Here is a 104,690-nt window from a genome sequence, read left to right on the forward strand (position 1 = left end):
CGCATGGAATCCATGAATGGTACAGAAATAACAAAGCTAAAGGTTGAAAGAGACTTAGTGCCAACACTCAAAATGTTCAACCAATACACAGCAGCATCAACAAAGCCAATTGGATGTTGAATGCCATAAAAAAGCAACTTTACTCTAGATGATTTGAAGTGTAGAGTGTTTTTCATGTCATGCAGTCATTTACTGCACAGGAGGCCATTCAGCCCATCAGGTCCATGACAGCTCTCTGTAGAGCAATCCAGTCAATCTCATTCCCCTGCTCTATCCCTGTGGCCCTGCAAGTTTATTTCCCTCAACTGCATATCCAATTTCCTTCTGAAGTCATTGATTCCACCACACTCCAAGGCATAGAGCTCCAGATCATTACAACTCTCTGCATCAAAAAGTTTTTCCTCACATACCCACCCCCCACAACCTGCATCTGTTGCCCAAAACCTAAATCTCTGTCCCTATTCTTTGTACAATCAGCTAAGGGAATCAGCTTTTCTTTGTCTACCTTATCTAAACCTGCCATTACTTTGTACATCTCTGTCAAATCTCCCCTCAATTGTCTTTGCTCCAAGGAGAACAACACCAGCTTCTCTAACTGAAACTTTTGGCTAAAATTCCCTATCCCTGGAATCATTCTGGTAAATCTCCTTTGCAACTTCTCTGTGACCCACAAATCATTCCTAAAGTGTGGTGAACGGAACTGGACGTAACATTCTAGTTGTGGCCTAACCAGAGATTTATAAAGGTTCAGCATAACTTCCCTGTTTTTGTATTCTACCTCTTTATGATGCCCAATATTCTATATGCTTTGCTAATTAGTTTCTCAATATGTCCTACCACCTTTAAAGATCTTTGCACATGAGCCTCCAGGTCCCTCTGTTCCTGCATAAGGCTACATTGCCTCTCCCTATCCCTTCTGCCAAAATACATCATCTCACACTTCTCTATATTAAATTCCATCTGGCCCTTGTCTTCTCATTCTGCCAGCCTATCTACGTCCTGTTGCAGTTTGTTTGTATCATCTTCACTGTTTGCCACACCTCCAGGTTTAATATCATCAGCAAATTTTGAAATTTTACTCTGTATTCCAATTCCAGAATGTAAGACCACAGGGAAGAATGAAAAGGTCACACAGGTAGACAAATTTTGTTATCCAGGAAGTATGTCAACATTGGATGGAAAGTGTGACCAAGAAATAAGATGAAGGATTGGAATGACCTAAGATGGATTTCAAAAAATAAAAAAGATTATCATCAACTCAAAATTAGCCATGAACACAAAACTCAGAATCCTGGAATGCTACATCAAACCAATTTTGACATATGAAGTTGAGTGTTGGGCGATCAGTGAAACAATGCAGTGAAGAACTCTGCTGACCAAGATCAAGAAGAGACAGTTGGAATTTCTTGGGCACGTAACAAGAAGTCACGATTTTGGTGCTGATGGGAATGATAGATGGTAAAAGAGATCAAGGGAGACAATGAATGACCTTTTTAAAGAGCCTAACAAACTGGATGAATGTACCACCAATGAAGATGATCCATGCCTCTAGAGTAAAATTATCATTGAAGCCCATGATCACCAATGCCCTCTCAGGGCATAGAAGCTGAAGAGAGAGAGTTTCCAATATTGGAGTAATTTATATATAAATTTTAAAAAATGGTCCTAGCACTGTCTCTTCGGTAACACTTCTATCATTCTCCAATCTGAAAAACACCAATTTACCATGACTTGCTGTTTTCTATCCCTGAGCTAATACTTATCCAAGCTAACACAGACCCTCTTATTCCAGGAGCATCAGATTTGTTAACCATTTTTTTCCCTGGTACTCTGTCAAACTCTTTCTTAAAATGCATATGGACAACATCCGTTGTTTTCCCCTCATCTCTTTTACTTAATCAAAAATTCAATTATTCAAGTATTGGATGGTTTGGGGGATTTCCGGTGTTGGATTGTTGGGGGGTATCCCTGTGTTGGACGGTTGGGGGGGTATCCCTGTAATGGATGGTTTGGGAGTATCTCTTGTTGGATGGTTGGGGGGTATCCCTGTCTCGGATGGTTTGGGAGTATCTTTTGTTGAATGGTTAGGGTGCATCCCTTGTGGGATGGTTGGGGGGTATCCCTGTGTCAGATGGTTAAGGTGTATCACTGCGTTGGATGGTTTGGGAGTATATCTTGTTGGATGGTTTGGGAATATCTCTTGTTGAATGGTTGGGGGATATCTCTGTGTCGGATGGTTGGGGGGTATCCATGTGTCGGATGGTTGGGGGGTATCCATGTGTCGGATGGTTGGGGGGTATCCATGTGTCGGATGGTTGGGGGGTATCCCTGTGTCGGATGGTTGGGGGGTATCCCTGTGTCGGATGGTTGGGGGGTATCCCTGTGTCGGATGGTTGGGGGGTATCCCTGTGTCGGATGGTTGGGGGGGTATCCCTGTGTCGGATGGTTGGGGGGTATCCCTGTGTCGGATGGTTGGGGGGTAACCCTGTGTCGGATGGTTGGGGGGTATCCCTGTGTCGGATGGTTGGGGGGTATCCCTGTGTCGGATGGTTGGTGGATATCCCTGTGTCGGATGGTTGGGGGGTATCCCTGTGTCGGATGGTTGGGGGGTATCCCTGTGTCGGATGGTTGGGGGGTATCCCTGTGTCGGATGGTTGGGGGGTATCCCTGTGTCGGATGGTTGGGGGGTATCCCTGTGTCGGATGGTTGGGGGGTATCCCTGTGTCGGATGGTTGGGGGGTATCCCTGTGTCGGATGGTTGGGGGGTATCCCTGTGTCGGATGGTTGGGGGGTATCCCTGTGTCGGATGGTTGGGGGGTATCCCTGTGTCGGATGGTTGGGGGGTATCCCTGTGTCGGATGGTTGGGGGGTATCCCTGTGTCGGATGGTTGGGGGGTATCCCTGTGTCGGATGGTTGGGGGGTATCCCTGTGTCGGATGGTTGGGGGGTATCCCTGTGTTGGATGGTTGGGGGGTATCCCTGTCTCGGATGGTTGGGGGGTATCCCTGTCTCGGATGGTTGGGGGGTATCCCTGTCTCGGATGGTTGGGGGGTATCCCTGTCTCGGATGGTTGGGGGGTATCCCTGTCTCGGATGGTTTAGGCATATCCCTTGTTGGATGGTCTGGGGTGGTTTGTCTGTGTTGAACAATTTGGGGGCGGATATGGATGCTGGACAGTTTAGGGTAAGTTTGTGGGTGTCAGATGGTTTGGGGTGAATTTGTGTCTGTTGGATGGCTTGCTGGTGGGCTTGTTGGCTGGTTTGTGGGCCCATTGAATGGCTTGCTGTGGATAAGTTAAGGTGCGAATTTGATGGGTTGAGAGGTGGGTTTAACTGTGTGTATTAGATGGTTTGTGGGTGTGTATCGTCTCTCTTCCTCTCTGCCGCCGCGGCTCTGGGCGGAGTTTGCGCCAGTCACGTATCGCTGCGGCATCACAATCGCTTTATTAAACCAAGGGCGGAGCGTGGAAAACCGCATTCAGGGCTAATCTGGCTGGGGGCACGGAGCAGAACCGGAGTTGGAGTGAGAGAGTCAGACAGATACAGAGAGGGACAGAGAGAAGACGGAGTCGTTTTTGGTGAGAAGCAGACTGAAGCGGTGGCGAGGAGAAAGGCTGGGTTGGGGGGTCCTGTGTGTATCTGTTACCGGTCTACAAGCGGCGTTTGATGTCGAATTAATTACTGGTAGTAGACCCCGCACTTCAGTCTGGAGTGGTTTCAATGAAATTTTAAATAATTGCTGTTTAACTTAATATTGTTGAGAGAAGGGAATGCCTTTAAAATGGTTTACTTTCGGTGGCTGTGGGTCTCTGGCTAGTGTTTCGATTTAATGTGATAGTTAATTATTCATAATGTTAATGCTTACGAATTTTGACTTTAAAGATTAAAGATGAAACTGAGTCGGCCATTGAAGACAGAGACGCAGACAGACCAGCAGACTACCGAACACATCACCCACACTGAAATCTCCCAATGTACCTAAAGTCCTTTCCACAATATCATTATGAGAAACGAGCAGAGTGAATTGTGCATAATAAACACTGCTCTTGCGTGTGATGCCCCTGTGGTGGAACGAGGTCACCCCCAGAGTCTTGGCAAACACTCCCAGGGCACGGGGTTAGATACAGAGTAAAGCTGCCTCTACACTGTCCCCATCAAACACTCCCAGGCCAGGTACAGCACGGGGTTAGATACAGAGTAAAGCTCCCTCTACACTGTCCCCATCAAACACTCCCAGGCCAGGTACAGCAAGGGTTACATATAGAATAAATTTCCTACAGTGACTTGATTAAGTTGTATTATCTCCCTGCTAATAGCTGTCCTTGCTGCCCCAGCCAACTTGATTTCCCAAGCTTTATGTGGTCTGCCTGAGACTTTTTTGGCAGTTGGACTGGATTGAGGGGTGTTACATGAGGTATGGACATTTCTGCAAATTCTCTTGGTTTAAGAAACATAAATATCAGCTTGTTAATGTTTTCTCATCTATACTGGAAGTGGTGAGGACCTTTTTGGAAATATTGTGCAAATTAATGCGTGATCAGTAACTGTTATCTTTCCCCTTGCTTTGTTGTTGCTGATGGATGGAGCACAAGTTCCAAATGCTCCAGACAACATATTGCTTATTTAACTCCATGACCTTGAGAGTCAGTGAAGATGAAGTGTAGGAAGAAGACATCAGCAATGGCTAAACCGCACGTCAGCACTTTTTGGCATCTGAACCACAAGGATATCTGCAGTCAGCTGCGGAGCAGTCACTGAGATAAGATAGGGAGAAGGAAGGCTCTGATAGATGAGGTGACAAGATGCCCTTTTTGTTTAATGCAGTTACCACAGGATCTTGGTGAAGTTGAATAGTTTTGTGGTACTGTAATGACACAATGTATTGGACTAGTTAAGGTAGGAATGTGGGTAATGTATAGCAAGGAGACTATCACAGTCTGTCTAGCCTGTCCAGAATTGTTAAAATACCGTAGACTATTACTTGCTTCTCAGTTTTCTCTGCCAAATATCTGTCTCGTTGCCTTGTGATTGTACTGCAAATTCAGTCTGTTGCATTGGTAGCCTGCCCCATTTGCTCACTGCCCGCTGTGAAGAAGTCGTTAAATATAATTGATCTATTCATGGCTGCCTTGTACAGTTCGATGACCAAACTATTTTAGCACTTCACATTATCTGTACACAGTAGAATCAAATAGCTCAAGGCCTTGGATACTCATACTGTAGTAGGGTAACAAGTGGGGGCCAATTAGTTCAATTGGCTAGATAGCTAGCATGTCGTTCAGAATAATACCAACAGCGCAGATTCAATTCCTGTTCTGGCTGAGGTAGGCTTGGGATCTACCTCTGCCCCTGAGTGGAAGGCAAGGGCAAACCACCACTGACAAAAACTGATGAGTAGGTTAACAAACTAACCAGTCCTTCTGGTGGAACTGGACCAGGCTTTGCATAGGTTTATCTCTCTGACCAAATAACATCTGCTGGAAGGGCAGTCTTGAGGGAGTACTGCCCTGCCAGGGGGGCAGTCTTGAGGGTGTACTCTGGTGCTGGAGGGGCAATCCTTCAGGTAATACCTTAAACTGAGGCTCCTTCTGCCCTCTCAGATGGATGTAAAAGAATTCAAGGGGAAGAAAAGGGGGATTCTCCACAATATCCTTGCCAATAATTATTCAACCAACTAGTAAAACAGATGATCTCGTCGGTGTTATCTTCTATTTGTGGGACTATTTGGCAGCTGTGCCTCTACGTTAGAACAGTGACTGTAATGTTTAGCTTATTTCTGTTGATTTATTTCTATCACATAAGTTTGTATTTGTTTAATTGATATTTGCAATTTGCAGACCCAACTTCCTAATTTCATAGTACTTTTATCTGCGATACCTTGCCCTTCTCCTTCACAGGCTTGGTATTAGCAAACCCAGCTAATTTTACAATCAGTTATGTAAATAACTACAGATGAGCTGATTTTCCATGCGGGTTCCCAGGCCTGCTAGCCACCTCGAAGCATGCTGATATAGCTTCATTTACACATGCTCCTAGTCTCCTCTGATTCATTCAGAGACTCCCAGGCCCATAGAAACATAGAAAATAGGAGCAGGAGTAGGCCATTCGGCCCTTCGAGCCTGCTCCGCCATTCACTATGATCATGGCTGATCATCCAACTCAATAGCCTGCTCCTGCTTTCTCCCCATATTCTTTGATCCCTTTCGCCCCAAGAGCTATATCTAACTCCTTCTTGAAAACATACAATGCTTTGGCCTCAACTACTTCCTGTGGTAGCAAACTCCACAGGCTCACCACTCTCTGGGTGAAGAAATTTCTCCTCATCTCAAACCTAAATGGTCTACCCCATATCCTCAGACTGTGACCCCTGGTTCTGGACTCCCTCACCATCAGGAACATCCTTCCTGCATTTACCCTGTCTTGTCCTGTTAGAATTTTATAGCTTTCTATGAGATTCCCCCCTCATTCTTCTGAAGTCCAGCGAATATAATCCTAAGCGACTCAATCTCTCCTCATATGTCAGTCCCGCCATTCCAGGAATCAGTCTGGTAAACCTTCACTGCACTCCCTCTATAGCAAGAACATCCTTCCTCAGATAAGGAGACCAAAACTGCACACAATATTCCAGATGTGGTCTCACCAAGGCCCTGTATAATTGCAGCAAGACATCCCTGCTCCTGTACTTTAATCCTCTCGCTATGAAGGCCAACATACCATTTACCTTCTTTATGGCCTGCTGCACCCCAAGACATTTCTCTCCTAGCCCTTTGATCTTTTTCCCCACCCCATGCCTTCTCACTTTGAACAAAGCCACATTGTTCTACAAATTTAACAGTTGTTTGGAGAGCATTCTGAGCTGTGTTGCACAGGTGAAATCCTAGTAGGTACAGAATTGTTGCTGGTGACGAGGGCAATTTAAGACAATGAATTGAGGCAATGATAGCTGGAATTGGTTAATATTAATCACCCTTTCTGCATTTTAAAAAATTCATTCTTGGGATGTGGGCATCGCTGGCTAGGCCAGCATTTATTGCCCATCCTTAATTGCCTTTGAGAAAGTGGTGGTGAAGCTGCCTTCTTGTAGGTACACCCATGTGGACTTGATGGGCCAAATGGCCTACTTCTGCTCCTACGTCTTATGGTCTTATCGTGGTTTCTCTCTTACCTACACTCATGATCTCTCCGATCTAACCTTGTCCACGAGACAACAACGACTTATATTGAAGGCACAATATAAATACAACATCCCAAGGTGTTTCACAGGAGCATTGCAAAACAACATTTTTACACCGAGCCATACAGATATAAGGGCAGATTTTTAAAATTCTTTCACGGCCAGCTAGGCCAGCACTTATTACCCTTGAAAAGGTGGTGGTGAGCTGCCTTCTTGAACCGCTGCAGTCCATGTGGTGTAGGTACGCCCACAGTGCTCTTAGGGAAGGAGTCCCAGGGTTTTGACCCAGCGACAGCAAAGGAACAGGGATATATTTCCAAGTCAGGATGGTGTGTGGCTTGGAGGGGAACTTGCAGCTGGTGGTGGTCCTATGTATCTGCTGCCCTTATCCTAGAGGTTGTGGGTTTGGAAGGTGCTGTTGATGGAGCCTTGGTGAGTTGCTGCAGTGCATCTTGTAGATGGTGCGCATTGCTACCATTGTGTGTCAGTGGTGGAGGGAGTGAATGTTTGTGGATGGGATGCCAATCAAGCGGCTGCTTTGTCCTGGATGGTGTCGAGCTTCTTGAGTGTTGTTGGAGCTGCTCTCATCCATCGATGGGGAATATTCCATCACACTTCTGACTTGTGTCTTTCAGATGGTGGGCGGATGACCAAAAATTGGGTTTAAGAAGAATTATCTTCAAGGAGGAGGGATAGGTAGAAAGACAGTGAGGTTTAGGAAGGGAATTCCAGAGCGTGGGGACTGGACAACCAAAGGATGCTTGAGAGGACAGAATTGGGGGAGTGCAGGTATCTTCAAGGGTTGTGGGGCTGGACAAGATTAGCGATAACAACATCAACAAGGGTTTCAGCAGCAAATGAACAGAGGCTGAATTGGGTGATGTTACTGTGGTGGAAATAGGCAGTCCTAATGATGGTACAGATACGTGGTTGGAAACTGATCTTGAAGTCATTTCAAACTGCCGCCAGAGACTCGCCACCTTCTCCTGTTATCCTATCCCACCAAACTTCTGACCACCCAACTTTCCTTCCTGGCTCTCATGTTAGCTAATATTGTTATCTAGTTTCTCTCTTACTAGCCCTCAGGACCTCTCCTCTGGTACTGCACCACTCTCCTTCAAATAAGCCATCATCATCTCACTCCTCAAAAATCTCACCCTTGACCCTCGTCCTTGCAAGCTACCATTCCATCATCAACCTCCCTTAACCTGTCCAAAGTCCTTGAATGTGCTCTCACCTTCCAAATCTGTGTCAATCTCAACTCTGTCTGAATCCTACTCGGGGTGTTAGTCACAGTATTAAAGTGGCCCTTATCAATGTCACAAACAACATGCTCTGTCATGATGACCATGGTAAATTATTCCTCTTCAATCTCTTTGAAGCCTTTGACATGGTTCACCGTACCAATTCCCTCCAATGCCTCTCCTCTGTTTGATTGGGTGGGACTACCAACACTTGATTCCATTCTTATCTATTCACTCATAGCCAGAGAATCATCTGCAATAGCTTCCATACCTGTACCCACGCCATTATCTCTGGAGTTCACCAAGGATATATCTTTGTTTCCCTCCTATTCTCTATCTATATGCTACCTTTTGGTCACATTATTCAAAAACATGTCTGATTCCACATGTATGCTGATGACACCCAGTTCTATCTCACCGCCTCCAGTGTCTCTAATTGATTAAACTGCGTGTCCAACATCCAGTATTGGATGAGCAGAAATATCCTCCAAATATTGGGAAGACCGAAGGTATTTTCTCCACAAATTCTATTCCCTAGACACCAACTCCAGACAGTTGCTAGGGAGAGGGATGAAGTCGAACCAGGCTGTTAACAACCTTGGCAGCATATTTGTTGCTGAAATGAGCTACTCACCACATCTGCCCCATCACCAGCTCCCTATTATTTCCATTGTCTGATTCCACTCCTGTCTCAGCTCATGTGCTGAAATCCTCATCCATGCCTTTGTTAGCTCCCAGACTTGACTATTCCAATGCTTTCCTGACCAATCTCTCATCCACCACTCTCCATTAATTTGACTCAGCCAAAACTTTGCTACCCATATCCTAACTCACCCCAAGTCCCACTCGGCCATCACCCCTGTGTTCTCTGACCTACATTTGCTAGCAGTCTGGCAATGCCTCAATTGTAAGATTCTTACCCTTGTTTTCAAATTATTCTACAGCCTGTTTCTGCCATCTTCTCCCATCCTAATGGTGATCTCTATGCTCTTCCAATTTTGGTCTCTTGCACAGCCTCAATTTTAATCACTCTACCATTTCTCCTGCTGCAGCTTTAAGCTCTAGAATTCCTTCCCTAAATCTCTCTCTCTCTCCCTAAGATACTCCCTAAAGCCTACCACTTTGACCAAGCTTTTAGTCATTTGTCCCAAAATAATTTTGTGGTTTGGTGTTAAGTTTTGTTTGATAATGTTCCTGTGAAGTGCCTTGGGATGTTCTGCTAAATTTAAGAACACAATGTGAATACAAGTTGTTGTTGATCTGTTGGTGTGAGCAATTCCCTTTTTCTCTCTTCCCCACTCACTTCCATAATTTTCTTGACTCTTTATTCCTTGTAATTTCCCATTGGCAGCTGGGTCACTTCATTCTTTTCTCCGCTTGTGAAACTGTAAGCTTGTGTTTCATGGGGGTTTAGCTGATCAAAGCACAGCTTTATGTCATCTCCTCAGTAAACACAAAAGAATGCCAGAATCAGTGGTAAAACTGTTTTGCAGGAAAAAGGTAAAATGTCTGCCTGAGCATCTGTGTGTATGCTGGCTGCCTGTTGAAAATGGGTGATCCTTTATTCATGAGGGAGATTTCAGTTACACAGTACAATGCTTGAGCCTTTGCCAGTCAGGACTGTGGTGAATGGGAGGGGGAAGGGAACCAGAGGCAATAAATAAATGTAAATGAGTGTGATGGGTACAAGAGAAAATACCATTGTCAAGGGCTGTGAGAACTGCAACAGCCTCCAGGCCCTACAGTCAAGATATAAATCCAAACTTCTGTTAAAAATCAATACCTTCCTGATCCTTGCATTCTAATTTAGGCTGAGACAATGTTTTATGTTTACAGATTCTACAGAACATTGGGGTGCAGAGGAAGAAATTAAGCTTTTAAAATTTTTTAAAAATGAACCTTTTCCTCTACATCTCTCCTGAGGATGGTGACTATATTTGACCACAGTTCCACAGGCACTGGCTGTCCTCTGGGGCCTTGGTCATAGTTCCACGGCACCACTGTTCTCTATGACATCTTCCAACCAGGGGAGGTGAGACTTCAGAAGTAAAACCAAAAAACTGGAAGCATTAAGCAGGTCAGACCTAATCTTTTGAGAAATTACAAACCAGCAATTTGGGTGTGGAACCCTTTTTCAGAACTGGAAAATATTACAGATGAACAGAACAAGCTGAGGGAGAGAACAAATGGTTAAATAATCAGTGATAAGAATGAGAGAGTAATAAGTCCAGGATAGGGAATGCTCCCAAGGCATCGCTCCCTCCCTATCTCTGTAACTTCTTCCAGCCCTATAACCCTCGGAGTTCTCCAATTCTGGCCTCTTGCACATCCCTGATTTTAACTGCTGCAGCATTGGTGGCTTTGACTTGAGCTGCCTGAGCTCTAAGCTCTGGAGTTCGCTCTCTAAACCTCTTCATCTTGCATTCCTCCTTTAAGACATTCTTAAAACCAACTACTTTGACCAAGCTTTCAGTGATCTATTCTAAAATTTACTTACATGGTTCAGTGTCAAGTTTTGTTAGATAATGCTGTTGTAAAGTAGATAAAATAAAAGCACTATATAGAAATGCAAGTAGAATGGGAAGTATGTAAACAGCAAAATGAAGCAGCTATATTGGTTTGAATCTGGAAGAATGAAAGGTTGAGATGATTAGATGATTCTTTTATGAATGATTGTAGAGTGTTAGAAGGTTATTAATCCAGGAAGGACATCACGTCTGAGCCTGATCCTGTTCTCAACTGATATTCAGGGGCATGCTATTTCCAATGAATGTTCTTGAACAGTAAGTAGGAGCAGGCAATTCAGCCACTTGAGCTTGTTCTGTCATTTAATTAGATCTTTGCATCATTCTATTTACCTGTCTTAATCCACACCCCTTAATACCCATACCTGGTAACAATCTGTGTCTCAAACTTGAAAATTTCAGTTAACTACCATCATCCAGTCACTTTGGAGAATAAGTTCCAAATTTCCACTAGCCTTTGTGTGGGAGAAAAAGTGCTTCCTGATTTCACCAGGGAGGCGGTGGCATAATGGTAATGTCACTGGATTAGCAATCTGTAGGCCCAGGCTGATGCTCTGGGGACACTGGTTCGTACAGGGTAGCGGGGTATCTGAATGGCCTGCCCTTTTGTGATGCCTTGGTCGAGCTGGCCTGGCTGGTAGAAACTCCTAATGGTCTCGTGATGGCCAATGGTGGATCTGGCGATGGAGGTGCTATGACCTCTGAGGACAGAGGCTGGCTGGTGCCAGGTAGAGGACCCTTTGGGAAGAGGATTTGTGTTCCCTTAATACACTTGAGGAATGCAACAGGAAACCCCTCTAGCTTCCCTTTTCCCTGTCAAGTATGGTCAGTACAAAAAATTCCTATCAAGGCGACAGCGAGAATTGGTTTGGCACCACTCATGCCAACATGTCACTTGGTATGGATATACATTAAAGACTGGCTTAATCAGACCAAGAGCAAGGTCATCCACTGTTGCTATGATCTGAAAGTTTGGAAGCCTATGGTCACCTATGCCACTTGGTATGGCACTTAGACAACAATGAAGATTTCTCTCCTGAATGGCCAAGCTCCATTTTAAGGTTCTGCCCTCCCCTTCAGAGGAAACCATTTCTCTGTTTCTACTCTTATTGAATCCTTTTTATCATTTTAAACACCTTCAATAGATCACCCCTCAACCATCTAAAGTAAAGAATAATATCTAAACTAAAGTATACAATCCAAGCTTATGGAACCTGTCCTCCATAATTTAAATCTCATAAGCGATGGCATCACTATGGTGAATCTGCACTATGCCTATCCTCCCCCAAGGCAAATGCATCCTTCCTGAGTTGTGGTGCCCAGAACTGAATTCAGTTACTTTTTTAAATTTGTTCACGGGATGTGGGCCTGACTGGTTGGGCCAGCATTTATTGCCCTTCCCTCATTGCCCTTGAGAAGGTGGTGTTGAGCTGCCTTCTTGAACTGCTGCAGTCCATGTGGTGTAGTTACACCCACAGTGCTGTTAGGGATGGAGTTCCAGGATTTTGACCCAGTAACAATGAAGGAACAGCGATATATTTCCAAGTCAGGATGGTGAGTGGCTTGGAGGGGGACTTCCAGGTGGTGGTGTTCCCATCTATCTGCTGCCCTTGTCCTTCTAGATGGGTAGTGGTCGTGGGTTTGGAAGGTGCTGTCTAAGGAGCCTTGGTGAATTCCTGCAGTGCATCTTGTAGATGGTATACACTGCTGCTACTGTGTATCGGTAGTGGAGGGAGTGAATGTTTGTGGTGCCACTTACGTGGGCTGCTTTGTCCTGGATGATGTCAAGCTTCTTGAGTGTTGTTGGAGCTGCACTCATCCAGGCAAGTGGGGAGTATTCCATCACACTCCTGACTTGTGCCTTTGTAGACGGTGGATTGGCCATGGAAAGTCAGGAGGTGAGTTATTTGCTGCAGATGTCCCAGCCTCTGACCTGATCTTGCAGCCAAAGTATTTATATGGCTGATCCAGTTGAGTTTCTGGTCAATGGTAACCCCAGGATGTTGATAGTGGGGGAATTCAGCAATGACGATGCCATTGATTGTCAAGGGGAGATGGTTAGATTCCCGCTTGTTGGCGATGGTCATTGCCTGGCACTTAAGTGACAAGTTAAGTCACATAGCTGCCCAAGCCTGAATGCTGTCCAGGTCTTGCTGCGTATGGACATGGACTGCTTCAGTATCTGAGGAATCACAAATATTGCTGAACATTGTGCAATCATCAGCAAACATTCTCATTTCTGATGTTATGATGGAGGGAAGATCATTGATGAAACAGCTGAAGATGGTGGGCCTTGGACTCTACCCTGAGGTACTCTGGCAGTGATATCCTGGGACAGATTGGCCTCCAACAATCAAAACTATCTTCCTTTGTGCCAGGTATGACTCCAACGAGTGAAGAGTTATCCCCCTGATTCCCATTGACTCCAGTTTTGCTGGGGCTCCTTGATGCCACACTCGGTCAAATGCTGCCTTGATGTCAAGGGCAGTCACTCTCACCTCAGCTCTGGAGTTCAGCTCTTTTGTCCATGTTTGATCCAAGGCTGTAGTGAAGTAAGGAGCTGGGTGGCCCTGGCAGAACCCAAACTGGGCATCAGTGAGCAGTTTATTGCCATGCTAGCACTATTAACGATCCCTTCCATCACTTTACTGATGATGGAGAGTAGACTGACGGGGTGGGAATTGGCAGGATTGGTCCTGCCTTTTGTGCACAGGACATACCTGGCAGTTTTCCACATTGCTGGGTAGATGCCAGTGTAATAGCTGTACTGGAACAGCTTGGCTTGGAGCACGGCAAGCTCTGGAGCACAAGTCTTCAGTATTATTGCCGGAAGCTGGGAAGGATAATGGGCTCTGCATCAATTTACTAATATGCTGATATGGGAGTGACGTGATTTTTTTTTTAAACATTTCTTTCTTACAGCTTTGGCCACATACACACACACCGTTAGAAGATGACGCACCAATTTCCTGCACTCACCCCTGCCCAGAAGAAGGAGCTGTCTGATATCGCTTTGAAGATCACCTCCCCTGGCAAGGGCATTCTAGCTGCTGATGAGTCTGTGGGTTAGTGTCTGCTGCCTTTTGGTTTCCTGCTTGAGTTATTGGTGGGGGGGAGGGAGAGGTGGTAAGAGGAGGATAGCACAAGAGAATTAGCCTTGAGTTCCTAGCTCTCTTTATACGTGTATGAATGCCTGCTTAAATGCCAGCTCAATGTGTGTAAGCAGGGTGCACATTTAACAGATTTCTTGTTGCGACTGAAAACGAGGCTAGAAAATTACAAGATGGACCAAGGAGCAGAGCATCAGTACAAAAGGCTCCCTCTCTCAATTCTCATAAAATGAATACCCCCACCTCATAGTCTCTGTCCAGTTTCAAGGAACCCCTTCCTGGTCCATAGCATGTTAAATGGGTGGGTATCCCGTCTGGGCAAACCAATGTATTCAACAACATACACCCCTTTGCCATCAATGAACATTGAATCCAGAGACCTAGGTCTAGTGTCCTTGGCTGAACCGTCACATGAGTTTAATAACACATCACTGCATTCATGAACTGCAGCTTCTGAGTTAACAGATATGAAGTCTTTTTGTCTGTTTTGGGTAGTGAGCTGTCTTTCAGAAGAATCTGTGCTCTAAAGTCACTGTAAAGATACGTGCAGTTAATGATGATGTGCTTTTAATCAGAATTCTCTTTGGTGCTTTGACCTGATACTGTTGGTTTAGGGAGACTGTGTACGCTGCTGACCTGTTTACATTTTCACGCCTATGCCCTTCTCTATCGGGGAATGTAGAAGTGGAACCAGTGGATCTGGTAGTTCACAAAACCCTCCTGGAACAACATAATTTGGGAGTTTGCATTTCTCTAATTGTAGCTAAAGGCAAGACAGCCCTGCACATATCAATAGCTTAAGGTTTGAAACATAAAAATTTAACATTGGATTAATGGCAGGGAATCATGATTGTGCAAAAGAGTACTTTCAACTGTGGTGTGTTTTTCCATAGATAGGACCAAACTATTATTTAGTACCTGCAACTGCCTCTTGTTATGACCAAAGCTGGTTTTAATTGCTGTGCAAACCAAATACCAAAGGGAAACTTGGCTTACGGACCATCCCCTTTTTTTTTGTATTCTGAAAATGAGAATGGGCATACTGGTCTCAGCAGCAAGAAGTCCAGTAATACTTCTGGGATTAAAAAAAATTAAAAATAAAAGTTTTATTAATAAGAATAAAAGAAAACTTAAGCACAAAAAATTACAGATACACAGTTAAATTTCATCTTACAAAACATTCTCCCAAAAAGACTCTACTTGGTCAGACCCACAAGTAACCACCTTCCAGGCAACACTCCCTTATAGATGTTTTAACTATAGAAAATCCAGTAATATTACCTAAGGCAAACTGCTGTAGCTTCAATAAAAGCATATTACATATCCTGTAACTCTCATTCACTCTGCTGTGAAAATCTAAACTTCAGAATAAAACTGCTTTTTGCAACCCAAGACTTTTCTGGCTTCACTGGATGGTTGATTCAAACTGTATCCTCTCTCAGCCATAGCTCCAGCTGCTATGTCTCACGCCTCCAGTTCAACAGCTCAAACAGCAACAGTTCCCCTAAGCTCTCCACAGTAACTCTAAAATACCATATTTTCCACTTTCATTTTTGGTTCCATTGTTTTCACACCTTTTTGAAATTCAAATCCTTTCAAATACAAGATCTTTCATGTTTCCATCTTGTCTTTGCTTTTGGGTCAATAAAATATAATATCCCCCCTTCTGTTTACCTATGGAACTCCTGCAAGATGCAAACATGTCTCTTTATACCCCTGACTCCCCTTTGATATTCAAACAAACTCTCCATTTATCTAAAATGCAAATGTTAGATCTAACCTATTCACTTGTACCTCAAACCTAACACCTCTTATCATTTTCATGTTTTCAACCTCCCAGACAACCTGTCGCCTATTAATCTCTGCCCAGCTTAATTAAATCATACACAAACAGCCTTTTCACAGAATAACACAATATTCCCCAAATATATATTAAAAAATCAATTTCTCACACTCTCTGTACTCTTGAGCATTTGAGGTGGAGGGTATCTGTATTTGTTGTTTCTCATCTCCTAAAACACATTCCCTCGTTGCTGGGCTATGTTTTCATGCCATTACATTGTCCATTCGTCATTTGTGAGCTGAGAAGGTGAGCTTTGGATGGTGACTTTAGGAGGTATCATAGCAGAGCCTGATTTATTTTTTTTTTGTCCTCACCTGATGTACACCTTCCAGCAGAAGATATAATTGTGGCTATGTGTCTTTTTTCCCCTCTCTTTATATCAGGGTACTGTGGCCAATGGCTCTCAGTGTTGTTCTGGTTGAGATCAACCAACTTGGCACAGGCCTGGAATGGAACCTGGTGTCTGTAGACTAGTACTATACCAGACTCTGTGTCCACAGTACCATTCATTTACTTTTTACTAAGTAACTTCCTGTACATTTTCTTAGGGAGCATGGCCAAGCGTCTGAACCAGATTGGCGTGGAAAACACTGAGGAGAACCGACGTGTCTACCGGCAGATCCTGTTGACTGCTGATGACCGAGTCAAAAATTTTATCGGAGGTGTCATCTTCTTCCATGAAACTTTGTACCAGAGCACTGATGATGGGACACCCTTTGCAAATGTGATCAAAGATAAGGACATTGTTGTAGGAATCAAGGTAAATTATTAGGATTTGTGTTCATCCCTTTGAAAACTTCGAAAGATTAGACAACTCACTGGGGAGTGGCGACAGTAAGCACTTCCTGCCCTGGAGGGAGGGGACTGGGCAAAGGGGAACCGGAACTCATTACTAGCAAGTGATGTGTATGGATTGGATTTCAAATTGATGCTTATGGCTGATTCTAAAGATTTTCAAACATTCAGCTTCTCTGAATGAGGTGGGTTTTAGGATCATAGGACCAGGATTAGGCCATTCAGCCCATCTAGCCTTCTCCACCATTCAATTTGATCATGGCTGATCATCTACTTCAATGCCACTTCCTGTGCTATCCCCATATCCCTTGAGGTCATTATTTCCAGAAATCTTTTGATTTCTGTCTTGAACACGCTCAATTTCAAACGTTCACTCTGAGTGAAGAACTTCCTCCTCCTCTCAGTCTTAAATGGCCTACCCCTTAATCTATGACTGTGTCCCCTGATTCTAGATTTTGTCTCTGGTGAGACAAGCCAGTATGGCACCCACTGGGAATGTTTATGTAGGACATGTTCTCTTTGGCCAAGGCGCAATGTCCTTTGCCCTGAGCCTTCTGGCCTGCAGTCTGCCAAGACACCAGTTGGAGTTGCACTGGAGGAGTTTATACGATTTTTTTTAACGCATGAGGTCACTTGGCCCAACATATCCAGCCAAGAGTTTAGCCAGGTACTTCTCCACATGAAATGACAGAAAATCAAAGAAGCAAGTCATACTCTGCCACATTTGTAGTGATGAGCAGTCCTAATTTTTGGTTTGGAACAAGATGAGTCTTTTCCAGCCCAAATCTTATGCATATTTCAAAAGCTAACAACAATTTGTAAAGCTGACAATTAGTTGATTGGTGAACTGGGAACAAATCATATTTCTGTGATTCTGTTGCTTGGATAAATGAGACATTTAGTGATGTTAACAGTGGAAGCTGACTCACTGATCTAATCTCCCTGAATCCAAACTAAAACAGGGAATATAAGTAATTTACATGTGGGTTTACTTTTTACTTTCATGGGATGTGGGCCTTGCTGGCAAGGCCAGCACTTATTGCCCATCCTAGGCCATTTCAGACGGTAGTTAAGAGTCAACTACTTTTCTGTGGATCATATTATAGAACCAGATGGGTTTTTTTTTACAACAATCGCTGATAGTTTCATGTTCACCATCACTGATACTAGCTTTCTATTACAGATTTCTTTTTAATTTGAATTTAAATTCCACCAGTTACTCAGGTGGGATTTGAATCCATGTCCTCAGAGCATTAACCTGGCCTTTGGATTACTAGCCTAGTGACATTACTACTATACCACCATCTCCCATAAAGAAACTTGAGCCTGTTCTGTTGTTCTATTTGATCATGGCTGATCTGTACTTCCCTTTGTTCCATATCCCTCGATACCCATGCCCAACAAAAATCAAATCTGTCTAAGATTCAGGTTCCTGAGTTGCAGTCTTTCTCACTGTCTGGGGTTGAGGATAATCCTTTCTGTGGGGAACTATAATCTGTATAACTGAGACAATACATAATTCTGTGTCACACAAGCAGTAATATACCCATCACCAGTCTTGAGGTCTGGCTTGTACATGTCTTCGAACAATGTATGTGTAAGCCAGAGGGAGGAATGCTTTTTTTTTAAAATAGAGAACTGAAATATCACTATCAAAATGGTGTACAAAGTCAGAATGCAACAGAGTACAAAATTCTTATTAAAAAAACTAGCAAACATCTTGTGTTAAAAATGAATTAGATGTTTTGTTGAATATTTGGTACAAATTATAAATATCAATATTGTATTTGAAACCTAATACTTCTCAGACTAAGCTGTCCTGTATTTCCAGGTTGATAAAGGTGTTGTCCCCTTGGCCGGAACCAATGGAGAAACCACCACTCAAGGTAGAGGATTTGTATAATGTGATCGGGATCTATGTGTTGTAAGCAGGAAGGGGGCAGTGAGGTAAAAGATCTGTGTGGTATGATTTTAAGAGAGGGAGCAGGATCTGTAAAATGTGGTGTTGTGAGGTGGTCACTAGAATGCAATGTGAATGCACTGCAGGAATGATGGGGCTCACATATGCATATGTTAAAGCAGTTACTGTCCTTTTGTGAATGAGCTGAATTCTAGATGTTGATCACCATTGCCTGATAGACTCAGCATTTCCCATTCACTTGTAATTTCTGGAATTCGTAATCAAGTTCAGTTCCAACCCTGATTAAAGTTTCCTCTGTATCATTTAAATTTTCAATTCTTTGGTTTGCCTTTCAGTACCATTCCTGGGTAAGTTCCTTTATTTCATATAGAACCAGGCTGTATTTTTTCCTGAAACATCTTGACAATAAATTCTGCACTCCAGTAACTATTATCACTGCACTGTCAGTCTGATAAAGTAGCTGACAGTGACCATGGTTTTTTAAAATATTCATTTATAGGATGTGGGTGTCGCTGGCTAGGCCGGCATTTATTGCCCATCCCAAATTGCCCTTGAGAAGGCGATGGTGAGCTGCTTTCTTGAACCATTGCAGTCCATGTGCTGTTGGGGAGGGAGTTCCAGGATTTTGACCCAGTGTTGGTGAAGGAATGGCGATATATTTCCAAGTCAGGACGATGTGTGGATTTGGGGAGTCAGGAGGTGAGTTACTCACAGCTGGTTCCTAGCTTCTGACCTGCTCTTGTAGCCACAGTATTTATGTGGCTAGTCCAGTTCAGTTTCTGGTCAATGGTAACCCCCCAGGATGTTGATAGTGGGGAATTCAGTGATGCTAATGCCATTGATGGTTAATTCTCTTTTGTTGGAGATGGTCATTGTTTGCCCCTGTGTGGCATGAATGTCACTTGCCACTTGTCAGCCCAAACCTGGAAATTGTCCAGGTCGTGCTGCATTTGGACATGGACTGCTTCAGTATCTGAGGAGTCGTGAATGGTGCTGAACATTGTGCAATCATCAGCGAACGTCCCCACTTCTGACCTCATGATGGAAGGAAGGTCGTTTATGAAGCAGCTGAAGATGGTTGGCACTAAGACATTACCCTGAGGAGCTCCTGCAGTGATGTCCTGGAACTGAGATGATTGACCTCCAACAACCAGAACCATCTTCCTTTATGCTAGGTATGACTCTAACCTGCAGAGAGTTTTCTCCCTGAATCCCATTGACTCCAGTTTTGCTAGGGTACCTTGATGCCACACTTGGTGAAATACTGCATTGATGCCAAGGGCAGTTCAGCTCTTTTGTCTATGTTTGAACCAAGGCTATAATGAGCTCAGAGGCTGAGTGGCCCTGATGGAACCCAAACTAAGCATCACTGAGCAGGTTAGTGCTAAGCAAGTGCTGCTTGATAGCACTGTTGATGACCCCTTCCATCATTTTACTGATGATGGAGAGTAGACTGATGGTGTGGTAATTGGCTGGGTTGGGACTTTGTTCAATTGACAATTTCCTGCTTTTTGTATACAGGACATACCTGGGCAATTTTCCACATTGCTGGGTAGTACAACACTATAGTGTTGTAGCTGTACTGGAACAGCTTAGCTAGGGGCGCAGCAAGTTCTGGAGCACAAATTTTCAGTACTATTACTGGAATGTCATCAGGGCCACAGCCTTTGCACTATACAGTGCATCATCTGTTTTTTGATATCACATGGAGTGAATCAAATTGGCTGAAGACTGGCATCTGTGATGCTGCAGGCCTCCGGAGGAGGCCTAGATGGATCATCCACTCGGCACTTCTGGCTGAAGATGGTTGCAAATGCTTCAGCTTTTTGCACTGATGTATTGGGCTCCTCCATCATTGAGGAAAAGGATATTTGTGGAGCCTCCTCCTCCAGTCAGTTATTTAATTGTCCACCACCATTCATGACTGGGTATGACCGGACTGCAGAGCTTAGAACTGATCCATTATTTGTGGAATTGCTTAGCTCTATCACTTGCTGTTTATACGGTTTGGCATGCAAGTAGTCCTGTGTTGTAACTTCACCAGGTTGACACCTCATTTTTAGGTAAGTCTGGTGCTGCTCCTGGCATGCCCTCCTGCACTCTTCATTGAACTAGGGTTGACCCCTTGGTTTGGTGGTAATGGTAGATTGGGGGATATGCCAGGCCATGAGGTTACAGATTGTGTTCGAGTACAATTCTGCTGCTGCTGATGGCCCTCAGTGCCTCATGGATGCCCAATCTTTACTGGCTAGATCTGTTCAACATCTATCCCATTTAGCATGGTGGTAGTGCCACACAACACGATGGAGGGTATCCTCAAGGTGAAGATGGGACTTCGTCTCCACAAAGATGGTGCGGTGATCACTCCTACCGATACTGTCATGGACAGATGCATCTGTAGCAGGCAGATTGGTGAGGATGAGGTCAAGTATGTTTTTCTCTCGTTGGTTCCCTCACCACCTGCCACAGACCCAGTCTAGCAGCTATGTCCTTTAGGGAAGCAGTAGTGCCACCGAGCCACTCTTGGCGATGGACATTGAAGTCCCCCACTCAGAGTACATTCTCCACCCTTTGTACCCTCGGTGCTTCTTCCAAGTGGTGCTCAACATGGAGGATTACTGAATCATCAGCTGAGGAGGTCGGGGGGCACACTATGTGGTATCAGCAGGAGGTTTACTTGCCCATGTTTGACCTGATGCCATAAGACTTCATGGGGTCCAGACTTGATGTTAAGGACTCCCAGGGCAACTCCCTCCCGACTGTATACCACTGTGCCACCACCTCTGCTGTGTCTGCCTTGCCGGTGGGACAGGACATACCCAGGAACGTTGATGGGGGTGTCTGGGACATTATCTGTAAGGTATGTTTCTGTGAGGGTGATTATGTCAGTCTGTTGCTTGACTAGTCTGTGAGACAGCTTTCCCAACTTTTGACACTAGCCCCCAGATGTTAGTAAGGAGGACTTTGCAGGGACAACAGGGCTGAGTTTGCCGTTGTTGGATAGTCCATCCAGTTCCATTCCTTTTAGGCTTTTTGGCGGTTTGATACAACTGAGTGGCTTGCTTGGCCATTTCAGAGGGCACATGAGTCAACCATATTGCTGTGGGTCTGGAGTCACATGTAGGTCAGACCAGGTAAGAACAGCAGATTTCCTTCCCTACAGGACATTAGTGAACCAGATGGATTTTTCTGACATTCGACAATGGTTTCATGATATCATTAGACTTTTAATTAGAAGACTTTTTATTGAATTCAGATTTCACCATCTGCCATAGTGGGATTTGAACCTGGGTCTCCAGAGCATTACCCTGGATTTCTAATCCAGCAACAAACCACTATACCACTGCCTTCCCACTCATTCTCAGTGGGTTTGGTGTGGATTCAATGGGGTGCCCCCCTAACTAATTCATTTTTAAATGGAGCAGCCAGGAGGCAGGGAGAGGTGTTGACACCTGAGGATCTCCAGGTCTCATCCGAATGCATCTTTAAGCATGATTTCCAGTCAGCTGGAAGCAATGGCTTCCCTAATGGTTCATAAGAAATGCCCATCCAGCGTGGCTCTGATCCATGGACCATGAAGGTCTCTGATTTCCAATTTGGGCTGAATTGATAGAATTCAATCAGGATGAAGCTATTTTGGCCTCAGTGCCCATGCTCTAGGAAGGCAATATGTGTCTGTTTGTGGTGGGTGGGGGGAATGACCAGAATTCCTGCTGTGAGCCACTGCTTCTTTGCGGTATCAAAGGGCAAACAGTGCCCACAGAGATGTATGTAAACATGTGCCAGCTCCTTCAGAGCCAAGAGGAACAGGCAACTCTGAACCCAGTACTGGCATGAATGGGAATGAATTTTCATTGCTCTGTCTAGTGAGATTTCTCATTGGAAGTGGCAGATGTTGCAGTTCAGGTTTTTCCCAACATTTTTGTCTTGGATTCATGGCAACAGGGTATTCTGCATCAGTACAGTGAGTCTGCTATGAATGGAAAGTTTTGTGCTTGTACATGCTGTTTATGGGTTTGTAGTGTGTGCTTAAATTCAAAATTAACCTGGAGGTTGATGGTGGGGGTTGGGGATGTCCATGCTTCTCTATGCCTCATGAGGGTGGGAAATACACTCGTAGACCAGTATGTACAGGCTAGAAGTACTCAAATTTGTTTTGTGTGTAAGTACATGTTATTGTATCAGACTAATATTTAACTAGTCAAGAAAAATACTGTGGATTCTGGAAATTTGTAATGAAAATGCTGGAAATACACAATAGGTCAGGCAGCATCTTGTGGAGAGCAAAGTGGATTCTGATGAGGGTCATCGACCTGAAACATTAACTTTTTATCTCTCCAGATGCTGCCTGACCAGCTGAGTGTTTCTCGCATTTTTTTGTTTGATCCTAGTTTTCATGACTTTACTTTGAGGTGCTATCACCTGTGTCAAATTCACTGTTTTGGATGCATAGTCACACTTGTCCTCATAACACTTTCAGATATGATGCTCAGCCAGCTGTGAATCTTAGTTTGGTCACTGATTCTCTGGCTTTACAGCCAATTTAGTACATTTGGGTTTCAATCACTGGTGTAATGTACAAGTCTCTCAAACAGCAGTGAGATAAAGACCAGTTAATGTTTTAATGATGTTGGCTGAGGGATAAATGTTGCCCAGGGCATTGGGGAGAACTTCTTTGGTCTTCAAATAATGTCAGTGAATCTTTTTACGTCCAACTGAAGAGGGCTGATGGGACTTTGATTTAATATCTCAACCAAAAGATGGCACTTCTAAATGCACAGCACCCACTCAGTACTACATTGGGAGTGTCAGCCTGGATTATGTGGTCAAATCTTTCAAGTGGGGCACAAACCCACAATCATCTGTCACTGACATGAGAGTGCTTCAGCTGAACATTCCAAAGTATTCCAGCCACCTAGCAATTTTGTTATAGCGTAAATGCATTTTCCTACTTAATTTCAAGGCTTGTTCAGAAACAAATATAGACAGATATTTCCATTGATGTCTGTTTTTGGGCAGTCAGTTTGTGTATTAGTTGTAGAATCCTTCCAGAGGCACAGCTGGCTGAAGCCAACTTTTAATATTTGATTTATCCTGTTTTGCATTGCAGAATTAAAATACAGAAATCTACTTATTATAAAATAAAGGCTTGTGTTTATACTTTTTGTTCCTGTGGGTGCCTGTGCCTGAACTGGGCAGTGCTTAACAGCTGGTCTGTGTTGGTTTTATAGGTCTGGATGGACTGTCAGAACGTTGTGCTCAGTACAAGAAGGATGGAGCAGACTTTGCAAAGTGGCGCTGTGTCTTGAAGATCAGTGACACAACTCCATCCTCCCTTGCTATCATTGAGAATGCTAATGTCCTGGCACGTTACGCCAGTATCTGCCAGCAGGTAAAGTGGAACCGTGTGCCAATGTGTTAATGCAGGTTATAGAATCTGTTTGCAGTTGCCACCACACTAGCCTTATGCGAAGTTTCAGTCTCCTTTCAACATGCAGACACCACAGTAAATGAGTAGCGTAGGTCACCCACAAGCTGTGTTGGTAAAGTATACCTAGTTTGTGTGGTTGCGGGGGGTGCGTGAAAGAAACCCTGCAAATTGGGAAGACTCCTGCTTTGTCTTGAACGAACCCACCTCAGCCAGAGTAGTTAAAGAAATGAACAACACATTCTCACACTTCTGCGTGAGGAAGGGGAAAATCAGCACTCCCAATCACTATCCAGTTATGCTGTTGAAAAGTCTGCTGTGTCCACTTGTCTGAACCAGGCTGGCCTGTGACCCCTTCAATTACTGATTAGTATGCCAAATTCCTAACAAGGCTCACACATGAAGATTGGCCACTTGTGAAGAGTACTGGAATGTGTTCGTACCACAAACATTGGTAGCTTCAGGAGAGGAAGGGATAAAATGGGGAGAGGGATTGGATTGCCCTGGATTTTGGATTTGCCTCTAGAGCCAGAAGACACAGTCTCAGTAGGCCATTTAGGACCGAGATGAGAAGGATATCTTCACTTAGAGGATGGTGAATCTTTGGAATTTGCTGCTCCAGAGGGCTGTGGAAGCTCAGTCGTCGAGTATGTTCAAGACTAAGATCGATAGATTTTTACATATTAAAAACATCAAGGGATACAAGGATAGTGCAGGAAAATGGTGTTTTAAGTAGATGATCAGCCACGTCTCATTGAATGTCAGTGAGCTCAAAGGGCTGAATGGCCTACTCCTATTTTGTATGTTCACTGTTGTAATGAGATGAAGGCTGTGAAAACCGACAATTCAGCAGTGTGCATCAAGGTGTTGGGAGGCAAGATAGTACAGGTAATGGGGAAAGTTCCACTAATAAGCAGTTTGGAGGTTTTGATTTCTAGAGAGGTGGGGCTCTGGATCTCTGCATGTCTTCATCATTTTTCCTCCTTGTGTTCTAGAATGGCATTGTTCCCATTGTGGAGCCTGAGATCCTTCCTGATGGCGACCATGATCTGAAGCGATGCCAGTATGTCACAGAAAAGGTTGGTTGGAGAAAAAAAAACCTTTGATTTATTTAGTGTCTTTCCAAAACTTTGTCTAAAGTGGTTTCTGGTCAATGAAGTACTTTCAAATGTAGTCACTGTTGTATTGTAAATAACTGGTCAATCAAAATCAGATATTATTGGCTCTAGAGCCAGAGACTGACCCGCCATGGTGACCGCAGGTAAAAATGGAGCTTGCAAATTAGAAGACAAATGAAGTGCAAAACTGATTAGTGTAAAATGACAAAATAGTGTAATTGAAGAATAAAATTAATGGAACAAAATAAATGCGAGCAAACTCTTGAGAGAACGCATTACTGTCGATGTATACATACTGGGCTGAGGCAATTAAAGCTAACCCAAAGGTGGGTATGGCTAACCAGTCCAAGTGAAGGATATATAAGCCATTGGACATGGGCAATGAAGCGAAACAGACTAATTCTAACGGGGTTGCACTTGGAGGAGCAATGTCAGAGTAAAAATCAGTCATTGTTTCTGCAATTTTCCAGGTGGAATAAGAACATAAGAACTAGGAGCAGGAGTAGGCAATTCAGCCCCTCGAGCCTGCCCCGCTATTCATTACGATCATGGCTGATCTCATTTTGGCCTCAATTCCAATTTCTCGCCCTCTCCCCATAACCTTTCAACCCATTATTAATTAAAAATCTGTCTATCTCCTCAAATTTATTCAGCGTCCCGGCATCCACTGCACTCTGAGGTAGTGAATTCCACAGATTCACGACCCTTTGAGAAAAGTAATTCCTCCTCATCTCTGATTTAAATCTACCACCCCTTAGCCTAAAGCAGGCAAGAATGACCAATTGATGAGGCTAAGCCCTGTTCCTCAGGGACACCTTAGGGAAAAAAGTCCAATGCCATTTTGAGCTATGCCTGATTTTTTTTTTTGTGATCAATGCAGTAAGTTTATGTCTGATTTTTCAGGCACCCAATTTGGCTGCCTAAGATGGACATTAGGCTCCTAACATTTGTTAGCGGGAGGCCAAATGGATGTCTTAGCCACTTTGGGTCCCCTCTGAAAAATTAGTCTGCACAAGTGGATCAGCTGTTGGGCTTCTCCCAGTGTGGACACAACCTTGGAATCGGCTAACATCAAGAATGCTAGTTCAATTTCTTTTTAAATTAATGTTCAGCCAGGTGGACCAAGAGAACTCCTCCCAGCACCACTGCCAGCCACAGTTGCACCCACCCCTCACCTGAGGCAAGCTGCGTGAAATTCATGTGCTGTTGAGGGAGCTGCCTGTGTTACTTGCCTGAACTATTATAACAAGGCTTGATTTCAGGCCAGTCTTGGGCCTTTTGATTGGGGCACACGTTGTGAGGGCAACTCTAATTCACAACCTGAAAATGAACTCAGACAAATTCCTACCTATTAATCCCTACATAGAGAACTACAAAGAGAACTGGGTTGCGAAAACAGAGAAGCATTTCTCTGCACTGGACGTTTGTGAATTATAAAATGTTTACTTTTTGTGTTTTCAGGTGTTGGGGGCAGTCTACAAGGCCCTAAGTGATCACCACATTTATCTGGAGGGCACTTTGTTAAAGCCCAACATGGTGACTGCAGGCCATGCCTGCCCCACCAAGTACAGCCCAGAGGAGGTTGCCATCTCCACAGTTACTGCGTTGCGACGCACAGTCCCACCTGCTGTCCCAGGTATGTGGATCCTGGTTGAAGGGTTTCCTTGGTACTCATTGTGAGCTGCATAATATTAATGGGAAACAGAGAATGTTTGTAGTTTTAATGAGTGATCTTGGGGCATAAATTACTATTTTGCGTTTTTCTCACAAACCTCTCTTAAATTATTGCCTCCTGCATGTAGTAATGTTAGTTATATTGTGGAGTGCAATGATGTTGAAATGCTTGAAGACATGGTACAAATCAGAGAACTGGTATTTACCCTTGATGGCATGGAAGATGGTCATTGTGGATCACACCATGTGCCTGGCAGCCAGCTGACACAAACAGTACTTAGGTGACTGAAGGGATCAACATGTTCAGGACAGAAAGTTAACAGAAAAATAATGCCCTCACCCTAACATTGTGTCACTTCGTCATGCTTACTAAGGAGGTTAAGGATAGTATTAAATTAAAAAAAGTCTTATAATATTGCAAAGAATAATGGAAGTCTGAGGATTGGGAGTGTTTCAGAAACCAGCAAAGGGCCATCAAAAAGTGATACTAAGGGGAAAAAATAGAATATGAGAGTAAACTAGCCAGGAATATAAAAACTGATTGGAAGAACTTTTATAACAATATAAAAAGGAGGACAGTGGCAAAAGTAAATGTTGGTCTCTTAGAAGCAGAGACAAGAGAAATTATCATGGGGAATGAGGAAATGGTAGAAACGCTGAACAAAATATGTTGTGCCCGTCTTCACAGTAGAAATAGAGGGTAACCTAGGGGCTAATAAAGGTAAGGGAGTTAATAGCAGCAGAGGGAATAAGTACTGGAAATACTCAACGCACTAAAATCCAACAAACCCCCAGGACCTGATGGCATACAGCCTAGGGTTCTAAAAGAGATAGCCAGCACATCCATTATTTCTGCAGCTATGATTTTCCAAAATTCCCTAGATTCTAGAATGATCCCAGCAAATTGGAAGTTGGCAAATGTAACATTACTATTCAAGAAAGGAACTGCTGCAATCTATTATTAAGGAAGTCTTAATGCACTTAGAAAATCATAATATGATCAGACAAAATCAACGTGGTTTTACTAAAGGGAAATCGTGTTTGACAAATTTATTAGCACTTTTGGAGAATGTAACTAGTGAGGTAGATAAAGGGGAACCACCAGATGTGGTATACTTTGATTTCCAAAAGACATTTCATAAGGTGCCACATGAAAGGTTAATACACAAGTTAAGGGCTCATGGAGTTGGGGTGATATATTAGTATGGAAAGAGATTGGTTAACAGGAAGCAGACAGTAGGGATAAATGGCACATTCTGTGACTAGTAGAGTGTTGCAAGGATCAGTGCTGAGACCTCAGCTATTTACAATCTATAATAATGATTGAGATAAGGAGATGGGGAGTAGTGTATCTAAGATTGTTGATAACAAAGCTAAGTGGGATTGCAAGCTGTGAGGAGGACACAGGCTGCAAAGAGGTATAGACAGGTTAAGTGAATAGGCAACAAGGTAGCAGATGGAGTATAATGTGGGTAGGTACGAGGTTATTCACTTCAGTCATAATAGAAAAGCAGAATATTCTTTAGAAGGTGTGAAATTTGATTTTCAGAACGACTTGGCTGTACTTGTACAAGGAATACAGTATGCAAGTACAGCAAGTTTATTAGAAAAGCAGTTGGCATGTTGGCCTTTATTGCAAAGAATTGGAGTACAGGAATAAAGAAGTCTTGCTATGATTGTTTGGGGCTTCAGTGAGACCACACCTAGAATACTGCGTGCAATTTTGGCTTCCATGTTTAAGGAACAATGTACTTGCATTGGAAACGGCTCACTACATTTGTCCCTGGGATGAGAGGTTTGTCCTATGAAGAGAGATTGAATAAATTGGGTCTATATTCTCTGGAGTTTAGAAGAATGACAGCTGATTTCATTGAAACATTCAAGATTATGAAGGGGCTCGACAGGGTAGATGGTGAGACATTGTTTCCCCTGGCTGGGGAATCTAGAACAAGGGGACACAGTTTTAGGATAAGGGGCTGATCATTTAGGACTGAGATAAAGAGAAATTTCTTCATTCAAAGGGTTATGAATTCCAAAAATTCATTACCCCAGAGGGTTGTGGATGTAACATTATTGAATATATTCAAGTCTTACAGAGAGAAACGGATTTTTGGTGTCTCAAGGAATCAAGAGATATGGGGAGTGGGCAGGAAAGTGCAGTTGCTGCCCAACAGCAGCCATGATCATATTGAACGGTGGACCAGGCTCAATAGGCTGTATGGCCTATTGCTGATCCTATTTCAAATGTTCATATACTGGATAGATTACATTTTTTATTCATTTTAAAGATGTACAGGCTAATAGTCGTTTGGTAGTACAGAACTTGAGTACTGTTGTAAAAGACATTTTGTTAAAGCTTTTTGTCTTGCAGACATCAGGACAATCGCAAGAATACCAATGTCAGGGGAAGCAACAACTTTGTACTGTATGAGAAGACAGTGCCGATTGATTGGCAAGTGGACACTGATAGAGGCGTTGCCATGGAGAATGCACCAGTTAATGTTGACTGACAGTTAATTGTCGAGCATTGTTTGAAATTTTAAACTAGGCAGCTTGACTCTTGATTGGTCAAGGCATTGCCCTGAGGAATGAGCCAGCGAATGACTGCACCTGTTTCAGCTAAACAAAATAAGTGACAATGTGCGTACATGTTCTCTGTCTGCAAAGAACAGGGCCCTGTGTATTTATATGTAGTTCCAGTATATGCAAAAGCGCCACACTGCGAGCCCGACTGACAATCTTAAAATGGTTGTCAGTATAATTCTTAGCAGCACAAAGGATTATTTAGCAAATATCATCCAATTGCGGAATCACATCTAATGTTGGACACTGTTTTGAGTTTTGCAAGCACGGGCTGGTTGGGTACGGCCTGTACCTTGCCCGTTATGAACAGTGGAAGGGACATGCTGTTTGATACGATCTGCCAGTTATTGGGATGTATGGCCTACATCACACTAGTACTGAAATTCATATACCACATTAATCATTTCTGTGATAGGCAGAATGTCTTTTTAGCTTGAAGGCAGCACCCTGTTAGTGGCAAATACCACTTGTTTTGCTACTGCATAGTAGCAACATGAAACAGTTAGCTTCACCTGTTGCCCAAATTTTTGAGATACCTTGCCCTTCTAGGGTAATCTGAGATGGACTGGGCACTTCTCAGGGCCGAAAGTGATGGTCTTAGGCATGCTCATGGGTGTATGTGATATACGGCAAGAAATTATCTGATCATGATAGCTATTATCCCACAGGATGTCTTTGACACGTCCTATTTCAGCATCAAACTTGCATGGTGAGCAAATGGCTTGGGCCCTATTTACAAGGTTGACATTAAAGGCAATGTTATAGTGATTGGAACTGTAAGAATCCCAATGCATATATTGACTCATGAAGGTAGGCTTGCGGTAGACCGTGGTAGAGAACCCACTGGCAGACTTCTCAACTGGTATGTCAAGGAAAGGGAGTTCATTTGACTGCTCCATTTCAAAGGTGAATTTGAGCACAGAGTGGAGCACATTAAGACATGTAAGGAAATTATTACACGCTGCTACAGATTTAAATATAGCAAACGTATCATCCACATATTGGAAATATGCAAGCGGTAGAAGGTTGGGTGTCATTCCATTGAAGACCCATTTCTTATGGAACCCAATAAAGATGTTTGCGAGAGCTGGGCCTAGAGGGGATCCCATGGCAACAGCATCTATTTGGGCATACATGGTGTTGTTAATCACAATCTTTACAGTGAAGAAGGAGACCATTAGGCCCATTGAGTCCGCACTGCCTAAATGGTTGGGTGAGTTGTTACAACCAGTTTTGAACAAGTTTTCCAGATACATGGTGAAGGATTCCTTCCCATTTACGAAGACCATACAGGACTTGCAGATCAATAGCAAAGCTTTGTCCATGTGCTCATTTGACATTATTCACCAGTGTTCCACTTAAGGAAGCCATAGATATTTGCGCTGCAGCACTATATCATGGTGATCTAGGCCCGCCACCATTGCGTGAATCAGTATTCATTGAGCTTATGAATGTGGCAACTTGAGTTGAGTTCAGCTTTAATGACACCATGTATGCCCAAATAGATGGTGTTGCTATGGGATCCCCTCTAGGCCCAGCTCTCTCAAACATCTTTTTTGGGTTCTTCGATGGAATGACACCTAACATCCTACCACTTGCATATTTCCAACATGTGGATGATACTTTTGTTATATTTAAATCTATAGCAGCGTGTAATTGTTTCCTTACATGTCTTAGTGGGCTTCATCCTGCACTCAAATTCACCTTTGAAATGGAGCAGTTAAATGAACTCCCCTTCCTTGACGTACCAATTGAAAAATCTGCCAGGGGATTCTCTACCACAAGCCTACCTTCACTGGTCAATATGTGCGTTGGGGTTCTTACAGTTCCACGTGCTATAAGATTGGCTTTATTGGCAACCTCGTAAATTGGGCCCAAGCCATTTGTTTACCATGCAAGCTTGATGCTGAAATAGGGCGTGTCAAAGACATTCTGCAGGATAATGGCTATCCTGTTCAGATCATTTTGCGCTGTATATCGTGCAAACCCAACGGGCCTAAGGCCGTCACTTTCGACCTGAAAATTGCCCAGTCTACTTTAGATTACCTTGGAAGGGCAAAGTATCTCAAAAATTTGAGCAACAGATGAAACTAGCTGTTTCATGCTGCTACACGAGTGGTATTCGCCACAAACAGGATGCTGCCGTCAAGCCAAAAAGACATTCTGCCTATCACACAAATAAGTGGTATATGAATTTCAGTACTAGTGTGATGCTAGGTATGTAGGCCGTACGTCCCAAAGACTGGTGGATCATATCAAACAGCACATCCCTTCCACTGTTCGAAACGGGCAAGGTACAGGTCGTATCCAACCAGCCCATGCTTGCAAAACTCAGTGTCCAACATTAGATGTGATTCCGCGATTGGACAATATTTGCTAAATAGTCTTCAGTGTGCGAAGAATTACGCTGACAACCAATTTAAGATTGTCAGTCAGGCTCGCAGTGTGGGGCGTTTGTGTGTACTGCAAGTTACATATACACAGGGTCCTGTTCTTTGCAGACAGAACACGTACACTGCGCCTGTTTCAGCTAAACAAAATAAGTGATAGACGCTTGGTGCATTGATCAAAGCATTGCCCTGCGGAATCTGAGTCAAGCTGTCTGGTTTAAAATTTCAAACAATGCTTGGCAATTAACTATCAGTCAACATTAACTGGTGCATTTTCCATGGCAACGCCTCTACCAATCAGTGTCCATTTGCCAACCATTCAGCACTGTCTTTCTCATACAGTATAACATTGCTTCTTCTGACATTGGTATTCTTGTGATTGTTCTGATCAGTGCAAGTCAAAAAGCTTCGACAAAATGTCTTTTTTCACAGACTAGTAGAAACATTTGAGATATATATCATGGAGATGTGATGTTAATGTATTAACAGCCTCCTATTGCACTCCACTCTCAAAAGTCATCACGAGCATTTTAAGTTGATGCACAGAGCCCCTTCAACCTCATAGCCAGATTATAAATCGCACAGCAAGACAAACATATTATCTATGCGCTGCAGTTTCTGACTGTCTTGTTTTCTGCTTTTCCCCCAGGAGTCACTTTCTTGTCCGGAGGCCAGAGTGAGGAGGAAGCCACCATCCACCTCAATGCCATCAACAAATGTCCACTGCCAAAACCATGGGCGCTGACCTTCTCATATGGCCGAGCTCTACAGGCCTCTGCACTGAATGCCTGGCGCGGGGAGCAGGACAACTTGCAGGCAGCACAGGATGAATTCATGAAGCGTGCTGAGGTAATAATGGTTCCTTTCTCATCTCCAGGGCTATACTTGAGGGGAAGGGTGATTATAAAGCCATGTCAATGGTTCCACAATGGATCAATGGGCACATACAAACATGCGAATTAGGAGCAGGTGTAGGCCACTTGGCCCTTCGAGCATGGCTCGACCATTCAATAAGATAATGGCTGATCAGATTGTAATCTCAACTCCACATTCCTGCCTACCCTTGGTAACCTTTCACCCCCTTGCTTATCAAAAATCTATCTGCCTCTGCCTTAAAAATATTCAAAAATTCTGATTCCATTGCCTTTTGAGGAAGAAAGTTCCAAAGACACTCAACCGTCTGAAAAAGACTTCTTCCCACCTGTCTTAAATGGGCAACTTAACTCATTTTTAAACAGTGGCCCCGAGTACTAGATTCTCTCAAGAGGAAACTATCTCTCCACATCGACCCAGTCAAGACCTATCTTTTATGTTTCAATCAAATCGCCTCTTCTTCTAAACTCCACTGGACACAAGTCTAGCCTGTCCAACTTTTCCTCATAAGACAACCTGTCCAATCCAGGTTTTTTTTATTCATTCGTGGGCTGTGGGCATCGCTGGCTAGGCCAGCATTTATTGTCCATCCCTAATTGCCCTTGAAGGTGGTGGTGAGCTGCATTCTTGAACCACTACAGTTGATGTGGTGTAGGTACACCCACAGTGCTGTTAGGGAGAGAGTTCCAAGATTTTCACCCAGTGACAGTGAAGGAATAGCAATATAGTTCCAAGTCAGGATGGTGTGTAACTTGGAGGGGAACATGCAGGTGGGGATGTTCCCATGTATCTGCTGCCCTTGTCCATCTAGGTGGTAGGGGTCATGGGTTTGGATGGCGCTACCTAAGGAGGCTTGGTGAGTTCGTGCAGTGCATCTTGCAGATGGTACACATTGCTGCCAATCAGTGGTGGAGGGAGTGAATATTTGTGAATGGGGTGCCACTTGAGCAGGCTGCTTTGTCCTAGACGGGGTCAAGTTTCTTGTTGGAGCTGCACTCATCCAGGCAAATGGACCGTATTCTATCATACTCCTGACTTGTGCCTTGTAGATGATGGACAGGCTTTGGGAAGTCAGGAGGTGAGTTACTCATTGCAGGATTTGTAGCCCCCATCCTGCCCTTGTAGCCACAGTATTTATATGGCTGAGCCAGTTGAGTTTCTGGTCAATGGTAACCCCCAGGATGTGGATTAGTGGGGGATTCAGTGATGGTAATGCCATTGAATGTCAGGGGGTGATGATTGGATTCTCTCTTGTTGGAGATGGTCATTATTCGCCACTTGTGTGGCATGAATGTTACTTGCCACTTGTCAGCCCAAGCCTGGATATTGTCCAGGTCTTGCTGTTTTTGGACATGGACTGCTTCAGTACCTGAGGAGTTGCGAATGGTGCTGAACATTGTGCAATCATCAGCAAACATCCCCACTTCTGATCTTATGATGGAAAGAAGGTTATTCATGAAGCAGCTGAAGATGGTTGGGCCTGGGACACTACCCTGAGGAACTCCTGCATCTTTTTGCAGTTTAGTAAACCTTCTTTGAACTGCTTCCAATGCATTTACATCCTTCTTTAAATAAGGAGACTAATACTGTACCCAGTACTCCAGATGTCCTGGAACTGAGATGATTAACCTTCAACAACCAGAACCATCTTCCTTTGTGCTACGTATGACTCTAACCAGTGAAGAGTTTTCCCCTGATTTCCATTGACTCCAGTTTTGCTAGGGCTGCTTGATGCCACACTTGGTGAAATACTGCCTTGATGTCAAGGGCAGTCACTCCCCTCAATTGCTCTTTTGTCCATGTTTGAACTAAGGCTGTAATGAGGTCAGGAGCTGAGTGGCCATGCCATAACCTAAACTTAATGTCAGTGAGCAGACTATTGCTAAGCAAGTGCCGCTTAATAGCGCGATTAATGACCTATGGTGGTATTTGACCGGGTTAGATGTTCCTGCTTTTTGTGTACAGGACATATCTGGGAAATTTTCCATATAACTGGGTAGATGCCAGTATTGTAGCTGTACTGGAACAGCTTGGCTATGGGCGCGGCAAGTTCTGGAGCACAAGTCCTCAGTACTATTGCCGGAATATTGTCAGGGCGTGTTGACTTTGCAGTATCCAATGTCTTCAGCTGTTTCTTGATATCACGTGGAGTGAATTGAATTGGCTGAAGACTGGCACCTGTGATGCTGGGGACTTCCGGAGGAGGCCAAGATGGATCATTCACTTAGCACTTCTGGCTGACGATTGCTGCAAATGCTTCGGCCTTATCTTTTGCATTTTAGTAAACCTTCTCTGAACTGCTTCCAATGCATTTACATCCTTCCTTAAATAAGGAGACCAATACTGTACCCAGTACTCCAGATGTAATCACACCAATGCCTTGTATAACTGAACATAACCTCCCTACTTTTGTATTCAATTCCTCTTTTATTAAATAACATTCTATTAGCTTTCCTAATTACTCGCTGTACCTGCATACTAGCCTTTTGTGATTCATGCATTAGGACCCCTGGATCCCTCTGCATCCTAGAGCTCTGTAATCTCACACCATTTAGCTAATGTGCTTTTTTTTATTCTTCCTGCCAAAATGGACAATTTCACATTTTTGCACATTATACTCCATTTGCCAGGTCTTTGCCCACTCATTTAACCTATATTCCTTTGTAGCCTCCTTGTGTCTTCATGATGCCTTTATCCTACCTATACATAGTCTCTTGTGTTGAAGCTGTTCGTTGTATGTGTTGATACAACTGGCTTCAGTACTTGTGGGATAGAGGTTTTGAGGTGGGTGGGGAAAGCAACTGGGGACTCCACCTCCGATTACTATACAGTGAATAACTGGTGATGACCGAGCAGATCAGACCTGGGTCTGATGTCTCACCAAGTCTTTTGATATTTTGATAAAGAACCTCTTACCATCCTCATCTGTCCTCCAATGCAGATAGACCTAGGATCTGCTTTACAAAGAGACCATTGCCCTTATATAGAACCTTTTTTTAATGTAGTAAAACATCCCAAGGTACTTTACAGGAATGCTACTGAACAAAATTTGATACTGACAGTACAAGACAATATTAGGGTAGGTGACCAAAAGCTTAGTCAAGAGGCAGGCCTTGAGGAGCCAAGACAGCTGAAATGAGATGTCAATGGTGGATTAATTAAAATCAGGGATGTGCAAGCACAGAATTGGAAGAGTGCAGGCATCTGAGGATTATAGGGCTGGAGGAATTTAGAGGTATGCAGGGATTTGAAATGAGTGTTACAATCCCTGTGGAGACCAATAACTTTAAAAATAAGTCAACTTTCCAGTGACCAAAGGACATGATTTCACGTTTTAAAACTTTTGCTGTAGCAAACAAACTAGAGTTAACACTGATGAAACATTACTTAACAGGCAACTAATGCACCAAATTAAAGAAAAGGCATTTTCAAATTAACTAACACAATTGAGAAATCTCTTTTTGCTGTGCACTGCACTTCTAGCAGATGTGTAGCATTAGAAGAAAAAGTCCAAAGTTCCTCCCAGTGCTCCAGCAGGTTTGCTTCTTCCTGCACTAGGTTGAAACTTCCCCTGTCCTTCAAAGTCGTTCCACTCTGCCTGAGTGTTCCAGATCCGTCTTTCACCAGCAAGACCTACCTAGGCAACTCCTTTTTCCTTTAAATCTCCAAAAGTTCCGTCAGTTCTGTCCCCTTCCTTGTGAACCAAGAACAAACTCTCCCAAGCATTCTGCTTGGTTGTTAACACAATACAGTCCTCCTACTTCTCCACAGCAGTCTGATTTTAGTACAGGAGATGTGAAGTCTTGCTTCAATTGTATAGAACCTTGGTTAGACTGCACCTGGAGTAGTGTGCAGTTTGGTCTCTTACCTTAGGAAGGATATTGTTGCCATAGAAAGAGTTTAATGAAGGTTCACCAGACTTGTTCCTGGGATGGCAGGACTGACCTATGAAGAGAGATTGGGGAAATTTGGCCTGTATTCTCTACAGTTTCGAAGAATGAGAGGTGATCTAATTGAAACCTACAAAATACTTAAAGGGATCGACAGGGTAGATGCAGGTAAGGTGTTTCCCTGGTTGGGGAGTCTAGAACCAGGGGACACAATTTCAACATGAGGGGGAAGCCACTTACGACTGAGATGAGGAGAATTTTTTTTTACTCAGAGTTTTGAACCTTTGGAATTCTCTGCCCCAGAGGGCTGTGGAAGCTCAGTCATTGGTTACATTTAAAGCAGAGATTGACAGATTTCAGTGACATAAAGGGATAGTGTGGGAAAAAGGCATTGAAGTGGATGATCAGCCACAATCGTATTGCATGGCAAAGCAGGCTTGATGAGCTGAATGGCCTACTCCTCCTATGTAGCTGCTCTGTTGCTCCATACAGCATTGTCTGCCTTGCATATCTGTGTCTCAAAAAGCAGCTGTCCCAAGTGTGAAAACTCTCACTTAATATTTCAATACGTGTCTGTTTTGAGTTTCTTTCCCCATGGCAACCAGATCATATGGGCTTGCCTCCAAGCAGTCATGTTTCATATGACCTCACCAACCCCCTTTCCTGAGTTTTGTTTCATCTTGAGTTAAAGGAGACATTTTAAAACATAACCGTCTGGTAAAGTCCAGCATTTGTAACACAAGGATAAGTATTTTAAATTAGAGGTGTTGCCCGCCATACCAAGAACCAATGAATGTCAGTGAGTATAAGGGTAATGGTGACTTTGACTTTGTGTGTTGGGACAAGAGTGTTGTTTTAGGATCCAAGAGGGCAGTGATGTTATCAGGGCTCCTACTTTTAACCAATACAGTTTTCTCTTTGATGTTTATGGTTACATTTTTTAGCTTTATAAAAAGTATTTTAAGCATACTTTATGCTTTAATCGCACTTTTTTTTCCTTTTTTTTAGGTTAACAGTTTGGCTTCACTCGGACAGTATGAGACAAGCGGTGAGAATGATGGTGCAGCTAGCCAATCTCTCTACGTAGAAAACCATGCCTACTGAAATGAAGCCACGGGAAAATACATAATAAAAAAAAATGAAAAAAGTTTCAAACTCTCATTCGGCTTCTCGTGATTAGCTGACCCACAGCCTCTGCTACCTTGTATATTGTGCCCTCACTGCCTGCATTATTTTGCTGTGTAGCTGAGATTTAACCTTAGGAGTGCTGATAGCAATACAACATGCCTGGTATACTTCTCCTGGGGTTCATGTAGTTTGACTTTACCCTCTAATGGATGTACTGAAATCTCAAATATAACAAATGTGTTTAATTTCTTCCCTGAAAGATTAAAAATATTGTTTTAGTATTAGCTGCCTTGCCCCTGGATCACCTGAGCTTGTGGTGAACAACTAATCTCTGAATAATCACTTGTAGATCACAGCTAACCTGCACTTTGCCTCTTCACAATGTGAATGTGTTGCTGTGGCGTCCAAAGTGAGCATGACAACATAGGAGGTGACTACACCACATATAACAGTAATTATAACTAACACACAAGTCAGAATTTGTTCCAAACAATGCTCATTGTGTTCTCTCCCTGCCCCAGAAGAGAATCCACTGTTTGCATATTTTTGTGTGTATTCAGAATACTTGCAATTACATGGGAGCATTGAGTGTTGTGTTCAAAAGTATTTTGTGATATATATAGTTATATTGTACTCACTCCACATCTGCTGGTAAATAGTTACAATAAAGATATGGAACAAACTCTAGTCTTACTGTCTCTTATTCATTTAAAAATGTTATAGATTTATACAATATTTCTTAACTTGGGTGGAATATTTCTTAAGTAACATTCCTTTTAAATCTGATGTCATCATCCCTCTAACTACCCTCCCATCTCCAATCATTTTGCCTCTCTTGCACACTATTTCCTGACTCTCTGTCTTGAGTCTTTTTTCAAATCCCTCTCTCCAGTCAATGTCCTGCTCACAGTACTGAAACAGCCCTAGACAAAGCCCCAAATGAATTCTCTGACCATGGTACCACTGTCCTTCCTTGACCTTCATATGACACACTGACCCTTGCCACTCTCCCGACAATGTCCTTGGTCCTCCTCCAATCTACCTGAATGTTGGTCAATGCTTCTCCAACTTTTTCTTCCCATTGTTGCATTTTCATCCTTCCCTGTCTGCAAGTTGCCCTGGCTGCTATTATTGCTAGGTGAGAGATCATCTTACATGCTGCTAACTCCAAGCTCACCATCCGTTCCAAAAGCTTGCATTCTTTACTGTCTGATGTCAAGTAATAAATGAGGCAAAACTTGAGTTCACCATCAAGTAAACAGGTCACTACCTCCAATGTCTACCATAAATGACCTTTCCGTTATTTCCATTTCTCTATCCCCTTCCTCACTGCACTGAACAAAGTTGTCTGAAAAAATGACAGCCCCTTTGACCCCGAATTGAGCTTTAAAGCCACGTGCAAACCTTCATATCGACCTGTTACATTTCTCACCGTGGATCCTTTTCTATTGAACACATTTCCCTGACAAATATCTCACTTGCTTTTACCGATTCTGGGGATAGGAGGGTAAAATGAGCACGTAACAAAGATAATGCAATAATTGTGGGGAACTTTACTCTTAATAGCTTGGACAAAGCAAAGTGGCAATGGTAGTTTGTAGGATGAAGTCATGGAATACATCCAAAACAGTTGTATGACTATTGTTTTAAGAAACTACCTTGGGAAAAGACTATTTTAAATTTTGGCTTGTGTAATGAGACATGGTTAACTAGTAACCTCATAGTAAGGGACCCTCTGGAAAAGAATGATCACATTGAAGAATTTCAGAGTTTGAGAGTAATAATGGGAATCGGGGAAGAACTTAGAACTGGTTGGAGTCATATTTAACAGAAATGAAGATGCATGTGGTTAGTGGAAGCCAATCATCTCAGTCCTAAAACTTTGCTATGGGAGTTCCTCGTGACAGGTGGTGTACTTGGCCCAACCATTGTCGTTAACTAGAAACTAACTGGACTAGCCATATAAATACTGTGGCTACACGAGCAGGACAGAGGCTAGGAATCCTACGATGAGTAACTCGCCACCTGACTCCCCAAAGCCTGTCCACCATCTACAAGGCACAAGTCAGGAGTGTGATGGAATACTCCCCATTTGCCTGGATGAGTGCAGCTCTAACAACACTCAAGAAACTTGACACTGTCCAGGACAAAGCAGCCCGCTTGATTGGCACCCCATCCACAAACATTCACTCCCTCCACCACAGACGCACAGTAGCAGCAGTATATAAAATCTACAGGATGCACTGCAGGAACTTACCAAGACCCCTTAGCCAGCACCTTCCAAACCTACGACCACTACCATCTAGAAGGACAAGGGCAGCAGATAGATGGGAACTTCCACCTGCAAGTTCTCCTCCAAGTCACTCACGATTCTGACTTGGAAATATATCACTGTTCCTTCACTGTCGCTGGGTCAAAATCCTGGAACTCCCTCCCTAACAGCACTGTGGGTGTACCTGCACCGTATGTACTGCAGCGGTTCAAGAAGGCAGCTCACCACCACCTTCTCAAGGGCAACTAGGGATGGGCAATAAATGTTGGCCCTGCCAGCGAAGCCCATATCCTGTGAATGAATTTTTAAAAAGCTGTCATCAATGGTCTTCCCTCCATCATGAGGTCAGGAGTGGGGATGTTCACTGATGATTGCACTAAACCTCATTGCCTAGCTCACTCAACAATGTAACTTTCCCAAACCCTTTCAACCACCCTCCCTCGGGTGCTGCATCTGACTCTTCATCCCCGTAAGCGATGACAGAGGCGGCCATTTAAGCTTAGCGATAATGTACCACATTTACCCGACGAACATCTCAAGGCCACTCCGGGGGCACATGGAATTTTAAATCGCTGAAGAGGTTTGCTTGCACCCAAACCGGCAGACTTCCTCTCCCTTTTACCTTCCCGCGTGAACCACGCCATTTGTCCCGCCAAACGGTGGGGCTGTGGGTGCGGGCCGTGGCGTGATAATAGACTGTGTGCGCAGAACGAGCGACTCTGGGAGCGCGGGAAATTTGAACGCAGGGCCCCGGATGCGGCCGATCAACCGTCTCTGCTCGCGCGCGAGCTTGATTTCGGGAGCTCCCACTAGCTCCGCCCTTTCCCTTATCGGATTGGTGGAGAGCGGCTCAGCGGCGGACAAGCTGATTGGTGGATGAGACTGTCACTCCAGCAATAGTTCCGTTGTCAAGGAATCGAGGGAACATGGCGGCGGCAGCAGCAGCAGCGGCGGCTGAAGGTGTGAGAGTGGAGAACGGGAGCTGAGCTGGACAGTGTTTTACCTGTGATCCACACTGTTCATTGCTGAAGGCCGAGCCAGGCCTCATTCCGATTGTGATAATGGTTCCGTGACATGAACCATTTCCCTCAGGATGAAGCGCAGCAATACCCAAACCGAGGGGCGGCGAGGACATTCCCCTCCCGGTCCAGGCAGCGGCCCCAACATCCCGCACCCTTCAGTAAATCGACACCCATGCTGTAGTCTCAATAACGCTTCAAACCATTGCTTTCAGGTGTTTCACCTCTGTCCAACACCCTCAATCACCGCTTCCTTTTCCCCACCCAGTTGCCCTCCCAAACCCGGCTCGCCCTCTGTTACTGACAGCACTTTTCCTGATGTCAATCGAGCTCCCTGTTAGCCTGAGCAACTCCATACAGCATGGGCCCCAAAATGATATATTAGTCCCGGCGAAAAGATAGCAGAGCAAGAACAAGTCAAGCCAATTTATTTTCTCTTTTTGGGAAAAAAAAACCTCAGCAGGTCTATCAGCATCTGTGGAAAGAAAAGAACAGAGTTTCCTGTGGAACAGCTTCATCTCTGTGTTCTGTTCCACAGAAAACTCTCTTTCTCTCCACAGATGCTGTTAGTCTTGCTGAGTTTTTCCAGCATTTTCTGTTTTTGTTTCAGGTTTCCAGCATTCACAGTATTTTGCTTTTATTTTCTTTTGTTGCTTGATTTTTTTTTCTCCCAGTGAGCCACCTTCTCTGATGGAGAGAGGTTATAGCCTCTCATCCGAGGGTATTACTAAATCTACTCTGTGGCTTTGGGGTTTAATCCCATTTTCATCCAATGGGATAGCATTTGTCCTTTACTCAGTGACTCCTCAACAATAGCATAAGTATTACAGACCACACTGTGAAGTTTCATTTTGCTGTTCAGAATTGCTCCATAAGAAATAAGGACAGTAGCAGTCATACCGTTTCTTGAGCCTATTCTGCCATTCAGTAAGATTATAGCTGATCTTTGACCTGAACTCCACTTTCCTGCCCAGTCTCCATATTTCTTTTTTGCCCTGGAGCAAAAAAATTCTATTAACCTGTCTTGAACATACTCATTGTCTGAGTATCCACAGTTCTCTGAATGAAGAAATTCCTCCTCATCTCAGTCTTAATTATCAACCCCTTATTTGGAATCTGTGCCTTCTTGTTCTAGACTTTCCAGCCAGGGGAAACAATCTTTCAACATCTGTCCTGTCAAGCCCTGTCTGAATCTTACAAGTTTGAATACGATCACCTTTCTTTTAAAATCCAGAGAATGTAGGCCTGATCCATCCATCCTTTCATTGTAGCACATTAATGTAGTGAACCTTAGCTGCACCGACTGTAGATTATAGATTAATTTTTAAATGGCAGCACGGAGCATGGGAAAAAACAGATTTTATGTTCCATTATCAAGGATAGGTGTGGAGACCAGGCCAGATGTGTCTCCATAGAGATGAGCAAAATCTGAGGGAGTTTTTCATCCTTATTAACTAGCTCAACTCTAGCATTGAAAGGTAGTTGATGGGAATATTAAATAGTTAACGGAAAATATGCTTTTTTTGTCTTGGTAAGACTGCCTCAAAAATTTTGCTACTTTGTAGTTGATGTTTTCTGACTCAAGTACTGAGTTTAATGGCCCACAAATTTTTTTGTTTCCTCAGAAAGGTGCCGAGGAAAGTACTCGGCCAGCTGCATCACTGTGGTGGTGATATTGCTTGGGCTGCCTCTCTGGTGGAAGACAACAGAGACATATCGTGCCTCGCTGCCTTATAGCCAAATCAGTGAGCTTGACGTTCTCTTGGTAAGAGTTTATTTCCATGACAGTATGATGGGCTTTGTAGGATTTGTTTTGAATGTGCAGTTTCTTCTCCAAGGCTCATACAGAATGTCAGCTATGACTCAAGTGGATGTCACTTTCATCTCTGGGTCAAAAGATTGTGGGTTCAAGTCCTACGGGAAACCTGAACTCAAAAATGTCAGTTGACACTTCAGGATCGTACTGAGGAAGTACTGCAGTGTCAGAGCGGCTGTCTTAGATGAGGCCCTGTCTGCGCTTTTAGATCAGGCTTGATCGGGCACATATCATAATTTTTCTCACTGAAGAGGCTGATGAGCAAATTTCGGAAACAAAGTTTGGTACGACATTAAACATGAATTTTTAAAAATGCTGACATTTGAAAAAAAATTACTTGCTGAGCAAAGAAACAATGAGCAATAAATAGATGAGTATTAGAGTGTAAAAGGGTGAGTGTGTGTCTGTGTCTGGCTCATTCCCTGTCTCAGGCTGCTCACTCACTAACCCTCACCCACTGCATGATAGTGTGTGCGCAAGTGAGAGTGAATGAGAACCCTGAAACTGGGAGTGAGTCAGACTTAGGAACACACCCTGCCTTGCACACACACTCACTCCTTCCCACCCCCACGCTCTCTTCCCCCCCAAACTCTCTCCTTCCTGCCCTCTCACACACTCCCTCCTGCCCCGCACACATACTCCCTCCCCCCACCGCAGTCTCTCCTTGCTGCTGCCCCCCCCCCCAACGAGTGCATGCGTGCATGCTCTCACACACACACACTCTCCCCCTCTCTCACACAGTCTCCAGTCACTCACTTACCCAGATGCCAGTAGGCTGCCTCAAGCCCTCTCCGGTCTGCCCTGGGACCCGCTCCTTGCCCCCCTGACCTTCGGCCCCCTGCTTCTCGGCTCCCCGCCTCTTGGCCAAGCACCTCAGCCCCCGCCCACCCTTGCCCCCAGCCCCCGGGCCTGCACGGGAATCAATAGCGAGGTCTTTTGTGACAGGCACTGAAGGTAAGCAATGTCGGATGCAATTCTGATTATCTCAGGATAGGTTTACCAGATTGGCGTCTGGATTATGAATAGAAGGCAGCCATTAGGATGAATGGAGAGAGTTTGATCTGGACTAGGGGGTGCCTTGGCACTGTGACCAGAATTATTTACAAAAAAACATTTTGAAGCAATTACATCTGCAGTTGCCTGAGGCGTGTGAATGAAATCGGTTTCTCACCGTTGAGAGCAGGTTTAGTTTATGGAACTGAACAAAAGGGCTGAACTCCCGAGGTGAGAGTGACTGCCCTTGACATCAAGGCTGCATTTGACCGAGTGTGGCATCTAGGAGCCCTAGCAAAACTGGAGTCATTGGGAATCAGGGGGAAAACTCTCCTCTGGCTGGATTCATACCTAGCACAAAGGAAGATGGTTATGGTTGTTGGAGGTCAGTCATCTCAGTTCCAGGATTTCACTGCAGGAGTTCCTCAGGGTAGTGTCCTTGGCCCAATCATCTTCAGCTGCTTCATCAATGACCAACCTTCCATCATGAGGTCAGAAGTGGGGATGATCGCTGATGATTGCACAATGTTCACCATTTGTGACTCCTCAAATACTGAAGCAGTCCATGTCCAAACACAGCAAGACCTGGACAATATCCAGGATTGAGCTGAGAAGTGGCAAGTAACATTCACAGCACACAAGTGCCAAGCAATGACCATCTCCAACAAGGGAGAATCCAATCATCGCCCCTTGATGTTCAATGGCATTACCATCACTGAATCCCCCACTATCAAGATCCTAGGGTTTACCATTGACCAGAAACTGAACTGGACCAGCCACATAAATACTGTGGCTACAAGAGCAGGTCAGAGGCTAGGAATCGTGCGACGAGTAACTCACTTCCTGACTCCCCAAAGCCTGTCCACCATCTACAAGGCACAAGTCAGACGTGTAATGGAATACTCCCCACTTGCCTGGATGAGTGCAGCTCCAAAAACACTCAAGAAGCTTGACACTATCTTGGCCAAAGCAGCCCACTTGATTGGCACCACATCCACAAACATTCACTCCCTTCACCACCGATGCACAGCAGCAGCAGTGTGTGTACCAGCTACAAGATGCACTGCAGGAATTCACCAAGGCTCCTTAGACAACCCCTTCCAATCTCACGACCACTACCATCTAGAAGGACAAGGGCAGCAGATAGATGGGAACACCACCACCTGGAACTTCCCCTCCAAGCCACTCACCATCCTGACTTGGAAATATATTGCCGTTCCTTCACTGTCACTGGGTCAAAATCCTGGAACTCCCTTCCTAACAGCACTGAGAGTGTACCTATACCACATGAACTGCAGCAGTTCAAGAAGGCAGCTCACCACCACCTTGTCAAGGGCAATTAGGGATGGTCAATAAATGGTGACCCAGCCAGCGAAGCCCACATCCCATGAATGAATAAAAAAAAAACTGGGTGTGTGCAGTAGATGAAGTATTTCCTTCACCTTTGCGACCTTGATCCATTGAGTGCAGTCATAGCAAAACCAGCTTGGAAGGGCTGAACAAGATATGTATTTTTCTTTTATCTGTCTTTGTGTCCTGGTGTTGGCTGGTGATGGGATCTCACTGCTCTCTGATTCTTTCCCAAGGGCCCGTTCTCTCTGTGTGAGCCGCCTTGGTTATTGTTGGCAGACTTTATCTGCAGAGTTTAGCAAACCTGCCCTTATTCAATGTCCACACACCAGGTGCGACTAGCTTGGTTACTTTTGTTGCTTGATTTTTTTTCAGCTCTAGGGAACTGTGCTTTTTTATTCATTCATGGGATTTGGGTGTCATTGTTTAGGCCAGCATTTATTGCCCATCCCTAATTGCCCTTGAAAAGGTGGTGATGAGCTGCCTTCTTGAACAGCTGTAGTCCATGTGCTGTTTGGGAGGGAGTTCCAGGACTTAACGACAGTGAAGGAATGGCGATATACTTCCAAGTCAGAATGGTGAGCGGCTTGGAGAGGCACTTCCAGGTGGTGGTGCTCCCATGTGTTTGCTGCCCTTGTCCTCTTGATGGTAGTGTGTGTGGGCTTGGGACCTTGGTGAGTTTTTACAGTGCATCTTGTAGATGGTACACACTGCTGCCACTGTGTGTCAGTGGTGGAGGGAGTGAATGTTTGTGGATGGGGTGCCAATTAAGCGGGCTGCTTTGTCGTGGATGGTGTAAGTATCTTGAGTGTTATTGTTCAGTGCACTGTAGCCCCAGCTGGAAGCTGGCTCAACACAGACCAGGGGTCAAACCTGGGATTTTCTGAGTACATAGGTCAGGACCAAACCATGCAATATATATATCAATTGAGCTAAATGGTGGAGGCAGTAAGCATTCCTCACTACTGTGCCTTTAGGTAACCTGGCAGAGAGTTGAATTTTATTCTCTTTGGCATCAACCTTGGTCCAGTAATAGGAAACTCCCTACTGAATTAGAAAGTTGTGGATTCAAGTTCCATTCCAGAGATATCCAGATATAATCCAGGCAGACACATCAGTGTAGTACTAATGGAACACTGCAGAGGGGGCTGCCTTTTAGATGAGATGCTAAACCAAGGCCCCATTTCTACTTGTCCAGGTGGATGTAAAATATTCCATGGTACTATTCAGGGAAGAATAGTTCTTCCCAGGGTCATGGCCAACATTGATCTGGTTTCTATTTGTGGGACCTTACTGTGCTCATGTTGATTGCTGCGTTTCCCTACATTACAACAGAGTCTACACTTCAATGCTTCGTAGGCTGTAACGTGCTTTGGGCTGTCCAGCAGCAGTTAAAAACACTACAGAAGTGGGAGATCATCCTTTCTCCTCAAGGCTGTCAAGTTAAATGTTACAGATCCTTGGAACTTGTACACATGACTGTGATTCACTGAATGTTGTGATCTCTTTTGCAGCTTGACATAAATGTGCCAGTGGAGGTGGTCTTTGCGAGAGGCACACTGACGGCAGAACAACAGAAAAAGCTTCTACCACAGACTCAGTTTAGCCAGAAGATGAATCAGCTGGATGGTGAGCAAATACAGCAGTAAACTTAAAATTGTTCTAGCACCTCAGGAAGTGCTGGGTCGCTCAGGTTTTATGTTGCAATAGTGCTAATATTTGAACAAATAAAGAAAAATATGTCCTCACCATCACTAATCAGTGTTCCTCTTCACATTATTGTGCTGTGCAACCCAGGAAGGCACCAGTTTTGATTCTATGGTTTGTGCTGAGTTATGTTGATCACAGTCACATAATAGTCATAGCAGTCTCGGAGCTCCTGGCCAGGGTTTTTGCTCCTGATCACCGTTCAGTGGCCCCCAGTTGGAAAGTGCATGTCCACTTTTCAGGAGCATGTTCAGTTGTCTAATCCCTGCTGATGCTCACTTGTCAGCTCGGAGCCAAGAACGGCCAAAAAACTGTTCCCACAGAGAGCTGGTGCCTTCAGACAAAGCAGGAGGGGAAAACATGAACAATATAAATGTAAAGAAAATCTACTTGTTATGATCCCAGCTGAGGTTATCCCTGGACAAGCCTGATCCCGGAGTGGAACCCAGCTTGATAGATCCTAACTTTTAATTTGTTTGTTTAGATACATGGAGAGGGGCTACTGAACAGAGTCACCGGAGACAGCTAATGAACTTTTAACAAAAGCATAAAACATTTATTAAACATGGAAAGATGAACTATATTACAATACTCCTTCACTCACAACTGTACCTTTACAGATATATACAGATTTGTAGGGATAACACAAGTTACAAAAGCTATCTCATACTATAATGTTCACAATAAGTATAGTCCATGTAAGCCAATAGGCAGCCTGGGGTCAGACACACCACACTCTGAAACCAAGTGACAGATGCCACCCCGGACAGATGCTATCGATCTGTCCTCAGCTCGCCCTGCAGACGCTTGTTACACCATGAGCCAACCAGTCTCACTGAACTCAGTCTTTCACGTGACTGTTTCCAATCTCCACTCTCGAAGGACCCGCTTTGGAATCGTCTCCCAATCCGACACTTTCTCTCAGATGCCTTCCAGGTTCACCTCCAGGGTTTCAAATTCTACTTGTGATGTTCCTCTCCCCTGGTCACCACAAGCTTTCCTCTATGCACTCTCTTTCGCTGACTCAGCTGTCAACAGTACACCACTGCTTCATATGTCCATAGCAAAGAGTCACAGACCTTCAGTTGTCTCTTTGGATCTCCTGGCCTCTTGCAAGCTGCCCTTGCTCTAAATCTGCTTTCTGCAGCTGTTGTCTCTTTAAATCTGAAGCTTGGAGCTTTTCTTTTTAACTCACTTAACAGGATCTTTTCCAGGTTCCTGTCCTTCCCTTTGACTAGGAGGTTTCCTTGGGACTTTCTCCTGTTCCACGCCCCTGGATTTTGAGGCCTTTCCTTTAGCTTGGGACTGGCTATCTGTCCCCTTTGCTCCAGTCTCTCCTGGCAGCTACTTTCAAAACCAACTGAACTCAAACAGCTTCAAGATCAAACTGCTGTTTCTAATTTCTTCTGTGTGTTTGTAGGAGGGACCTACCTCTCTGGACCCCTGTTGCTAGGCAACAGCCCAGTTTCTCTACGCTTGTTTGTTTAGCTTAGAGTCTTAAAAGGCTCATTAGAAATGCAGGCACCTTATAAAGTGAAATTAAAATTCAATTTGATCTTTCTTAACACACAGGTACAGAAATACAAATCAAACTCAAACATTAAAGCTAAAATTCATTCCTAACACCCATAAATACAAATTTAACTTGCTTAAACTATCTCTATTTCCTAACATACTTTCTACTATTGACACATTTTGCACATACAAAATCCCTCTAACTGTTCTCCCAAATGTTTGAGTATTGTGCTCCATGTATTGTATGGCTAAATCACAGTCTTGTCAGATTTGCTTCTTGTGCAAACTTTGTTTTAAATTGTGTTGCTTTGTAAAGTTTAAACCGCGATCTGTCTCTTTCACAGGTAAAACGGGATTCAAGTACAGGTATGAGAAGACATATAGAGCTGCTACTGGTATAGAACAAGATGCCATAATGGGTGAAAATGTGGAAGGTATGGAATTACTACTGCATATCTTTTGTATATTGATTTTACTTCCATCTCTGTTTCATATATCTCGAAGGCGGGAGGGCACTCCTTGCTTATGTAGATACTGAAAGGAGAAATTGGAGACTAAGTATTTTGCGTGACAACTCTGAAAGACCAGCTCCAACAGGTAACTGGGAAATCTTTGGGATTGGTGTGGGGGTATGACTGGTGCCCCTAGTAGCAACCCCTTTCCCACTGAGACAGCTATTTTTCCAAAATGTTTCCAAAATTTCCTCGATTCTGGAAAGATCCCATCAGGTTGGAACGTAGAAATTATAGCCCCTCTATTCAAGAAGGGAGGTAGGCAGAAAATAGGAAACTAGGCCAGTTAGCTTGACATCTGTCATGGGGAAGGTGTTCGTTGATCATTAAAGAGGTTATAGTTGGGCACTTAGAAAAACACAAAGTAATCGGGAAGAGTCAGCATGGTTTTGTGAAAGGGACATCATATTTAACCAATTTATTAGAGTTCTTTGAAGAAGTAACATGCTGTAGATGGAGGGGAGCCTTGAGACGTATTGTACTTGGATTTCCAGAAGGCATTGGATAAGGTGCCACATCAAAGGCTCTTGAAGAAAATAAAAGCTCATGGTGTAGGGGGTAACATATTAGCCTGGATATAAGATTGGCTGGCTGGCAGAAAACAGAAAGTGTGCATAAATGGGTATTTTTTGATTGGCAGCATGTGACGATTGGAGTTCCGCAGGGGTCTGTGCTGGGGCCTCAACTTTTTACAATTTACATCAATGACTTAGATGAGGGGAGCTAAGGCTTGGTAGCTAAATTTGCAGATGACACAAAGATGGTTAGAAAAGTATGTTGTGAAGAAGGCATAAGGAGTTTGCAGACGGATATAGATCGGTTGAGTGAGTGGGCAAAAATCTGGCAGATGGAGTATAATGTGGGAAAATATGAACTTGTTCACTTTGGCAGGAAGAATAAAAAAGCAGAGTACTTAAACGGAGAACGACTACAGAATTCCGTGGTGCAGAGGGATCTAGGTGTTCTAGTGCATGAGTCACAAAAAATTAGTATGCAGGTACGGCATGTAATCAAGAAGGCTGATAGAATGCTATCCTTTATTACAAGGGGAATTGAACAGATGTTATGCTTCAGTTTAACAGGGCATTGGTGAGACCACACCTTGAATACTTTGTGCATTTTTGGCCTCCTTATTTAAGGAAGGATATAAACGCATTGGAGGCGGTTCAAAGGAGATTTACCAGATTGACACCTGGAATGAGCAGGTTGCCTTATGAGGATAGGCTGGGCTTGTTTCCACTGGGATTTAGAAGAGTGATGGGAGACTTGATTGAAGTACATAAGACCCCAAATGGTCTCGACAAGGTGGACGTGGAAAAGATGTTTCCTCTTGTGGGTGAGTCCAGAACCAGGGGGCGCTGTTTTAAAGTTAGGAGTCGGCCTTATAGGACAGATGAGGAGAAATGTTTTCTCTCTGAGGGTTGATCAACTTTGGAACTCTCTGTCTCAGAAGGCAGTGGAAGCAGGGTCATTGAATAATTTTGAGGCAGAGGAAGATAGACTCTTGTTTGGCAAGGGAACCGAAGGTTATTGGGGGGTAGATGGGGGATGTGGAATTTGAAGCACAAACAGATCAACCATGATCTAATTGGTCTACTCCTCCTATTTCGTATGTTCGTATGAGCAAACGGCGTGGGTTTCATTAATTAAGCAGAGACTTTAACAACTTGTGACTATAACTATCCACCAAGATGTGAGGCCCATCATAAAACTTGAAAAGCATTGCAATGCCCCACTTTCAGGATCCATATTGATATATGTTGTCCTGCTGTAACCTCCCAGAGCTTGCTTTAGGACACCAGTCTCAGGAGTGAAAATCTCCACCTGCCTATATAATTTATTTTATTGTTTTTATTCATTCATTGGATGCAGGCTTCGCTGGCTGGGCCAGCATTTATTGTAATCCTCTAATTGCCCTTGAGAAGGTGGTGGTGAGCTGCCTTCTTGAACTACTGCAGTCCATGTGTTGTAGGTACACCCACAGTGCTGTTAGGGAGGGAATTCCAGGATTTTGACCCAACGACAGTAAAGGAACGGCGATATATTTCCAAGTCAGGATGGTGAGTGGCTTGGAGGGGAAATTCCAGGTGATGGTGTTCCTATGTGTCTGCTGCTCTTGCCCTTCTAGATGGTAGCGGTCATGGGTTTGAAAGGTGCTGTCTAAGGAGTCTTGCTGAGTTCCTGCAGTGCATCGTGTAGATGGTGCACACTGTTGCTACTGTGCGCCAGTGGTGGAGGGAGTGAAAGTTTGTGGAAGGGTCGCCACTTATGTGGGCTGCTTTGTCCTGGATGGTGTCAAGCTTCCTGAGTGTTGCTGGAGCTGCACTCAACCAGGCAAGCGGGGAGTATTCCATCACACTCCTGACTTGTGCTTTATAGGTGGTGGAGAGGCTTGGGGAGTCAGGAGGTGAGTTACTAGTTGCAGGATTCCTAGTCAATGACCTGCTGTTGAACCACAGTATATGGCTAGTCCAGTTCAGTTTCTGATTAATGGTAATCCCCAGGTTGTTGATAGTGGGGGATGCAGCAATTATTTCCTGATGCATTCCTCTTATGACACAATGGCTTCAGTCTTCCTAATGTTTGGTTGGTGGAAATTTCTGTTCGTCCATTATTGGATATTTGAGGGGAGCAAAGAGGTGGTGAGATAGAGCTGAGTGTTGTCAGCATACATTAGGAACCTGATATCTTTTCGGATGATGTCACATGTATTTAAAAAAAAGAAGGGGGCCCAGGATAGATCCTTGGGAAAGTCCAGAGATAACAGAGCAAGAGTGGAAAGAGAAGTCATTGCAAGAGATTCTCTGACTATGAGTAGAAAGCTAAGAATGGGATAAAACAAGAAGTGTTGGAAATACTTAGCAGGTCTGAAAGCATCTGTGGAGAGAAGGGGAGTTAATATTCCTGGTTGAATATGATTCAACTTCAGAATTTCTACTTAAGTTAAGAATGGAACCAGGTGAGGGTAATTTCACCCAGCTGGATGACAGAGGAGAGGCTCGGAGCTGGATAGTGCATAGTGAAAGCTGCAGATGGATTGGGAAGGATGAGAACAGATCATTTATCATGGTCACAGTTACAAAGAATGCCATCCTTGCCTTTATCATCTCTAGACTTGACTATTCCAGTGCTATCCTACCCGGTTTCTCATCTTCCGTCCTACATATACATAAATTGGGCACTCATCCAGTCCTCTGCTGCCTATGTCTCAACTTGCTCCATCTCATTCATCTATCACACCTGTGCTTGTTGACTTTCAGTCGCCCCCCCCTCTGGCTGCCTCAATTTTGAAATTCTCATTTTTAAAAAAATTCCTTCCAAGGCCTCTCCATTCCCTGTCTTTGTAATCTCCTACTGCCCTTCAAGCCTTTGAGATCTCTGTGCTTCTCCAATTCTACTTCTTGTGGTATCCCTGATTTTAATTTCTACACCATTGACAGCTTTGCTTTCAACTGCTATAACCTTAAGCTCTGGAATTCCCTTTGATCTCCTCTGACTTCTTTTGAGATGATCCTTTAAACCTTCCTCCTTGATCAAGCTTTTGGCCATCTGTCCCTATTTCTCCTCCTGTGGCACATAGGAGCAGGAGAAGGCCATTTGGCCTGTTGAGCCTGCTCTGCCATATTCAATTATATCATGGCTGATCATCTACCTAAATACCACTTTGCTGCGCTATCCCCATATCCCTTGATGTCATTAGTAGCCAGAAATCCATCAATTCCTGAAGAGCCATACGGACTTGAAACGTTAACTCTGTTTCTTTCTCCACAGATGCTGCCAGACCTCCTGAGTTTTTCCAGCATTTTTTGTTTTTATTTCCATCAATTTCTGTTTTGAACATGCTCAATGATTGAGCTTCCACAGCTCTCTGGGGTAGAGAATTCCAACGTTTTACCACCCTCCTCATCTCAGTCTTAAATAGCCTACCCCTTATTCTGGATCTAGGCTCACCAGCCAGTGCGAAACACCCAACCACATCTATCCTGTCATGCCCTATAAGAATTTTGTAAGCTTCAATGGGATCACCTCTCATTCTTTGAAACCCTAAATAATACAGGCCTAGTTTCCTCAATCTCTCCTCATAAGACAATCCCGCCATCCAAGGGATCAGTCTGATGAATCTCTGTTGCATTCCTTCTATGGCACGTATATCCTTCCTTAGATAAGGAGACCGAACTGTACACACTACTCCATGTGAGGTCTCACCAAGATTCCATACAATTGCAGCAAGACACCTTTAGTCCTGTACTCAAATCCCCTTGTGCTGAAGGCCAACATACCATTTGCCTTTCTAATTGCTTGCTGTACCTGCAGACTTAGGAAAAACATGTGGATAACTTCACACTTATTTACATTATATTCCATCTGCCATTTTCTTGCCCATTCACTTAGCTTGTCCAATCCTCTTGAAACCTCCTTGCATCCTCCTCACACCTTACATTCCCACTTAGTTTTGTGACATCAGCAAATTTGGAACTTTTACATTTGGTCCCCACATCCAAATCATTTATATCAGGCTTTTCCAACTTTTTCGCTTGGGGGCCCCATTTCAATTTTTTTCTCACTCTCAGGACTGATGAGCAAATTTCAGAAAGATATGGTTTGGCACAACATCAAAAATGAATTTCAAAATGAAGCTGACGTATAAAAAGAATTAACTTGCTGAGCAGAAAAAAAAGAGTAATAAATAAAGATCACCATCAGAGTGCGAGAGAGTGTGTGTTTGTGTCTGTTCGTGTGCCTGGCTCAATCCCAGAGTGCTCACTCACTCACCCTCAACCAGGGGGAGAATGTGTGTTGGTGTGTGGAGGTGAGGGTGAATGAGAACCCTGAGACTGGGAGTAAGCCAGACTTACACACACACTCTTCCCTTTCACAGACGCTGTCCCCTCTCTCTCAAGCACACACACACACCCTCTCTCACTGTGTCTCTTTCACATTCTTACAAATACTCTCTCTCTCTGACTCTCACAGCCACGCACTCTTTCTCTACACACACACACACTCACACTCTCTCTTTCTCGCACTCTCTCCCTCTTGACTCTCTCTCCCTCTCGTGCACCCCCTGGAATTGAAAAGCTAATCTCTGTAATGGTGACCATGAAGCCATTGTCAATTGTTGTAAAAACCCACCTGGTTCACTAACATCCTTTAGGAAAGGCTGTCTGCTGTCCATACCTAGCCTGGCCTACATGCGACTCTAGATACACAGCAATGTGGTTGACTCTTAACTGCCCTCTGAAATGGTGTGGGAAGCCACTCAGTTCAAGGGCAATTAGGGACAGGCAACAAATACTGGCCTTACCAGCGATACCCACATCCCATGAAGGATAAAGAACCCAAAAAGCAGACTTTAAACTTACTGTTTCTTGAACTACAGAGCAAACAAATTAGTTCCCTAAAGTCAGCCTTCCAGTAGTACCTCTGCTAAATTGATCACTTTACTGAGTCCCATAACTGATTATTCAGTTAACTACTGTCCCTGCACTTTTTCTTCTCAGAGCTTCGAATCCTTGCCTTGTCTCTCTGCCACACACTTTGAACATCCCCCTCTCTCAACTCCTGTCTTTTCTGTGTCTGTCACCGGATCACTGTCGCTAGGCAACTGTAAGCTCTTGATCCTCCTTTGCTGAATTCTAAATTGCTCCCTATCCTCAGGCTTACCACTTTTTCTGGCAACCTTATTGTGATGTTTGTGTTTAATGTTTGTGCTTTTTTTGTAGAAGGACATTTTAGTTAAAAAGAATTGTTAGATAAAACCTGGCAGTAGGGCGTGCTAAGTCCTGGATGTATTGCCCTCTGGTGGAGAATAAGGAATAAAAGGAACCTTCTGTTTTTCATATAGGAAGTTGGAGTTCAGAAGCAGGTAGCTATGTGTGTATTCTTAATTGTTATAGAAGTGACAAAACACTTCAAATGAGGATAGGATCATCATTATTAGGGGCTTTAGAGGCTCTTGATCCAGCGACGATGGACTTTATAATTTATGTCGAGCAAATGGAACAGTTTTTCACTGCAAATAAGATTGAAGAGCAAAAGCAGGCCTTGGTGTTTCTTATAGTCATCGGAGTGAAAAATTTCACAGACTCTAACAATTCTTTTTAACTAAAATGTCCTTCTACAAAAAAAGCACAAACATTAAAAAATTTACTGAGAAATCTCATTGCTCCTGACAAGGCAGCAGATAAAAACTTTAAAGAGCTTGTGGACGTTTTGAAAAAGCACTTTGATCCCAGACCAGCAATTATTGTGGAGAGATTCAAGTTTCACCGAAGAAAACAGCCTGAGAGTGTGTCAGTTTCCCAGTCCCTGGCTGAGTTGAGAAAATTAGTGGAACATTATGACTTTAAAGGTTACCTGGAAGAAGCATTGCGTGATTGCTTGGCTTGTGGACTAAGAAATGAAAGAATTTAGCGTAGATTGTTAGCGGAGCAAGAGTCGACACTGAAGAAAACGTTCGAGATTACGCAAGGCATAGAAATGGCAGAGAAACAAGCTGGAGATTTGAAAGTGCATTCTAACAATGCCGAAATTAAAATAGTAAAGTCAGGGTATATTCGCTTTCAAACATGTTACCGCTCTAATGGATTAGGGCATAATGCAGAAGCCTGAAAGTGGAAAACCACTGATTGTCGCTACTGTGGAAAAGAAGGACACATATAGCGTGCATGCAGATCAAAAGCTTATCACAGTAAAGTAGTACCACCAAGAAAAGGGCATCACGAGGAGCACACAGACAAGCCACGCTTGAAAATAAACAGGCAGTTTAAAAAGACGCATTACTTGGAAACAAAATACAAAAGTAATGCAAGTCCAGACAAGACAAAAAATGAAACCAACAGAGACAATGGGGAAAAGCAATTGTATTGCATTCAGTCTGATCTGAAACTAGATGAAGGACTAACAGTTGGCATTGCCTTAAATGGTAAAATGGTTGAAACCGAGGTTGACACTTGAGCATCTGTTTTTGTTGCTTCAGAGAAGATATGGGAGAAAATTTTCAAGAAATGCCCATCGGAGAAAACCCTCCAGCTTAGCACCTACACTAGTGAGCCTGTGAATATACTTGGAAAAATGTCCGTTCAAGCTAAATATTGAGATCAAATAGCAAGTTTGCCACTTATCATTGTGAAAGGGGATCATCCATCGCTTATAGACAGGAACTGGGTAAAAGAAGTTCGGCTGGACTGGAATAAAATAAACAAAGTGCATTGCAACTCCATGTTGCAGTCCTTGTTAGACAAGCATACTGATTTCTTCAAAGAAGGTCTTGGAGTTATTAAAGACATTGAAGCCAAACTTGCTGTGAAGACCGAAGCTTCTCCAAGGTTCATCAAACCACGTTCAGCCCCCTACTCAATGTGACAGAAAATCGAGCAGGAACTAGAACAACTTGAAAACTTTCAGATAATTGAGAAAGTTGATTATGCAAAGTGGACAGCTCCAATAGTCCCAATCGTGAAGGATGACGGGTCCATCAGAATATGTGGTGACTATAAAATCACCATTAATCCTTTCCTGGAAGTGCATCAGTACCTGCTACCGAAAATTGAGCACCTGTTTGCTGTTCTGAATGGAGGTGAATTATCACAAAGCTTGACCTATCACAGGCACATTTGCAAATGCAGCTGAGTGAAGATTCCAGGAAGTATACAACCATCAGCACACACACAGGTCTATATCAATGCAAACGACTACCATTTGGAATCGCGTCATCACCAGCTTTATACCAGCAGGCCATGGACAAAATACTGCAGGGCCTTCCTGGTGTAATTTGCTTCCAAGACGACATGCTCATCACTGGGAAAAACCTCCCAACTCATTTAGAGAACTTAGGTACTGCGTAGGCTGGAAAAATACGGCATCCGCTGTAAGAAATCCAAATGCTCGTTCCTGAAGCCCTCAGTGGAGTAGCTGGGACATGTGATCAACAAAACTGGCCATTCAACCTCACCCAGAAAGGTGGAGGCAATGATGAGTGCACCACAGCCCAAAAATGTTAAGGAGCTTCGTTCGTTTTTGGGACTTTTGAATTACTACGGCAAGTTCATTTCCAGTTTGGCTACCAAGGCAGCACTACTGCTGAAGAATAATGCAAAATGGGATTGGTCACAAGCCTGTCAGGAAAGTTTCAAGAAACTCGAGCAAAAGCTCACTTCTGCTAAAGTCCTGGCACATTTCAATGAAAAGTTACCTGTCAGCCTGGCTTGTGATGCATTTGGATATGGTGTTGGTTGGAGCTGTCATCTCCCACACATTTCCTGATGGCAGTGAAAGGCCCATTGCATATTGCCTCATGAACATTGTCCAAGGCAGAACACAATTATGCCAAATTGAGAATTAAGCTCTTGGACTAATCTATGGAGTCAAGAAGTTCCACCAATATTTGTATGGACGTAAATTCACATTAATTACAGACCACAAGCCTTTGACCTGGTTACTTAGCCCAAAGTCACAAACCCCGACAATTGCCACTGCACGCCTACAAAGGTGGGCGCTGATCTTATCTGCTTACCAGTATGAAATTATATTTTGTTGTACTGAGAATCATGGAAATGCGGACGCACTTTCCGGACTTCCATTACACCACAGCTCCACAACCTGAAGTGAAGTCACTGCTTTCAATGTGAACCAGATAGACATGTTACCTGTTAAAGCGGTTCAAATTTGACTTGAAATGCAGAGGGATTCTGTGCTCTGCAAAGTTTACCTGTACACACAGAAGGGTTGGTGTGTACCTCAAGAAGGGACTAATAAGTTTAAACCTTACTACATGGGTAGATTTGTGATTGCCTTCCATGCCAAGAAATGAAGTCTTCTCCTGCACCTGCCCCATTTTATCCTTAGGCTTGGCCTGACCACCCATGGCAGAGACTTCATGTGGACTTTGCCGGACCACTGCTCTGCCATACATTCCTGATTGCGGTGGATGCCTGCACAAAATGGCCTCCTGTTAGTCCCATGAAGTCAACTACTTCAGCAAAGACCATTGATGCTCTCCTGAATGTGTTCACTACTTTTGGATTGCTGGAGCAGATTGTGTCTGACAATGGCACACAGTTCACATCATGTGAATTTCGAACATTCCTGAAAAGCAATGGGATCAAGCAGATTCTCATCTCACCTTACTACCCATCCTCAAATAGTGAAGTGGAGCGCTTTATCCGGACATTCAAAACGGCCATATTGAAGGGGAGGACGCAAGCAGACTGGAAGTTGAAGCTGAAGAACTTTTTGATGATGTATCATAACATTCCACATTCAACAACAGGCCTATCTCCTGCTGAGCTGATGCTTGGATTTGCTGTGCCGGATTTGAAAGGAAAGATTGGTTCAAGGCAACTTGATCAGAAAAGGTCATATGACACAAGAAATTAGCTCGTGAGTTTAATCTAAATCAGCCTTTTTGGGTCCGAAATTACTGTGGGACACCAAAGTGGCTCCTGGGAAGTTGCATCAAGTATTGAAGACCACTGACCTATGATGTTCAATCTTCCTGAGGAATCTGGAAGAGACACATTAACCAAATTAGAGAAGCCAAACCCGAGGAACCAAATTTCCAGGGATCTCCAGGCACAGTGGAAAATTTCTGGGAAACATCTGCTCCAGTGGGTGAAACCCAACTTGATTCAGCTGACAAACCTGTGGCACCTATAGCTGCAACTGTTGAACCTGAACAGAGACAAGTGGAACAGCAGAACCTTCCGTTTCTAAGCAAACAAACTGAGATACCTTTGCCAACACTCTCCTCTAGACCAAAGCGAATCTGAAAACTGCCTGGCTAAAGGGGGAGGAGATGTGATGTTTGTGTTTAATGTATATGCTTTTTCTGTGAAAGGACATTTTAGGTAAAAAGAATTGTAATGGAAAACCTGATAGTAGGGTGTGCTAAGTCCCGGATGTATTGCCCTCTGGTGGAGAGTAAGGGATAAAGGAACCTTCTGTTTTTCATACAGGAAGTTGGAGTTCAGAAGCAGAGAGCTGTGTGTGCATTCTTAATTGTTAAAAAGTGACAAAACACTTCACTTATAAGCCAATTCCTTTGATTTAATGCAATTTTTAACTTCTTTTGTTAGCCATGGTTGATTCACCTTTCCTGTTGGCTTTTTGTGTCTTAGGGGAATGTATATTTGTTGTAGACCTTGTAATACTTCACAGAATTGTTACTATGCAGAAGGAGGCCATTCGGCCCATCGTGTCTGCACCTGCTCTCTGAATGAGCATTATGACTCAGTGCCATTCTCCTGCCTTTTCCCCGTAACTCTGCACATTGTTTCTACATAAATAGTCATCTAATGCCCTTTTGAATGCATCGATTGAACCTGCCTCCAGCACACTTCCAGGCAGTGCATTCCAGACACGAACCACTTACTGTGTGAAAAAGTTTTTGCTCACATCAGATTTGCTTCTTTTACAAATTACTTTAAATCTGTACTCTCTCATTCCTGATCCTTTTATGAACGGGAACAATTTCTCCCTATCTACTCTGTCCAGCTCCCTCATGATTTTGAACACTCTATCAAACCTCCTCTTAGCCTTTTCCTCTCCAGGAGAACAGTCCTAACCTCTCCAATCTATCTTCATAACTGAAGTTTCTCATCCCTGGAACCATTTTTGTAAACCCCTTCTGCACTCTCTCTAATGCGTTCATATCCTTCCTAAAGTGTGCTGCCCAAAACTGTACACAATACTTCAGCTGAGGCCTAACTAGTGTCCTGTACAAGTTCAGCATAACCCCTTGTTCTTGTACTCTATGTCCCTATTAATAAAGCCTAGGATACTGTATGCTTTATTAACTGCTCTCTCCACCTGTCCTGCCACCTTCAATGACTTATGCACATATGCACCCAGGTCCCTCTGCTCCTGCACACCCTTTAGAGCTGTACCCTTTAATTTATATCGTCTCTCCATGTTCTTCCTATCAAAATGAATCACCTTACACTTCCCTGCATTGAACTTCATCTGCCATCTATCTGCCCACTCCACCAACTTGTCTATGTCCTTTTGAAGCTCTACACTGTTTTCCTCACAGTTTACAATGCTTCCAAGTTTTGTATCATCTGCAAATTTTGAAATTGTCCCCTGCACACCAAGTTCTAGATCATTGCTCTATATCAGGAAAAGTTAAGGGTCCCAATACCAACCCCTGGGGAACGGGAACTCCACTGCAAACCTTCCTTCAGCCTGAGAAATATCCAATTTTGTATCCACGTTGCTACTACCCCTTTTATTCTGAGCTATAACTTTTCTTACAAGTCTGTTGTGCGGTACTGTATCGAGTGCCTTTTGGAAGTTCATGTACACCATATCAACAGCATTAACCTCATCAATGATCTCTGTTACCCTCTTCAAAAAACTCCAAGTTAGTTAAACATGATTTTCGCTTAAGAAATCCATGCTGGCTCTTCCTAATCAACTCACATTTTACCATGCGTCTATTAATTCCATCCTGAATAATTGCTTCTAGAAGCTTGCCCACCACTGAAGTTAAACTGATTGGTCTGTAATTGCTGGGCTTATCGTTACAAACCTTTTTGAACAAGGGCGTAATGTTTGAAATTCTCCAGTCCTGTGGCACCTCCCCCGAGTCTGGAGAAGACTGAAAGATTATGGCCAGTGCCCCTGCAGTTTTCACTCTCTCTTCCTTTAGTATCCTTGGATGCATCTCATTCGGTCCAGGTGCCTTGTCAACTTTTAAGTACCAACAGTTTATCCAATACCACGTCCTTATTAATTTTGAACCCTCCTCGTGACAGAGTTTCCTTCTCAGCCATGCCCCCGCCTCCAAGTGTAAATCCCCTTTTCGGTCTCTAATTGGCCCTACTCCTCCCTTTACCACCCTTTTACCACCCTTTTACTATTTACGTGCCTATGAATACCATAAATAATCTAAATTAGCCCAACCCCTAGTTTATTTTTCCAATGTACTGCTCCAGAAATCCATTTCACACATGCTTGAGAAATCCATTTCGTACACACTCCAGGAATTCATTCTCCACAGCATTAATGCTAATTAGGTTTACCCAGCCTGTATGTAAATTGCAGTTGTCCATTATTACTGTATTACCCATGTTACATGCAGCTCTAATTTCCTGATTTAAACTGTGCCCTATGTTACCACTACAGTTTGGTGGTCTTTAAACAACTCCCACCAATGTTTGCTGCCCCTTGCTGTTTCTTAGCTCCACTTAAATTTATTCTACATTTTGATCCTTCGATCTAATATCCTCTATCGCTAACGTACTGACCTTATCCCTTATTAACAGTGCTACCCCACCTCCTTTTCATTTTTGCCTATCTTTCCTAAAAGCTGAATATCCTCGAATCTTCAGTTCCCAGTCTCACTCACCATGTAACCACATCTCGGTAATGGCAATTAAATCATACCCATTTACCTCTACTTGTGCCTTCAAATCATCTACCTTAATGCGAATGCGGCATGCATTCAGATAGAGTACCCTTAATATTGTCTTTTAACGTTATTCTGCATTCTGACCCCATTTGATGCTTGCCTTCGCTTCGTCTGCCTTCTAATTTCCCTTACTACTTTTCTACTTCTGATTACCAGTTCCCTCCAGTCTGAGCTCCTCAGGTTCCCATCCCCAGCCAGCTTGGTATCTAAATGTTGCAAATGGTTTCATTGCTATTGCTCTTTTCAAGTACCTTTGGTTTTTTTTTTACATTAAATATGCTATATAAATGTAAGTTGTTGTTGAATAATGTGGAAGATCAAAATAAAATATCTTGTCACATGAATGTCTGCTTCCACCTCCATCGCATTATCCGTCTCCACTCCTGTTCCAGCCCATCTGTTTACGAAACTTCCATCCATGCCTTTACACCTCCAGGCTGAACTATTCCAGTGTTCCCCTGGCTGATTTATCCTCCACCCTCCATAAACCTAATTCAAAACTGTTGACTGTATCCTATCTCTCACCTCTCACTCATCAACCTTGTGCATGCTGACCTACATTGGCTCCCGGTTCCCACAGCCTCAAATTTAAAACTTTCATCCTGTGAAGTTTCTTGGAGCTAAAAAATAGGAGTAGTTGTTGTTAAAATCCCTTCCTGGTCTCATCCCTCTATATCACTGTAATCTCTACAAACTTTCATACCCTCCATTGCTCTGATTCTAGCTCATGTGCAATGCCCTTTCCCGTTGCCCCACCATTGATGGCTGTACCTTCCTAGGCTGTACCAAGAAGGAGTGTTCCGAAGAAGAGTCATATTGGACTCAAAACATTCACCCTGTTTCTCTCTCCACAGATGCTGTCAGACCTGTTGAGTTTTTCAAGCACTTTGTTTTTATTATTGAAACTGATGCCTTCCTTGTCTGTAGGGCTCTGTTTCAAAAAGCCTTTTGCCAACTGAGCCCCTTGTTTTTAAAGGAGAAGTTGCTGATTTAGTTTAACTCCCTTTCTCTTCTATTTTCAGTGGCGGTTGTCACACTATCCCAGGTTTACGAAAGCCTGGCAGGTTCAGTGGTGATCTATGTTGTGCCCGCTGATTCCCAGCTTCTGCCACAGGAGGTCACTGTTTTCATTGGGAAACACAGGGCTGCCTTTCTGCGCTCTCCTGTGACCAGATCGCACAGTGTGGAGGATGTACTTCAGGACATTGACGACAATGTGGAAGAGATCCTGCAAACAATGTCCTTCACTGATGACATGGTAGTCGCAGCATTGTCCAGTCGTGTTCCCTCGGGAATGTTTGGCACTGACGCCTTCAGAGACAGCATGACAGCTTTTAAATCCAGTCTCGGTAAGAATTTCCCTCTTTCTGCTATTTGGTATTCCAGTTTTCTGCCTATCTCTCCTGAAGGTGTGGACTGCACTGGGAGATGATTTCACTGTGGTGACCACACTTGAGTGTTCTACCTGAGGACCCATTCTTTACGTCTGAAACTAGATAGAACAGGGGCAATTTTAACCTAGCTCGCAAGGTGGGCTAACTGTGGGATGGGCTGGAATGTAGGACACCCACTCTGCTCAATATCACTCTTCAGTGATTTCAATGAAGAGTAAAACTGGACAGATTGTAAGACCAGCATCACACCTGATCCGGTCAATTTAATGACAGGTGCATTGGGTTAAAATTGCCTCCAACGTCTTAGCAAGCACTTAGCCTTGGAACTATCACAGCCAAGCCTGACCCTGACCCTATCCTCACCCAACAATTTGCTTTTTAAGTTTAATTTTTTATTCTTTCATGGGATGTGGGTGTCACTGGCTAGACCAGCATTTGTTGCCCATTCCTAATTGCCCTTGAGAAGGTAGTGGTGCACCACCTTCTTGAACCGCTGCAGTCCACGTGGTGTAGGTACACCCTCAGTGCTGTTAGGAAGGGAGTTCCAGGATTTTGACCTAACAACAGTAAAGGAACGTCGATATAGTTCCAGGTAAGGATGGTATGTGGCTTGGAGGGGAACTTGCAGATGATGGTGTTCCCATGCATCTGCTGCCCTTCTCTTCCGATGGGGTAGAGGTTGCAGGTTTGGAAGATGCTGTTGAAGGAGCTTTGCTGAGTTGCTGCTGTGCATCTTGTAGATTTGAAACACTGCTTCCACTGTGCGTTGGTGGTGGGGGCATTGAATGTTGAAGGTGGTGGTTGGGGTGCCAATCAAGCAGGCTGCTTTGTCCTGTACGGTGTCCAGCTTCATGAGTGTTGTTGCAGCTGCACTCATCCAGGCAAGTGGAGAGTATTCCATCACACTCCTGACTTGTGCCTTGTAGATGGTGGACAGGCCTGGGGGAGTCTAGAGGTGATTTCGTTGTTGCAGAATTGTCAGCCTCTGACCTGCTCTTGTAGCCACAGTGTTTATATGGCTAGTCCAGTTCAGTTTCTGGTCAATGGTAACCCGCAGGATGTTGATAGTGGGGGATGCAGTGATGGTAATGCTATTGAATGTTAAGGGGGTGGGTGGTTAGATTCTCTCTTGTTGGAGGTGCTCATTGCCTGGCACTTGCGTGGTGCATATGTAATTTGCCACTTACCAGCCCAAGCCTGGATATTGTCCAGGTCTTGCAGCATATGGACGCAGACTGCTTCAGTATCTGAGGAGTCACGAATATTGTTAAACATTGTGCAATCATCAGCAAACATCCCCACTTCTGACCTTATGATGGAGGGTAGGTCATTGATGAAGATGATTGGGTCTAGGACACGACCCTGAAGAATTCCTGCAGTGATGTTCTGGGACTGAGATGATTGACCTCCAACAATCACAATCATCTTCCTTTGTGCTAGGCATGACTCCAACCAGCAGAGAGTTTTCCCCCTGATTCCCATTGACTCCAGTTTTGCTAGGGCTCCTTGATGCCACCCTCAGTCAAATGCTGCCTCCATGTCAAGGGCAGTCACTCTCACCTCCCTTCTTGAGTTCAGCTCTTCTGTCCATGTTCGGACGATGACTGTAATGAGGTCGGGAGCTGAGTGTGCCTGGCAGAACTTAAACTGAGCGTCAGTGAGCAGGTTGTTTCTGAGTAAGGGCTGCTTGATCGCGCTGTCAACGGCCCCTTGCACCACTTTACTGATGAACGAGAGTAGACAAATGGGGCAGTAATTGACCCGGTTGGATTTGTCCTGCTGTTTGTGGACAGTTTTGTCCTTGACAATTTTCTATACTGTTGATTAGCTGCCAGTGTTGTAGCTGTAGTGGAAGAGCTTGGCTAGGGGTGCAGCTAGTTCTGAAGCACAAGTCTTCAGTACTATTGCCATAATGTTGTCAGAGGCCATAGCCTTAGCAGTATCCCATGTCTTCAGCCCTTTCTTGATATCACATGGAGTGATTCGAATTGGCTGAAAACCGACATCTGTGATGCTGGGGACCGAAGTAGGAGGCCGAGAGGGATCATCCACTTGATACTTCTGGCTGAAGGTGGTTGCAATTGCTTCAGCCTTGTCTTTTGCAATGATATGCTGGGCTCCCCCATCATTGGGGATAGGGATATTTGTGGAGAATCCTCCTACTGTTACACGTTTCATTCTTCATCACCTTTCACGACCAGATATGGCAGGACTGCAGAGCTTAGATCTGATATGTGGCTGTGGGATCGCTTAGCTCTATCTATTGCATGCTGCTTCTGCCGTTTGGCATGCAAGTATTCTGTGTTGCAGCTTCACCAGGTTGACACCTCATTTTTAGGTATGCCTGGTGCTGCTCCTGGCATGCCCTCCTGCGCTCTTCATTGAACCAAGGTTGATCCTCTGGCTTGATGGTAATGGTAAATTGGGAGATAGGCCAGGCCATGAGATTGCAGATTGTAGTTGTATACAATCCTGCTGCTGCTAATGGCCCATGGTGCCTCATGGGTGCCCAGTTTTGAGTAGCTACATGTGTTCGAAACCTGTCCCGTTTTGCACGGTGGTGTTCAACATGGAGGTGTACTGATTCATCAGTTGAGGGGTTTGGTAGGTGGTAACCAACAGGAGGTTTCCTTGCCCATATTTGACCTGATGCCATGAGACTTCATGGGATCCGGAGTCAATGTTGAGAACTCCCAGGACTACTCCCAACTGTATACCACTGTGCTGCCACCTCTGCTGGGTCTGTCCTGCGATGGGACAGGGAATACCCAGGGTTGGTGATGGTAGTGTCGGGGCCATTGTCTGTAATGTACGATTTGGTAAATGTGACTATGTTAGGCTGTTGCTTGACTAGTCTGTGGGATAGCTCTCCCAATTTTGACATAAGACCCCAGATGTTACACATTGTTAGGAGTATGCTATAGACCCCCAAATAGTGAAAAGAAGATAGAAGAGCAAATATGTAGGAAAATTTCTGAGTGCAAAACAATTGGGCAACAATATTTGGGGACTTCAAATACTCTAATATCAACTGGGATATGAACAGTGTGAAAAGCACAGAGGGTACAAAATTCTTTAATTGCATTCAAGAGAAATTTTTTAGCCACCATGTAACAAGCCCAACTGCAACTCTAGATTTAGCCTTCGGAAATTTAATCTAAGGCATTTGACAAGGGCCCACTTGGTAAACTGGTCAGAAAAGTAAAAGCCCATGGGATACAGGGGAATGTGGCAAGTTGGATCCAAAATTGTCTCAGTTGTCCAAAAACATGGTCAATGGATGTTTTTGCGAATGGAAACTGTTTTCCAGTAGCGTTCCACAGGGCTCGGTGTTGGGGCCTTTGCTATTTGTTGTATATATTAATAATTTGGACTTCAAGGTGGGAGACATGACTGGGGAGTTTGCAGATGACATGAAAATTGGCTGTGTAGTTTATAGTGAAGAGGATAACTGCTGTCTCTAGAATTATACCAATGGTTTGGCAGATGAATTCAATTCAGAGAAGTGTGAGGTAATGCATTTGGGGAGGACAAATAAAGCAAGGGAATCCACAATAAACAGGAGGATATTGGGAGGGGTAGAGGAAGTGAGAGACCTTGGAGTGTATGTCCACAGGTCCCTGAAGGTGGCAGGACAGGTGGATAAGGTGGTGAAGAAAGCAAATGAAATGCTTTCCTTTATTAGGCAAGGTATTGAATACGAGAGCAAGGATGTAATGGTGGAACTGTATAAAACACTGGTTAGGCGACAGCCGGAATTTTGTGTACAGTTCTCGTGGCCACATTATAAAAAGGACATAATTGCTCTGGAGAGAGTACAGAGGAGATTTGCAAGAATGCTGCCAAGGCTTGAAAATTGCAGCTATGAGGAGAGATTGATTAGGCTAGGGTTATTTTCCTTAGAATTGAGGAGACGGGTGAGCTAATTGAGGTGTACAAAATTATGAGGGGCCTAGATAGGTTAGACAGGAAAGACCTGTTTCCCCCTAGCAGAGAGGACAATTACCAGATGCACAGATTTAAGATGATTGGTAGAAGGATTAGAGGGGACATGAGGAAAAATTACTTCATCCAGAGGGTGGCGGATGTTTGGAATTCGCTGCCTGGTTTAGTGGTGGAGGCAGAAACCCTCAACTCATTTAATAGGCATCTGGATCTGAAGAAGTGTAACCTGCAAGGCTACAGACCAGATGTGAATAGAATGGGCAGCTAATTTTTTTGTTCCTTTTGGCCAGCACAGACATGATGAGCTGAATGGCCTCTTCCTGTGACATTACTTTTCTATGGTTCTATGTTAGTAAGGAGGGCTTTGCAGGATTTGCAGGAAGAACTTTTTTCCGCAGAGGGTAGTGGGTGTCTGGAATTCGCTGCCCAAGTTGGTGGTAGAGGCAGAAACTCTAAACTCTTTTAAAAAGTACCTGGATCTGCACCTTAAGTGCTGTAAACTGCAGGGCTATGGGCCGCGTGCAGGAAGGTGGGATTATGAAGGGCACCTGGGTGTCCTTGGGCTGGCATGAACAAGATGGGCTGAATGGCCTCCTTCTGTGCTGTAACTTTTCTATGGTTCTATGGATTGACAGACTGGATGTACTGTTGCTGTTTCCAGTGTCTAGGTCAATGTCCGGCTTCATTCCTTTTTGACTCGGTAGCAGTATGATACAATTGAGTGGCTGTTAGGCCATTTCGGAGGGATTTAAGTGTCGATCACATTGCTATGGGTCTGGAGTGATGCATAGGCCAGAACAGGTAAGGATGGCAGATTTCCTTCCCTAAAGGACATTAGTGGACCAGATATGCTTTTACAACGATCGACAATGGTTTCATGGTCACTATTACTGAGACTAGCTTTTCATTCCAGATTTTCTCTCTCACTTTGCTGCAGGACAAACCAGGTAGTGATCAGGAGCAGGAGCCTTGGTTGATATTTCCCCTTCCGAGCCCAGAGAACTAGAGGGCAATAGTAGCCCTCCGACAAAGCCAACCCTACCTCACCCCTATCCCAATTTCTAATATAACCCAAAGTTATTAGATATCTGCTGTTGGATATCATATAGGATCTGGGCTGCTATCTTTGCATCTACTGTCATCCTTTTTTTACTGATCAATGGGATCCTGGTTGCTATGGCACAGATGATCCAGTCCTCAGTATGAGACAGTGTATATGCCACCCTCAGTAACAATCACTCAGATGTTACTGTGCGCCCTGGAACTCCACACGATATGCCTGGCACTGTACCCTCAATCTCTGATCACACTATAAATGCTCATAGCTGATGGTAGTGAGCATTGCAGATATTTTGCCGCTTAAACTTTTCATATTTATTTCAAAACTGTGTGTAGAGGAACATTCTGGAAATAACATCCTCCTCACATGTGTGTTGACTTTAGCTCAGGGAGTTGCTCTGTCCCCATCTGTTAGAAAGTTGGGGCTGGCAGCCTGGCAATGATGCCATGTTCTATATATTAAATAATTAGTACTTAGACCAACATTAATAACTAGTACATAAAGTAGCATTAAGTAACAATCACACCACAATTAGTGTTTGCTTCAATGATGCACATTGGTTTGTCTTGATGAATTTCTATTTTTTTTCACTCTCCGTGCAGGATATGAAATCACCTTCAGTTTGTTGAATCCTGATCCCAAATCCCATGATGTTTGCTGGAATATTGAACGAGCCGTGAATAATTACGTGCAACCTTTCCTGGACAAGCTGTCATTCATTGCTAACTTTTCCGTGGAGTCCCAGGTAGGATTGAGTTGGCAAAATTGCCTTTTATACTGAGAAAACTGGATAGAGTGAGGGGGCCCCTAGTCCAAGACACCATCAAAGATGAAACAAGTGGAGGAGGAGACAAAGCAAATCAACAGGAATAAAAGACTTATGTAGAGCCTTTCATAACCTCAGATTATCCCAAAGTGTTTTACTGCCAATTAAATACTCATGAAGTGCATTCACTGTTGTAGTGAAAAGCTGCAGCCAATTTGCATGCAGCAAGCTCCCATAAACAGCATTGAGATAGGTAACCAGATTGTCTGTTTTAGATGTTGGTTGAGGGATACATATTGGCCGGGCTGAGACACCAGGGGAAGTGCCCTGCTCTTTGAAGTAATCCCATGGGATCTTTCAGAAGGGATGTAAATTAACTTCTCACCCGAAAGACTTTAGACCTCGGACAGTGCAGCGCTCCCTCTGTACTGCCCCTCCGACAGTGTGGCCACCCACTCAGCACTGCCCCTCTGACAGTGCGGCGCTCCTTCAGTACTGACCCTCCGACAGTGCAGCACTCCTTCAGCACTGCCCTCCTACAGTGCGGCATTCCCTCAGTACTGACCCTCCGACAGTGCAGCGCTCCCTCAGTACTGACCCTCCGACAGTGTGGTGTTCCCTCAGTACTGACCCTCTGACAGTGTGGCGTTCCCTCAGTACTGACCCTCTGACAGTGCAGCGCTCCCTCAGTGCTGACCCTCCAACAGTGCAGCACTCCCTCAGTGCTGACCCTTCGACAGTGCAGCGCTCCCTCAGTGTTGACCCTCCGACAGTGCAGCGCTGCCTCAGTACTGACCTTCTGACAGTGCGGCGCTCCCTCAGTACTGACCCTCCGACAGTGTGGCGCTCCCTCAGTACTGACCCTCCGACAGTGCAGCGCTCCCTCAGTACTGACCTTCTGACAGTGCAGCGCTCCCTCAGTACTGATCCTCTGACAGTGCGGCACTCCCTCAGTATTGACCCATTGTACTTTGAATATATATCTCAGTTTATTAAAATCATAAGAAATAGGAACAGGAGAAGGCTGTTTACCTCAGCCTTGAACATATTCAATGATCCAGCCTCCACTGTTCTCTCTGGAAGAGAATTCCAAAGACTAACGAAACTCTGAGAGAAGAAATTTCTCCTCGTCTTGTTAAATGGGAGATCGCTTATTTTCAAACTGTGACTCCTTGTTCTAGATTCCCTCATGAGGGGAATCATTTTCTCAGCATATACCTTGTCAAGCCCGCTCATAGTCTTATGTTTCAAAAAGTTTACCGCTCATTCTTCTAAACGCCAATGAGTGTCGGCCCAACATACTTAACTGTTCCTCATAAGACACCCTTTCATTTAGGAATATACCTTGTGAACATTCTCTGAACTGCTTTCAATGCAAGCATATTCTTAAGTAAGGAGACCAAAACTGTTCACAGTGCTCCAGGTGCAGTCTCATCAAGGTCCTGTATAGTTGTAGCAAAACTTTTTTATACTCCATCCTCCTTGCAAAAAGGCCAAGATTCCATTTGCCTTCCTAATTACTTGCTGTATTAGGTAAAGGAGCTCAGTGAAACATGTTGATAATCCCCCTGTCAAGGAAGGTAAGGACCCCTTTCCCAAGTAGGACTTGAACCTGTAGAAAGATTGATAAAATTGTCCACAATAATGACTGTATCTTAGAAGGGTTGCAGCTTTGTCACAATGCTATTTCAGTTTTGATCACACTGTCAAGTGGAAGTCAGCCCCATTCTCATGAGGAGGGGAAAGCTCAGATTCCTGTTTTCTGTCCTGGTTGCTGATAGAAACAGATTTAGGTGCAGAATGTTTAGCTGGGCACACTTTTGGCGTTTATCAGTTCTGGCTGAGGCCTGATAACTGATTCGTTGTCATTCCAATCTCTGTTTGTGCTAAAGGAGCTATGACTCTGAGTGATACTAGCTGTCTGTTTATAGATACTCTATTACGCAGTTCTGGGTGTAACACCACGCTTCGATAAGACATCATCGAGCTTTTCTCTAAACGAGGACAGTTTGCCCCACGTGATCAATCCAGTCGAAGCCAAACTGGGTAAGAACTTCCCTCTTTTTCCGAGTTTACACTCAAAATGTGAACCTATCTTTTCTCATTTTATATGTCAATCTGGAATGTGCTGTCTGAAAGAGTGTGGAAACAGATTCAGTAGTAACTTTCAAAAGGGAATTGAATCAATAGTGGAAAAGTAACATTTTTCAGGGCTATGGGAAAAGAGTAGAAGAAGTGGGACTAAGCGTTTCGATTTTTCAAAAAGCCAGTGAAGGCACAATGGGCCGACTGGCCTCCTGTGCTGTGTGATTCTCTGATTTACCTGCTGTCTATATCCAGCATTTGTTGTTTTGATTCCAGGTTTTCAGTATTAGCATTTATCCCTGTTTTTTTCTATGTTGGCTGAAAGCCAGTTTAAAAACCAAGATTGCAGCATATATTAGGCTTGTTCAATCTGATGCGAGGTTTTATTCGAACCAAAAATATGTGATGGTGCCTGTTCCCAGTGCGAATGAAACTTTCTATGTCACTGTTTTTGTTGGTTAGCCACTAGGTGGAGGAACTCAACATGAGGATACCTGACGGGCAGCTTTACCTCTTGAGTATCACGAGCCTTCTGTGGGCTAGTGTGTGGGGCATCATTCACATTGAGAATCTGGAAACAAATTGCCTGGATGCTGTTGTGTTAGTGTGTCAGAGTCACGGCTAAAACACAAACTGGAATACCCAGTAATAACTTCTGAGGTTTGCCATTTGGCATCATTGAGTTGATTGTAGTGAAGGGGAAGAATTCTCACCAGCTGAATCCCTGAGATTGAGGCTGATGCCAATTGGTTTTGTGGCAGGTGTGTCTGTTGTTGAGGAGGAGGTGCAACAGCAAGTGCTTTAATCATACTGGGCATTACCTGTAGTATCTAATATACTGGCCAAGGCTATGTGTTGCTGGATTTATACCGGGCACTGCCTATGGTATTAGTGTCTATATTACTGCCTACTTTATTAGTCACTGCTTCTGATCCCTAGTTTGGTATGAGGCACTGTCTGCTCTCTCTGGTTTAGTATGGGGCACACTCCTCATTTACCCTCCCTATCTGATCATACTGATTCTGGTGCTGAGCTGTGCTGTTGTGGAGAGGCACCAAACAAAGTGGCTGAGTCCTCATGGAAGTGGTTATGGTCTGGGATGCAGCTCAGTTACAGTCATTGTGTGGCTTTAAAAAGGTGTGGTGGAGATGGCAAGGGAGAGAACTGAGGTGGAAACACATAGATCTTGCGCATACACATACAGAGAAGTATTGTTGGAACACAGGCGTGATTAAATGGCTGAGTTAACAAAGAATTTGGGTTAGTTATTTTTTATTCATTCATGGGATGTGGGCGTTGCTGGCTCAGCCAACATTTATTGCACATCCCTAATTGCACTGCCACCTTCTCAAGGGCACTTAGGGATGAACAATAAATGCTGGCCTAGCCAGTGACCCTCACATTGCATGAATGAATTAAAAATAAAGAAATTTTGTGTCATTAAATTAAGTAGAGATGAAGAGCCTCTATGGAATAAATGAGATCACATCTCTCGTGTAAACTCTTTTGGCTGCCTGGACACGTGTCAAGCATTTTAATTTTAAGCAAGCGCTGTTTTTAAACAGAAAGAGAATCTCCTTGAGTTATGTGTTCTGCAATATTCCAGCTCCTATTTAAATGTACTCACTGTTATTTGACATCTCCTGGTGGCTAGGCTGGGCATAGCAGGCATGCTCCTGCTCACACCTCTGATTCTGAAAATATATCGGAAGAGTAGAAGACTATTCAGCCCCTCTAACTTGTTCTAGCATTCAAAGTGATCATTGGCTGATCTTTATTCTAACTTGGCTCCATATCCTTGTACATTCTTGTCTATCAAAAATCACAATAAGGGAAGAAAACCTCCAGGCTTTGGCAAACAAATGTTTGGTGCTGTCAAAGCTTTGGTCCACAAAACAGTGCCTCCAAGACCAAGGCTATTTTTCAGGCAGCACCAGGCACACACTATGAAGCAGCAGACATAACCATTGACGGTACCAGTCTCGAGGCTGTATAAAAACCCTCACACCTTGATAATGTGCTCTCTAGTGATGCCACTATTCGTAAAGATATCAGTGCACGCATCTTGAAAGCAAGTTCTGCCTAGAGCCAATTCCATGATCGTGTCTGGAAACAGCATGGCATTAAACTGAAGACTAAAATCAAACTCTATCATGCCATTGTCCTTACCAATTGGCCTAGAATCCTGGGTCTGTGAAAGGCACCACATCAAAGCTCTGGAACGCTTCCACCAAAGATACCCGAGGTCCATCATGAGCATTCGATGACAGAACAAAATCACAAACAATGAGGTCCTTCATCGTGCTGGGCTCAACAGCATGGAGACCACCCTCCAGAAAATTCAGATTCAATGGGTAGGCCGTCTCACCCACATGGACGATTACAGAATCCCCAAACAGATCTTTTATGGGGAACTGACATCAAGGCGGTCAGTACAAATGATACAAGGACACCCTAAAAAAGAGTCTTACAAACTTCTGCCTTGTAGACCATCTCTTTAGGGAAAGCTGATCGACCCATATGGAGGCAAGCACTGAAATTTTGTTCAGTATGCTTCAAGGGCCATCTACATCAAATTCGTAACATCCAGCATGCCCAGAGGAAGGCCAGAGGTGGCACAGCTGCAGAAGCTCCCCCAAGCAGGACCTATGATGATGTGAATTGCCAGTTCTGTGAACAAACATGCTGATCCTGCTTCAGACTCTTCAGTCAAGGGAAGACCCACAGAAGATGATGAAATTACTGACAGCTTGGACATACTCGAACAACAAGGAGTGTATCACCACAGCAAAAATCCATCAATCGCAGTTTTAAAATTACCAGTTGAGCTAGGATTTACTACTTTTTGAGGGAGAGAATTCCTCACTTCTATCACCCTTAGCATGAAGAAATGTTTTCTGACTACTGTTCTGAGAAACCTGGCTCTGACTTTAAGCTTATGTCCCCTTATCCTAGACAATCCCACCAATGGGAAAAGTTTCTCTCTATCTACCCTATCATTTCCTTCTCCAAATCCTGAAAACATCAATCTCTTCTGACTTTCAAATGAACTCTGTCCAGTGACTTCCATCCCCAAAGGGCTTAGTTGATTAGTCCAATTCCTGGCATGGCAATGAGCAAATCAGACCAGAGGGTTTCAGTTTTGATGTCCAGACTCTGCTCTGTTAGTTGATCACATGTTGTTAGAGGAGATCATGGCCTAGAGAGAGAAGAATTAGCCAAGGTCCCTGCTTCTGACCTCTGTCCAGTGAATCCCTGCTGAAAAGTGTGCGTCAGTAAATATCAGGCACAAAAGGTCTCGCTTTCACATAATCGAATAACCAGACACCCACTGTTTCAGTTTGTACAGCCAGACTAGCAACCTGGGCCGGATCGCAAGGGGGTATGTGACATCTATAAAACGAAATTCAGATTTCAGAACCTGGGGACTACCTGAGTGTATGGTTTAATTCCACACACTGAGCAATAGAGTTTTCCTGCCTCTTAGACTAATTTCATAATCTCTGCTATGTTCACTTACACTGTTCACTTGTTGCCTCAAAGCATCAACTCTTAATTGCCTAAACTGCTTTTTGTAGCCATTCCAATCAACTCACTGGGAGTAAACTTTTCTCTCCATTCCACATCCCATTGGCACTATCAATGAGCCTCCCACCACTGACCATTTCTCTAGAAAAACCATCCCTTTACAAACAAGGTCCCCCAGGGAGCAGTGGAGGCTGGATCATTGAATTCATTCAAGGCTGAGTTAGATAGATCTTTGATTGTCAAGAGAGTCAAGGATTATGGGGCAGACAGAAAAGTAGAATTGAGACCACAATCAGATCAGCCATGATCTTATTGAATGGTGGAGCAGGCATGAAGGGCCGAATGGCCTACTCCTGCTCCTAAGCCCTATGTACCTTTGTTCCTCCACCTTGACCTCATCTTGATGAATCCATTGGCATTTTGGCTCACTGGTCACTCAATTTCCCTATTCAGTCTTCTCCAACTAGCAATGGACCAGTTCCATCTGTCCCCTTCTGTTCTTGCTACATCTCTATGTTTACGCACTTTTGCATTCACCTCTTCTGCCTCTTTTTCATGGTCCTCACTATCTGCCACCCAGACTCCCTGATGACTTCCTCACTGAAACCTGCTCCCTATTTTCTTCATTCAACCTTTGCACTGAGTGATAACCCATCCCTGGTAATTTTATCCTGCACCACATTTATCCTGCTCCCCACTTCTCCCATTTTCCCATCCTCAGTACCATGTTAGGTCTCCCACTCATTCCATCCCTCACTTCCCCATTATGCCTGGCCTCAATATCTTTCATGCCTCTATCATTGCCCAAGCCTTTGTTGACTGTGTCCCCATTTTCCTCACTACCTGCATTCCCATCTCTGCTCCCAGTTCTTCTGCCATCATCCTCCAGCTTTGACCTCCCCTGCCCCAGAATTAAAGAAGAGTCTGGTGGCTTAAGCTGTTAGTGCTGTAGCCACCTCCAGATAAGCTTGCTCATTGGTACAATGTGCAACATTTGCTATCTGGTTATTACACATTGCTCCTGGCTTTGTGGATATAAATCCTCCGACTTCCAGATGTAAGCTCATGAATAAATTGATTGGAGTTGGGAATGAGTGGGCTGCCTGTAAACCGGTATCTTTGGAATCTAGAATCCATGTTTACGTAACGTTGCTAAAAGAAACCAGTAACTGGGAATTTTCACCCAAGCTGGAATGTACAATTTATCTTAGGAAAGAGGGAACTTGCACTTATATATATCATATATAATTTCTATATTTTCACAACGTTAGGATGTCACAAGGCACTTTACAGCCAATGGCACACTTTCAGGCATGGTCACTGTTGTAATGTAGAGAAATGCTTAATCCCTGAAACCGTGTTTGTTGTGTAAGTTCAGAGATCACAGCTCCTAAATGCATTGTACTCTGTTCAGATTAGTACCTGTGCTCATACCCTGTGCTCTTGAAGTTAGAGCTTACATATTTTTCCATACAGTGAACCATGGATCTGAATCACAGTTGTGGTATTGTGGACTTGGAAAACTGTCAGGACTTACAAACTTCACAGGATGGCTAATGGGTGTCATACGGGCTGGTGCTGAGGGACTAAGAGGAAATGTAGAGGGAGTTTTACATGCTGTACCTGCCCTGGGAGCATTTGATGGAGACAGTGGAGAGAGCGCAGGAGTTCCTCAGGGGAGTGTCCTCAGCCCAACCATCTTCAGCTGCTTCATCAATGACCTTCCTTCCATCTGAAGGTCGAAAGTGAGGATGTTTGCTGATGATTGCACAATGTTCAGCACCATTCACGACACCTCAGATACTGAAACAGTCCATGTCCAAACGGAGCAAGATCTGGACAATATCCAGGCTTGGGCTGACAAGTGGCAAGTAACATTTGCGCCACACAAGTGCCAGTCAATGACCATCTCCAACAAGAGAGAATATAACCATTGTCCGTTAACATTCGTTGGCATTACCATCACTGAATCCCCCACCATCAACATCATGGGCATTACAAACTAAACTGGGCTAGCCATATAAACACTGTGGCTACAAGAGCAGGTCAGGGGTTAGGGATCGTGTGGCGAGTAACTCACCGCCTGACTCCCCAAAACTTGTCTACTATCTACAAGGCACAAGTCAGGATTGTGATGGAATACTCCCCACTTGTCTGGATGAGTGCAACTCCCACAACTCTCAAGAAGCTTGACATCATCCAGGACAAAGCAGCCGTTTGATTGGCATCCCGTCCACCAACATTCACTCTTTCCACACTAACGCACAGTGGCAGCAGTGTGTACCATCTACAAGCTATAGGAACTTATCAAGCTTCCTTAGATAGCACCTTCCAAACCCAAGACTGCTACCATCTAGAAGGACAAGGGCAGCAGATAGATGGGAATACACAGCCTGCAGGTTCCCCTCCAAGCCGCTCACCAGCCTGACTTGGAAATATATTGCTATTCCCTCTCTGTCGCTTTGTTCAGTTCAAGAAGGCAGCTCACCATCACCTTCTCGAGGGCAATTAGGTATGGACGATAAATGCTGGCCTAGCCAGCAATGTCCACATCCCGAATGAATAAAAAAAAGCTTTGTATCTAGCCCTGTGTTGTACCTGCCCTGGGAGTGTTTGATGGGGACAGTGTAGAGGGAGCTTTACTCTAGTATCTAGCCCCACACCAAGATCTGAGCACATGATCCATGCTGACAATATCAATGAAGTACTGAGAGAGTGCTGCACTGTTGGAGGTGCCATCTTTTCAATGAGATGTTAAACTGATGCTCCATCTGACCACTCAGCTGATCATAAAAAATTTCATGACTATACTTAAAGTAGCACAGAGAAGTCCAACTGCTACCATGGTCAATATTTATCCCTCAACCAACATCACTAAATAAATAAAAATTGCTGGAAAAACTCAGCAGGCCTGGCAGCATCTGTGGAGAGAGAAACAGAGTTAATGTTTCGAGTCCATATGGCTCTTCTTCAGAACTAAAGAGAAGTAGAAATGTGATGGATTTTATACTGTTTAAGAGGTGGTGGAGCAAAATAGGCGGTCAGGGAGAAATTTGACAAAGATGTCATGGACATGCGACAAGAGAGTATTAATGATAGCGTTAAAGACTAAAGAAGATGCTAACAGTGGCATAAAGGTAAGATAGCAGAATGCATTAATAGCAGAACAAGGGTCAGCGCTCTGTGAAAGATAAAAACAAATGACAAACGGCCCTGTGGGGGGGCGCGTTGGGGATAAAGGATAAAAAGAATTAAAAATGAATGAATGAATAAATAAATAATAAAAATGAAGCCAATGCAAACTGGAGGAACAGAACCTCATCTTCCAATTAGGCACTTTACAGCCTTATGGAGTTAACATTGCGTTCAACAACTTCGGACCATGAACACTCTCTCCCATCTTCGCCCCTTTTTTAATACAATTATAATTATTTTTATTTATTTATTTTTAATTTATTTGTTCATTTAAAAAAAATGTTTTTTATCCTTCATCCCCAACATCCCATCCCACCCCACAGGGCTGTTTGTCACTTGTTTTTATGTTGTGCTTTCACAGAGCGTTGACCCTTGCTCTGCTATTAACACGCTCTGCTATCTTAGTTTTATGCCACTATCAGCACTTTCTTTAGTTTTTAACACTACCATTAACACTCCCTATGTCCATGACATCTTTGTCAAATTTCTCCTTAGCTCCCACCTATCCCTTGACTTTCTATTTTGCTCCACTTGCTTCACCCTCTCTTAATCCATCACATTTCTACTTCTCTTTAGCTCTGAAGAAGTCATACAGACTCGAAATGTTAACTCCATTTCTCTCTCCACAGATGCTGCTGAATTTTTCCAGCATTTTCTGTTTTGCTTCAGATTTCCAGCATCTGCAGAATTTTACTTTTACCATTGAAAAAATGATGATCCGGTAATTTAACAATTTGCTGTTTGTGGATTCTTGCCGTTCACAAATTGTCTGCCACATTTTCTACATTATAACCGTGACTAATCTTAGAATATGTCTCATTTTCTGTGAAGCACTTTGAGATGTCCCAAGATCATTAAAGGTAGGATGTAAAGATGAGTTATTTCTTTCTTCTTTCTTTCCTTCCTTCTATATTTCTCTCCCTCTTTCTTTCCTTCCTCCCTCCCTTCTTCCCCTTCCCTTCTTTCCTTCTGACTGTGTACTAAATGGGAAATGAGGAAGATGAGTAGACCCCAGCTTTCTCTCCTATTCCACCAGACTCATAAAAGTGCCCACTGAATATTAAAATTTGGTAGTTTATAAAGGAAAGAAAATGGCAAATGATGAATGTAGAGACTCTGTGCCTTGGATGTACACTATTTCTAGAGAAGGCTAGAGATATTGGTGAGGACAGGAAAGCTGCCAAGCCTACTTGAAGCTTAACTCTTTTTGTTTATTTCCAGGGTCCAGTGTTACTTCAAGCTACCCGGTTTTAAATTTTCTTCTCTACGTTCCTGAATATTCTCATTCTCCTCTGTACATCCGTGCCAGCAATGGATCTCCTGTTGAATCAAACGCTTTCCACAGTTCCCGATGGGGAGGAATCATGGTAATGCCAGAACAATACCCTTGAAAGAAAAAAATCTTGTGCTTATCAAACCTTCTTCCATCTGGTGTTTTAGAAACAAATATTCTGAAGTGCAGTGTCCATTCCTATCGGTGCTAATGTAGTAGCCATTCTATACACAGCAAGCTCCTACAAGTAGCAGGGAGAGGAAGGAATGAGCTGTTTTTGATGGTGTTCATTGAGGGAGGAATGTTGGTTAGGACGTCAGGAGAGCAACCACATCTTAAAATAGTGCCATGGGACTTTAACATTCACTGAATCTCCAAAGCAGTCAGACAGGTCTGAATCGAGTATCTCATCTGACGGGTGGCACCTCTGAAAATGCTTTACACCCTCAGTGCTAAATGGGCTATCAGCCTAGATATTGAACTGACATCCTGGTTAAATTTGTGCTTGTGGTCCCCCACTCCTTAATTCCCTGATCTTAGCTGGACCCATAATTAAATAGAGTGGAATGGAGAACTACGAAATATACAAAAAGATACAGGAAAAAATGGGCTGATCCATTGAGCCTGTGTTGGTCCATTGTGGTGCAGCAAAACTTCCACTTTTAGTCATCTAACCTCCTAGGAGAGGCAAAAGCTTGGTAAGAATCCCTCAGTCAATTGAGGGAGGAAAAATCTGGAAAATTCTTCTCCGACCCACTGAGGTGATAAAAACTAGCTCTGGGAGATTGCAGTTATGAAGTGCAAATCCAGCAACCTTCCATATGCAGTGATATTGGCCACAGCGAGATACTCGTCTAGTTCCTATTTGAACTGCCACAGTGAATCCGCACTCATCACTCAAGCCGGCCTCTATTTAAAGAGAAGCCCCCTGACATCTAACTTAGTCCAATCCACATGCAGCTTAAAATGTCTCATTATCCCTAACCTATCTAGCTATAGTAGTTTGTCTGCACAGATGCAGTCTGGTCCATTTATCCATTCAAGTAAATCACTCCAAAATTTGTTTTTCTAGCATAAAAAACCCTATAACTTTCTGAAGCTAGGTAGTCCTCCTTTGAATCTTTCCCAAGGCCTATATCACCCAGTGTCAGTCTCCACCTTCACCCATGAGGAATGGTATGCTAGGGAGTAACATATTCTCATGGGGAGATGGTGGCACAGTGGTAATGTCACTGGACGAGCAATCCAGAGACCCTGGCTAATTGAGATAATGGATGCTAACACTCTGGGAACATCGGTTCATATCTCACCATGGTAGTTGGTGGAATTTAAATTCAATGAATAAAATCTGGAAATGAAAGCCAGTCGTCTCAGTAATAGCGACTGTGAAACTATCATCAGTTGTCTTAAGATGAAAGCAAAATACTGCGGATGCTCAAAATCTGAAATAGAAACAGAAAATGCTGTCAGCAGGTCTGTACGCACCACATTCTGCTTTCTTGCTTCTATGCCATTATCAGCACTGCCTTTAGCCTTTACCACTACCATTAACACCTCCTTTGTCTTTTCATCCATAACATCTTTGTCAATCTGTCCTTAGCCCCCACCTATTGCTGGCCTTCTATCCAGCTTCACCAGCTCAAAGCCCCCCCTCAAACAGTATGAAATGCATCACACTTCTACTTCCCTTTAGCTCTGAAGAAGGGTATGTCGACTCAAAATGTTAAATCTGTTTCTCGCACCACAGATGCTGTCAGAACTGAGTTTTTCCAGCATTTTGTGTTTCTATATCAGTTGCCTTAAAATGTCCTTCAGGAAAGAAATCTGCCATCCTTCCCTGATCTGGCCTGCATGTAACTCCAGATTCACACCAATGTGGTTAACTCTTAACTGCCCTCTGAAATGGCATAGCAAGTCACTCAGTTCAAGGGCACTTCGAGATGGGCAACAAATGCTAACCTTGCCAGTGACGCCCACACCCAGTGAAGAATAAAATGCAAATGTGCAGAAAAGTGAAGGAGTTAGGAAGGGAGTAGATCCTAGAACTTAGAATGTGAGTGAAACCATAGTTCTTGAACCTGCCTGTCACAATTTTCCATTTTTTAGGAAAATATTAAGGGAGGCCACAGTGTAATGTACTTGCAAGCTGGATCCCAGATGGTGGAGCAGAACATGGAGGGCTAAGAGGGAATTGGACTTTATTTTATTTTTACTCTACCTTCTGTTCTCTCTCACTCTTCCTTTGTATCTTTCTCCCTTCCTGCTTTCTATCTCCCTACCTTTCCCTCTTCCACCCCACATTAAAGGTACTGTGCAATCACAGCATGATCCTTTGGACTCTACAGCACTACCAGACTAGACTGTCGGTTTGTGTAGCCAAGTGCTGAGATCAGATAATGGCCACCCTGCTACCGAGGGACATGTAGGACAGTAGGTTACCATGGCCAATTGTTTCACCTGTACACTGATTAGATATTGAATCATTGAAAACCAGGGAGCACAACAGCTACTGTCCACTCCTGCAGAGGGCTATTCCTCACTTGAGGGAAGAAAATCTTGCTGGGAATTCTGTGGTGTGGGAGTGGGGAGTAGCTCCATAGGTGCTAGTTGGTCTATGGTACCAGCTGGTTCTTCACATGCCTCAAGCCCAAACTCTGTCCTGGCCTGATGTCCATAGCGATACACTTTCCAACTGGGATCAGTGACTAATGACCAGGAACCTTGGCTGATTCCCATCTGCTTCTGGCCCAGAGCAGCAATGACTAGATGTGATATCCCCACCTCTATCATAGTTGAAGCCAGTGCTTGGCACAGACCGGGGATTGATCCTGGAGTGCCGTTGGTGCCCTTACAAACATGACCATCTGTGGACTTTTGCCAATATTTTCTGAGATAGGAACTGATTGGTTGCTCTGTGAATTTTTTTTGAAGTTGAATGAGGTGGATGTTCACACAGCTTCCTTCGCAACCAGCATCCTTTACTGTGTTACTGCCTTCCCTAGACATCTTTCTGCAGCATTTCTTGGCAATGGTCTCCATAGCATCTATGTTGAAGGTGTTGCAAATGATTACGTGCATGACTGCACCTCCAAAGGAATGTGTTAGTCTCAAGAGGTCCACTGCAGCCCCAGCCTTATAGATAACAACCTTAAGGCAGCATCCATAGTAACACCTGTTGCTAGTCGTTCTAGCAACAGTATCCATAGCAACATAGCTTTGCACTCCCCAGTGCTTGTCTCTGTGCATCAATGCTGAAAATAGCACAAGGTTTAATTTCCTGTTTTTCTAAAAAGGATTTCCACATAGACAGGTTTCATAACTCTGCAATGATTTACTATATCCAGCATTTGATTCACTACATTTGTAACAAACTGAATATTACTGAATTTATAGCAAAAAAGTAGTTATATACATTTCATGCTGTGATATCACAATGCACGCCAAAATAAACGACAACAAAAAATCTTCCCTTTTGTTTTTAAATAACAGGAGAAAGGGAAAATTACTCGAGTGCACTCTTCTGTCAGGGTCTATTCTCTGTTACTGTGCCTTTTTGTGTGTGTCTTGCTTTTTCCCTGGCTGTGTGTATCTTGTAGTGCTTCTTTGCCTTTTACTTTCTTTCTCCTGAGCTCCAAATACACTGTCCTACTTTAATTTCAACGCAGTGAGGGTGCAGCAGGAAGGAATCCTCACTGCGCTGAAAACAACACTTGCCATAATATTGTAACTCACAGCTTGCCAGGGCATCTAAACTGTAGAATCCCTCAGCTTTGACACAAGATATTTTTCTTGGGTTAATCATTGCAGACTACTCTTGTTCCTTACAAACTGGAATGAACCTTTATTTATCCAGCACCTAGATAATCGTGGCAAGCCTAGGAGGTCAAACAAAAAACCATTGTTTCTATATTCCGGTGTGTTGAATATACCCATTATGTGACCCCTTGTGGTTTCCTTGATTTTGGAGGTAGAAGAATGACCACCGTCAGATTGTGGCTTAGCATACAAGCAACTAATACCACAAAGCATACATAGCCAGTAACTAGAGACTGAACTACACTGCCTCATAGATATGGAAAATGCAAAATTACTTCTGCGTTCATGCTTCTAGAAACTGGGTGTGAAACAAGGCCCCTCAATTATCTTAAGTGGTGGCTAGTTGCTGACCTACCACACAGCCTCTGTTGACTGTTAACATCAAAACATCCTGAGATACTTCCAAAACTGCTTTAAAGATAAACTGGAACAAAGGAAATTAAAAATGTATCTCTCCAACTTGACAGTTTGACATTCTATAATGTGTTACAAATTTTGAGGCTTCCTGTTTGTGCCAAACATCCTTCCTATGTTGCTGTAAGTGATATCATTACTACCCAAATGTCAGTTTTAACTTATGCTTTAAGCTGTAGAAACTTTTGCAAATGTTGGGCAGGAAAAGACAAACTGGTCCATCAAGCTTGCCCACTTCATGGTGGCCAGAGCATTGCGACTAAACACTCTCACCCCCAAACCTCTCCTCTGCTGTGCAATCTACTGGGAGAGGCAAAAAATAGAGAGAAAATAAACCCAAGCCCAATAAGGGAAAAACACTCTCTGGAAAATTCCTCTCGGACCCCCTCAAGTGTTTGAAACCAGTCCAGGATATCACATGGACCAAGTATTATCGACTACTGTTATACTTATCTTTGTGTCCCCTGGAAGCTGGTGATGCAGTGACACATTGCCTCAGAGTCTCAGCCAGCTGGACACTTGTGGTCAGCTGGGAGTGATAAATGGGTTGGACTTAGCGTGGGGCACGATACAGGCAACTCAGTTTTGAATTCAGGGATATGGTTTGGAGGCTGGCAAAGAAAATGTTGAAGATATAAATTCTAGAGATGATAAAAGCATCTCTAAGGAAAGAATAGGGCCCATAAAAGACCAAAAAGGTAACCTATGTGTGGAAGTGGAGGATGTGGGCATGGTTCTTAAAGAATACTTTGTGTCTATCTTCACAAAAAAGGGGGATAGTGCAGACATTGTAGTTAAGGAGGAGGAGTGTGAGTATTGGATGTGATAAACATAGGGAGAGATCAAGTATTAAGGGAATTGGCATCCTTGAAAGTGGATAAGTCACCAGGGCTGGATGAAATGTATCACAGGCTGTTAAAAGAAGCCAGGGAGGAAATTGCAGAGGGTCTGACCATCATTTCCAATCCTCACTGGATACAGGTGAGGCGCCAGAGGATTTGGAGGTCTGCTAATGTAGTACCTTTGTTTAAAAAGGAAGCAAGGGATAGGTTGATAACGTGGCTAAGAAGGCATATGGAATCCTTTCATTTATTAGCCGAGGCAAAGAATGCAAGAGCAGGGAGGTTATGCTGGAACTATACAAAATATTAGTTAGGCCACAGCTTGAGTATTGTGTACGGTTCTGGTCCCCTCATTACAGAAAGAATGTAGTTGCATTAGAGGGGGTACAGAGGAGATTTACGAGGATGTTGCCGAGACTGAAAAATTGCAGCTATGAGCAAAGGTTGGACAGGCTGGGGTTGTTCTCCTTGAAACAGAGGAGGCTGAAGGAAAATTTGATTGAGATGTACAAAATTGTGAGGGGCCTGGATAGAGTGGATGGGAAGGGCCTATTTCCCTTAGCAGAGAGTTCAGTGACTAGGGGATATAGCTTTAAAGTGTTAGGTAGAAAGATTAGGGGAGAACTAAGGAAAGCTTTTTTTCACCTGGAGAGTTGTGGAGATCTGGAACTCGCTGCCTGAAAGGGTAGTTCAGGCAGAAACTCTCACCTCAAGTGCCGTAACCTGCAGGGCTACGGACCAAATGTTGGAAAGTGGGACTAGGCTGGGTGGCTTGTTTTTCAGTCAGGGTAGACACAAAGGGCCAAGTGGTTCTTTCTGTGCCATAAACTTTCTATGATTCTATGATTGAAGGTTTCATTGTTGATGGTGTTGAACTGCAGGCAATGGTACAAAATCAAAATTCCTGGTGGCAGACAGGATGTAATATTTGAAGCCTAGCTCTGGGGTGAATTGGATGCGGAGGTTTTTCACCAGATAGTTCAGCCTGAACAAGTAGGTAGTTTAAATACAGACTTTTACTTGGACAGCGCCTTTTACAATCCCAGAGCATTCCAAACACTTTACAGCCAATGAAATACTCTTCTTTTAAGTGTAATGTTATGATATTGCAGGTGGTATTTGCCAGGCTGACCAAATCCCAGAGGGAAACTTGGCCAGGTTATCACAACGATTTTGCAATTTGTATTTATTATGAGATGGTTTGTGCACTGAAGTCAGCAGTAAAGAGTCCACTATCTATCACCTTTAGAGAGTTTAAAGATTAAATTAAAACATTTATTAATAAAAGAAAAGAAGTTACACACAAGATTACAGTTATACAGTTAAACTTAGCCTTATAACAGTTCCCAAAATATTTCTACTTAGCTAGACTTTGACAACACACCCCTTTCAGGCAACAGTCCAAATAGATTCTTAATCTATAGAACATTAGCAATATTACCACAAGCACCCACTTGCTGTAAGGGAGGTATTTCACAGCTTCTTTCTCTCTCTCTCTGACAATGGAATTCCAAAGCTTTTAACAAAACCTTGGTTACTGGAACAGCAAACTTCTCCTGGATGACGAGAGGCTTTTTCCCCACAGGTCTGTTTCACAGTGCACCTTTCAAGATATCTCATAGCCACACCCCACACAGCTTCCCATCTTTCTTTAAACACATTTCCTCCCTGTTGATCTGTCAATCCCATTGTTTTAACCTTTCTTTGGAAGTTACTTTTCCCAGAATATAAAAATCTTATTTGTTGTCATTGTGGCCAGCACTTTTGGGAAAAATAAACTTAATAACTTTACCTTATTTACCTTGCCAGTTGTAAACACCTTATCATGTCCCTTTGAAAATCAAACAACCTCTCATCTTATCTAAAAATGCAAATTCCATTCACACTGTATCTGCCGAGACTTCATCCTAGTTTACCCATCTCCATTTCAAATTTGGATTTCCAGCATCCGCAGTAGCTTTTAGCTTTTTTATCTTTGTGTCTGATTGACTGCCACCTCTCTTCAAAAAAATGCCCTCTTGGAAGAAGTATGGTTCTGTCCTCCGACAGGATTTCCGACTGTCTCTTCTGCCCTGCTCACCTTCATTGCTTTCCATTTCTCTCCTGGTGTTTGACAAGGTGTTTACTAAAACCCGCTTTCACAGCCATATCTCCTTTCTCAGTGACTGTCTCCGTCTCCGACTCACCCCACGTGGATTTCAACTGAAATTCCATCCCTCTTGTTTCGAACCCACCCAGGATTACAGGTATCTCCGGGACATAAAACGTTTCTCGGACTGCTGTTCCCGTCGCATTCTGAGATCCACACTCAGTGCCATGCGCCGCCATATGAACACACTCGACCTCTCCCTCCAGCAGCACCGCCGCACCCTTTTTCAAAGCTGCGCGTGCCCCCAGTTTCATTTTATTCTTCGCCTCATCCGTCGCCTCAACAAGAAACTTTTTCTCTTTCTCTCAAGTGCTAAGGAACGCAAGCTCCAACAACTCATCGACTCCAACACCCATCTGGGACCCTCCACCCCTGCTTGTCCCTCCGTCCTCACCCCATCTTCCAATCCCAGCCCCAGCCGCGTATTCACTATACCCCCTGACCTTCCCCTCTCCGATGCTGAACGTTCAGTGCTCAGCAAAGGACTTAGTTTCATACCCTTACGCCCTCATCTCAATGAATTTCGGGCTCGGCATGATGCTGAACTCTTCTTCCGCCGTCTTCGTCTCCGTGCTCACTTCTTTGGGCAGGAGTCCTCTCCCCGTTCAACGGATCCTTTTACCCACCTCCAATATTCTCCCTCCACTTGGACCCCTCCCTCTAGATTCTTACCTTCTCTTGATCTTTTCATTGAGAACTGTCGGCGTGACATTAGCCATCTCAATTTCTCTGCTCCTCTCACCCATTCTAATCTGTCTCTCTCTGAACTCACTGCACTCCGTTCTCTCAGGTCCAACCCCAACATTGTCATCAAACCCGCTGACAAGGGTGGTACTGTTGTTGTCTGGCGCATTGACCTCTACCTCGCGGAGGCTGAGCGTCAACTCGCAGACGTTTCCTCCTACCTCTCCCTGGACCATGACCCCACCACAGAACATCAAGCCATTGTTTCCAGGACTGTCACTGACCTCATCTCCTCTGGAGATCTTCCTCCCACAGCTTCCAACTTGATAGTCGCCCAACCTCGGACGGCCTGCTTCTACCTCCTACCCAAAATCCACAAACAGAACTGTCCTGGCAGACCAATCGTGTCAGCCTGTTCCTGCCCCACGGAACTCATTTCTCGTTATCTTGACTCCCTTCTCTCTCCCCTTGTCCAGTCCCTTCCCACCTACATCCGTGATTCCTCTGACACCTTACGTCACATCAACAATTTCCAGTTCCCTGGCCCCAACCGCTTCCTCTTCACCATGGATGTCCAATCCCTCTACACCTCCATCCCCCACCAGGATGGTCTGAGGGCCCTTAGCTTCTTCCTTGAACAGAGGCCCCAACAATCCCCATCCACCACTACTCTCCTCCGTCTGGCTGAACTTGTTCTCACACTGAACAATTTCTCCTTTAACTCCTCTCACTTCCTCCAAATAAAAGGTGTGGCTATGGGTACCCGCATGGGCCCCAGCTATGCCTGTCTCTTTATGGGGTATGTGGAACATTCCTTGTTCCAGTCCTACTCCGACCCCCTCCCACAACTCTTTCTCCGGTACATCGATGATTACTTCGGTGCTGCTTCATGCTCTCGTCGGGACCTGGAAAAATGTATTAATTTTGCTTCCAATCTCCACCCCTCCATCATTTTCACATGGTCCATCTCTGACACTTCTCTTCCCTTCCTTGACCTCTCTGTCTCAATTTCTGATGATAGACTGTCCACCAATATCCATTACAAGCCTACCGACTCCCACAGCTACCTCGACTACAGCTCCTCACACCCCGCTTCCTGTAAAGACTCCATCCCATTCTCTCAGTTCCTTCGCCTCCGTCGCATCTGTTCTGATGACGCTACCTTCAAAAACAGCTCCTCTGACATGTCCTCCTTCTTCCTTAACCAAGGTTTTCCATCCACGGTCGTTGACAGGGCCCTCAACCGTGTCCGGCCCATATCCCGCGCATCCTCCCTCACGCCTTCTCCTCCTTCCCAGAAACATGATAGGGTCCCCCTTGTCCTCACTTATCACCCCACCAGCCTCCGCATTCAAAGGATCATCCTCCGCCATTTCCGCCAACTCCAGCATGATGCCACCACCAAACACATCTTCCCTTCACCCCCCTTGACGGCATTCCGTAGGGATCATTCCCTCCGGGACACCCTGGTCCACTCCTCCATCACCCCCTACTCCTCAACCCCCACTTATGGCACCTCCCCATGCCCACGCAGAAGATGCAACACCTTCCCCTTCACTTCCTCTCTCCTCACCGTCCAAGGGCCCAAACACTCCTTTCAAGTGAAGCAGCATTTCACTTGCATTTCCCCTAACTTAGTCTACTGCATTCGTTGCTCCCAATGTGGTCTCCTCTACATTGGAGAGACCAAACGCAAACTGGGCGACCGTTTTGCGGAACACCTGCGGTCTGTCCGCAAGAAAGACCCAAACCTCCCTGTCGCTTGCCATTTTAACACTCCACCCTGTTCTCTTGCCAACATGTCTGTCCTTGGCTTGCTGCATTGTTCCAGTGAAGCCCAACGCAAACTGGAGGAACAGCACCTCATCTTCCGACTAGGCACTTTACAGCCCTCTGGGCTGAATATTGAATTCAACAACTTTAGATCTTAAACTCCACCCCCCCATCCCCACCCCGTTTCTTTTCCCCCCCCACCCGCCTTTTCAATAATTTATATAGATGATTCTTTCCCCACCTATTTCCATTATTTTTAAATCTAAAACTAAAACCTTTAGTCTTTCCACCCCACCCCCACTAGAGCTGTACTTTGAATATCCTGTTTTCCATTCTTAATTAGTACTTTTCTCAGACAAAGACCACCACCTTCAACACCACTTTGACCCTTTTGTCTGTGACATCTTTTGATTATTATCTGCTCACACCACACCCTCAATGTGTCTCTTTCCCCCCCCCCCCCCCCCCCCCACCTTAAACCAATTTATATTTCTCCCTTGTTGAAACTATGCTGCAGTTCTGCCGAAGGGCCATGAAGGCTCAAAACGTTGACTGATTTCTTCTCCGCCGATGCTGCCAGACTTGCTGAGTTTTTCCAGGTAATTCTGTTTTTGTTTTGTTTTGGATTTCCAGCATCCGCAGTAGCTTTTAGCTTTTTTATCCATTTCAAATGCCTGTTTTACACCTAATCCCTTTTGATGATTCCAGCCTTGCAGTCTGACTGACTGCAGTTTAATTAACTAGACACATACACAGAGTCCCCATGTACTGAAGCCTGCTTCAGCATCCCACAGTAATATTAGGAAAAAGAAATATTTCTTTTACAATAGTGTTGTAATGTAGGAGATGTGGCAGCTATTTTGTGCACTGCTTGCTCCCACAACAGTTATATGAAAATGGCCAGATAGTTTATTTTAGGGCTGTTATTTAAGGGTTAAATATTGGCCAGGGTAGGGCAATGAAGCCTGACAAGTGAGTGGAGTTTATGGTGGGAAAGTGATTGGGTCAAAAGATGGCAATGGCCTCCCCAGTATTCAGTGGAGAAAATTTTGACTGACCTGCACCTTAATGTCGCACAGCAAGGTAGTGTGATGTCATTGAGAGGTGACAAATCTGTTTGCAACATGACAAGGTGGATCGAGGAGAATAAATTCTCTCTGACTTTGCAGTCTTGATCTACTTAGATTAAGGTGTGCAGTTTATATAATACTATGTGTAGTTTGTTTTTCTATGGAATATGAATTAATGTAACTTTTCGTGTCAGCCCTGACTCTGGGCAGCACTCTTACCACTGAGTCAGAATGTCGTAGGTTCAGGTCCAACTCCTGAGATTTGAACCCACGTCGAGGCTGTTGCTCCCAGTACCAGTACTGAGGGTGTGTTGCAGTGTTGGAGATGCTGTGTTTCAGATGAGGTGTTAAAACGAGGTGTTAACCTCTCCTTCCCCCGCACCTCCCGGCAACATTGGGCAAGGCAATTAGGGACAGACAGTAAATGATGGCCTTGTCAGTGTTGCTCACATCCCAAGCCTGGAGTGCGAACTCAGCAGAATGCTGGGAGTTAGGTGATTTGAGGGAGTTCAGTGAGGAAGGGAGCGAGGTGCTCCTTTGCATTTTCTAACTCTTTCACCCTGTAGGATTGGTTCTTGCTCTATTACAGGAGAAGAAGCTAGCTGTTTGGTGAGCATCTGGTAAGTATCTGGTTAGTGGTTAAGGTCTAGTGCTTGGTGTTAGGGACAGTGTATTAACACTCAGCTTTGGACACAGGAGTTAAGGTAAATCTATAAATGAAAATAGCTTAAACTTTAAAATTAAAATAAAATTTAAAAATAATTAAAATAAACACCCAAAACACATACCTGTGTAGTGAAGAAGCGTGCAACTTTTAGTTGTCCCTGGGACTAGCATAATAAGCACAGTAAATTGTAGCATACATAGGAATTACTCAATGAAGAAAGTAATTAAATTAACCAAATAACATAAGTAACAATGACAGGACAAGTGTTATGTTACAGCTGTGGAAAGTGGGAGCTTTTGGAAGCCAAGGCGATCCAGGACAAACAAGTCTGCAGAAAGTGTCAGCAACTAGAGGAATTCCAGATCAGGATTATTGATCTGGAAGCTGAACTGCAGACACTGTGCAACATAGGGAGGAGGAGAAATACCCTGGACACTTTGTTCCAGAAGATGGTCACACCTCTTAGAGTAGGGTCATCTGGTTTGGTCAGTGGTGAGGGACAGGAGGATGTGCCGTGAATGAGGCAGGTAAAGGGACCGAGCAGACAATAGTGGAGGAGCCTCAGACCTTGCAATTGTCAAATAAGTTTGAGATGCTCACAACCTGTATGGACGAAAGCGAGGTCTGCAAGGTGGATGAGCAGACTGGCCCTGACACCATGGTACAAGAAGCTGTTCAAGCGGGGGAGCAAACAAGAATGTAGTGGTAGTAAGGGACAGCATAGTGAGGGGGATTGACACTGTTCTCTGTAGCAAAGAGTGAGAGTCCAGACGGCTGTGTTGCCTGCCCGATGCCTTGGTTCAGGACATTTACTCAGGGCTGGAGAGGAACATACAGTGGTTGGGGAGGGGAGGCATGATCTGGTTGTCATGGTACATGTAGGTACCAATAACATAGGCAGGATGAAGAATGAGGTTCTGCATGAAGAGTTAGGCACCAAATTAAGAAGCAGGACCTCAAAGATAATAATCTCTGGATTATAACCTGAGCCACATGCAAATTGGCATAGGGTAAATAAGATTAGAGAGATGAATTCGTGGCTCAAAGACTGGTATGGGAGAAGTGGGTTCTGGTTCATGGGGCACTGGCATCAGTGGGGGCTGTACCGTTGGAACAGTTTACACCTGAACCACACTGGGAACAGTTTACACCTGAACCACACTGGGACCAATGTTCCAGCGAGCCGCATAACTAGGGAGGTAGAGAGGGCTTTAAACGAAACAGTGAGGGTGAGGGATCAAGCTTGGGTGGATGTAGCAAATCAAAGGGTAAAGTCAAGGCAGGAGAGCAAAATAGTAACCTGGGAAATGAGGATCAAAGAATGGCAGGAAGGGACAGAGAGAAAAAAAACCTAAGAATACACCAACAGTCAAGACTAGATGTTACAAAGGTAACAAAAAGACCAGATTTAAGGCTCTGTATCTGAATGTGCATAGCATTCATAACAAAGTGAATGAATTGACAGCACACATTGAAGTAAATAAATATGATCTGATAGCCATGGCTACAGGGTGACAAGGATTGGGTCCTGAATATTGAGGGGCATATGATATTCAAGAAGAACAGGAAGCTAGGCAAAGGTGGAGGGGTAGCACTGTCAATCAAGGATGGCATTGGTGCAATAGTTAGAGATGGCCTTGGTTCGGGAGATCAGGATGTAGAATTGGTTTGGGTGGAGATGAGGAATCGTAGGGGAAAGAAGTCACTAGTGGGAGTGGTCCACAGGCCCCCTAACAGTAACCACAATGTAGGACAAAGTATACAAGAAGAAATATTGGGTGAGTGTGATGAAGAGAAGGCAACAATCATGGGTGATTTTAATCTATGTATAAACTGGAAAGATCAGAATGGCTGTAGTTGCCTGGATGAGGAATTCCTAGAATGCTTTTGAGAGAGCTTCTTATGTTCTTGAACCAACCAGAGAGCAGGTTATATTAGACTTGGTATTGTGATAATGTAACAGGATTAATTAATGACCCCTGGGTAAAGGCACCCTTTGGTAGCAGTGACCACAATATGATTGAATTTTACAACCAGTATGAAAGGGAGAAGAGGGGGGGCGTCTAAGACTAGTATTTTAAACTTAAATAAGGGCAACTATGTGGGCATGAAAACTGAGCTAGCTGAAGTGAACTGGGATACTAGACTAGGGGATAGATCAATAGAGAAGCAGACATTTAAGGGGATATTTCAGAAAACTCAGAATAAGTATATTCCTATTATAAAGAAAAATTCTCAAGGGAGGACCCACCGCCTGTGGTTTACTAAAGAAGTTAAGGAAAGCATTAAACTTAAGGAAAAAGCATATAATTGCACAGTGGCAGGTCAGATGATTGGTCAGAATATAAAGAATGGCAGAGAATGACTCAAAGGTTAATTGGGAGAAACAAATTAGAGTATGAGAGGAAACTAGCTAGGAATGTAAACAAGGATAGCAAGAGTTTCTACAGGTATTTAAAAAGGATAAGAGTAATTAAAGTGAGTGTCGGTCCTCTGGAGATTGACAATGGGGAGTTAATAGCAGATAATAAGGAAGTGACGGATGAAATGAACAAATATTTTGCTTCTGTCTTCACTATAGAGGATGCAAAACACATTCCAGTAATAGCCATAAAACAGGAGGTGGAAGGGAGAGGGGAACTTGGTGAAATTACAATCACTAGGGAAGCGGTACTGAGTAAACTGATGGGGCTGCAGCTGGCAAGTCTCCGGGTCCCAATGGACTTCATCTTAGGGTCTTAAAAGAGATGACTAATGAGGTAGTAAATGCATTGGTATTAATTTTCCAAAATTCGCTAGATTCTAGAAAGGTTCCATCAGACTGGAAAGTTACAAATGTAACCCCTCTATTCAAGAAGGGAGGGAGGCAGAAAACAAGAAGCTATTGGCCAGTTAACTTGATGTCCGTTGTGGGTTAGTTGTTAGAATCAATCATTAAGGAGATTATAGCTGGGTACTTAGAAAAACTCAAGGTAATCGGGAAGAATCAGCAAAGGAAATCGTTTTTAACCAATTTATTGAAGTTCTTTGAAGGAGTAACATAAAAGGATGTTATGCTTCAGTTATACAGAGCATTGCTGAGAACACATCTCAACTACCGTGTACAGTTTTGGTCTCCTTATTTAATGAAGGATATAAATGCATTGGAGGCAGTTCAGAGGAGGTTTACTAGATTGATACTTGGAATGAGCGGGTTGTCTTGTGAATAAAGGTTGGACAGACTGGGCTTGTTTGCGCTGGAGTTTACAAGAGTGAGGGTGACTTGATTGAAGTATGTAAAATCCTGAACAGTCCTGACAAGGTGGATTTGGAAAGGATGTTTCCTCTTGTGGGTGAGTCCAGAACTATGGGGCACTGTTTTTAAATTAGCAGTCGCCCTTTAAGGACAGACATGAGGAGAAATTTTTTCTGAGGGTTATGCAACTTTGGAATTCTCTGCCTCAGAAGGCAGTGGAAACGGGGTCACTGAATATTTTTAATGCGGAGGCAAGTCGATTCTTGATCAGCAAAGGATTCAAAGGTTATTGGGGGTAGATAGGAATGTGGAATTTGAAACACAGATCAGCCATGATCTGACTGAAAAGCTTGCAGGTTTGAGGGGCTGAATGGCCTACTTTTGCTCCTATTTAGTATGCATATTTGTATGAATTAAAAATAAAAACTATAGAAGATACCATGACACAATTTTGAGGAAGAGCTGTGGTGTTCTCCATGGTAACCTGGCCAATATTTAGCATTGAACCAACATTTGCAGTAACATAATCTGGTCATTATTTTGTTGCTGTTTGTGGGATCTTGCTGTGTACAAGTTGTCTGCCATGTTTCCTACATTACAACAGTGATGACACTTCGAAGTACTTCATTACAGAGTCATGAAAGATACGATTTAAATGCAAGTTCTTTCATTCTTTATACATAGAATGTAAGTATATAAACATTATATACATTTGGGTATAAGCAGCAATAATCTGTTTCTCAGTAGTTTGATCAGTAGGTTCTGAGGTGTTTCTTTATCATTAACATGTTAATCTGTTTTTTGTTCAGATTTACAATGTGGATTATCAGCAACAAAACGAGACCCAGCTGCCAGTCTCAGTCAACGTAGACATGGCTCGAGTGATGGAAGTGTTTCTGTCTCAGCTGCGGTAAGACAAAAGAGAGTATTTTTATTTCTATAATGCCTTTCACCGCCTCAGGACATCCTAGAGCACTTTACAGACTACTGAAGTGTAGTCATTGTTGTAATGTAGGAAATGGGGCAGCCAAATTGTGCACAGCAAGATCCCATCAGTGTGATGATGACCAGACGACTTATTTTTAACTGTTTTTGAGAGATAAATATTGACCAGGACACTATGGAGAACTCCCTTGCTCCTCTTTGAATAGTAATTATGGGAACTTTTACTTTCAGTTGAGAAGGCAGACAGGCCCTTGGTTCAGTGCCTCATCTGAAAGACAGCTTCTCTGACTGTACAGTACTCCCTCAATACTGCATGGGGAGTGCCTGTCTGTATTTTTGTGCCCAAATCCCTGGAGTTGGACCTGACCCCACAACCTCTGTTAGCCGAGAGTGCTACCAACTGAACCATGGCTGACATCTAAACCTCCTCAAACTATTACGACAGTGAGATTGATGCTAATAGGACTAGTGTCATTACAGGGGAAAGCCATGCGAATAGATAGGATAGTGCCACGGAGAGCCATTAGTCTATATTTACTGAAAATATAGATTGAAATGTAATTTTTCCATAAATATGCAGTCTTGCTGTTCTTCTATAACCTAGGCATAGAATGGTAAGTCTGTCGCTCTCGTCACTGCCCTGCAGACTGCCTATTTGACCAGGCTGCAGTCTGCATACACCATCCACTTTAAAAATGATGGCAGCCTGATTAGTATTTACTTCTGCAGTCAGTTGTAGAATTGCTATATTAGCGGTTTTGCTACAAACTCAATTTTAAATATCTGATGAATGCTCCAAACTCCAACCAACAGCAGCTTGTTAAAAGGGTGGCCACGTCAAACATGGAGGCAGGGAGGAGTCAGTGGCGAGTCTCTGGCAAGCTGAAGGAAACTCAATGGGAATGTCAGTGTTGCCTTCTGAGAGCCGGTTAGTTCTGTGTGGCCTGTATGCCTGCTCCCATTGCTGCAGGCATGAGGCCAGACAGATAAACAAGGTTGAGCATTCCTGGTAACAGAGTGGATGTAGGGTTTGAAGCTCAACTCTTGGATAAATAGGCTGTTGTAGCTTTGCATTGTATGGTTTAGCTTGAACAAAATTGTCATAACTATAACAATTATTAATAAATCCAATAAGAAATGTAGGAAAATTTCCTTTATTCAGAGACTGGTTAGAATATGCAACTCTACTACAGAGAGTGGTTGAGGCGAATAGCTGCATAAGCACAAGAGGGAGCAAAGAATATAAGGTTCTGCTGATAGGGTGAGCTAAGTTGAGTGGAGGTTCAAGTGAAGCATAAACTCTGACATGGTTCAGTTGGGCCGAGTGGCCTGTTTCTATCCTGAACATTCTATGTAAGGGGGTAATTTTTTTTCTTTATTCTTTCATGGGATGTAGGCATAGCTGGCAAGGCCAGCATTTGTTGCCCATCCCTAATTGCCCTTGAACTGCTTGCTAGGCCATTTCAGAGGGCAGTTAAGAGTCAACCGCATTGCTGTGGATCTGGAGTCATATATAGGCCAGACAGGTAAGGATGGCAGATTTCCTTCCCTAAATAACATTAGTGAACCAGAAGGGTTTTTACAACAATCAATGATAGTTGTCTTGGTCACCATTACTGAGACTAGCTTTATGTTACAGATTTATTTATTGAATTTAAATTCCACCAGCTGCTGTGATCAGATTTGAAACAATGCACCCTGAGCATTTAGCTTGGGCATCTGTGTTATTAGTCCAGTGACAACCACAACACCACTGTCTACCCCAAATTATAAAACACAAGAGCAAAACTTACTCAATATCCTACCAATATAATAAAGTGACACACAAGCACTGAGCTGGGATGAAGTGTTAAAATGCAGACTGCCTCTCCCCCCCATCCCATGATAACCTGACAGAGAATGGCAGCACTAGTCTCAATAGCAGGGGCTGAGGTCGTGCAAGTGTCAGTGAGGTCTGTGTTTAATCCTGATGCACAAGTGTCTGAACTGCTGGGTTTCTGGACCTGCTGCACAGAGATAATTCATTTAATTTGTTTACTCTGTCTCTCATTCACCACCACCTCTCCCTCTCCTGACAGGTTATTGTTGGGCATACAGAAAGTGCAGCCCCCTCCCGAATCCCTTGTCCAAAGTCCTGGAAACATGATTGTCACTGACTGGGAGACTGACCGCTTGCTGTGGGTGAGGACAGTGGAGAACATCGCCACCGGAACAAATACACTGACTTCCTTAGCCCAGCTCCTCGACGAAATTGGAAACATTGTAATTAATGACAACATCGCATCTGAGGTGAGTTTGAGCCAAACAAACTTTTTAAAAAATTCACATGTTCTTCCTTCCTGTCTAGCAGGCTGGTTTGCAGTTCCACAGTGCCTAACACAAAACCATAGGATGCTTACAACACTGATGGAAGCCATTCGGCTCGTCTAGTCCATGCCGACTCACTATAAGAGCAATTCACCTGTTCCCACTCCCCTGCCTTTTCCCTGTAGCCCTGAAAATGTTTTCTCTAAACAATTATCCAATTCCCCTTTGAAAGGCACCATTGAATCTGCCTCCACCATTCTCTCAGGAAGTGTTTTCCAGATCCTAACTACTCGCTATATTACTGTCAGGTACCTTGCCCCAGTTCTGACTGTTCCTGTGGCAGTAAGTAACTTACGGCAGAGGAGCATTGCAGCCCTCACTTGTATTCGTATTCTGAGCATCTTGTCAAATGCCGATGGGATGAGAATCCTGTCGTGGAGAGGCCGTGACCTACTTGGAACAGTGTCCTGGTTCAAGTCAGCAGAAGAAGAGATAGAAGCGGGAGGTGATTTTGCATGTCCAAGAGTTACTGATTGTTTTTCAGTCAGAGGATCAGTATGATGGCAAGGAGGATTGGGGACGAATGAGAATTTTCTGAATGAGATAATAAATGATGAAGGATTTTGATAAAGTAAATAAGACGACGCTGTTTCCACTGGCAGGAGGGTCAGCAACCACTGGACACAGATTTAATAATTTGCAAAAGAATCAGAGGGGAGAGGAGAAGATTTATTTTTCAACAACCAGTTGTTATAATCTGCAAAGCACTGCTGTAAAGGGTGGCGGAAGCAAGTTGAATAGCAATTAAAAGGGAATTGGACAAATATTTGAAAAGGAAAGTTGTGTAGGGCTATGGGGAAAGTGCAGGGATGTGGGATTAATTGGGTAGCTCATTTCGAAAGCTGGCACAGGGACATTGGACTGAATGGTCTCCTGTGCTCAATAATAATGAATAGTTTTTAATGTCTTTTTTTCCTTCCCTAGCAGGATCTTTAGTTTACTTGTCTTTTCATTCTTTTATCCAAGACTCTCTCACTCTTTACAGGTGTACAATGCTGTAGCTTCCATTCAGCGATCACTTGAGGAGCTGGAGGCTGGGAGACTGTTGCCAGCTTTCATGGCCAGCAAAGAGGCCATCACCTCGTCTGAGAAAGCTTTCTTTGATCCATCTCTCCTCCACCTCCTGTATTTCCCGGACGATCAGAAGTTTGCCATTTACATCCCCTTGTTTCTGCCGATGTGTGTCCCCATTGTGCTGTCCCTGTTGAAGACGGGCAAGGACCTTAGATGGAGAAAGAAGGTGGATTGAGGAGGAGTTGCATTGTTTCTGAGGAAGTAATGGCTTCTCACGGACTTAGAACGTCTCAATTATGAAAAAATATTGAATAATGGGGCTCCGTGTTAGAAATGTTTTAGATTTTGTTATGTTTAATTTATTGGGAAGAGTTGTCCTCTTTCCTGAATGCAATGGAATCATGATGGGATGGTGTTCTACAGATGCTTGCAGCCCTGTAACCTCAAACATTCTTAATATATGATGCAGGTGGGCTACTCAACTACAGGAAGTATCACAGTCAAATCAGATCCTATATGGAACACGCCCATAATGTCTACAATTGCCTGTCCCCCAAATCCTTGGCCAGAGTTCAAATTGTTGATGCCAGTCAAACCTGGAATCAAGGGAGAGATTGAGCAACTCCACACACAATAAGGTAGCTCCTTCTGATTGTTATGTCTTGTTACACAGGACGTTTCTTTAGCCACAGGCCATCAGGGACCCAAACTTTTTTGCTTACTGTGGTGTCTGCCAACGTACCTGTCCTGTTTTTGGGGCAGTATTGGTTCTTTGTTTATACACACACCAGACATAGCAGCCCACCTTCATGCAGTAAATGCAAGGGGATACTAGATATGAAGGTATGTTAAATGCCAGAATGCGTATCTGTACTGCTTTTCATACAGGCTTTTGTGTAAAATTATTTCTAGGGGAAGCCTGCATCTTTGTTTATGTAGCTTTTCAATCATCTGCTGAAATGTTCATAAACAATTAAAAGAAGATGCCAAGTTGGAGATTAAATCATTTCCTCCCATATGGTTATTCCCTCTTCTGGTGGTCTCTCTCCCCATCTCCTCTCTTTTCTTGCTGTGTCTGTCTCTTTGCCCCCCTTTTCTGCCATCTCTGTCTCTCCACCCCATCTATCTCACTATGTGTCTGTGGCTGTCACCTCTTACCATGTGTGTCACTCGTCACTTCCTCTGTCTTGCTGTACATCTCTAGATCTCTCTCTCTCTCTCTCTTCCTCTCTCTCAATCTCTTCCCCAATGTTTCAATTTCTCAATTTGCCCCTTTCTTTCTTCCTGACCACCTTTCCCCAACTCCCTGATGTGAGGTCTTTAATTAAGTGGGGCTGTTACATAGTAAATGTTATGTTTTATCTTGTAAGTACTGCTTTGTATCACTGTGTTTAATCAACTCATTACTAATGAATTCCTGCTGCATGATGAGTAGAATTGTAGGATCTGAACATAGTAATTAGATTATAATGACAGAAGTATTAATTAAGATTTATAAAACAAAGCATAATATTTTATCTTGTACAAGACCTTGGTTAGGCCTCAGATAGAATACTGTGTCCAGTTTTGGTCTCCTCACATGGTGGGTGATATTGTGGCTTTGGAAAGGCTGCAGAGGAGGGTCACTAGACTAATTCCATGTTTAAAGCATCTTACTTATCCATTAATATAAAAACAAAATACTGTGGATGCTGGAAATCTTGGTTTTGATGAAAAGTCATTGACTGGAAACTTTATCTCAATTTCTCTCTCCACTGGCAATGCCAGACCTGCTGAGTATTTCCAGCATTTTCTGTTTTTATTGCGGATTCCCAGCATTGGTAGTATTTTGCTTTTATCTTAATTAACCAAATAGAATCAGAGAGCTGGATCTGTGTTTTGTAGCGAAGATAGTAGACTCGGGTGGTTTGATTGAGGTTTTTAAAATAATGAAGGGACTAGACTCTGTAGACCAATTACTTCAACTGGTTAGATTATTGAAGACCAGGAGTCATCTTTACTCAGTTGGTAGCAGTCTAGGTGAGAGTATCTGGATCAGGTTTATTAACAGAATTCAAATTCCACAGGCTGCCATGGTGGGATTTGACTCCATGCCCCAGATCTTTAGCCTGGGTCTCTGGATTACTAGTCCAGTGACATTACCACGACGCTGCATCATAAAAGTGATTGCATTTCAAAAGTATTTAATTTGTTTTGGGATGTCCTGAGGTGGTGAATACTGCTATAGAAATAAAAATATTTTCTTTATATGAAGAACAGCAATATTCCAGCAATAAATTCAGTGTCTTATATAATTATAAGACAGTGTTTACCCAGGATAGTCCCCCTCCTGTACATATATGGGATAGCTACTGCCCTGTATATAAATTAAAGATGCTGTTTCACCCAGGATAGTTCCCCACCTGTAAGTAGGCTGCTTTTTCTACAGATCCAACTGGCCTTAAAACAGCCATCTTTCCGTAAGTCAGTATTCTTGCCTCTCAACCTTCATGCTGACCAGCAGGGGACACTGAAAACGTGCCACAGTGGAAGCAGCTGGTCACTTTTCTGCAGTATATTCTGGATAAGGGCAGACTCAGACCAAGGACAGAATTACAATGGACCACGTTACTTTCCATTGCCTGCTGGTGTATCAGTTTCATAGTTCCGGCTTCTTGTTTATTGTATTTTTTTTCCAGGGAGCCTTGTGTGGGTGTATAGATGAAATGCTATTTTCCTACTCCCCACAGTGTTGTGACCTTGGTCTGTTTGTTTATTTATTTATTGCAAGGGGAATGGAATATAACAGTTGGGAAGTTTTATTCCAGTTGTACAGGGCCTTGGTGAGGCCACACCTGGAGCACTCTGTATAGTTTCCTTATTTGAAAAAGGATATAATTGCATTAGAAGCAATTCAGAGAAGGTTCACTCAACTCATTGCTGGGATGAAGGGCTTATCTCAAGAAGAATGGTTGAGCAGATTGGGCCTATACCCATTGGAGTTTAGAAGAATGAGTGGTGATCTTATTGAAACATAAGATCCTGAAACGACTTGATTGGGGGAGACTAGGACCGGGGACACAGTTTAAGAATAAGACGGAGATAAGATATTTTTTTTCTCTGAGGGTTATTAGTCTGAAATTCTCTTCCCCAGAGAGCAGCGGAGGCTGGGCCATTGAATTTATCCAAGGCTGAGTTGGACAGATTTTTGATCGACAAGGGAGTCCATGGTTATGGGGGGCAGACAGGAAAGTGGAGTTGAGACAACACCCAGATCAGCCATGATCTTATCGTCCTATGTTCCCTATCTTTTCTGACACACTAATCCCAATTACACATAGAGGGGTGAGTGGACTTCCCACATAGGGAGGATGAGTTAATGGAATGGGTGGGGTGAAGCACAGAGTGGGACCCTCCTGTATGGAGGAAGGAGTGTGAAACTACTCATTTACTTTTCAGCGGTCTGTTCCACTGCAACATCTATGGAGCCTTAGAAGTACGCACCTCACTCTGCTTTTGACTAGGACCTATGCTTCCAAGGACATGGGGTGAATGTGCCATTAATTAAGAGGGTATGACAAATTTCCTAATGGCTCAATGTGGTACTGAGAGAGGTACTGAAATTAACCTCCGTTTCTCAGTCTAGAGAAAGGGGTATTTAGCTACACAGTAATGTGTGAAGATCAGGTGAGATTTGATTTGGGGAGGGATATGGGTTAGGACACCTTTGAGTAGTGCCATGCGATGTTTAACGTCCACAATAGCCACACAAAGCTTCAGTTTAACATCTCGTCCAAATTGCAGCATTTCTGACAGTGCAGCACTCCCTCAGACCTGCACTGGAGTGCCAGACTAGATTTCACACCAATAGCCTGGTATAGGACCTCCTGATCCAGATTCTCTCACCTAGACTGCTACCAACTGAGACAAGTTGACACTCAAACAACCCAGACAGCAATATAACACAGAGTTCCTGTGAAAGCAACTCTTCAAGACTGAGATTGATAAATTTTTAATAATAAATACAGAAAGTGCTGGAAAAACTCAGGTCTGGCAGCATTTGTGGTGAAAGAAACACAGTTAACATTTCGATCCATATGAATTCAGAGGACCTCTGAAGAAGAGTCATACAGACTTGAAACGTTAACTGTGTTTCTGTCTCTGCAGATGCTCCCAGACCTGCTGAGTTTTCCCAGGATTTTTAGTTTTTGTTTCAGATTTCCAGCATCTGCAGTATTTTGCTTTTATTATCTTGATAATTTTTTGTTGGCTAAGGATATCGAGGGATATGGATCAAAGATGTATAAATTCAGATCAGCAGAACAGGTTTGAGGGGCTGAATAGCCTATTCCTTTTTCTAAAGGCTGAGCCATTAAGCCAGATGTCAGTCTTGTGTCTTAGACATTTTTTAGTGCCTATTACAGAGAAGAACATTGCACACAACCATTCTCATATCTGGCTTCCACCTGCACACACAAACCTGATGAGTTCTGCTGGCTGTTGTAATGAGTAGTAGTGTTGATTTAAAGTAATTGACAAAAAACCAAAGGCAACATGAGGAAAATCCTTTTTTAAGCAGAGTGGTTACGATTTGGAATGCACTGCCTGAAAGGGTGTTGGAGGAAAATTCAATAATGGCTTTCAAATGGGAATAGATAAGCACCTGAAAGAGTAAAATTTGCAGGGTTATGGGGAAAGGACAGAGTAGTGGGACTAGTTAAATTGCACTCATCCAGAGAACCTGAATGAGCCCAATGGCCTCCTCTTGTGCTGTAACCAATCCACGATTCTATTCTCTGCTTCTATGGGTAAATGTGATTTTTTGGAATCATTCACCCTGGGATGTAGTTTGAGGTCCCTCATGACTCTTGGTGTAACTCACATCTCAGACCTTTACTTGTTGACATGTGGGCATGCCTAGAATAAGTAGATGAATGTGAGATATAAGGGAGAAATTTCACAGTATGGGCGAGTATTACAGCCACACTGGTACAGCTCAGAAATTCTCAGTTTATCTCTGCTATCAAAACTCTAGTGTGTTGGTTGCTGGGGTGACTTTACATGGCAATTTTCAAAAACATTTGCATAAATAAATATAAGTAGTTGTTGCTACAGTGCCTTTCATATATAAATTTCGAAAATAGGAGCAGGAGTAGGTCATTCGGCCCCTCGAGCCTGCTCTGCCATTCAATATGATCATGGCTGATCCTCTATCTCAACACCATGCTCCTGCTCTCAGTTCAGAAATCTATCTTATTTCTTTCTTAAATGTATTCAGTGACTTGGCCTCCACAGCCTTCTGTGGCAGAGAATTCCAAGGATCACCACCCTCTGAGTGAAGAAGTTTCTCATCTCAGTCCTAAATGGCCTACCCCGTATCCTGAAACTGTGACTCCTTGTCCTAGACCTCCCCCCACAGCCGGAGGAAATATCATCCCTTCACTCAGTCTGTCTGGCCGTCAGAATTTTATATGTTTCAATGAGATCCCCTCTTATTCTTCTAAACTCCAGTGAATACAGGTCTAGTCAGCCCAATCTTTCCTCATACACAATCCTGCCATCCCAGGAATTAATCTGGTGAGCCTTCACTGCACTCCCTCTATGGTAAGTATATCCTTTCTTGGTAAGGAGACCAAAACTACACACAATACCCCAGGTGTGGTCTCACCAAGGCCCTGCACAGCTGCAGTAAGACTGTTGCAGTTGCTCCTGTACTCAAGTCCTCACAATGAAGGTCAACATACGATTTGCCACTTTAACTGCTTGCTGCACCTGCATGCTTGCTTTAAGTGTACAAAGACCCATTTATTCCTACTCTGTTTCCTGTCTGCTAACCAATTCTCAGTCCATGCCAATATATTACCCCCAATCCCATGTGCTTTAATTTTACACACTAACCTCTTTAACGGGACTTTATCAAAAGCTTTCTGAAAATCAAAATACACTACATCCACTGGTTCCCTCATCTATTCTATTAGTTATGTCCCTAAAAAAACACCCAGACGGTTTGTCAAACATGATTCCCCTTTCATAAATCTATGTTGACTTTGTCTAATCCCGTTGATATTTTCTAAATTGATATTTTCCTTTATAATAGACTAGCATTTTCCCTACTACTGATGTTAGGCTAACTGGTCTGTAATTTGCTGTTTTAAGCCCTTTTGCTGTTTTAAATAGTGGGGTTACATTTGCCTTCCTCCAGACTGCTGGGACTGTTCCAGAATCTACAGAATTTTGGAAGATGACAACCAATGCATCCACTATTTCCATGGCCACCTCCTCTAGTACCCTGGGATGTAGATTATCAGGCCCTGGGGATTAATCGGCTTTCAGTCCCAATAATTTCTCCAGCACTATTCAACCTCAGGATGTCCCAAAGCACTTCACAGCCAATGAAGTACTTTTGATGTGTAGTCACTTGTAATGTAGGAAACCTGGCTGTCAATGTGCCCAGAAAGCTCCGACAAACAACAATGAGTTAATGACCAGATAATCTTTTTCAAGCAACATTGAAGGATAGATAGTGGTCCCAGGTCACTGAGGGGGAGCTGCCCTACTCTTCAAAATAGTGGCCATGGGATCTTTTGTGCCCACCTGAGAAGGTATTTGGGAGTTCATGTCTCATCTGAACTAAAGCATCTCCTGATAGTGTGTTGTGAACGTTTTTCAATTGTTTTCTCCCAGGACATGTATTTCTGTATAACTCAACTGTCACTGGGGTGCACTTTCAGGAACACACGTCTTGTATAAGTCCCTTCTGTGTTTTGAGCCTTCACACTGAGTAATACCAAAGCAAAATACTGCAGATGCTGAGAATCTGACATAAAAACAGAAAATGCTTGAAATACTCTGCAATTTAGGTAGCAACTGATTTAATGTTTCAGGCTGATGACCTGTTAGTGCAGTACTAGTGAATCACAGAGAGTATCACTGCTAGACCCAATCCTGCCATCAGCTTCAATATCCATTTGTACAGCACCTTTAACATCCCAAAATGCTTCACACTGAAGTATTATCATGCAAAATTTGACACACACAAAAGGTGATATTAGGACCAAAAGCTCAGTCAAAGAGGCAGGTTTTAAGAAACATCTTAAAGGAGGAGAGAGAGACAGAGATTTAAGGAGGGAATTCCAGAGCTTAGGGCCTCTGCAGCTGAGGGCATGGCTGGCAGTGGTGGAGCAATTAAAATTGGTAA

General features: G+C 43.7%; 2 protein-coding genes across 3 annotated transcripts; both read left to right on the top strand.

Annotated features, from left to right (window-relative positions):
• Positions 1–3,452: 3,452 nt before the first annotated feature.
• On the top strand, positions 3,453–38,377 carry aldocb (aldolase C, fructose-bisphosphate, b). The gene is made up of 9 exons (XM_078548308.1): positions 3,453–3,577; positions 13,865–14,007; positions 16,444–16,655; positions 18,522–18,576; positions 23,843–24,003; positions 25,035–25,118; positions 26,619–26,793; positions 32,454–32,653; positions 37,576–38,377. The coding sequence occupies exons 2-9, from the start codon at positions 13,896–13,898 to the stop codon at positions 37,669–37,671; spliced, it is 1,095 nt and encodes a 364-aa protein (XP_078404434.1). The 5' UTR covers positions 3,453–3,577; positions 13,865–13,895; the 3' UTR covers positions 37,672–38,377.
• Positions 38,378–42,357: 3,980 nt separating this feature from the next.
• Positions 42,358–98,944, top strand: pigs (phosphatidylinositol glycan anchor biosynthesis, class S). 2 transcript variants are annotated; one of them, XM_078548337.1, is made up of 10 exons: positions 42,358–42,751; positions 46,660–46,774; positions 48,712–48,801; positions 62,314–62,640; positions 68,293–68,435; positions 70,388–70,502; positions 78,486–78,631; positions 93,997–94,097; positions 96,211–96,421; positions 97,485–98,944. In XM_078548337.1, the coding sequence occupies exons 2-10, from the start codon at positions 46,759–46,761 to the stop codon at positions 97,746–97,748; spliced, it is 1,413 nt and encodes a 470-aa protein (XP_078404463.1). In that variant the 5' UTR covers positions 42,358–42,751; positions 46,660–46,758; the 3' UTR covers positions 97,749–98,944. The 2 variants fall into 2 exon arrangements, with proteins under 2 accessions (XP_078404463.1, XP_078404464.1); XM_078548338.1 differs by lacking the exon at positions 46,660–46,774 and having other exon boundaries at positions 42,616–42,751.
• Positions 98,945–104,690: the final 5,746 nt, after the last annotated feature.

The sequence above is a fragment of the Cetorhinus maximus genome, chromosome 9, assembly GCF_964194155.1.
Source record: "Cetorhinus maximus chromosome 9, sCetMax3.hap1.1, whole genome shotgun sequence".
Taxonomy (NCBI): domain Eukaryota; kingdom Metazoa; phylum Chordata; class Chondrichthyes; order Lamniformes; family Cetorhinidae; genus Cetorhinus; species Cetorhinus maximus.

Coding starts and splice junctions, on each gene's coding strand:
- aldocb (XM_078548308.1), top strand. CDS start 13,896: ATGACGCACCAATTTCCTGCACTCACCCCTGCCCAGAAGAAGGAGCTG. Junction 16,656..18,521: donor ACATTGTTGTAGGAATCAAG/GTAAATTATTAG, acceptor CTGTATTTCCAG/GTTGATAAAGGTGTTGTCCC. Junction 25,119..26,618: donor GCCAGTATGTCACAGAAAAG/GTTGGTTGGAGA, acceptor TTGTGTTTTCAG/GTGTTGGGGGCAGTCTACAA.
- pigs (XM_078548337.1), top strand. Junction 70,503..78,485: donor TCCAGTCGAAGCCAAACTGG/GTAAGAACTTCC, acceptor GTTTATTTCCAG/GGTCCAGTGTTACTTCAAGC. Junction 78,632..93,996: donor CCCGATGGGGAGGAATCATG/GTAATGCCAGAA, acceptor TTTTTTGTTCAG/ATTTACAATGTGGATTATCA.